Source organism: Poecile atricapillus, chromosome 2 (assembly GCF_030490865.1).
Source record: "Poecile atricapillus isolate bPoeAtr1 chromosome 2, bPoeAtr1.hap1, whole genome shotgun sequence".
Taxonomy (NCBI): Eukaryota; Metazoa; Chordata; class Aves; order Passeriformes; family Paridae; genus Poecile; species Poecile atricapillus.
The window spans coordinates 89,750,669-89,894,847 of record NC_081250.1 but is presented as its reverse complement, the minus strand read 5'-3'; the positions used below and the strand labels follow the sequence as shown (position 1 = coordinate 89,894,847).

The following is a 144,179-nucleotide window of genomic DNA, read 5'->3' as shown; positions in this document are numbered from 1 at the left end:
TGTCACAGTTCCCCACACATTTTCTAAGATTTGTAATATCCTTCTTTTTTTCTTTTTTTTTTAAAGTGTGAAGAGGGTCAGAACTGTACACACTGTCCCTGGGTACACCAGTGTTTCATATAATGACATGATAATGCTTTCTGTGTTGTTCTCTATTTCTGTCTCAACAGCTCCTACTGTTCTACTTGTCTCTTGATAACAGCTAAGTGCTGAGCGGGTGTTTCCAGAAATCTTACAAAGAATCCTTTTCTCACTAATACATATTCAAAATATAAGCAACAACCCCCTCCCCTCAAAAAGAACCTTCAGGCAAAACAGAGTTATTTGTCTAATTATAAAGGTGTAAATCTTGCCTTTTCCAAAGGATAAAAGAAAAGCCTTAACAGTACAGTCCTTACAATACAAACAGGTTAATATTTTTTCTGGCCATTCTAATTTTGAATGAATTCATTATCTCTATCTACTGACCTCTAAGTCTTAAGGATTCAAGATGTCATTCTGGATATTCCAAGTGCATTTTCCTCTGTGCACTTCCTGCTCACACTCTCAACTTACTGAAGTGAAACAGTCCAATTAAGCAAGAAAGACTCTTAGGTTCCCTGCACATTCATTATTAGGGATGTTTGTATTAACTCCATACTTATGACTTTCCATTAAAGAAATATTCAAAAACCTTTTCTGGAGAACTCCAACATTTCTGATTTTTGCAAAACACCTTCTTTGTAACTGCAAAATGACCAGTCACTGACTTTGAACAGATGGATAGTACCAACAAGGTAAATATAAATATATAAATATATATATGTGTATGTACGTATGTATGTATGTATGTATATACACTTATACATATATACATGTATAAAACTATCTCATTATATATGAGCATAACTGTGAGAACAGGAAACAGATTCATACTTGTGGCTCCAAGTGAATCCAGAGCATCCCCTGTACCTCCTCTGCATTTTGGTGATGTCATGGGAAGTGTATTGAAGTGCAGTCTTGAAACTCAATTGAAGACAATGGCTTTCATCAGCATTTTCAGACTCAGGTTGACTAAACACTGAACAATTATCCAGGGGAGCCAGGTAAGCAGAGGACAACCATGAAAAAAGCTGCATAAAGCAGATAAGATGTTACTCATATGTTTTTCAGATCTATGAGAATTAAGGGAGGGGTACAAGGTATCTTCATGAGTGGAAGTTCTACCTCCACTAGCTTAGACTTGAGAACACAGAGAAACTGCTGTGATTATGGTCATCTTCTCCATGCCAAAGAAACAGGCAGAGGACCAGCCTTTAAGATTGCAACACTCTGAAACTCTGTGGCAACCAGGAATGAGAAATCAATGAGCCTCTTTGCCTCCTGGGCTCAGCTTAGATTTGTCTGTCAACATGGACAGTTTAGATGAACTCTTGGCCAAAGATTTCCAGCACAATTCCTTGTCTACACCAGAAATTTATCCAGTGGGAGATTTATCCAGTACAAGCTTTTAAAGAGCTCGGCCAGAAGGGAGGATGACCATATGGTCTGTGGCTGTATGAGTCTGTGACTTATGTTCATTTTATGAGACCTTAAAACATGACTGTGACTCTTTCTGGAGAGAGGTCTCACACCTGCCTCCATCAACTCTTCATTCTTCTAAAATACTAACCACTCTTACTTGCTGTCTGTATGGTTTTTTATTTAAAAAAGTAAAATAAAATAAAAATATACTTATTCTACCTTCAGTCAAAAGCTGTTTATGTTTTGCTGCATAATTACATTTCTCTCTCCTCAAGGTCCTTATTTCTGCCTAGACAAATAAGACTGCTCTGAGCTAGAAATGCTTTACAAAACAGGTTAATTATCATGGAAATCATACCATCTACAGTATACAAAAGCAGTAGCAACTTCAGCAAAGCATTTATAAAGAAGAAGAAAAAACCCTTATTCTAGGCTTGGGCCAGAAGTTTGAAATGATGAATATCAAAATTCTGTAAGATTACTTGGGGGCCATAAAGAAATACTGAATCCCCCTGAGCATCAAGTAACTTCACAGAATTGTTGTCCCAATATTTACATAATGTCTGGGTCCAAATCAACATAATCAAGGGGTGTGTGTGTGTGTGTGCGTGTGTGTGTGTGTGTGTGTGTGTGTGTGTAATTAAGAGGGACTGGAATTTGCAAACTAACATTAACAAACTAACAGAACAGCAACTGCCAAAAGCCACAGAGAGCTGGACAACTGGACAAGCTGGACACTTCAGTGTTCTTTTATGACCTTCAGTTTAAATTTCTGTGTAACTCACTGTCATTATATCTACCCGGCTTGTAAAAGTATGAGCAGATACGAATTGAAGTTGACACAGGTGACCTGTTTTTCCTGAGACCTCAACCCAATGCAGAACCATCATTGTACAGGCTGGGACACTGTGAGCCTTAACTTTGAGCAAATACGTTTCTGTGCCTCATACTGTGGAGAATAAATTAAATCTGTCCTTGACTTACCCTAGAGTTTCAAAAACTGAAGTGTCAGTGAACTGATTTCTCTTTCATCCAACCCCTTACTTTTATAAGCCAAAGTCATTATTTCTGAGCAAACCAACTCATTATTTTGGACTTTTCTTGTTAATACCATGTCACAAAAGGGCTTGATAAGGAGACTTTAGGAGTTTAGTAGAAAACTTCCCCAAAACAACATCAGTAACATCAGGAGGAACCAAAACAGTTCCTCAAAAATTAGTGAGATAGTAGAGGACAAATACTGGGAATCACAGAAAGGAATCATAGAACATCCTTAATTGGAAGGGACCCACAAGGATCATCGAAGTCCAACTCCTGTCCCTGCACAGGACACCCCAAGAGTCACACCACATGCCTGATAGCAGTGTCCAAACACTTCTTGAACTTTATCTGGTTTGATGGTGTAACCACTCCCTGGGGGAGCCTGTTCCAGTGCCCAGCCAACCTCTGGGTGAAAACCCTTTTCCTACTATCCAACTTAAACCTCCCCCGACAAATTTTCAGGCCATTCCCTCAGGTCCTGTCACTGATCACCACAGTGAAGAGATCAGTGCCTGCCCCTCCTCTTCCCCTCACAAGGAAGTTGCAGGCTGTGATGAGGTCTCCTTTCAGTCTCCTCCAGGCTGAGCAGACCAAGTGACCTCAGCTGCTTCTCACTTGGTTTCCACTAAAGGCCCTTCATTTTTGTTGCTTGCCTTGGATGCTCCCTGACAGTTTAATGTCTTTTTAGATTGTGGTGCCCACTATATAATGGTTGAATTTTCCTGTTTTTCCTTCTGTACGAGACTATATTCCGAGAGGTGGGATCATGCAATACAATTTGACCCATGGAGACCAGGCCACCATCTCAGATATCCTGAATGGACTCTGGTACAGTATTTAGGGTGAAAATTCACAGTGTCACTGGTTAAAAATCCTGTTAGGGCTCTGAAATTTAAACAGCACACTAAAATGTCAATTAAATGTCTGCAACCCAACTTGAGATCAATAATTCTTTAATAAAAGCAAAGAACATAGGCTTCTACTCAACAAAATAAGAAGCTTTTTAAAAATTTCTAAATTTTGTTTGGTTTTTTGTTTGTTTTTTTTCTAGTATTTTTTTCCGTTGAATTGATGGACAAAATTTCCTTGTCAGAATACGGTTACTTTTGCCAAACTTTTCACTTTAAAAGCTTTTTTTTTACCAAAATCACATTAAAAGATTCCAGCCAGATGCAATAACTTGGGTTTGTCTGTGATAATGCTTATTGGCTCTAATTACAATGCTGTAAGCATTGTTCACACTCAGAAATAACAGTGCTTTCCCAAGTCTGCTCTCCAGCTCCCCCTTTGCTCACCTCCACTGATGACCATCCTGTGGAGACTACAGCAAAGCAACCTACCAAGACTATCTAGCACTGTCACACAGTGAGACTGGGCAATAAACTAATCAAAATGTGAGAGAAGCAAAATATCCAAGCTTCTCCGTATAATTTAGGTTCCAACAATCATGGAGAGTTCTTAGAAAGCTTAAAAAAAGGGATGATAAATACACCAAGGTAAAACCTGGTAGCAAGAATCTCTAGATTATTTCTTTTTCTGACATAATAAATGATTTCCTGAAACATAAAATGCATTAAGCCAGCTCAGCTCTTTGGAAAGAAGTATTCAAAACTCAATCAGGCTTGATGCAGACTAACAGAGAGAAAGAATTGTTAAGAGAACCACACCATGATAATCACAGTTATACTGAGGACTGGACCAAAAAGACATAAGAAATAAAGCTGAAGTTAAGGTTTCAAGATTCATCAATTAATTTGGAGGCCAGGTTCCAACCCATACTGCTTTTGGAAGATCCTCTGTTAAATTTATTGAGTTATGGCTATGTTTCATGACAATATTGGAATGATGCCTTCTGCTGAAGAGGCCGGCAAGACCCAGTCTGTCCTTTGTTGGTGACCTTCTCTGTCTTGATCTTCTCAAGTAAGAAGAGCACAAGACTTTATTGCATAAGCTGCTGGACAAGGAAACCAGAAGTATTTATTCGCAAAAAAGTGGTACCTCAAAGGAGAGAATAGCCCCTCTGCAACTTAAAAGAACTACATTTGGATAGTGAAAAAAACAGTCTGATAAAAATAGTAAGGAAAGGTTGGGTAAAAATTACTTATTCACAGTTTTATTACTATTCCTTAGATACTTACACTCAGAGACATTAGGCAAAACAGCCTGTTCTCACCTGCAGTATTCTGAATAAATTATTTCTGATGAAATAAGCAATCTCTTTATAAGGCAGGGAAGACTGGGAGAAAATTTTCCCAAATGGAGGAAATGGCAGAATTAGGGAAATTTGATGTCAAGCTTAGAAGTTTCTTGATTCCTGAGAGGCCATTGAGAGATTAAAGTGAATTACTTTGGCATAGAATATTCACTTCATTAAATTCAGATGACTGGAGAGAGAAAATCTGGGGTTTGAGACCTAAATTCACCCAAATACATGTTTTAAGAAAGGGACAGCAGCCAGATTTAAAGGAAACAAAGTAAAAACAGCCATCCTATACATGTAAAAATCTTTACGAGCCTGGCAAATAAAAAAACAAACAAACAAAAAAATCCAACACATTTTCCCGTGCATTTGTTTAGTTGGAAGCAAACTCCCTAAGCATAGCTTGAAAATGTGAAATGGTTAAGAACTCCATTATCATTCATGCTTCAGCAACTTCATTATGTACACAGGCCCAGTCTTTTACAGGCTAAAAGTGCAATCCCGATCCTTGCTGCATGCCATCTATAACGTAGCCCTGCTGAAATACCAATAACACTAACATCTGTCTTGTGCAATGTTAAAAGGGAAAAAAAAAAAGAGGGAAAGATTCCCATAGATAAAATGCACATGAGGATGACAAAAAAGGAATATATAGAAAGCTATGACAGACAAATTTTATTAATGGCTCGACCATATGCATCCGGGGCATAATTAACCATTCACAGGTGAAATTAGCAGATAGGAGTGTCTGTCGTGAGCAAATTGAATAGGCCCTGATTATATCAATAGTTTTCAACCAGTGTCCCCTGGTTATCAAACTATCAAATAAATTTGTCCACTCTCCCCTTCTCTGGGAGGAGGGGGTTAGAAGGAAGGGAGAACTTTAATTATCCGGCCACGGTATATGGCAGGTCATTAATAAAACCTAGTTATCTGGCTGCAGGTTTTATAGTTTTACTGTTATCTATCTTTTATCTAAATAAACATTTGGAAAATGTCCTTAAAATTACTGGAGATACTTTGCCACTTCTCCACCAGATATTTGAAAATGAAACTTTGCTGGATTTTACTATAGGATGTGTGGCGTCACCTCAAAGGCTCCCACATTCTTCCTCCTACCTCTATAATGGAATTATAGAGTTTGGCGGTACATACATTGATGGATCTAACCAACCTGCAAATGCAGATAAGGGTAAAATCACTTGATGGGTTAGTTCTCCTTAATGTATATTTACTCAGCCTTTATGTTATGTATGCATTTTTTACTTTCATACCACATATATCAATGACAAATGTAAGAATTGAAAAGCCAGTAATAACATAAAAGAACAGCATTTTTTTTGTCTGTGGTGCAATTGCCAGAGACGTTATCTCTGCATTTGAATAAGGAATAGTAGGAAATTAACATTTTTGGGGTCCTGGTCCTGATTCTGTTCAATGTACATCCAATTTCTAAACTCAAATGGACTTCTATGATATAATAGAGATTTCCAATAATAAAAGCCTCCCACTTCATTTACACTGTATTTTTCCACAAGTGGTATAGTGGTTTTCATAAAGGAATGTAGATGTTTATTTTATATGCATTTATACAAGATTGGTATTGAAATGGCTCATGTAAAAATGTTTCCTTTGAAGAAAACCAACTCACAGATATATTTTCCAATCTGACAATTTTCTGTATCTTCTATTCTGTCTACAGGATATATATTTTTTCCTTTTAAAATTACCTATTTTCTTTTCCTATTGACCTGCAGAAATGTGAAAATCATAGAGTTCTATTAATTAAGACATATTTTTGTTATCCTGTAACTTAAGAGTAGATATATATCCCAGTTTATTCCACTTTGGGTTGAAGGGTTTTTTTCGGTTGGGTCTTTCATTTATTTTTTTTTTTTTTCATATATGAGCTTCCATAGCTCTGGGAACATTTTTCTACGATTTAAGCTTTTAAGATTAAAAAAGACTTTTAAGCTTTTAAGTTAAAAAAAATATTTTAAATCAAATCAGAGGCTGGTGAAAGCAACTTAATTCCCATTTTCAAAAACTGTAAGCCTCAAGCACAGAATTAATTCTGATGAGTACTCTCCATGTGACCAGGAGCAAACTGACATAGGGCACACTGCTGGGATGGGAAATGAAAGGAAAGCTGTTGTACTGAAGTTCCTTTAGAAGTAAATTAGGGTTACAGAAAACCCCTATGTTAATGTTCCATTAGATAAAAGAGGAAAAAATATAGTGAGACCATTTTATGATTTACAATTACACCAGTGCAATTTCTTTCAATACAATAGAATTACTCCTGATTTAAAGAGTAAAAACATTTACAGAGGAGTGAAAATCTCTCTTCTTGATTAATCTTTGTAGTGGCAAAAGCCTGTGATCACAGCAAGTCCAAATGGCTTTGGCAGGAGCAGAAGAGAGGATCAACTTGAAGGGGTCAACCTCCTCTTTTGGAGTAGAACTTGGAAGAGGACTTATATCCCTTTTCCAGGTGACATTTAATGGTTGTATTTAACATCTAAACTACAGACACATAAAGGTTATAATTACATTGGAACTGATATTGTTTCATTGAAGTCAGAGAAATTATCAACTTACCCCTTTGGCAGTTTTTTTATCTACATAGTACAGAAATGCAGAAATTTGAAAAAGTACGTCAGTCACAAAAGAAATTGCAAAAAGCATCCACCACTAAACTAATAATGCATTATCTGCAATTTCTAAAAAGTAAGTTTCTAGTCAGATGTAATAATCTTTTAATTCTTTGTTGGTGGAGGTAAATTAATCCTATTCCTTTACTTTTTAAAAGATATTAACCCAAAACACATCTTTCAATAGTGATTGTATCTGGGAATTCACCTTTATATCAGTTTTTTAAATTATGTATTGTCACTGCTTCTATATTTCCTGTATTAACTGTATAAAAAGAGCAAAAATTCTCTTCTTTTGCAATTACAGTTGCTCCGTTTTCCTTACATTGAGCTTTGGTGGTGATATAATTAAAAAGTGGTGCTTTGCACAGGCAGTATTGCACGTGGTGAAAAATGGTAGCTATTTCCACACTTCACAGATCCAGCTGCTATGAGCATTAAAAATTACTTAAAACACAAATTTATCGCATCGTGATTACAATGGATTGTGTTGTTATATATTAATTGAATTGTAAATTGCTGTTTTAAATTAAAACACAGCTTATTAGGAATGGCAAGAGAATAATAAGAGATGAAGTAATGTTTCATGTAATTGCCAAAATAAAATAAAAAATCTGAAGAGAGAAAGGAAAAAGTATGTTCCAGACAACTACCTCTTGTGAAAAATTGCCCTGGAGCTATTGATGGACTGTGTATTTCAATGTCTTCAGTGAATAACAGCCTTTAATCTCAGAACTTAAGGAACTTTTCACAGCAAAATAATAATATTAGCAATAATAATAAACCTGGAGAGGAAGGTTTATCTACAGATAAAACACGATTTTTACAAACATGTTTTTTTCCCAGATAAGTTCCATCTCTATTAATAAATAACAAAACAGAATGACTGGATGGCAGATACAGCTATTGGGGAAAGTTAGGAAGATTATAGGAAAGTGGGCAGGAAATACCAGCAGAGGCAAAGAAAACACTTTTAGGATGACATATCCTCTGCACGTGAAGTCATCCAAGAAGAATGTTACAAAAAAGAGTGTTCAAAGAACAGCTAAGATGTGGAAAGGGCTGGAACAAACATCTTATGAGAAGTGGCTGAGGGAGTCAGGGTTGTTAAACCTAGAGAAAAGGAGACTCAGTGCCTTATCCCTCCCTACAACTACCAGAAATGTTGTAGCAAGGTGTGGGTCGGCTTCTTCCAAGTAACAAGTGATAGAACACAAGGAAATGGTCCCAAGTTATGCCAGGCAATGTTTAGATTGGACTAAAATTGGATTTTTTTTTTCAATGAAAGAATTACCAAGCACTGGAAAGGGCTGCCCAGGGAAGTGGCTGAGAGGTACCTCCCTGGAGGTATTGAAAAGAGACTCAGGTGTGGTGCTTAGGGACATGGTATTGGTGGACCAAGAAGTACTGGGCTTGCAGCTGTACACAGTGGGGGTCTTAAGGGTCTTTCCCAACATGAATGATTCTCTGATCCTAGATACATGCTGTGAACATGGAAAAAAGACAGACCCAAATCAGTAAAATTCAAAGATGGCATCAGTAAAGTACCTTTTTATTAGGAAACATAAAAACAGACAACTAGACTAAGCCCAAATATGACATATTGCTATACAAATCTAAGGCAAGTGAGGGAGATGAACCAGTACTGACAAACTTTAAGCAGCCTAGTAGAAGAAATGCCAGTAGGCTCTTGTAATTAGTTGGATATAGATCAACTTAGCTTGTAAGCAAGTGACATTCCAGGTTTAAAGTGTAGTTAATAAGGCAAAGTCATTAAATATATAATAAATTATCATACACCTAAGGAATTTCATTCTATCTCTTTTTAAAATCATATGGTATTGGGACCATATTACAAGTAACCTATCAACATGCTCATTAAAGTTGATGTGCTAAGGAAGGTTAGGAAAGTTTTAAAGAGAGAAAACCTAGAAATAAATGATGAGTTCACTTGCTCCCCTGTAAACTGGATGAATTGTGTAAGGAGCATGATGTCATCTGAATTTTGGACGCAAAGTGATGACTTGTTCTCAGTGCTTAGTCAAAGAATGGACAAGACAAAAACAAGCCACAGTGTAATGGTAAACATAATATATTCAAAGTCAAAATCCCATAGAGCAAACAAGCCTCAGAATTCCAGAAAATGAGAAGGCTTTTGAAAAGAAACTTAAAAAAGCTTCTAAGGAGAAAATTTGCAAGAGACAGGTATGCCCCATCTCTCAAAGTGCTCAAGGCCAAATTGGATGGGGGTCTAAGCAACCCCCAAGCGAAAGGTGTTCCTGGCCATGGCAAGGGGTTTGGAACTAGATGAACTTCAAGGTTGCTTTCACCCCAAGCCATTCTATAATTCTATGATTCTTTTTTTTTTTTTTTAAGACATCATATTAGAATTCTACTGTAAAAAGGAAAATATCAAACCACTTGAAAACCATTAACATTAAGTAGAAGCTTCCAACTTTTTCACCATGAGCAGGGACATCTTTTGCTAGACCAGGTTGCTCAAGGCCCCATCCAACCTGACCCTGAACACTTCCAGGGACATGACATCCACAACTCTGGGAACTTGTTCTAGTGCCTCAAGATGCACATTACAAAAACTTTCTTCCTTATGTCCAATCTAAATCTATCCTCTTTCAGATGAAAAACACTCCCCCTGTTTCTTTCTCTACAAGCAGTGTCTTGTGTCCAGCTGTCAGTGAGCAGAACATGGATACCCTTGATCTTGAAGATCCAATAATTCTGTGCGCCTGTGGCTGCATATAGACCCGGCCCTAATTTTTACAATTCATGTAGAAAATCCCCAGATAAATGCCTCTCCCTGAGCTACTTCTGCAGGAGGGCTGCAGTACAAAAGCATGTCCCAACAGCAAAAGCATGAGGAGTTTGGCTCTATGGGCATGATCAGAAGTCAGGCATGCCATGAGGTTTGCAGACATAGATCATAGAGCAACAGCATTTAGATGACTCTTTGTCTCCGTTGTGACTCAATTGGAAACAGGGCTGATGAAGACAAAGCCTGCTTGGAAGGCAGACACACATTGAAGGAACCTCCTCCAGACTGTCAGGACCCCGGTTAACCCCAGATTCAGACTGCAAAAGACTTCCCAGTGTTATACAGCTCATGTGCCCCTGCACAGCTCTGTTTCTCCTATTTCATCAAGTGTGAAAAAATAAGACACTAAAGTGAAGGTAAACTCTTATTGCCTCCTTGACAGTCTCTCTTCTCGGTGTTAGGAAGTTGAGTGTTGAAATATAACTGCAGGGACAAGGCAAAATGATATTGTGGCTTTGTAGGAGTAGATACTCCTAGTCCAGGTACTTGTGATTCAGTCTTTTTGAGACATTGATCAATACTAAGATTCCTGGGGTGGCAAATGCTCTTCTTCTATAGAGACACAGACCAGAGCACAACTTCAATAGTTGCAAGACTACTATAAGTGATACCTCTCAGTATGTCTGTGTTCACCACAGTACCTCACTTCTGTGATGATGAAGTGGGCTTGATTCTCACAGGTTCGAGGCTGCCATAGTGGCTGCTTATCTTGGCTTTGAGACAACTCAGTTGCCTTTTGGACAGGGTTCTAGGAAGATACACTCTGGTACAGAGAATACAGAGCAATGATATTCTCTGTCCAAGCCAAATAAACCAATCCTGGTTTTTTTATGAAGATCTGTGGTGATTGCTTGTCCATTTCAGCACAAAAATGTGGATCCAGATGTCTCTCAGCCACTGAATAGCACTACTTAACATCAGGGTGGGATACTCTTTTTTATTATTGAAGGAATTTCATGACACTCACTTAATGAGGTAGAACTGCTTTACAATGAGAACATTTTACCCTGGAGTCTTCTGTGTTTTGAAGGAGGTTATCTGACCATTCAATTTACTTTGCTGTAATCACAGCCAATGTCCTGCCAGTCATAAGCTTTAGGAAGACAGAATCAAAGTGAATCAGTGACAGACTTTGTCCTCCTATTTAAATATACTGCTCAGAATCTCTGAATACTTGGTTTCTGGGTTATCATTCCATGAAGTGGGCAGTATCTCAGGACAGCAGGAAAAATCCTTTATATTGAGTCTTCTCTCTGACTCCATACAAGAAGTTTTTCCCCCAGCTGCTGCTGGGGTTTCATTTGTGGCAGATGACCAGTGTCCTCATAATTTTCGTAGGTAAATCTAAGCTGTCACACACTGCACGTGGAAAAAATCTCTCCTTCCACTGATTCAGGGAAGACTCAGTTATATAACCTCCCATGTCTTATTCACCATTATCTAAAACCTCCTAGAGCCCCACATTCTCTGCGTGACAGAGTTTGGCAAGACAATCAGGTTAACCTATGCAAAGACCCCTGGCAGTGTGGGTTCCCTCTATCTGAACTCGGCCTTCCTTAGAGAAACCAAGAACAGCTCAACACCAGTAACGTTGGTACCAGGGAGTGCTTGCAAAACCAGTCATTCATACGTGTTCCAAGCATTAAACTTTCACAAGGATGTCTAGGTTTGATGCTGTATTCAATCAGCCAGGCTCCTGCTCACCTGCAGACTTTAAAATCCAATTACACCTAAAGGAGAGACTATTTTAATTCTCTTTAATGTGACTGTGCATCTGTTGAAAAAGAAACTTTAAGAAGTTTAAAATTTTAAAGAGATCAATAACATGTTGCCCTCTGCCCCTCAGAAAAAACTCCAAACCAATTCAAAATCCAGAAATAAAAGCTGGCTTAGAAAAGAAAGTGACACCTGAGATGTGGTTGTCTTTATGGATATTCGTCAGCTATCCTCTTTCCCTCCCCTTCAGAGTCCTTATATACTAATGGGAGGTGCATATTTTGCAGCTTATGAGTCGTCCTAAGCACAGGAAACATTAGAACCATCATCTCTTAGATTTTGTGCTATTTCTTCAATAAAAAAAGAGAGTGTTTTAGATTTTAAATACTTAATGGAATGGATTGTTTGTTTTACTGTCCCTCTTATTTGGCAATGTTCTAGCCTTTTTCCCCATTTTTTTTCCCCAAAAGCACTGCTTTTCTAAACCTATTTGGCCCAAGTGTCTTGTGTTACGCCATTTCACCCAAAAATCCTGAAAAAAAGAAAGACTTATTTGTTTACTGAAATAAAATAAGGTTTCGTGTAATACTAGCTATGTTTTTTACACTTTTTAGTATAGAGTAAATATTGAAGTTCTATTAAAGGGCGATAATATCAAAAAATTCTGATCAAGGGATAATTTTTAAAAGCGATTTTGTCCATAAAAATAATTTAGAAATTTAGTGGCATCAGTGCATTATGTGACATAGGAGGCATTTGTGTCCATGTTAATGGGATTTTGAAACATTTTTCTCCTAATTTTTTAAAAGTTAAGTCATCTGTGTTTAGTTCACCTTTCTCCAACTAGTAAGTATAAAGATCAAGCCAAATCACTTCTCTTCATTCTTTTAATTCTTCTTGTCTATTAATGTTTGGTTTTGCAACCCGAATCAAAGGATATACATTAAAGATACTCTATCAAAGACATTCCAAATAAATGAATACTTTAAGTTTCCATGTTTTTTCACCAGGGTATATATCTAGCTCTGTAACCACACAAGTGCACAAAGGGATGGTTCTATAGCAGATTTTTAGAAAAGAGCTACATCCAAGGATGGCACTATTATTGTCAGAATATGGCTTCATAATTTTAGGGGACTTAGACTTAGCTGTAGTATTCAAAACCAGGATTCACAGCACTATGAGATGAACAGGGAAAGAATGAAAAAAGGTAATTTGCTATGCCAAATATTTTTTAAATACAAATTTAAATATGAAGGTATTATGTAAGGCCATGGTGGGATCCTCCACAAATTATTATACACATTTCTGGCCACTCATTGGAGGGAAAAAAAAAAAAATGGAGGTAAGAAAAGGAATCACTTAAACACATAAAAGTGCAATAAAGGTCAAGAAGGATGGTAAAGTGGGCAAGCAGCCTAGAGTACAAAAGGAAATGTAAAAGAAGTTGTCTTGTTTAGCCTAGAAAAATGAAAGGCAAGAGGAGTTAAGACTGTACTGCATAAATTCAGCAGGTGGATATATGCCACAGAAGGAAATGAGCTATTTAAGAAAAAGATAATGTTAGCAAAGAACAAATTAGTATAAACCAGTCATGAATAAAATTAGACTGGAAATTAGAAAAAGATTTCTAAGTACCAGAGAAGCAAGGTTCTGGAACAGCCCTCTAATAGGAGTTGTGGAGGGCAAAACACCTATGTAATATTAAAAAAGAGTCTGAAACAAATGTTAATAGAGGCATCTTGTGTAGTTGTCTGCAGTGTGGAGGACTCTCTCAGTGACCTGTCAATTTTCTGCCAGCTTTATTCGATGTGGCTAAATTATTTGCTGTAAGGTCAGGAGGAAATCTGTGTCGATCTTGGTTCTCCTAGATCAAAGGCTAGCATTACCAACTTGTGATTTTCCTTTTTGTTCCATTACAGCTTTAGTTTTAAAGCTCCCCCTTACAGAGGCTGCAAAGACATATGGGATCTTCCTTTCTTTCCAGGAGAGAAGAAAAAGAGAATGGTTGTTTCTAGCCTTTCTGGATGCAGAAGAGAATTATAAACCTACATGTATTTTAAAAGCTTAATAAGGCATGGGGCTACAAAACACCTAATATTTTAGATAGCTAATCTTACAGTTTGGGGCTATAAACAATTTCTCATCTACATTCAAATCCAGCTGCCTTCCCTAAACTGTTGCTCTCTTCAAAAATTTATAGCATGCTATGAACTTATTTTTGCCCCAACACAGAAAACTCTCCATGCACCATCAAACTATGGCTCTGAGCAGGCCTTTCTCATTCCCTCCCACAGAAAGATCTGAGCCCTAAGATTTATTTTGCTGTTACATGTGTCACCAGTGTCACCATGTGCATCCTTTAAGATAGCTCACTGACAGTTTAAACCAAAGGAAAAGAGGCTTTTAGGGACAGTCTGTGAGGAAGTTTAGAATCATAGAATGGTTTGGGTCAGAAGGGACCTTAAGGATCATCTGGATCCAATCCCCTCACACTATGGGCAGGAACACTTTCCACTAGACCATCCATGCTGCACAAAATTGAATCATTCCTTCTTATTTCACCACTGGATAGGGAGGGAACTGACACCACTTCATCAGCAGCTCGCTGGTGCCACAGTCTCTTATCTGTGGGCACCACACTGCAAAGGGTCGAGTGTCACTGCAGGCCACTGGAAGCCTCGTGGCTGCACTGAACAAGCCTGTGATGTTCCTGATTGGGTTGCTGGGTCAGCCAGTTTTCAGTCACTCTCCTGAGCTCTGCCTGTTATTGAGGTCAAATCCAGTGGAGTCACAGGCACCTTACGTGGCTTCTTGATAATGCATCTGGCATTATGTGTTTTCCACAAAGTTCTCCAACAATATGGATCTTCTCAGGTTGTATTTTTTTCTTCTCAATAGTGAGGCAGAATTTGAGATAAGCCATGTTAATCAACTCCTTTTCTGCTTTTCTTCCTAGCATCCACTACACGTTCTCAGAAGGTTAGAGACACCGTGACTTGCTCTATATCAAATCTTCCATGGCTATGTGGTCTTGCTAATTTGAGAATTTAACCTTTAATTAAAGGTTGCCTATAAGTTTGGTGTAATGGTCAGTGCTGGGGTGTAATATCTAAGGTGCTGTCTACAGAGCAGAACTCCACCATGTCTCTTGCCTAGTTACTGCAATTGCTCTCAGCTATATTTTTCACTCAGTGTTTTCACAGCACAAATGGTGGAGCCTCCATTGTTCCAGCATCCCAGCCACTGATGGAGATGTGCTATGACTTTCAGTAAATGCAGGATGCCTTACAGTTCCATGGTAAATTCTTCAACAGATTCACTCTTGGCGTCCAGGAAGAAAACCCCCAATTTTCCATAAATAATGTTTCCAGAGATCAAGTATTTAGCAGATTTTAGCAATTCCATGCTACAGCTTTGCCTCTCTAGTCAACTGGTTTCAAGCACAATCTCATCCCTGAAAAACAGGGAAGTGCCACTGCATTCCTCTCCCAGTCAACTCAAGCAGGAAGGCTGGAAAAAAAAGAAACAGCTACCCTTTGAGCATTTTGAACTGCATACCTTTGCAGTTCAAAAGAGATTCTTTCCAGTTGTTTTCAAAGCTTTGTCATCTCTGTGATTCCCATGCCATGCTGTCAGCCTTTTAAAGACACTTACAGAAAACTTACCTGCACAGTTCTGTCTGTGAAAACAGCATTTATTCAGGGAGAAGATGGTGAAAAACTGACTTGCATGGAAAAAGAATAGGTAAAAATAGAAATAACAATGTTTTTAATATTATGTTATGAGAATAAACAATACAGTATTATCAAAGGCCACTATTATAAAATCAGGTCATGGTTATACCACTTATTAAGGAAATTCTTTCACTCCTAATTAGAATGGAAAAAGAGTACAGTAAGAGGACTGCTGGTACTAAACTGGAATCCTTCAAAAACTGGAACTGACATTCAAACAACCAAATGAAAATGGAACATCAACTCTGGTGACCAAACTAGTGAAGGACAAAATAGATTGAAATATAATATTAACAGAAACTAGATTTAATTAATAAAAAATTAATAGCACATATATAAAAAATTAAAATACTTCAAAACATTTTCAAATACCTACAACAGAAAGATTACGGGAGCATCACCTTTCAATAAAAACATTTAGAAAATGAGGTTGGAACAAGAAGAAAAAATATTCTTTGCTTCAGTGTACATTGCCAAAAAAAAAAAAAAGTGTGACAGTTTGACAATCCTTCTTTTCAGGAAACTTGTAAGAGAATACCCTTACTCTTAGAAAAGACTCTGGCAAATCAATAAAATGACTAGTAAAAGGTTGTCAGCAGTAGACAGTACTCACTGCAGAGGTCTAAGAAAATTTAAACATGAAATTGTCCTATCTGTGATGCAATAAACTGTGCTTATATTTTCCTCAGTAGCAGAGAAGTGAAAGCTGACAAACATGACATCAGGTTTTAGAAAGGATTCCAGGTTGATCCAAGAAACAAGAGCCTGACATTTGTACAAGGAAAATTGCAAGGTATTGTACAAAAGGCTAGAATTGGCAAATACATGGATAAAAGCAGTGCAAAGGCCCAGCCCTTGCAAAGACAAGCCATGGAATCTGCATTTGGTGGAGTTCTTTGAAGGACCAAAACTCCTGAGATTAGGGCTATCCCAAGGACACAGAGTTTGAGGCTTCCAAAATGTTGTTTCCAGCGTCCCACGTAAAAAGTTGTCAGAGAAACCAACTGGTCAGATTTAATGGACTGGGCCATTCTGAGAGGTGACTCAAAGTCCTCAGCAGCACAAAGAGCTTTGAATGTTGCAAGTTGACAGAGCTGTCTGGTCAGCTTTGGTTGACATTTTTCCCCAGGTACCAGGGGCCCCAGTTGTTCCTTGTAACTGAACCCAAACTCCTTGCCCTCCCTTCTCTAGCTCTTCCTCTTCCTCTGAAAGGTGGGCTCGACAGACCTTTGGAAAACAGAAGACATAGGTGTCGCAAAGATAAAAAAATTCTCTCTTTACTTCCTCCCATCTCTGGCACTGGCAGAAGAAACTTGCCAGTGTTCCTTCCTTGGGTGCCCCAGCTGTAGCACGTCTCTGCTGCTGGTGTGATGTTGGATTTGTTCCCAAATGGGCAGTGCACAGGAACAAGGTGCAGGAACTGGGATATTCACTGTCCTAGCAAGTCTTCTGGCAAGACACTACCACCTCTGTGAGGCTTAAAGCCAAAACCTAAACCAACCTGAGCAGTTGTGAGGATGACAAGTCATTGACAAGGCCAAACTGAGTTTTGGTAGTGTGCTGGTGCTTGCAGCTCTTGAATAATTGCAACATAAGTGCAATTTTGCAATGACAAAAGTACGCACTAAGTGATGAGGTAGTGAGCTGGTTTTTGCAAGGAGCTAGTGAAAATATTTAGAATTGTAAAGGGTTTGCTAAATTTTTTCTTCGAGAAACATTTATTGTGGCTGATTCTGCAAGGCAGATGAATCTTTCCTCTTATTGCCACATTTAAGCATACATTTTCAATAGTGGTGGAGGGGAATTTCAGAAGAAAACACAAAAAAATAAAGGCCTGCCACCATCCCAGGTTTGTTTCACCTCTAGAAGTAGTGGAGTTGCAGGGTTGAAAATGTACCAGTTGTGATGGGGAGGGAGTTAAGGGAGAGTGGTTTGCACCCCTCTGCTCAAAGCTGCTGGAACAAGGCTCCTTCTCCAGGGCTGTGAGGCCCTGATGAAGGATCTGCCCTTTCCAAGGAGGACTAGCCCCGATGACAAGTGCCTTACCAAAGTGTTAAGTGCTGTATACAAGGGCTGTAGGCAGGGAAGTCCTCCTTTCTGATCCCTTTTCTTTTTCTCCTCTCCATTTCGCATGTGAATTGCAGTATGCTGTGAGCAGAAGTTGCTTCATCTGACAAAGATCCACCTTCTGTATGTAGCTAAAGCTAAGGGGCCCAAAGGCCATTAACTTTGCTCTGCTGTTCACGTTTTTTCTATGTGTACTTTCTATTTGGTGAGGCAGTATCTGTTCCACTCTAGTTGGCTTTCCAATTTTTGCTTTCACTGCTGCTCTCTCATAGACAGTTCTCTGAACTGATGTGTACCTGAACAGATAAAATGATTAAATGAGATTAAATCATTTCAAGAGAAAGCATCCTCCCGATCTGCATGTGATATAAATCAGTCTTTCTACAGTTTAATGTGTTAGAATGATAATACTGCAAGATAAATCATCCATATATTATTAGGAGAGAGGTGAAGACCATCTAGTCTTTCTCTCCAGGATTAATGTTACTTATCAATGCATTCCCACCCTGGAATCTGCATTCCTTCCTTATCAGGTGTTCATACTTCTGCTGCAAATCAGCAGATGCCACATAAGGAAAAAAGCCCTGATGATTCAAAAAAAGAAAAGATGTCTTGTACAAAGTGTAATAGTAACCTAAACTTTTCTATGGTATCATTTGTACCTGAGCAGCCAAACCTCTGGTTAAAATATTCATATTCCCAAATCAGCTCACTGCTCTTTCTAGTGTGTTTCTGAATTTGAGTTTTATCTCCTACAATCCCATACAGCAATGCATTCTAAAATGTAATTATGTGTTATGAAAAAAACCTTTCATTTATTTAAATTCTTATTGATAACTTAGCTTGGTTGTCAATGGCCTACTTGAATGTGATAAACTGATAATTTTTCCCTGTTATTTTTTGTTATATCTTCTGTTGTCTAAGCCTAGGAAGTATAGTTTATTTTTGTCTCTTTTAACATGAAAGCTGTTCTAAACCACTGATTTGGTTGTTACATTTCTCTGGAGTGTTTCTGGGTCTCCTGGATCAGCTCCAGCATGCTTTTTGTTGCCACCTTCCTCTTCGTGGAAACCTATGCTCTTAAAAGCAAGAGGCAGATGATACAGTTATCCCATTATATGTAATGATGGTCAAAAATTGTATTCTCTATCCATAATCCCAAAGGATTCTAACAACAACTTTGAAAAATACCCACAGACTCAGCAAGTCTTGACCATGTCTCCCAAGTGTTGCTGAAGGCAAAACTAGGGAACCTCCTGGGTTATTCTCAGTAGTAGCTGAAAGGCAGCTTCCTTCCAGTCCTCCAGCATTTCTAATATTTTACTGCTGCTTAAAAATGGGAATCCAGATAGATCAGTTAACAGGTCTGTAAGTCTGACCTTATCCAAAGAAAAATAAAGGAGTGATTAACATGTTCCTTTGATAATGATTTTTTAAAAGTATGATGCTCTGAACAAATTTGCTCCAGCTCTCAGTGCCCTTCTTATATCCCCTTGTTAAAAATCATATCATTAATTTTTATGCTTTAGTTATTGCTAGGTGCCACCTTTGTGAGTTCTGTTTAGATCACCATAGGTGAATTGAAAGCATTGTTTAAAACTGATGGTTGATGATGCTGCACAATGTCCTGTTCCGGATATTTTTCCCTATTCAGATTTTGTCAGATTCAAGAACTAGGAGTCAGCTGTGAAATCTGAGCACAGACAAAAACATCTAACAGCACTTGGGACATGGCCTTGGTTTGGACTCCTACTCTTCCACATGAAAAACTCTCTGGGGAAAGATGGTCAACAGTAAACCAATTTGGGTGGGAGGATGGTGAGGAGCCTTCAACCACTAGAGTTCCTGGCAAGATATCTCTCAGCAGTTTGATTCCCAGAGAGGTGATAAGAGGTTCCCGAGCTCTGGGCTCTGCATGCACCAGGGATCTCTTGGCTACTGTGGCTTTAGCAGCTGCAGTTTTCATACAAGGTAACTCACCAACCAGTGGTTAAGCCCAGTGGCAGATACTAATAGCAGCAGCCTCTTTCCATTTCTCAAGTCCATTTTAAATTAATAAGAATGTTCCCCTTCTGTTTTTCATCCACAAAGAGACCCCCTTCGCATATTAATTTAATGTTAAATTGATGGATTAAATTATACCAAGCTCAAAATCAATTCTGCACATATTCATTAGAATGGACTAAATCCCTTAGTAAGGATAAAGCACAGAAAATGCATTTAGAGACACTGATAAGTCCAGGTCCATTATATGTCATTTTAAACAAAGAGCAAAAAAAAGCCCCTTTGGAGACGCTCTATCAGCTATTAAACAGAGACATTGCATGCACAGGGAGATTGATGATTAGCATTTCCATTCTCAGAACGGCTCTCCCTGGGCTGATGATAACAAGTAAATGCCTCTTCATGTCTTTGTCACAGTTCACAGAGAAGCAGATGCCTCGACTAAGCCTTTCTCCTTTGTCTTTCCTCTTGTGCAATCAGTTAACAAGTGCAAAAGCACAACAGTATCCACTGTTTGCTGGAATTCTTTGATCTCTGGTAGGATCAGGTGACAATTTTACATATTTTTCTTTTTCTTTCTCATACTGGCCACTGCTTTTGCAAAAGCCCCCCTGATTGTAAGCTCATTACATTACTCACTAGCATGGAAGGTTTCTCATTTGATAACATGGGACAGACCATCTTTCACATGGCTGCTGTCCAGGAGAACCCTTCTGGTCTACAATATCAAAGCTCAAGCCCTAGACTCTCTTTAGCTTTTGGCATTCCAACACTCAGCTTTGAACTTGAATCCAGATTTCATAGATGTCCTGTTTCTAAAAAGGAACAATCTAAATCCAAATTCTCTAAAATTGAGAATTTCAGGAACTTGTGCTCATCTACATCTGCAGCTAAGGTATGTTACCCACATCTTCTTTAAAAAGCTTGGGATTTTTCTTGAGACTTTGCTTCTTTCTGAAGTCAGCATCTACCATGGAAGAAATGCTGCTCTTTTAAGGAGTAGGAGGCTTGTTTGAGGAAAAAAACCTTCATTTTCCAGATGCCTGTTTTCCAGGTAGAGGCAACTATCCAGATTACTTAGAAAGCAGGCAGGGCAGTTCTGCCTATCTTCTGCTTGGCACCTGGAAGTGCTCTTACTCAATGAAAGGAAGGGGAGGAGCAGCACCCCAAGGTTCAATGGAGTCCTGAGCTGTGCATTTTCCAAATACAACCCCTATGGGCTACCCTGCCTTGGAATGGAGGGACAGGGAAAGAAGGTAAAGTAATACCAAGAAATTGCCTAAGATAATTATTTGGGTTTCTTTATGTCTTTCTGATTTGGAAACAATTATATTAATTTTTCACTCTTTTTTTTTTTTTTTTTTTTTAAATTTCAAGCTCAGATTTACAACATCTGATGTTATGAAACTGGCAAAACTTTAGCTTTAGTCCAGCTCATTATTCTAGTCCCTGCACCTTCTCCACAACAGAAGGCTGAGGATCATTACCAGAGGTGTAGTATTTTCTCTCTATACTATTTTTGAGTTTAGCCTGCAATGATTTCTAGTTCAAAAGCAAAGAGACTATGTACAAACAGAGAAGAATTATAATCAAAGTATGACAACATTTCTAAAATCCTGTATGTTTTCAGAATGTCTGTAAATTCAATGGATTTGATCCCATTCACAGATACTGAAGGTCATAGTGAACAGTCTTCCAGCCCATTCTGCATAAAAAGAGATTTGTTAGGAAGGAAAAAGACATAGAGTATTGTGTGCTTTATATCAAATAACAAAGTAGTTACAGATATCTTCTTTTTTTTTTATGCAGGATATTTTAAGTTTCTGTGAGAAAAGGCACAACTTTTTGACTACTGGTCCACTTTCTGGAAAACTGTGTGGTATGCCCAGAGTTGAACATTGCATGAGGTGAAATATCAAAATTGCTAACACAATTTTATGCCTAATCCCTGCTGTGGGAAGTGAAATTGTGACAGATGGTTGCTGTACTCATTACCCCTTTATTCAAAATGAGTAATGATTCACCATTAAATCCCACTAAAAAGAATGTATCTATTCATGTAACAAGGTTTATTCAGTGTAACCAAAGAATCTGGTCTTTATTTTGTCAAGAGCTTTACATTTCAAATCCATAAAGTTGAGTTAATAGTACTCATTTACCTTTGCACCCAAGGCTGGGGACAACTTGAATACAGAACATTTTTTTTCCTGTGGTAAACATAATTGCCTGTCTTTTGTATACTAAGTTTGGTGTTAGGCAGTGAGGATCTCTTTTCTAGGCCTGGGTCTACTGTTAATTTGTTATGAAATAAGATGGAAGTTTCTAAATGTGACATCAGTGAAAGAAAAAGGTGAATTTCTGTCTTATAGGTAAAAATGGCTACAAATTCAAATTCAAATTTTCATTCAAAAATGCTTTTTTCTGGCAAAGACAAGAAGAATAAACTTAATTCCATAAATAATCCAGTCAATCATAGTTTTTCATGGCATGTTTGGCCTTACTGAATTGAAGTGTTAATGAAGAAAAAAGCATTTTGTTTCTTTTTATATTGAGAAGAAACCATATTTTATAATATGTAAAGCACATTTGGAACTTTTCAATTTTTTATTTTGAGAATTGGCTAAAAACTAATCCACATATAATTCATACTGTGTTGCCATAATATTTCATACTTCTATTAATTATTTTTATCAATTGAAATATAGTGGGAAAGCAATTACTTTTGCTAGAGGGTTAAATTTTGATTTACAAGCAATAGCTACTTATGATTTTATGTCTTGACATAAATATTTCAGTGTTTATTCTCAGTGGGTAAATATATAATCTTTTTATAAACATACAGGCTTTGTTGCTACATTATAAGGGCTGTTAATCACTTGGAACTGGGCTTGGTTAAACAATTGCTGTTAAAAAAGTTTGATGTGAAAATTTTTTTTTTTCCAGAAACCAACCAGAAGCAGACACATCAAATCTTAAATGGGATGGGAGAGAGGTTCGGAGAGGAGAGGTTCGGAGAGGAGAGGTTCGGAGAGGAGAGGTTCGGAGAGGTTCGGAGAGGTTCGGAGAGGTTCGGAGAGGAGAGGAGAGGAGAGGAGAGGAGAGGAGAGGAGAGGAGAGGAGAGGAGAGGAGAGGAGAGGAGAGGAGAGGAGAGGAGAGGAGAGGAGAGGAGAGGAGAGGAGAGGAGAGGAGAGGAGAGGAGAGGAGAGGAGTTTTTAGGGTTAGGATTATTAGTAAGTACTTTGTTCTCCTTTTTTTGACTAGATATTTTCATTTGGAATTTAGTATCTACTTTGTAAACAAGTAGATCAATGAGACAGAAATTAAAAAGAACAATCCCCTTCCTCCCACAAACTTGGTGTGGAAGAGAAGGTTGTCAGTTCATTTATTCAGAAAAATTAGTGCTTCATGAGCAGATATTTCTTCGGAAAGGAACAGGTTGTGCATTTTCAATTTCAGAAATCAGATCAATATTCAATGTAATTTTCTATTTGAAAACAATACATTGTGGCTTGATCCACAAGGCCCTTGGATGCTGAGTGCTGCAGCATTTAGCTTCCAGGCAGTTTTGCCTAGTGAGCTCTCAGCTATCAACTAGGCAAATGCAGGTTCTTTGCAGAAAGCAGTCAAACTGAAGAGTCTGGGAATGGGATTTGCAGAAACCAGCATGCCACACAGGAAGCTGCTGAGCAAGGCAATTCTGGTAGGAAGGCTGTAGGTTAAGTCCTATTCCTCACGGGATTATTGATGTTTATCTCCAGTTGGTGTTCATAACCAAGGCCTTTCTCATGGAATTAGGCACTGAGGCTTTCTTTCAAGCACTGAGGATGGTGTAGTCCTTTCCCAACAAAGAGGTGGCAGAGCTAATAAAGCAGTATCTCCTTCTCTGCTCCATTTCCCCTCCCTCTCTCTGTCTATTCCAGTATACTTATGGTTAAATGATATTCCATGATCATTGTAAGCTAGGTTCAAGCCTCTCTTCACAGGGATACATCCAAATCCAGATTTCTCAGTTTATATGAGTCAGGCTAGCAGATGAAATAAGCAGAGAATGTCTCACTTATAAATCTTGGTGGTACCCTGAGCAACACCGAGCAACTTGGGAGTCCCACAGCACGGTTACTTGTGTATATCACTCACATTTCTGGTGACACAGAATCTGCTATTCAGCCCAAACAGGCAACAAGATTTAACCCCCTACCTGTTTTTCACTCTGAGCTGAGTCAATTCCAGTTTTCTTTCATCTACTTAAAGCTAAGTGCAGACATGAATATTTATGGATATGTTTATGGATATTTGGCTAATGTGGTAATTTGGTCATGCTTTAAAGCAGCAAGTCCCCAGTCACTTGTTAATGAAAACAGTGTTATTCTTGTCTTCATGTTGTGGATTAGAGGAGGGTGGTTGGATTGCCACACTCAGTGGTCAAACGCTGTATCAACAAAATCCCAACTCTTTGATAGATGATAGATAGATAGATAGATAGATAGATAGATAGATAGATAGATAGATAGATATACATCTTTTATAATACCAAATAATCATATATTTGAGAGGTTTTGGTAGAGAGTCCAACATTGTTAATTTTGAATGACTGAGACAACTGTATTTGCATTCTCTGTTGAGGTGGACAGTTCTAGTTCTTAATGTAAAAATAACACCTGAACCTTTCAATTACTTCTGAACAATTTAGCACTGAAAGAAATAAGCACTTCTCTTCTAAATTTTCTCCTTTTTAAGTTGTGTTTTCCCTTCAGGCTTCTCATGTTATGGCAGTTGTGTTGAATGATGATTTATTGATCAACACTTATGTCCAGCAACGCCTTGGGCACATGGTTACCTTGGAACATTGTTAGGAGTTCAACTGGAATCAGCAAGACTGCTTGCAGCCAGTAGAGGTCTTTGCAAAATTGGTGCCCTTGGCATGATTTGCAAATGTTTACCTTCTTTCTGCTTTGGTCCTAATTTTTTCTCCTATAACTTCAGAAATAATCTTCATGAGAAATTGGTCCCATTTCACCAGTTATATGTAAGCCAGGCATAGTACTGGAGAACTGAATAACTTAGCCCTACACATATTTTTTCATTAGAGTAGCAAGTGAGCTTCTAAAGAGTAAGTTTGAGTATCAAATTATTCAGCAAATCATCTAAATAGAGATTTGAGAACAAAATATTAAGATGCTGCTTTTGAAAAAACAATAGATTAGTCTAGCTCAGCTCATATAAACATTTTATACTATGAGTATACAGGAAAATGTGCAAGAAGGCCTTACACTGCTAATACAATTAAGACTAGGATCTATCTCCCGTGATGATCAGTGAATCCTATTGCAACATTCATTTTGTTATTTGAAATGTGTATTTACAGATGTTTCCCCCTACACAAACATCTCAGTCATGACTCAAATCTGGGAAACTTATTTCCACCAATATTTAAATTTTTGCATTGGAGTTTTCCATGTTTTATAAGCAACCTGATTCTATATGCAGTGGGAGAGGCAATACTCTTCAAGTACATTAGTCCTGAATCCCTTTCCTGACAGTTGTTATATTGGTCCCAATAGACAGTCTTGGAGATTCATGCATTAGTTTTGCTGATTTTTTATGATATTCTAAGGTCTGTGGGAGGTAAACTATGTAACACTTTTGGCTTAGCAGAGCCAAAAGTGGCAGATTCACTGAAAAGTTCAAATTAGCTGTTGAACACCTCCTACCTCTACTACTTTCGTCTTTCACTCACATATTTTCAGCAATGTCATGCTGCTTGGTGTAGAACTCTCTCTTCCAACACATTCTGAAATCATTTCTTTTTTATCCAACAGGTGTCCAACATAAAACACACACACTATCAAAGGAAAAGCTAACAAATTCCAGGACTTCCTGTTTCCAGCCGGGTGTCCTAACCGCAACGGCATGAGATTCCTTCCTCCATTCAGCTTTTACCTTCTGGGAGACAAAATGTCCCAGCGCCAATAGGAGTGGATGACTGTGCTCTACAGACATATGGTGATGAAGGTCTGGGCACACTGATGGCATACAGAGGAATTATAGTTAGACCTGGAGATAATTTCTGTCCTAGTCTGGTGCAAAAGTAGTGATTTTTTTTTCCCCCCTGGGACCATGCTTGCACTTTGGTGCTTTGATGAGTCACAAATCACTGTTTTTTGAAGGTATTCAGATCAACATAGGACTATTACCTCCAAATACCATCCAGGTGGTCAGTGACACAAGGCAGCTTCTATGTTTGCAGGACCACAGCACTCTCCATCATTCTCCTAGTCCCTGGAGCTGTCTCCTCACCAAGCTTGTGGCTGCACAGCAGATCTTGGATTGCCAAAAACGTTGCCTCTGCTGGGGCCACGTTCTGAGAACATGCCTTTCCTTCACCACGTGGCTTCCCTGCTTAAAACATTCAGCTGTCTCATCAAGCTTTTTGCTTGAAGCTCCCTTTCTTCTGGCTTTCTTTTGAACAACTTCCAGCAGCCAAGGTGAAGAAGCAACAACAGATTCTGCCAAGCCATGCAGTAGCAGCCTCTTTCTTACAGGACAGCTCAATGATTAGTGATGAAATAAGCTCTTTCTGCTCCCTAAAGGCTTTCAGCTCCACATCTCATGACTGAGACAAGCACCACACCCATAAGTCTCTGTGCTATGTGACAGGGGGAACACACCTGTGTGAGACGAAACAGAGAGAAGGACAGATGGAGTCAATGATGTAGCCCACTAGTTGTGGGGTCACATCTGGGTGAGAGGGGAGAGCTTCCATTCCTTGCTCTAGGGTTTATACATGCCATTTATGCAAGGTAGATGTAGATTAGACAGCTGATTCAGTTATTGTGGCACAAATTAGAAGCCAGTACTCACTTTTATACATGAATGCCATATCATTCCTTTTCAGAGTCATACCTCTCCTGGCTCAGTTAAGTCCTGAAAATGTCATAGAATTATGGAACAGCCCTAATTGGAGGGGACCTTCAAAGCTCATCTAGTCCAGCCTTTCAGAGGAAAGAGAGCATACAGGAGATTATCTAGCACTCTGACCAACTCCATCTTGAAAACCTTCAACCATGGGGACTCAACCAAATCCCTCTGCTGAAGACAAGTCACTTTAACAGGAACCAGTTAACAATACAGGGCTGATAGGATGAGTGGGAGAACTAAATTCATAGAAGAGGGAGAACAGCAAGTGAGGGCTCCCCTGAGCTCCTGAATGGAAGGGGATGCAGCAGTATGTCCCCCTACCAGTCATACTCCCAAAGAAAGGAGTTACCCAGCTTGACAGATAGTATCTGCTTTACTGTCTTGTTCTCCATTTTTAAATTTTGTTTATTTATAAGATCTGAGTCCCACTTGCTCTTGCACTGGAGCATTTTTCAAAGGGAGAGGCTGTCATGCAGTAGGATGTGGCAGAGAGAAGAAGGGTAGGACCGACACAGGAGCCAGCACGGCAGGGGCTGAGAGGCTGGTGAAGGAAGCAGGATGACAGCTAGGCATGTCCTAGAGGCAGCCCTTTCTAGGGTCTGGAAGGGCCTGCTTGAAATTTTTTGCACTTCAGAAAGCTACCACATCGACTGAAACAAAGACTGGAAGCAGAGAATGCTGCTGCAAGGACATGCTGGAAGTTCTTTCTCATCCTTGTATTTCTGTTCTGCTGCAACAAAGGAGTAGAGAGGAGGTCCCCCTACAGTTGGTGCTTAAATTTAATTTCCCTCTTTGTGTAAAAAGTCTATAATACCTTGAATCATTGAGGCTTTCTAGCATTTATTGGAAATATTCTAATTCTTATTAGAGTTAGAATTAGGCTATTACATAGACTTCTGGCAAGTACCTGAGTATTTAGATCTTAACAGGATTTGGGATAATTAGACCTTGCATTGGGAAGAAGCATGGAACCCATCTCCATTTGTGATGATTTGAGGAGCAAGATCTATTAATTTTATGGTGTTTCTTTTCCCATTTCTATGCTGGTGATTTACATGATGGATTTATTAATCTAAAAATGCATTTTAAAACAACTTATATTAAAGTAAATCATACAATATTTCTGAGATTGTGTTTTGTTTCAGATCTGTGATTTTTTTATCTTCTGAAGCTCATTCACATTAATTGGCCCAAACTTTCAAGTCCATTTCTGACTGATGCAACTACAAATTTCCAAAAGCAGGATAACCATCAATTGATTCTGACAGTTCATTTCCTGATTCAATCCTGACTGTAATCATACTGATTTGATGCATCACTTGTTGGCAGGAACATGATTCAGTATTCAATCATAAGGCAGTGTTTTGATGAGAAGTTCTCCACACATATATAAAATATAATTGTAGTACAATGTATTTAACTGCCCATTGCTGTTGCAAGCATATGTTGTCCTAGGATTTCTCCTAGGAACACTACCTGGGCATACTGAATGATAATAACTGCCACTAAATCAAGACAGCGTTAACATCACTGTCACTTAATGTGGATTAATTTAACTAGTGCTAATGCATGTAAAAATAATTAACCAGAAGTTCAATATGTATAAAACATACGTTTTTAGATCAGCTGAATAAAGATAAATTTTGTAAAGTTCACTCATTGTTCAATAGACCTTAGTGAAGAGTAAAGGATTTCTGAGGTTCACTTTACAAGGAGAGTCCATGAGCATCAGTCAAAAATTTTTTGTTCATCTTGGGAATGAAAACATTGATGAGGCTTCATTCTTTACTTGCATAGACAAATTCTTTGTCTTCTCACTATCTGTGAATATTTATTTGCAAGAGACCTTATGAGAAATGCATAAAAAGTAGTGCTCTGGGATGTTGTTTACAAAGATGCAGAGTAGCTGTGAATAAATGTGAAAATAGGAAATATTATTTACAGAGTTCTGTTTCTGAAAAGTGGTCTGTATAATAACAATATCTTCGGCAATGCAGTGTCAAAGTTTTTACAGCCCATGCTGAACATTTGGATATTCTATGGTTTTCAGGGTCTCAATTTACAGTAACTTTTTTTCCAGCCTAAAGAGCAAAGAGACTAGATATATGTAGGAAGCTAGCTTATGTCCCCTCAGTGTTGATATCACATGCAGAAATTTTTGCAATGTTGATATTGCATGTAGAAATCTTTGCCAACTAGTGTCTTCTTTGGCAGTGTATGGGGCTGCATTTTCAGCTGGAGCATGCTACCCACTTTGCTTCAGTGTAAGATCAAGCCCTACATATTTTATTCAGGGAAAAAATTATGAAGAGAATTATGTTAATAAATGTTGAAGAGACTAGAGAAAGATGTATCAGGGATTGAAAAAGCAGAGCTAATGAGGTTTGACAGGTTAACTTTCCTGGAATTTGCCTAGGGTATCCCCTCAAGAAGTAGATGATTTCAAAATCAACATCCTTGAATGAGCTTTTGCATAAGCTTTACCTTTCTTCTCCTAAGTGTTACAGGGGGAAAAAAGTTAAGTGTCTGTAAAAGCAAATAAAGAGAAATTTTAAGGGAAGATAAAGAGATCCAACAGCACGCTCCCAGAGGAAATGTGAAAGGAGAGCACAAATGAATCTTTCTGTAGGCAAATGGAAGAGAAATTTTGTCTGGTTTAACTAGCAGTGGGTATAGCTGGTACTTATAAGAGTAGCATGGTGCCAGCTTGTCTATAGTTATCAGTACATATATATTGCAGCCAGTATGAATGTGACAGCCAGGGAGTGCTCCGTGGTAGAAAGAAACCTAAGCCAGCTTCAAACTAGTTAGCTTAGTAACAGCAGGCACCCATTGTGGCAGAACAGAAATTGATGGAGTCTCCAAAATCAACATTGCAGGAAGGGAAAAATTACCCTGAAATCTAAAATAACCATAGAAATTGAAGCTTAATAGAAATTTAAATGGAAATAGCTGTTAAAGAGAACTGAACAATTCAAAGTAGCTGTTTGTCTCAAGCTTCTGTGGACCTTAATATCCTATAAATATTTTGGTGCTGGCCACCACCTATCAGCAGATGGATCTGGTTGAGAACTCCTACCTGAGGAATACATGAAGATATTTGAAGAGATACTGGGCTGGCAAAAGTTGAACAGTTTTCACATCTACTTGTTCTGCCTTGTAACACTGCAGTATCAGTTAACTTGCGGTAAGCAAGTTAACCAGCTGCGTCCCATCTCTCAATCATTTGCATCCATTGTAGGAAGAGAGTTAATATGCAGAATACTGTTAAAATAATTCATCAACCTGAAATCAAAAGCTCAGGCACAGCCTCAGAAATAATATGATATACTCCACTATAATATAAATTGTACTTAGCTGCATTGAGAACTTCATAATCACCTAATTTAAAGCCCAGCAACACTGGGGGAAAATCTTTCTGGACAGCTATTTAGACGGGTTTTCTCTGACATTAGCAGAGATGAAAACTGATGGAATGGATCTAAATGCCTCCTTCCAAGCCACTGACTCTAATGAACATCCCAAATCCACTTCCAACTAAGCACCTTCCAGTTATAATATTGAATTACATTTCAGTCATTTTTTTATAAAATATGAGAAATTTAATTGAGGCATTTTATCACTACAGTACAGTATCTTGTCAAAAGAAGTTATTAAAGCCATAGCGCAGGCTGCTCCAGTAGAAGATTTTGAAAAATTAGAAATTTTGGAGCATCTGAAATCTGGAGAGCCGTTGAGAGCGAGTCCTCCTCCAGAGCAGTGTCTGCTGCTCCTAAGACCAGCCCGCAGCTGCTACTTGGGAGTTCTGCTGTAGCATGAAGTTTGTAAATATGGGGGGGTTTAGCAAAAGGAAAGGCTAATTGCTTTCCAAGCTGCTTTTGTATATGAGATATTATTTAAAATCTTTGTCACAAGTGCAGTTTAATTGTGGCAGAATCATTCTGAATCTACAGGTTTTTCAGAAAGGATTCAGCAGTAATTTTCAAGTTCTACATTTGCCCACCCAGCTTGCTGGCAATGTCTGATCATTTTTTTAAAATCCCGTCACGCCACTTATGGAATGCTTTTTTCCCCCTTTGCTTCAGGAAACAGCTGCAAAAGTAACAATTAAAGCACATTGATTGATAAAAACTGTTTTGTGGCAAGTCAATTACAGGCCCAAACAAGTAAATCTATTCCAGTCAGCTTCAGAACAGCACCCAGGCTAAATCACCGAGGTAGTCACTTCCAGGGGTACACGCTGTGTGCAAACTGTTAATCTGACTGGTGAAGGCTGCAGTGCTGTGAACCCTGAAGCCCCTTTAAAAATGAGCCCTTAAAAAATCCCCACACCTGTGTTTATGGCCTGCAGTAAGACTAAAGCACAAATTAAATGCTCCTTCAAATATAATGGCTTTTCAGCAGGCTGTATTGGTAGATCCTTTAGGGTCTGAGAGGACACAATGCTAACACCCCTTCCATTGCTCTTGATGAGAAGTAATGGAGGAAGGCATTATTTGACAGCAAGCAGTCACTCTGTCCTCAAGAAAAACAGATTGTCAAAGGAAGAAATGGAGAGGGAAAGCTTTTCTGCCTGTCCAGCTTCCATATAGCTGCTCCAAACCTAATTGCTCTGAAATACTTTATATTTGGAGTTTTAGTACAAGTCATAAGGCTGGATTTGAGGGTGTGTGCAGTTTCTATTTTGTTTTGGCTTTCTGCTCTGCAGAAAAATTTGCAGGCAATTTATCAAGCACATTATGCAGCCCAAAGGCTGGGATATTCTAGTTAATCTGCCACATAATTAGTGTTTTACTAACTATTACAGGGTGGCTTTATATCCCAAGCATCATTTACAGTCACACAAAGGATATTTTGGCCCCAAATCTGTAAGACTGTCAGTAGCTGAGGTGGAACAAGACAGTACTTGGGCTGTGACACTGACAGTGGAACACTGGCTCGTGTTTTTACATATGTTTTGTAATGACAGGGAGAAAAGACTGATTTGGGATATTTTCCTGCACCAGGAAGATGCAACTGGATATATATGTAAAGCTGAGCACGCACATGTATTTCCCACAAATACATGTACTAACATATATATTAACATATATGTATAACTATTACACTTAAAGAAAAAAATGTATCTCTAGCAGTCACATAAATCTTTTTTGCCCATGTTCTGAAACACTGTCTGTGTGGGACAAATTATTTTTTAACTCTTTTAGTCCAGTGATTATGTGTCATTTGAAAAGAAAAAATACCCCAACATTATCTTTCTTAGGAACATACCTATGAAAAGTATCCAAATAAAGATTTTTACAAAAATAAATTCTAGGAAATCTAAAAAGTCTAGTTTGAATGATGGAAGATTCCTAGAAAAGTTATTATTTGTACAAATTTTTTTCTGACATAGTTTTGTAAAGTTCTAGAGAGGGATCTGAATTGTTGTGTTGAAAATATTACAAAAAAGTGCATTAGAAAATCTACAGTCTATTTTTTCTTTACCTTTTAGTATTTAGTACTAAAATATAAAATGGACGTTTTTGTCTTTAAAAAATTAAAACTTTAATTGTTACACATAAACAGAATTCTTAAATAAAAAACCAAATCAAATTAGCTACATTTAACTCTTAGTTTATGCCACTTTCAGAAAATGAAGATTGTTGAATCAGGAGCATCCTGCATCCACCATCACCGAGGTAGCTGCTATTAAAAAAGAAAAAAAAAAAAATAGTGTTTTTAGCTACAATGCATTTCTATTCTCCACTGGCATCCGTCTAACAGACAGAACTGGTCCTTCAGTAGTCCTGCAGTTTAACACAGATATGTGTCTTGCCAGCTCCTCCTCCTGCATCAGGCTGGGAGCAGTGAAATTATCATCTTCATTTCTCAAAGCAAGAGCTCCACCATTTGTTGGCCAGCAGCAGTGCATCCTTCCATATGCTTCCAAAGGAGAGACAGGGAAAGGAAGCCAAAGTCGGCCTAACAGGGTGACATTTCAGAGGCAATGCATATACTTTTTTACTAGGGTTGTCTTTGCAATAAACAGAGAGCTGTAGAATTTCTGCTCCCAAGATGCTCTCACTGCAGGACAGTCTCATTTTTCACGGTGCTGAGGAATGGGAGTAGAAAAGTCTGAAGAAGAGGAGAAGGGCACTGAGATTTGTGCATGGCTAAGCAGCACACGATTCAAGAAAGATTCAAGAGTGTCCTTGCCTGGCACCAAGTGACTGGAAGCATTTTGTCAGACAGGGAGAGGGCTGCGGGCACCACCCTGCCTGAGGTACCAGTACCATGGGACATACATATACCAGTGACCATGGGAATTTCTCCGTTTTATGGCATTTTGAAGTTTCCTGCTTTCAGCTGGGGTAGATTTAATTCCTTCTCAGTAGCTGTTACAATGCTGTTTTGGGGTTTGTAATGAGAATGGTCACACTGATGTTTTGGTTTTTTGCTAAGTCATGTTTGTCCTAAGCCAAGGACTTTTTTTTCCTTGACTGATGCCAGTGAGGTGGTACACAAAAAACAAACAAACAAAAAAACCCTTAACTGTGAGGGAACATAGCTGGGACAGATGACCTGAACTGACCCAATTTACTTTATTTTCAATTATTAAACTGCTCTTATCTCAACATACAAGTCTTACTTCAATTTTCCTCCCCATTCCAGAGGGGTAGGGGGCTGGGAAGAAAGGGTGGATTGAGCCAGGGGCTGCATGTAGTTTTGTCTCCAGTTGGGTTTACAACCATGACAGTTCTTTTTGGCATCTAATGCGAGGCCTGAAGGGTTGAGATAAGGACAGATCCAACGAGAGTGTGTTAAAAGAAAATTGTTATAAACATTCACTTTATTGGTTTGACAGCTGCTACTTACAACTTGGAGTTATTTGCTCTCATACTCGCAGCATGTATTATACTGCTTATACCTTATTTGCAGTAAGTGTTTTCTGTGGTGTATTTCACAGGATGGGCTTATGATATGACAGTGTCACTGTTTGGGACACCAGTCTGGGATATGCATTCAGTACTGCAGGCACCTTTGTGCTTTGGGAGTCATCTACTCAAATCAATTAATTATCACACCTTTGGGTTTTTCTCCTCAGAGGAGCAACCTATAGGGGAGACAACTTCCTATTTTTTTCTCTTCTCTTTTTTTACTTTCTTGTCCACCAGGCTGATTACTGTAGTCAAGAAGTTTAAAGATTTTGAACATCCTTTGACTACCCTTGAAACCAAACACATTGTCCTTGAAACCAGAACAAGTGTCTATATAGAACAAAAATTAAAGTGGATGTTTCTGGGTTTTTTTCTTTACAAGTCCATTCAGACTTTAATAAAATATCCAGATTGCAGAAACTGAAATCTATGAGGTTTTAAGCAGAAATTAGCTCAAATATGGTGTTGTACTCTTTCCAAGGAAGAGTGAGCTCAGGATAGGATCGTAGAATGGCTTGAGTTGGGAGGAACCTCAAAGATTATCCAGTTCCAACCCTCCCACCATGAGCTTGGACACCTTTCAGTTGACCAGTTTGCTCTAAGTCTCATGCATCCTGGCCTTGAATGCTCCCAGGGCTAGGGCATCCACAAATCCTCCGGACAACCTGTTCCTGTGGCTTATCACCCTCACAGTAAGCAGAGTCATATAATGTAAAATCCCTGGAGTAGTAAATGTGACTGAAAAATAACAGGCAAATGCCAGGGTAGGCTTTGAACAGTTTTCCAAAGTCCTGACAATAATTACCAAACTACAGATTTTGTAAATAAAATGGTTGGTTTTGAGACATAAGGAAAAATTTCATCCCAGAATAGAGGACCCAAAGTGCACTTTCTGCCTTTCCCCAATTTTTCTAAGCCATGTGCATCTGTATTTCAGGATGCTACTTTTATAACCTCGTATTTTCATCGAAGAACAGGAGTTGCTGCAGTGATCTCCTCAGACAGCTCCAGTGCCAGACAACATATCTGTCACTCAGAAACCCAAATGTTTGACCAACTAACAAAACCATGATGTTCACCAGGCCTGAGCCACACAACAGGAGTCACAGGTTTTCATTCCCTCAGTAGCTTTTCCGGTTGTACACAAAACATATTCCTATCCATCATATACACTGTGTGCCTGTGTAGATTGAACTTCCCATGTTGTGGCATGAACTTTGATGGGCTCTGGGGAGAGGGGGAAAGAGACACGGAGAGAGAGAGGGAGTATATCCCCACTCTGAACCATCCTGTCTGTTCCGGCTTTGCAGGAGTGACCCACACACCTTCCTGAAGTCTTCTGCTGTCCGCTGTCTCATTACTACCATGTATTTGTGTATTAATGTGTATGTGCTGATGTGTCTGTGTGCACAGACATGTACGTGTGCATAGAGTTCTGTGCACAATACTATGTAAGGGTGGATATCATAATCTACTTAGAGATCATGCCTTACCTCAGGTATTGCATATTATATGCAACACGGGATATTTTACGAGTCAGTCTTCAAATAAAGTTCACAAGCAACTTTAGCCATGTTTATTTGTAACCCTTTAGAGTTATTTACAAGGGCAAAGAGCTGTCTGAACCTGGCAGCACTGGTGGTTGCTGCCCTCAGGCTTCAGCTGCCTGTGGTGTGACTGAGATCATAATGCCAAAGGACTCCCCACTCTGGCCAGGACTGTGTCCTTTTCCAGGTGACAGTCTCCCTTGAGACTCGAATAAATATTTAATATATTCATTCTTCTTATGACATAATTGAAAGCACATCTGAATCCCCATGCATCAGATTCAAAAAGAGTATTTTCAAATTCAGAATAAAGCTCAAAAAATTGTGCTGCTTCTGGAAATCTGTTCCTCCTTCAGTGAGAAGCTGAAGAAACTCCAAAGAATTGCATATGCTTTTCAAGGAAAATTAATGAGGAAACTCCTACTGAACTATCTGCTCCATTATTTAAAAAATGAGAAATGCATTCTTTGGGTATTGAGTTATGAAACAAAATTAAAATATCCATAAAATCACAAACTACTGTAATACATTACTAATTCAGAAACTTTACTAATACTCTACAAAGGAGACAAGTGTGAATAGCTTAAGAGTGCTTACAGGATTCTAAGCATTTAAAATAATAGTAGTTCCTGTGATAAGTATGGAAAAAAGTCTTCATATTTCGAAGGGCATGCCAAGACTTCCTGGAATCCTGGAAAGGCTTCTAGATGCCAACAACTTTTCAATCTATGTGTGTCCACACCTAAATTGTTTTACCATTCTGGTGCAGGAAATACATAGCAATATCATTTTAGGCTTCTCATTTGGACCTTCAAGCATAGTGTACTGCTTTTTTTATACAAGGCGAGGATTCAGAATTGTTCTCACAAGACTGGCAGGTCACTTAAACTTGCATAACATAATATCAGAACAACGCATTTATTAGCATAACTTACTAATAAATAAATCAGAATATTTCTGTAGTCAAATTTTGTTACACTTTTTTTTCCTCTTGGGAGAAAGAGAAGGGTGGAATGTCACACTGTGTGACAAATGAAAATGACCTGAGCCCTTGTGCTTTTATGATCTGTCAATATCTTTCTGGTAATAAGATGCCCATAACTGAACACAGCATTGCAAGAGCATGTTTTGCATCCTAAAACCACATAAAGAAAGATTATTAACTCCCTTCTTCAATACAGGATGATAGGGTGCCTGGTGAATGCAACCCAAAACCACATTGACCTTTCTTTCTCAGGCACAACATATTGGAAGCTCATGTCTAATTTGTTGCTTAATATCCCTTGGGATTTTTAAAATTGACTGGAAAAGGTACAAGGAAAGCTGTGAGTCTCACTTCGGCAAATGGATGGTTTTCTTTTTTAAAATATAGTTTCCATTCTGATTTCTCTTATCTTTTGTTGTTGTTTCAAAGCAACAATTTTACAAGTATAAATCCACACTGAATAACTAATTATTCCATTTCCAGTGGATTATTTTATATGACCAAGATCCTGATTGCTTTGGTAATATGAGGCAAGCCTTAGAATCAAAGTTACAAGTCCAGTGCTATAAGTAACCAAGAGCTGTCTGAAGACTGGCAATAAATACAGAGGTAAGATACAAGCAGTGAGTAAATAATATTTCAATAATCACAATTTTTATTAAGTATGTAAGTGCTTTTTAAGCACAAATTAATTAAAGTGACAAGCAGGATAATTAAAGAGGCTGCTTTTTTTATAAATTTAGCCATCTAAAAGCCTTTTTTCAAATGAGTGTTCATCTCTCTTAACTCCTCTTGCTGAACCTGAGTGTCCAGGGACACGAGACGGTCCCCTCGCTTAATGTTAGGAGAGCCTGGTGCCCTAACTTTGTATCCCTAAAGGCAGTGTGTAATGCAGCTGGAATGCTAATGGGTGACATGTTGCAGGAAAAAGGAAGCAGGTTATCATATTTGGGACATTGACAACTCCAAGTGTTGGGTGATATTGAACAACAGTAGTCACTTGACTAACATGATAGCATTAGAAAAGCCAAGTCCTGACCTGTAATGAAGATATTGCATGCTCAGAAAGTGGATTAAGTTCAAAATTAAATGTCCTGAAAGCAAAAAGAAAACCTCCCAAACAACAAGATTCAGGGTAGGTATTATAAATATGTAATGATAAACCAATTTTATCTCTGCGATTAAAAACACAGCTCTGTAATGGTCAGGCCATCTTCTTTCGTACTGGTGTCATTGTCCATATGTTCCTCTCAGGAAAGAGAATATAAAAGACACAGTTCTGCAAAGTACATAAAACTGCAAGGTGTTGGTTTTTAGCATTTGTGTATAGAAAAAGTAGGAGAGCAGAAGCAGTTGTAATCCCCTGTGAGCAGTACCCAGCATGGCAGGAGCGCGCTGGGACTCAGGGCAGCGCAGAGCAGCTGGGAGATCTCAGTGCCCACGATCTCAGAGCTGCCACCTCCGCCTTCAATTCCTCACTGAAGGGACTAAAGAAAGCTTCCTGCCTGTTGGAAAAAAACAGCTGCAGTAACCAATCTGCACCTTGTTGTGCCTGGTGATTTAGAGCTCTACGACCACCTTCAGAAGATATCACAAACCTACAAGAGTCTCCTAAACACACCTTAGATTGCAACTGGCTTTTTACTGCTGATCATCCATAAAGAAACTGCACAAGCACTAGAACATAAAGGAATATTTGTTTTAACAGAAAAAATTCCAGTGTGGGGATTTTCTAGCATGATCTATTATTTTTTGTGAGAAAATTCATTGTCCCACAGAGTCAGACTGGTGTCACTCTGCATGTGTATGTGAGTGTTCCCTTTTTCTTGGTTTTATTTTACTCTTCTAACTACATAATTAATATAAGGAAAGGAGCAGGACAAGGATAATATGAGCAAAGCTCTATCAGGAACCTGTGATTTCAAGGTCTGTGCTAGTCTCATCTTGCCTTAAGCTTTCATGTTTGAAAAGCTAGGAACAAGAGTATTTGATCACACACTTCAGAAGAGCATTTTGAGGCTTAATCCATTGCATTGCCTAATATTTGGAGAAATCTAAAAATATACATACAGAAGTTATAATTGCTCTAGGCTAATGTAGTTTATATGTATAATATGGATACAATAGCTCCTTTTTCATGAGATAGTAGTCCAGATTTTTAGTTGTTCTACAACAAAAGGTTTTACTTCATCATGGAACTCCTTTTATGCTGCCTATGCTAGCATTGATCCAGACTTCAACCGCACTAGCACCTTCTTCAGATGTCTGTCTCACGGAGCTGAGATGCACAGCAACAATGACTGCTTTATACAATGACTAATTATCATTAGACCTCAGTAGTCATTAATGGGAAAATAATAAAACATATACTGTTTTCCCAGTAAAGTGAAAGAAGAATCATTGCTAAGTCGGATACTAACTAACATAGTCATATGCTTAAAAAAGAAAATCAACAATGACAAAACTGTGGTGACAGCTTGGCTGTGTGATAGGTGATACTGAGGACCAGCCAGTTGCACAGTAATCCAGATTGCTTGGCAAGTTCATAAAATTCAGCACTGGCAAGTTTTATAAATTGCTTTCTAGAATGTTCCCCACTCCCAAAACAAAATCAGGGATGCCTGTGTCACCCTAAGAGAGGCTTGTATAGTCTGAATTGAAATACCTCCCAAGAGGGCACACTGGGAGAAACTCTCCCACGGTTTTACCATCCCTAGAGCACAGAAGCTTCTTCTCAGCTGGGTCTACTGAAGGACAATTGGACTGCTGATTCTTCTGCAGTGCTCCATGCATCTGTTATCTTCCCTGTAGCCACTTTTATCTTATTTAATGGCTGCTGGCCAACTTTAATGCTGCATTTTTTACTTCAAGCTAACACTCTGTTCAAATTTCCTTCACTGAGGACTTTTTCCAGACCTATGATCATTTCCAGTTTCTTTCTTTAGTTTTTCATTGCCTTTATGATTTCAAACTGTGCCTGCCTTCACAGTCCTCTCCTCCTCATGCCTTCTTCCATGCCCGCAGTCATATACTTTATCCCATACTCTAGGTCGCTTGTAAAAACACTGAGCAGTTGCAGACTTAAAGTGGACCCTGACTGTTTTGACAGTGGTATCAGTTGTAAAAAATCTTTGAGCATACTTCCAAAGAATTTCCAAACTGCCGTTTGTCCAGAATGCACTTCCCTATCTCAGCTGTCAGTGTATGACATGAGGCAGCAACCAATGCCACCAACTGCTGCTCATCTGTGCAAGAGATTTGTCATCTTGCTGAAGAAATTTAACAAATTGCCACCATTTTTTTCTGACAAATCTGCGCTGTTTGTAACTCATCTTATTGCTTTAATAGGGGTGTTCACAGGTATCGGCACCAATGCGCTTTTTTTTCTGTAATTCATTGCCGCGGGCCAGGGCGAGTCTGTGGGGAGCTGGAGTCTGGCCTGAGCCCTGGGAGAGCTGCAGGAGGCTGGGCAGGGGCAGTCAGGGCTGGCTGTGCCCTCATGGCCCTGTCAGTTTCTTTACTTTGTTTGAGATCAGGGAAAATCTTAAAATTTAGCCACATCAGTCTCTTCTCCAAGGTAAGCAACAGGACAAGACAGAATGAACTCAGATTACATCAGGGGAGGTTTAGATTGCATATTAGGAAAATTTCTTCACCGAAAGACTTGTCAAGCACTGAAGCAGGCTGCCCAGGGAAGTGGTTAAGTCACCATGACTGGAAGTGCTCAAAAAACATTTGGATAAGGCAGATTTTAAGTGATTTCATAATGCAGCAAGTCACTCCAGAGCAGCTAAGTATGGTAGTGAATAATTGTTTCTTTGGTGACTGCAGTAGACAGCCTTACGCCTAATAAATCTAAGATAATCAGAAAAAGTCACAGTTACAGCAAGAGATTAGCCCTGCAATCCAGAGACACCACATTCTGCCCAGCCACCCAGATCCAGCCCTGATTCCCAGCTCAGTCATGCTGGGCTCTGTCATTTGGTCATGATTTATTTACCAAGAGTGTTAAGTTGTCCTGGCATTTCCACAAGAACTTGTAATGGATATGTAGCTGGCAGAGGGCATGTGTACACAGCACAGCACAGAGCATTGTCAGAGATACCCATCTGGCTGGGAGGGAGCCAGCACACCTACGTGGAACTGCAGAGCTCTCTGCAAAAATACAAACCTGAAATCCCCAGCCACATTCAAGCACAGAAGCAAATTAGCTCAGCTCAGCACTGCACATGCACAGCTTATATCTCCCAGCCAGGCAGGATGAGGACCAGCAAAGAGATCTGTGTGTTGATTTCTGCTGTGCAAGGCTGGCATTCCCCACAGAGGTGGTTGTGCTGCCTTCTCCTCCTGGTGGCAAAACCAGCTCTTCCCTCAGCCTCTTCCATACAGCAAATGCAGAAATACCAACTGCTCTTTCCTCCCCTTCTTCTTACTGAGCACTGGCTACAACCAAGATGACCTTTGTCAGAATATACTTATCATACTATTTATGTCTTGAAATGTTGACATACCTTGTCAAACAATGGATTTACGTCCTGCCTATTTGATGTATGAAGTCCAAACCTGATTTATAAGTCACGCCTCTTTGCTACTGCATTTATTTAAGGGTCACTGAGCTGATTTATGGCTTGAGATTTTGAATGATAAATCACAACTGCATTCTGCACTTCCTGTAACTTATTTGTAATCCAGCACATTTCACTTCCATTATAATCTTTGCCCTACTAACTTGCCTGTACAAATACCAAAAAGATGCCCTGTTTAACAAGGTAGAGCTCAGGAACCTTTAGCACCACCAGGCTCATCAGGCCAGGGAAAACTATTCTAGTCCCTGTATAATCACACCACACACAATCTCATGGACCATTCTGCAGCCTTGCAAAGGTCATTGCCTAACCCAAACTGACACCTCTGAGGCTGGTGTGGTCTGAACCCTGGTTTCCATAGGTCTCTGCTTGTGTCTGACAATTCAAACAGTCAGCATCCACTCACAAGGGCTCAATATATCTGCTCTCAGATTTGGGATTATGCAACAGGGCTGGGAAACCAGGAGAGTATGGGCTGGCAGGGAAGCTTGGGCTGAGTGCTGAGAGAGTGTCCAGCAGAGCAGGTCTCTCAGGAGAAGGCTACCAAGCCCAGCTGGTAGGGGAAAGAGTATTAACAGAATCCCAAGAAGATGGCAAGGTGCTAAGTGCAGGAGTTTTTCACAAGGAGGAGGTCAGACATAATACTGCCTATACAGCACACTTCAAAAGTTAAAAGTTTTTGCATATTTTGGCTGGTCCTTCTGTTTATGAGTATCCCATGCTCTTAACAGAGAGGTAGTAAAGTTAAAGAGAAAATAGAAAAAGGAGAAAAGGAGTGCTTACAGCCAACTCAGGTGCAGTTATCTTCCCTAAATTTTCTATTTAAAACAGATATGGACTTAATAACCTGTCTTCACTTTTGATAGTACAGTATCTCTTGGGAATTAGGATAGGAAACCCAGACATGAATATGATTATTTGTTTATTATTCCTATATATATTAACAGAAATTTCTTCTGCTGTTGTGCCATGAGTCTCTATACTGGTCAGGAATTTTCTTTCAGGAAAAATAATTTGTGTCATTATTTTGTGGCTTTGTCAACTATAATTCAGAAAAATATGGTAGATTTAACCTACAGATTACAAAAATTGGGTTCAACTACAATTCATGTTCATAGAAAAGGAAACCTCTCATGTTGGTTCCAGTAACAACTGGGTGTATTTTCATACAAAGCAACAAAAATGTAAATACAGATGAGAACTGCCAAAGTCCTAAGGGTAGGTGCCTACGCCCTGTTCCCTTTGCTCCCTCTGTACCTGGCACATCACATGGCCCTCAGCTATCCTCTTACAGCAGGTGCTGTGACCCAACCCTGGAGATTGACCCAGCACAGTAAGCCAAGTCACAAAAAAGTCTTTAAAGAAGAATATATATTCATCTCTTTATTTGGATCCTGTGACTAAACCATATGTAGAGGCATTGATCAAAAAATAAGAAGGGTCAAAGGCTTCTGTTCCAAAAAGCAAAACGATTGCTGAAAGAACATTATTGTCACCTCTTAATAACTGACATTTCCATTCCTGCTGATCATTTCTGTGAATGCTCAATTCATGTTTTGAGTATCACAAGTTCAGAAATAAGACAGGCCGCATGTGACACACTATAGCATTCTTATATGTCTCCGTGATGCATGTAAAAAAATAAGAAAGTTGTTTTCAGAGCACTGCAGGACCAAAGGAAAAGCTGCAGAAGTTACTCCAGGGCCATACTGAAGCTTTTCAGCAGAGACCAAGCAATGCATTTGAAGGTGGACAGAGGATGCAAGGGACGTCAATACACATAAAACCTGTGTGTATGGCATGTTTGCATGACGGAGTCCTCACTTAAAGCAAACATCTGCTTAACATCTTTATGGATTATTTGTACAGGGGAATTGAGTCGGTTCACAGATGAAGCAAAGTTGAGTGGGAGAGTTCCGCTTGAAGGCAGAAGGTCTCCGCAGACAGACCTCAACAAACTATGGATGGGCTGAGGAAAATGGCAGGAGATTCAATAAGGCAAAATGCCAGGTCATGCACTTTGGTCACAACAACCCCTTGCAGTGCTACAGGCTACAGCAAGAGTGGCTTGAGAACAGCCCAGCAGGAAGGGACTTGGGGGTGCTGGTTAACAGCCAGCGGGATTTCAGCCAGATGGGTGGCCAAGAAGGCCAATGGTGTCTTGGCCTGTATCAAGAATAGTGGGGCCAGCAGGACTAGAGGAGAGATTTTGTCCCTTTACTCAGCACTGATGAGGCCACACCTCGAGTACAGTGGCCAGTTTCAGCCCCTCACTTCAAAAGGGACCCTGAGGTGCTGAACTGTGTTCAGCGAAGGGCAATTGAGAGGGTGAAGAGTCTGGAAAACATGTCTTATGAACAAACTGAGCTGAGGGAACCAGGACTGTTTAGTCTGGAGAAAAGGAGGATTAGGAGAGACCTCATTGCCCTCAATAACTACCTAAAAGGAGGTTGTAGTGAGGTGGGGCCCAGGTTCTTCTTCCGTGTCTCAAGAGGAGGGATGAGAGAAAATGACTTTAAGTTGCAACAGGGAGAGGTTTAGATATTTTAAAAAAAAAAATAATGGACAGAGTGGTTAGGCACTGGAGTAGGTTGTCCAGGAAGGTGGTGGAATCACTGTCTTGGGAAGTATCAACAAGGCATCTGGATGTGGCATTTGGGGATATAATTTCTGGTGGTGCTGTGTTGGCAGCTGACCTAGATTATCTTGAAGATCTCTTCCAATCCTGATGATTCTGTAATTGCTGAGGAGGGGATTTCCAGACTAGAGGAAGAAGATATAAAGCAGAAGCAGCACAGACTTGGTCAATTCCCTCAATTGCAGCAAACGCAATATTTTATAGTTCTGTTTCTGCAACAGTGTTTGGGGATGGGTCTTGCTTTGGGGATTTTTCTGGTAGGTATTGACAAAATGCTGAATGTTTTGAATGAGAAAAGGATTGTAAAGAAATCTTCCTCTCATTCATTTTTCAGCTACCATTTTAGAAGTCTTTTATTTAGGTGCAGATGGCAGTACTTGTAGGTGAGGAATGATACATCATGTCCTGGGGTGACTTTATGATACTGGTATCCCCAATCATCTGGCTTATGTTATATATTAAGTTCTGCACCTTTAAGACTGACTCTGAGAGCAAGAGAGGGGGGTAGAAGAAGCCGCAGTTTGTGTTAAAGAAAATATAACTCCCACACATCTCGCTCCTGGACTGTGTTGTCTGCAGCACAGACAGACAGCGGGACAGAGCTTCTCCCTGGCTTTTAGTTAGTTTTAGCTAGCTGAGGCAGAAGAGTTCCCTGGACCTTTGTTTTTTCCCTTTTTTCTTGGATCTGTGCAAGCCTGCTCTGGACTGAACACCCAGCCAAACCCCGGGAGCTCACACCTGTGGCCCACCGGGGCCTGGGCCTCGGCACTTTCCAGCGCCGGAGGGACTGATAAGAACCTGAGCAAGCTGAGCTATACCACATGAAAAGGACTTTTCTTCCTAGACTTCCCATCCCATCAAACAGCGAGAGGTTTTATTATTATTTAATATTACTCAATTTCTGTTAAATAAACAGCTTTTTCCACTTCTCTCCAAAGAATTTTTTTCTTTCTTTTCCCGGACCAGAAAGTGAAGAGGGGCATTTCCCTGGGGAAATCCCCATTTGGAGTTTTCCTCCCTAATTTGCCCTAAACTAGGACACATCAGAATAAGGGTTGTGAGAGGCTTGTAACTTACTGAAGCAGATGTTCAAGGTCTTTAAAGAGTAGTTATTCTGTCAGAATAAATGTATTCTTTAATAATCACATTAATAAATGTTATTATCTACTCTCCATTTATACAAGCACTGTTATAGAAACCACAGTTCAAAAAGTTCCAACTAGAATTTACGGAGTTGTTGCTCCTTGGGATCCATATACTTGCATGGATCTAAGGTTTTTTTAAAGAAACCATTATCCAACATGCTCTTTAGTTACCAACAGTGCTGAGAAGGTGCTTGTGGTTGAATAAATCCAGCTGCAAACAGGTTGCAAAACAACCTTTTTCTTCTTTTGGCAGCAACCTGCAAGGAATTTTTTTGGTATCACCCTGACACAGAAAGAAAATAATTGCGTTTTTAGGTAATTTCCTCTGTCTCTAAAAATTAATCAGAGGAAAAGTAGGGAACATACGTTTAAAAAAAAAAAAAAAAAACATTAAATTGCAGCCATTAGTATTTTCAAAACCAATAATTTAAAATTACTCCTTGCATCCTTTCAGGGCTACTTGCAGCTGCTGTGACCTATAGGCAGAAAGTTAGCTCTTCTTTCAGATTTGTGCCAACCAGCAAAGGGAAAATGGATCATCTCTATGCTTTGACACAATTTTTTTCTGCTATATAGGCATGCCCCTAAAATAAAACTGCTCAAGATGTTCTGCTGGAGGTATTTAACTCTCAATATCCAGAGACAATGACTGCTTGCATTACTGAATGTCACTGCATGGAGTTTTAGGTGAGGGCCAGTAGAGCAGAGAAATGGACACACGCTCTGTAACACTCAGTTCATGTCCTTGGCAAACCAAGGTTAGTGTCCTTTTTTGGAGAAACTTCATCCTCTTGTGTGAATCCAGCAGGATGCAAACTGCTGGCAGTTATACTCACACCAGTCTCCAGGCTTGCTTTTGAGCTGGATTGCCTGCCAAAGCTGGAGCATCTCAGTTAGAATATTCTTCTTCACTGCAGGCTGACAAGATCACAGCAGCCCTTCCTGTCTTCCTGGCTGTAGTGTGAAGCAATAATTAAAGAAACTGAAGCACTAATATTTGCCATAGAAGTTGCATTATCAGCCACAATGACACTTCCTGAGAAGGCACCTGAACCTCTGAAAGTTAGAAAGCACCCTGCAGACAGCACTGCCAGTCTGTGACTTTCTATTTTCAAGATAAGAAATGGTCAAGTGTCACCCTAAAAAATCGGACCTTTTGATATTGTTTTCATAATTTCTAGCCACTTTGCCCTGAAAGTAACTATAAACATAGATGTTTATACATTCCACTAAAGATATGCCTTTTGATGGATATCTCTCATGGCTAATGTGGTTGGGAAGGTGGTAACCTGACTATCCAAATCCTAGTCTTTGTCAAAAATCTATAAATACTGAAAGGACAGAATAAACCTTCTTCTTCTTTCATCACACTTCTAGCTGTGTCTGTGTGAATAATTTCATGTCCAACAGAGACAGTCAAGCACTTAGATTTTCCTTTTTCCGTATGCAAATCCTTTTCTCTGCAGCTCCCAAACTGTTTCCATTCACCTCTCCTACCCAGATGGGCAGTGCTGCTTTGCAGTTTCATCTGGTACAGTCTGTGGTTGTTTGCCATGTTCAGTACTGATGGTGGGACTGAATCAACCAAAACCTTGAGGTGGAACCGCTCCACATAAATCTGAAGTGAGCAAACCAGAAAATACCATCTCCCTCCAGCTTTTAATGCAGGATTTATTAGAACTCAACATATTAGTGCAGAGTAACTTGTCAGTTAGAGAAATCTTATTAAGTGAATTATGTAAATTTACAAATATTTAAACAGGTCTCTTGTTCCCTGAAGCATTGTAGGGAAGATCCCTCTCTCCACCCTGCTTCCTGCCTCACCCTGCCCCTCTGTCCACCTGCTCTGACTCTCTGCCCTCGGGGCAGAAGCCATCTCCCCTCCCTGTTTAACAACTATGGGAAGCACAGGCTGCCCCTAACTGCCCCATACTGCAAGCTGCACAAGTCAAACAACAAATGCTCTGAGAAGCAATATGCTCCTCATCTCTCAGTGGTACCTTACTGTTAGCTGACATTTTTATAAATAACACCTTTCTTCTCTGGAATATAAATATTCTCAAGGCTGTATTCAAGGAAGACTGAAAGAAACATTTCCAACATTGAACCTCCTCCTCCAGAAGTCCTGAGAGTTCACTAGGGTTTTGCTTCAGCAAAATTAATCTGCCTCAGTGAAAGTCCAAGGTGCCAGCAGCAGGACAAGAAACTTCACTGGCAGACCTAGCCAGTGTGCACAGCCTGTGCCAAACTCCTGAAGAAGCACTTCTCCACGGGACTGCTCAGTGCCATACACATTTTTTTCCAATCAGATCAAAATGTTGTTTGGTTTTGCACCAAGCATAGCAATAGGATGCTTTTCTGACTTCTCAGTAGACCACAAAAGGATGTGTTCAGCACACTAAATTCTTTCATATATCATATGGCTTATCTGCAGGTATCTCCTGTTCACCTTCCAATTTCTTGCTTAGTACCAGACTTAGATAAGCCTTTCCACTCATCATTATTGATGTTAAAAGGTTAAGTCTTTAGCTCATATCAGCCTGCTGACTGCTTGCTATCTGACTTAACGTGGCCACTGACATGGGGGCTTTAAATCCACAATGTGTCTGCAGCCTGTAAACCAGTGGTTAAGCTGATGTATTGGTCTTCCAACAACCAAGAATTCACTGGGAGGAAATTCCACTGTTATTTAGTATGTGTGTATATCTGTAATGACAAGTTCTGCTTTAACAAGTAACAAATAATCCAACATTTTTCTAATGTACAAAGCAGAAGGGTTGTGACAGAGACTCTATATACCAAAGAATAAAGCAATAACAATGAGTCATCTCAGAGACAAATAAACCAGATTTGCTATATGTGAGCATGTGCAACTTCTCCTGAATGACTTCCATGTCATGTTCTGTACAGGTCACATGTGCAAGAGAGCTGAAAAGAAATCTAAACAGTAATTGTAATTGGGCAATTCCCAACTTGTGCACAGCAAGCCAGAACTATACTTCTAATAATTTTGGCATGTGAATTTATTGATTTACACTGACAACCTGCATTTCCCTGGGGAATGCAAGCTAGGAAAAATTCTTTTTGCACCACTTTATATCTCTGCCAAGTCTGAGTTCAATTTGGTAAGACAAAAAGAAAGCACCAAAGTTCAGCAGCAGCAGCGTAGAAGTTCTCGGCATGCATCTGTGCTCTGTCTGCGTGAGTTTGTGGTCTCACAACAGCATGAATTTAGGCAGTGCTTGGGCATTTTTTCTGTGTTGGGAGACTGAGTGAGTAGGTGTGTGTGTTTGTGTGGTAAACACCTGGCTGATCATCTAGGTCTGTCTGGGAAGGGAGGTACTTTCTATTAAGCTTTCTGATTAGCCAAAATATAGGGGATGATGTAGCTGTGTGGAAGTGTCCTTGCAATGATTCGGGGTTATCAGGGTGCAGGAAGCTACATCAAAGCCTTCTTCATTCCTGGGTGGGGATGAGTGGGGAAGAATTGGTCTTCTGTAAGAGTGAACAAAGTGCTGACAAAGAGGCATTGTCTCACTCCATGTTTGGCAGCAGATGGGTCTACATGGCTGGGTAGAGATGGGGGTGCTACCATTCTTGCACATGTGTTCTGCATGAGCCACCAAAGAACCAGTGCCCTGGAGCAAACCAAGTAGCAAAATGTTCCAGGATAAGGAGCACTTTTTTGCTTGGGGATCAACACACAGTTAGCAGGAATACAGCTTCACCAAGCTGTGGGTCAGGACCATGAAAAAATCTCTAATGAGTAAAACAAGTGACACAGGTAAAACCACCACAGCCTAGATGAAGAGATTTGATTCTGTCGCCCAGCCACAAGCTGCAGAACCTGTTTCATAAGAAAATATAAGACATCTCAGGCAGTAAGAATCTACCTGAAACACCTTGTTTTCTCTTTCATGGTATTAAGGATCAGGTGTATCTTTCAAATACAAGTCCTTTCTGGGGTGGGGAAGCATAGATTACAGATAACTCATGAACTGTTCTTTCCGGGTCTGGAAAAATAACCTTACCCAAGTAAAACAAGTCTAACAAGACAGAAAGTAAAGAAGGAGAGAGAAATGTAGCTTCAAAAAGTGGCGTATGTGGTTCTGTAAAAAAATGTGTGGATCTGAAGGGGTCTTAGAAAGGGACTCAAAAGAAATATCCTTTTCCTAGGAAAACACCATACAGAATTTATCTGAGAAAAGGATTTGTTTCTATTGTTGCACAGGATAATCATCTGTCTTTGTGTATTACTGTTAAGTAGGGGAGAATGAACTGGCAACTAATAATGTATTCAGTTTCTGAAACTTGACCAAGCAACAGAGTTAATCCCAAGTTAAAATTTAATAATAGCTTTTTTTCCCAAAAAAATCTGAAAAGAAGTGTTTGATCAGACTCTGAGTATATCTAAGAGTGTATTTTCAAACAATTGTTTGGAGGTCTGGGAAACTTGGTTGCCATGCTCTTAATGCAGAGAATATGGCAGATTCATAAGGAAACCCTGGAGCAAAACAGTTAATAATGTCGTGTAAACATTTTCCATACAGAGGTCACATATAACTGACACACAGCACTGCCGATTTGATAAAACACTTTTGTAGACTAAAACAACATAAGCCAGCCTGTCACTCATTTGAGCCTTAGCCTCAAGGCTTATTTAAGATATAGAAATGAAAACGAAGTGTGCTTTTCTGATACTCTCTCCTGTTTCTCTTCCACTAGTGCTGGAAGGACCAGTAGGAGTTCAGTACATGTTGGAGGAAATTGTGGTACCTATTGGTGAATGACACTGCTATTTGTACTCTATGCCCTACATGACCCAATCAATTCTTTGTTGCAATAAACACCACTGCCTGACTAAAAAAACCTAACCTCAGAAATACTGAACCCAAAATAAATGTCATTTGAACTAAATTGGCTTTGTTTGTTTGTTTGTTTGTTCATTAAAATTGTTCATAAGATTCCATTTCCTGAGGCAAACCAAGGGCAATAGAAGCAGAGACACTGCTAAACATAATCCTTGATGATTTTATATTAAAACATCAGTGCTTAGCTACACCCATACATCTTAATTGTGGTGCTCTACTCAAACATTCATATTAACAATTACGACCAGGAATTCATAAATATCAAACTTTACTAAAAAAGCCTACCTTCTATGTTTATCTTTATTGCATTACTACTTATACTTTATTGTATTGCTACTTATCAGGCACTGTACACCAGCTCACTATTTAGAAATCATGAGTTTGCACCTGAACTTAGAATTTTGATCGATTTGACAGCAGACTACTCCTGACTCCTCATGTCTCTTGTAAAAAAGACCCATTCCCTGAGGGAAATATTGTGCCATTGAAGTTAGCTATCTGAGTGAAGGGTCTCCTTGCTGTGACTGTTACAATCTGCTTCTCAGGATACTTCTTCTGATTCAACATTATGACAAATATAAGAATAAAATATTACTAAACTTGAACTGGCTGAGACTGAAACAAGAGCATTTTTCTTAGTTCTTGCTATTACAGGAATCTAAAAAGGTTAAGAACTCTCCCCTTGATATCATCTTGCAGACTATTTGTCTAACCTACATCAGTGAAGAAAGCCACAGAGATGGCTGACTGATTTCCGAGCAAAATAAACGTTTTGTCAACCTACCCCAGCTGTCTGAGGGACCACAAGCCCAAAAGACAATGTCAGGCTTCAGTTCTAGAAGGCTAAAAAAGTGCCAAAAACCTTCCCAGGAAGAAAAAAGCATATCATGAAAACTGTTAGAAGATCATAGCTGTAGCTGGATAGTGCACAGAAGCCATAATTCTGCAGTACTAATTCTGCAATAGAAGCAGTAATTCCCAAGCACACAAGAGGGATGCACAAGGGCTGTCTACACAAACACCACTAAGAAGGCAGCAATGCCTACAACAGAAAAACTCATATAAGGTTGCTGTAAGTTGAGTCAACTCCTTCTCCAGATGATCCCTCAGCAATATTTGTGTCAGTGGAGGAAATCCCATCATTGGACTGAAAGAAATGTGCTGAACATTTGACAATTAGTGAAAATATTAGATTACATTGATTCAGATAAAATAGTCTCTGCACAGAGAAGTTACATGCCATAAATGACATGCACAAAGATTTTGGTTTTTTGTTGAAAGCTTCTAGAGAAAGTGTCTTTGTATTCTGTGTCAGGAGACTGTTCATTCCAAATACAGTTTTTTATTATATGTTTCAATCTGTGTTAATTGCGTCATCATCTGTTGCATTATATCCTGAAGACTTTCATAATTTATTTAATGAAAATTAAGAGCAATGAGCAAGAGGGCTCCATTGTAGGGCTCAGTGGTTCTCAGAAAGAAATATCATTAAGAAGTCTTGAAAAATGAGAAAATTTATGCTAATGTGTTTTAGAAAAGAGCACATTTGTCAATGATGTCAGTTACTGAAAGACAAAGGTATTGTCTAGATACACAACTTTTCTGTATAGACATAATGTTTTATCTCAGCACAGACATTATATTGCTGTTATAGTCAAAGGATGTTAGAATGCACGATCTGAAATCATCATTCTTTATAGACCAACTCATATTTGAAAAAAAAGTTAGCTTTTTGGGCACAAAGGCTCTTGTGTACATAAAACCTTGTCTTTGTTGTCCATCACTTGATAATGATGAGGATATAGTCATTATGAAAAACACAATAATGCATTTTCTTCAACATTAGGCTTTTTGAAATCTGTGAGGAATCTCAGGCAAAAAGTAAAGGAGAAGGAGGCCTTTTTTTTGTCATCCTTATCACTGTTACCAACATTGTGATTGACTCCAGGTTGTCAGTTCATTTTGATCTTGGGGGTAAATCCAAGTGAGTGGCCTGAATCTACTTTGGAACAGGATTTGACATCATTGTGAAAATTTGTCTTGACAAGTGATTAGCCTTCACTTTGGCATGCATGCGGAAATCATATTGGTTTTATGCATAGAGCAGTGTGATTTTGAGTGGGGACTTTCTTACAAAAAGATAGAATCCCATGCTCACAAATTTTATATCTTGGTGACTCCCTCTAGGGTGAAAAAATCTGATTTCAGGGGTTGTTGGCTTTTTGTGACAAAAAGGACAGAGAAATTAGCCTTAGACTGACATTGCAACACATTACTTTTGTCCAGCTTCAATCTACATTGAATTTCATTATATTTTTATTAGTTCTAATGTTAAGTATAACTATAAAAATGAGCTTTGTCCCAGGAGATTTCTGTTTAGTAATGCACATAATTTTAAGGAAAAAATCACTAAAGAAATCATTATTCACATTAGACTGGTTGTAAAGTCATTAAATGATGGTTGTCCAAACATAGTTACTAATGAGGGTTCGTTGATAATAAGCGTTTTCCTAATAAACTCTCTCCGGGATCAGCTGTCACGATAATGTTCCTCAATACTCCCATGTCAGTTCTGAAGGAAAATACAGGCAGATTATGACTGGGCAGGGAGCTCAAAGATCAATCAGCAGTGAAAAGGAGCAGTCATTTATACTGTGGGGACCATTTGTGGGTCAGAGGGTGGGACAAGGAGAAAAGGGCTGTGTATAAACTATCAATGTGTTTTCCAGCTCTGGGTTCGTATGTGTCTTTCAGCAGTGATCACATGTGTGGCTGCTTGGACGTCTCCCAAGAAGAAGGCCAGGAGAGACTTCTTGGCTTCCTCCTTCATCAGTCACCATCATGGTCAGCCTGGAGGAACGGTGTAGGCAACAAGGGGAAGGGTGATAGCTTTGAGAGTGGCCCTGGGTATGCACTAAAAGGATGGACTGAAGGAAAAAAAGCTGCTGCTGAGGATGTGGAACACTGATGCCTTTTTTCTTCTTTATTATCACTCCCATCTCAACCTTAGGTCTAAAATTAGCAACTTTTCCTTGCTGGTGGACTCACATCTCAAAGGAGGGTGTATGAAGAGGACACAGGCTGTTTCAAAACCTCACAAGGGGAAGCAGAGCGGCAGGTGCTGATCTGTTCACTCTTGTGACCAGGGGCAGGACTCGAGGGAACAGTATGAAACAGAGTCAGGGGAGGTGTAGGCTGAATATCAGGAAAATGTCCTTTACTGAGCAGGTGTTTGGGCACTGGAACAGGCTCCCCAGGGAAGTGGTCACAGCACCAGGCTGACAGAGTTCAAGAAGTGTTTGGACACTGCTCTCGGGCACATGGTGTGACTCTTGGGGTGTCCTGTGCAGGGTTGAGTGTTGGACTCAATGATCCTGATGGGTCCCTTCCAACTCAGCATATTCTGTGATTTTAGTAAGATTTTAGGGCAGAGCTGTCAGTAATTAAATGATGCCAAAATAGCAACATTCAAGTGCACCTTGAAAGAATAATCATCTTGAAAGAACAATGAGCCTTTTAAATCCTTTTCTGGTAATATTATAACATATTGTGGGTATATCACAGTGATTTAAAACATCAGAAATACATGTAATTATACTACACGAAGTTAACATATTTCTAAAAGTTCTTTTAAAAAATGCAAACAAAACAAACAATCAAAACCAGAAACCCCACACAATAAAAAACAAAAATAAAAAACAAAACAAAATAAAAATCCCAAAATATTGGAATATTTTAAATAGAGGGTGTTTTGATGTAATTTTGTATGATGTTCTTGGAAAAAAATTGAAATTATTTTTACTCATGCAAATAATGAAATTCTACAATTGTTTTCCAGAAAAAGAAACCTGCAAACAACTAAAAGTTCAAAGTTAAAATAGACAATTAATATTTTAGGGCATCAATGAAAGTAGATACAGTATAATTTTTTGTTTGTTGTTGATAATCAGAAAATATCTCTACTTTGCACAAAATCATTTTCTATCAGGGAATGGGGCTCTGAGGAGCAATTGAAATCAAGTATACTTCACTAACAGCAACAAACAGCACCCAAGTTGTAGTAGCTGCTGCAGAGAAACAGGATTAAGCAACATGAAGGAACTCACTGCATTACTTCGAGAAAGATTCCACTTTATTTTAAGGAGGATGTAAATCTGCAATTACTTCTGTCACTTTTGTAAAGTCACTATGGCCACCAAAGGTCAACATCTTTTATCAGAATTCACATCTCATGTAAATTAACCACATGCTCGTTTTTCAGAATTACTAATATCAAAAAAAACCAGTACCTGACTGCATACAAGAAGGTTTCATGCATGTGACTGTTCCATGTATTGTTTTTCCCATGTACAAATTAAAGCTAAAATCTACAGAAAGGGGGTCTTTTGCAGTCACTTATTTACATTTGTTAATAAATGTCTCCTAATGCTAAAAAGCTATTTATTTCTGGGGAAACACAAGGTTGGACATCCAATGGAAATATGTTTGCTAACAGGCCACACAGAACAAGATAAACATTTAATTATGTAATTTTGAAACTCCAGGAGAATCAGCAAAGCTGTAATTTGTCACGTTATTCTGGTTTTGAATACTTCACACAAAACTGTCTGATTATGTAAATGCAAGCTGACTCTCATGTTAAAGGCATTTTTTCTTTTGAGCCAAAAAGGACAGATTTTCTCTCTAAGTATTGGAGGGTGGAAATTTTTCTGTGGAACCAATACTGCTTTAACAAAATCCACCCCTTTACAAAACAGTGCAGGAGACTCTACTGTGAACTAGTTGTGGGTTTTTGTCAAAAGACTAAAGTATTTCCATCTGCCTTTAGCCAGCGAGAAGTTATCCTAGGAATTATTTTATTGGAGACTGAATTGGAAATGATAGAACTGTTTGCTAAGGAACATATAACCTATAATTGATTTTACTCCCCTCGGTTTGAATAATACTTTCCTTTATCTAAAATGCATGAGTGCATTTACATCTGTGGCTCATTTTGGCACAAAACGACATTAAAGCTTCTCTCTGAAAATGAGCTGAAGTCTGTCCACATTGTTTACTGTCTTATCCTCCTTCTTCAAATATTAAATCAGTACCACAATCAATTTCAAACTATTAAGTTATAGACTTTAGTATTCTTGATGGATTGTTAGGTCATCCTGCTCAAAAGTGACACACAAAACCAAAAAAATAAATAGACATGATAAATAAATATGTCGTGATATATTTATGCAATTATGCTGGTGGGAGATGTGCTCAGTTATCGGTTTTCCACAGTCTTTTTCAAATTTGTAATCATGGCTGACAAATACAACTCATAGAAAACTCTAATGATGACTATAATCCAAGTTATATGTACTAGTTTCTGTAATTTTTTTTAGCATTTTGGAATAATTACTGATCAAACATGTTTTTGAAGTTTCAGATTCGGCACATGAAAGACCTGACTTTACAATAATGAGGAACAGCTTATTTTTAAAAAAATGAAATGTCCTAGTAACTGTGTGCAATCCCCTTTAGTTCCCGTCCTTATCCAAAAAAACAAGATGTATGAAGTTGATTTGTGGAGAGAAGAATGATGTTACTATGTCCTCTACTCCTTGCAGATTCTGTTTCTTGCATGCTGTATTCCTACATGCTGAAGATGATTTGGGCTACTCTAACAAAGAAATGAAGCATTAATACAAGTTAATAGAATGGGGGGGGGGGGGGGGGGAAGAAAAAAAACAAACCCACAAAAATAAACCCACCAAACCCCGAACACATGAGTTCAGTACTATGGTTCTCAATAAAACATTACATGTCTTGACTGAAGGGTCTTGCTCAGAGCTCTGACAGCTCAAACACTGTCACGTAGCAGTGGATCCAGTACAGCCACAAGATTCATCTGCAGCATTCATGGAAGCCCTGGACATTGCAGAAAAGGTGACTTGTTTGTGCTGCTGCTGACAAAGACCGGGGAGATCTGTTACCTGTGAGGAAGAGACCTCAAACTGAAGTGAGAGCAGAAAACATTTTATAAGGTATTCTTAAAATGGATAGTAAAGAATCACAAGGACCACACTTCCTTGCAAACAAAGAAACGTAGTGAAAGTATTGCACTGTCAGTTGTAGGGCATGTACAGATGCTGCAATGGTTCAAAAAATATTCATGAACTGCAAAAAATGCCTCTAAGAATTGAGAGAGAAAGACTTTAAGACCTCAATGACTTTAACATACCAAACAGAAGACTGAGAAGTGATTACACAGTATAAGCATCTCTATGAGGGAAAAATACTAATACAAGTATTAAAAAGTTTTTGAAACCAGCAGTGTAAAGTGCACCAACAACAAGGTTGAAAGCTAAATCTTGTCATCCCCATTATTAAACAGGCAGAATATTTTAAATGGGAGGGTAGTTTACCTCTGAAAAATGGTAATAGAGGAAGTAGCTGATTATCCATCTCTCATGGTCTTCAAGTTAACTATTCAAAGTAACTATATCTTGGGCTGCATCAAAATTAGCATGGCCAGCAGGTGAAGGGAGGTGATTTCCCCCACTATTCCACTGTTCTGGGATCCCACCTGAAGTACTAAGTCCAACTCTGGGGCCCTCAGCAGACCAAAGGCATGGACCTATTGGAGTGAGTCCAGAGGAGAGTCATGAAGACGACCAGAGGGCTGGAAAACCACTATTATGAAGTCAGGCTGAGAGAGTTGGGGCTATTCAGCCTGGAGAAGGGAAGGCTTTGGGGAGACTTTATAGGACCTTTCAGTACCTAAAGGTGGCCTGCAAGAAAGCTGGAGGCAGGGTTTTTACAAGGGCATAGAACAAGGTAGAACATGGTTCTAATAGAACAAGAAGGAGTGGCTTTTAACTGAAAAATTCTTCACTCTTCAAGCTGTGAGGCACTGGCACAGGTTGTCCAGAGAATCTGTGGATGTCCTATCCCTGGAAGTGTTCGGTGTCAGGCTGGATGGATCTTTGAGCAATCTGTTATTGTGGAAGGTGTCCCTGTCCATGGCAAGGAGGTTGGAACTGAATGACCTTTAAGGTCCCTTCTAATCCAAATCCTCTACAGCTCTATCCTGCACTGAGTCACAAAGGAAATACAGCTTTATCATGAGGTAATTATAAAGAAAATGTTAGCAGGTACAAAACAGGCTTCTTCTTGTAATATCACTCTTGGAAATGACCAGACTATTTCAGGCAAAAAAAAAACATGCACAAACACAGAATCAGCTTGAAGCAGGCTCCTTAAAAGGAAAGTTTTGCAAGGCTGTAGACAAATTAAATTAAGTCTTAATTATAAGTAGTAGTAAGACCTTATTCTTTTCAAACCACCTTTGGGTCTGCCTAGTCGTCTGTATGCAAGGTTAGACAAAAACAACCTTCCTATCTCAGTACTAAACAAAATTATTAACAGTATCTAATCATTGCTAAAGTGATTGCTTTCAAATATACACAGAATTAGTGTAGCTTCACAGCCATATTCACACATATTTGTAGTAGCCTTGATTAAAATTTAAAATAAAAAAAATTTAGATTGAAAAAAAAAAAATGTTGTTCTTCATGAGGACATTAACCTTTTAAAAATGCAACACAGCATTAAGAAAACTATCTGCTGTATTTCTTAGGCCATGCCAAAAGCAATGTGAAAGATTATGCAATTATAGAGATTGAGAAGGTAATTTAAATAGTAAAAATACACTTGGTTTAGAGAACTTGAAAGTTTTTGAAAACCTTTTTTTTTTAATTTTTTTCATTACTGTAGTATAGAGGTAAAGTGCATGGAAGCTTTTACCTATAACATACAGAAATAGTTCTTAACCATGTCGAACATACTCACATGCGGTTAGAAATGTGCACTCATACACATGGATAACATGCAAGTAAGACTTTGGCTTCATGTTTGCAAATTGCATTTTTCTTCCCTTCCCTCCCCTAAAATTCAACTGTTGTAATGAAAGCCTTATTAGATTTTCTACTTATTATTAACCTGGAGACCCTCCAGCCTCCTCCCTACTCTTTTTCTTATTCGTTTTTAAACTTCTGACCCGATGCAATCTGCCTGCAGGGGCAAATACAGTTATCTCCTTCTAAATTAAAATTGTAACTCATTTGGTACAGTTTACACAAGGCCTCAACTCTGACACATGCAATTACTATGAACATAGGAGGAACATGATTGCTGAGAGCCACCAGAAATAGAGTTTAATCAGAAAACATGGAGTTGTTCCAACAGATTTGTAATTTCACCACTTGCTATTCTTTTATGTTCCTGAGCGTTCAGATAATTAGATACACTATTTTTTTGCTTCCCAAGAGGCCAGTGAAAGCAAAATTCCTTCTTTTACATTAACAAGATGAAATTATAATACACAAAATCTATAACTTTTCTGTTGAAATGACAAATTCATACAACATTAATTTTAGTACTTACAAAATGTTACAAATAATTTGTTCTGTAGTATCAGTGTGTATCACAAAATGTAGACTTAGGTGAATTAATCACCCATTCAGATGGATTACCCAGTCTGTCAGCTTTTACTCACATAAGAACCCCTAGGTAGCTCCATTTGCCTATCTTAAAAGGCAGGGGTTTTTAAAAGTTCTTTAAAATATACAGTTCATATTTTGTGCCATTGTTAGGGAATGATCCTCTGGTGTAGTGGGTCAGACTGTAGACCTGTTAGAAAAAATGGAGATGTTAGGAAGCAGATTCATAGCTTCCCCAATCTCTGTGCCTTTAACTCCTCTCTGAAAAATGGATTTTTAATGTATTTGATCAAGTTTAGTGAAACACAGAGCTGAATCAACAGAGACATCACTCACTGTAATTAGAAAGGAAGATGAAGACTTCAACTATATATTGCCTTGCATGATGGCACCACAGTCTTTCAAGAATAGGGGTGTTCATGACTCAACTGCTTTTACAAGTAAAAACATCTGAACAGTAAATATAAATTAATAGACAAGTGCAACATTGCAGGGTTTTGCGGTCTTTTTACTGGGGTCTGAACGCATTCATCTTAATTATACTTTAATATCAAGTTCCCCAGGCTGATGGATGGGCCTCTGGGAGGACTGCAGGTCAAGTAGGGAGTAAGGTTACAGAAAAGGGCTACAAAAAATACTTTGGGTAAAGAAAATGCATGGCTGATTATGTGCTCTGTAGTACAAATGTGGTCCTGCAGCTCTGGCTGTTTTTTCAAGAGGCCACCTGCTTTGTATTTCTCCTTTTATGTTAGCCATTAATTTTGCTGCCACAGGCACAATTCATATTTACAAGGTTGGAGGCTCAGACAAAAGCAGCTGCTGTTTCAAATAGCACTACTCCATTCCCAAGACAGCCAACTCAGCTGCAACAACATCAATGACGTGGATACACCAAATTCACCAAAAGATAGACTTTCCCGTCCTTAACACACTGCATACATAACAGCAAAGCAAACGCTTAAGGCTGGAAGGAAACAAAATGCAGATAATGCAAGTTTATGGAAAGAAAGAGTCTGGAAGGGAAACAGATGCAAAACAAAAGTTTAAAAAAAAAAAATTAATAAAAAAGAAAAAAAAAAAAAAAGAAAGAAAGAAGATTATAAGATTATACAAATACTGGTGATGAGGTTTCCAGCTTGTCTCAAGCAAACTTCTTAGTCTAGAAGCTTTTCTTGGTTTGTGAAAACATAATTTATTTGATAGTAGCAGTTACACCATTTATAAAGAGATGGCAAAATAGAGAAATGTTGTATCATCCTGCTTGTTTAAGTGTGGGATGTCTGAGTCCACTGCAAAAGCAGATTTATTTTTCTTGGCCCCAGGAACATGCTCTGAGCCATTGGGACATGCTGCCTTTCTGCAGCCTGTGCATCCCCAGCCCTCTCCCCAGGACCCCACACTCCTCTGGCTCTGTGGTAAAAGGCAAAGCTCCTGCAGAGTTCTCTCAGGTCTTAAAGAGTTTGTGACCTGAGACACGGCACTGGGCAACCTGTGCTTTTTTGTTTAAAGCCCATTTGGTTTCATCTCAGCCCATTCTGAGAAAATCCAGCCCAGGGATCCCTGCAGCACACTTCCATAGCTGAAAATGAAAGTAATGCAACTCAAAGCATCCCAATACTTTCACAGGCACAGCTCTTGAATTGCATTGATGTTGATACAAAGAGGCAGGAGCCTGCAGCCAGGAGCAGGATCAGGGAAGGAGGAGAGAAAAGGACCACAGTAGCCCCGAGCAGTCTGCCATATGCTGCAGATAAGAAAACACCCCCTGAATCACCTGGAATTTAATCATGCCTTTGTGCACCGAGGAGAGTTAGAGCTTGGGAGCAGCTCTCCACTAACACATGGTGACAGCAAGGGCTCACAGTGAGTGGTTTTGCAATATCCTGAACAGAAAAGAGACTGATTGTTCCCTGTCCTGATCAGTACAGAAGCAAAAGCCATAAAATTCATTTAGTAGCAGCCACGCTCAAAACAGACAAAAGGAAGTGGCTCACCACAAGGCAGACAGAGAGAAACCTCTCATCTAAGAGGCTGCAGCTTCAAGAAGTGTGATGGACCTCAAACAGAATCTGCAGGAGCACTTAAAAAGTCCTAAGTGTTGCAAAAGGGACCACAGCAGATTCAAGAAACACCTGGGGAAGCTTGAAAGTTTAAACAGGAAGTATTTTATAGATTTATATTTTTTTATTGTTCCCAAGCCACAGGATTTTGGACACTGTTGGAGACAGGATAATGGATTAGTTAGCCCATGATCTGTACCAGTTCAGCTACTCCTCTGCTCTTAAGACTGATATGTCCAACCAGTTAGCAGCAGCTGGGAGATTTCCAGGGCTGCAGCTAAACTACTGAGTTTGAGAGCTACATCAGGTTTATTCTCCAAAAATATGCTTAATCCCATTTTTTTTTTTTTAACCTGGTCTCCATATTGTTTTGCAACAATATGTTTGTTCTGTTTAGAAACTGTGTATAGAGGCACTCCATCTTTGTTACTTTTAATAGGTCACTGGCACCTTCATTGAAAGTGCTCTACTCACCACTTTATGAGAAAACAGTAAAAAATTGGGGGATCTTTATCATATTCTTTTCCATACATTGATATAGCTCTTTTATAGCCTGGAGCAGTTCATCTACTTATTTATATTTTATCCCTCAGTGCAAAATTATTCTCATAAATGTTTGAAAGTACATACTTCAGGAGATAGCTTTGAGAGTTTAATGTCAAAATTTACTACAGATAAAGCATAGGAATTTAAAGGATAACTGTTTATTTCTATAGATAATTTCCAATTTCTGTTATGGTTTTCTGTTCTGCTGATTTTTCATGGAATGCAGACTCTACCCTTTTATCAGACTCTCCTGCACCCCTCTGTCATAGTTCAGATATTTACAGGCATATAAACTGACTCTAAGGGAACTGGTGAGGACACTGGGTACTGTAATATGAACATAAAAACACCAAATTCTAAGTATAGCAGTGAGGAATCCACAGCACTTAAAAATAAAGGATTGTCCAAAGTGATAACTATATTTTTATAATGGCCACAAAAATTGATAGTGACAGTGGCTCAACAGGAATGAGGATAGAATAGAAACACTTTCATAATTAATCTTATTTGTGATTTGGACTTAAATTTCTCTCCTGTATTTGTAGATAGGGACAAAACCAAGTGTATATACTTCTAGCATAAGGACGAAATCTGATGTCCTGGAAGAACAGGGTTATTTACTGGACCAGCACAGGTTTCCGCTAGATGGTGCTCCTAGACTTGGGAAAGCCATAAACAGATTAACCTGCTGCATTGCGAGGGGAGGAACAAGCTGTTTCATGAGCTGGTGAACCAACAGCCACGAAGTGGCATCTTATGGATCTCAATCCACATTCCTAGATCCCAAGGCTGCAGTAATTTTGCTCTTTCCTCACACCTGCTAAGTACTCACAAGCATATTTGCTGTTTCATTCTCGTGTTCCAGTCTTCAGCCACAAAATTTCACAAAGCCTGTTAAGATGCCTCTAAAACATTTCCTGCAAAGCAGGTTCATGCAGAAACCCCATCTCTCGGAAAGCTTCTTTAGGAAAAAATATCTATATGCATACATTATGCAAGTTCTCTATCTGATCATCTTCATTCTTACTGCTATTCTTTTTATCTCCTCCATTATTTCCATAAGAGTTACCATCTTCTTCATTTTTGATAGGTGAAAAAAGAAATAATATCCTAAATAATGCTCTTCACAGACATTCACTTTTTCTACTCCACTGGCAGATTTTGCAGTATGGATGCACATTACGCCTCCTCACCTACCAAGAGGCATTAATTCTTTTGACTTGGGTAACGCTTACTGATACCTTCTCCTGTACACACTTCCATCTGGTAGCAAAGCAGCTTTTTCATCAGCCTCCTTGGAAGAGCAACATATGTAGAAGGACGCTGAAATACTGGAGACATTTCAGAGATGCAGAAATTATCAAAGATAGGAAAAAGTATCTCCCAGTGAGAGATTCAAAAAGTTCAAATCTGTCCACTTAAAAGCGTTTAAGTACCATCACCCCCCAAGATAGGAAAATAAAGTTAAGAATTAGTACAGAACCAAAAATACAGACATAGTTCAGACTAAGATAGCACTGGTGTGCAGCAGATTTGGGTTCATATGCATTATAAGATGGAGGAAACTAAAACTGAGCAAACTATGAAGTCTTCCCAAAGAGACTTCTGGTTGTTGTTGTTGCAAGAGCTGCCTGTCTTTGGCCCAAAACAGCTTCCTCTGGTGGGTGGAACAGGCCAGCAGCTGGCAGCACCATCACAGTTTTTGTGTCAGAAGTGTACTGCCACAGTCCACTAAAGTGAGATTTCTCTTCAGGACGTAAGATTTTCCTGTGACATCTGGAAAATCACAATTTACAATTGCTGTCACTGGAACATTGCTGATAAACCAGTTGTTCTGACAATGGTCCACACTGCCATCATGAAGGAGCAGTCCTCAGTGCTGCAATGCATTTGGAAAGATTACGTAGTCATGTGGGCTGCTGGTGAGATACATCTATCCAGTAAACTGAGTTTCCTCATGAAAAGAATAAAGAGTTACAGAGATGTCTAGTTACAGTAAGACTGGTTTATCACTCTTAATAGAGAAAGACAGTTTGTTTTCCTCTCTAGGCTTCAAAACCCTTTAATAATTACTTTGTTAGAAGAGAGGAATGGCTGACCATAAGTGAAATCTCTACTGACAGGCAAATGAGAAATATGAGGCTGAGTCTGACAGATCCATTTAACCTATTCTGGATGAGCAAGACATAGAGAAGAAAGAGAGAGACAGAGCTGCTGGAAGTTTGAACTGCAGATGTCCCTTCTATGAAACTCTGTGACTGATGGGGGAAGCCCACTTTGACCTACCCTGTTAAAGCTACAGACTGCACACCTCTTCACCAGGTAATGACTCTTTAAAGGGAGTCATCATGGACACTGAGTGCTCAGAACCTTACCCAAAATAAAAACTGGTCCTCTCCCAGACTTATGGCTCTCACAACTCAGTGTTTCCTCCTTTGCCTGTCTTTTCCCATGCCCAGTGCTACCTTGCAGAGCACCCGGTAGAGCGAGCAGAAGTGATAGCAGTGATCAGAGTGTTCCTGTTGTCCTTTTCAGCATATGTCCTTCATAGAAATAGTTAGGCTGCATTCTCCTGTCCAATGGAACAGAAAAAGTATTGAAACCACTGTTACAATGGTGTATTTCTGGTTGCAGAGATGGCAATATAAAACCTTTCATTGTGGCAAACAGGGGTATCTTATGTTCACCTCATTGCAAAGGGGTTTTGAGACAACATTGGTCTCTATTCCAGAGCAGAAGTCCTTGGACTCATTCCATTACTTACAAAGCCATCCAGCTTTCTGATGAGGTTTCTTAACCTCTTCCACCAGACATACACTTGTTGGATTGATTCACTCTGGTTTGAAGATCCTGTGATGAAAATATGACGCAGGCCTACCATGCTTTCCTGAAGCTGAAAGTGCTCTCAAGCGTGAGGCAGCCTCCTCCCATGACCTGATGGTCAATGTAGATGGGTTTGCAGCCTCTTTGATGACTGCTGCCAGATAACTGGAACTGGCAGTTACTTGAAACCCATCAAAGGAGGACAGATATGCACTGTGCTACCCCTTCTGGACTCTGTTCCTTTCAGGAATTTCCACATGCAGATGCAGAATTCTGCTCCTCCATTCACTGCTACAGAATAATGCTGCCCCAACTTAAATGGTAATGGATGAAAAACAGTTTTGATTTAGTTATCAAAAGCTGCACACTCTGACTTAAAATTGAATGTGGCAAGATATAAAAACTGGCTAAAAAAATTTACCAATAAAATAAATGCCTACTGTACAATTTTTCAATGCATCTTTACTGCAAAATACACATTTGACTCTCTTTGGGTTCTTCACTGTGAGGAAAGAGCCTTAAGCAGCAGTCTTGAGTGAAGACATGCCAATCTAACAGCGGTTTGGGGTTCTTCTTGTGTTCACAGAACAACACAAGACATTGTGGGTTAATTTACCTGTATTTTTTGAAAGGAGATATGAAACTATAGCTTTTGTATGTGGTCTGTGGCAACAAATTACCTGCATGCAACCAGTTCCTATATGATAAATGATGTAAGACCAAATCTGAGAACTGAAAGTATGATGTGCATTCATCTGTGTGCATGAATACATATAAATTATTATAATTAATATTGTCATTATTATTATTATTATTATTGTTATTATTGTTGTTGTTGTTGTTGTTATTTAGTGGCATGGCTCAGTTTTGAGAAGCAGTATAAAAGATTCTCTTTATAATGTCAGACATCAGAAGGCAGTGAGGTAATTGTTCAAAAGAGACACAAGTAGGGACATAAACTTTTCTCAAGCTTTCTGAAAAATCAAAAAAAGTAGTTAAAAAGGAGGAAAAAAATTATTTACACTATAGCAGCAGTGTATCTGAAGAAAAAAATGTTTTCTGAGAAACCTTGTTTTAAGTCATTGCTATTCACAAACACTTCATGCAACAAGAACAGTCTCACCCATGCCTCAGATAGTGAATTTGAGAATTTTAGGGTAGATGAGCCTTGAAATATATTTCAGCTTGGTGACTTGTCACACTTTGCTTTTTGTCTCTGATGCTGACTGCAACCACTGCCCAAGTCCATGGCTGTGGGTAGATTTTCTGTGCAGTTCATTAGCTTAACTCACTAGTCAAAGAGGTAAAGTCCACCACTTCTGGAGTAGTGGCCATTCAAGCAGAACACCACATAACCTCCTAAACTGATCTCTATAACTTCTGCCCCCAAATCCCAGACAGTGACTTTTGCATGAATTTTTAATTCCATTAAGACTGAAAATATTTACTACAACAGCTAATGCGAGAATGTAAGCATCTGAAAAAAAACCTTTGAATATTTAATTACTTTTTCATTAGCCTTTTCTCAAATCTAATATTCTCCAAATTAATTTGAATCTGCATGCTTTTACCTTCACTTCCAGTCACTGGATCTTGTTATGATACTGCTTTCTGCAGGGTTAGAGTCATCTACCACTGGCAATCTCCTTAAGTGCCTGTAATTATGAATCTACATGATATATTAGACTCAAATTTTCTCACCAGATATTTTTTTCCAGACCACAGAATATTCTTTTGTTTTCTGTCTGAAACCTCACTTAAATACTAGTGTCATTTATGAGGCCATGATCCTCTGGTAACAATCTCACTCAAGCTGCAAAGGACTGTCCCATGCTCAATCCAAACAGGAGAGCCATGTTGATGCATGCTTGTGACTTGAGTTGGAGCCTAAATATTGCGTAGGGAGAACCAGCTGATTCTGGGCTGATGATCTCCTCGCCCTCTTAATAAATTCATCATCTCTGCATACTGTTTCCCTTCTCTCTGGCTCACTGTGATGTGAGCCAGAGAATTACAGCACGTCAAAGGATGTAGATAGGGGTTGCTCTGCTGAGGGGCTACAGCCACCACACGGGCAATGCAACTACCTCTGCCTCCTGGGGACAGCATGTGAGGAGGTCTGTATTGTTAGCAAGGCACAGGGGCAATAATCTTCCCTGCTGCCTTTGCAAATCCTCTGCTGGCTGACCTGTGATTACTGGTAATGCTGGGTGGAGTTGTGTGAAGTCACACAGAAGAGCTTAAAGCTTGTGTAAGACATTTTCTTTAACAGGGGCTGCTCTGTGGACCATTACTATGACTATTCTTCTCAGCCACTGAGTAGATTTTGTAAGATCTATCCATCCTTATCAAAGTTCTGGGAAAAGTATCTGATCCAGCCAGCAATGGCACACTATGAGTGTATCAAAAGTCACTAGCAGGGAGCTCCTGCAAACTGAAAACTAGATACTTGGTGCCATGTTCTTCCACTTTTCACAACAGACATAGAAAGAACAATTACCTTTTGTCAAAAGCCAATTGAAAGTGTTGAAATCTAACCTATACAAGATTAGTATAGAACAGGACTGTGCAATTTACAACTGAATCATTTCAAGTGACCATTACTACTTGACCCAGTTTAAAACTTTCACATCAAATGAATGCACCCCGTACAGAGAACCTTATTGTTTGTCATCATGGCCCCCTGCTGTAAAATATTTCTTTTGAAATATTACTAACACAAAATGTTCTATTCAGAGAATCATCTTTTTACTGGCAAGACGATCTTGAATTTAAGAAAAGCTGTAGAAAAGTTAAGTACCATCAGTCATATTAACTAACCACTATTCTCCAGCACTAAGAAATTGTTCATAGCATGAAGAACAGCTCAGTAATTCTGAGCTCATAGAAGAGCCTATCTAAATTTAACTGCTGTATCATGTTAATGAGAGATAAAATGCCCTGCATCCACAAACAGATGGTGCTAGCCCACATTAATAAACTCACTGGAGAACTTAATATGCTTAGATTTAGATAGGTTATTCCACTGGATGACATAGTCCGTGACGCATCCTGAAGCAATGTATCTGTATTTGGCAGTTCTTTATCATCTCACTTGGTTGTCCTGGCCACACCGTCTGCTGTCCCTGTGTCCTGTCCTGCCTCTCGGCTATCCTGACTTGCAGATATAAAGGTGCAGACCTTTGTGGTTCTGGTGGACGCCAAAAACACTCACTGTGGCAGAGCCCTATTTTGTATTTTCACAGAATCCCTGGATTTTACTGACCCCATGGAAGATCAGTATTTGGAGACCAGCTAGTATATTCCTGCTCCCCCCAGCAACATTAACACACTCCTTTCCCCAGCAGAGTGGGGGATGTATACAGGTATGAAAGATATGGATGCCTGTTTCTGCCTCATCCTGTTCAATCTGAGGGCTGCAGATGCCAGGGAGCTGGCAGGGGCAGGGGCATGAGCTGGGCATAAGGCTGCTGGCACCACTGTGACTCCCATATGGGCTTATTTTGGCTTCAGGCTGTGATTTTGCCTCCCTAAAATCCAAGGCAACAGATTGAATCTGGACATTTTTGCCCAGGGATGTTTTGGCAGCTCATCCTATTTGCACTTCCAAAAGCATAAAATGTTTGTATATTACGCTTTGCATATTTAGCCAGTGTTATTAGCTTATAGTAAATAAATATTTAAAACATATTAAGTATCATACTATTTCAGAAAAAATAAATTAAGAATTCATGTGATTGAAAAAGAGTGTTGAATGCAATTGGATCGTGGTATTCATTTCATGAATACTACTTCTGGTGATATCATTTATATGAATTTGATTCATCTTATCAGCAACCTCTATGACTATTTGTTATGTGAATTATGAATAAAGCTTCCTAAAATAAATCTTTGGATACCATTTTCCTCCTCTTCTGAATAATGTTAATGTAGCACTCCTTAAAGATTGCCTAATACAAAAACTCTGTAAATAAGTACAATAACTTAGAAATGAGAAATCATAGGAAGTGGGTGGAAGAGAACAAGAGCAAACTACAGTTCAAATGTGTTGGAATTCAAAAGGTATTTTCATAAGATATTGCAATATTTGCACAAAAACACAAGTGGAGTGTTCAGAAAGCTTTAGATGTTCTTATCTACTTTATATAATGTGATCTGGAAGACGGGAAGTATTTACTCAGTGTCCTAACTTGCAGAAATTACCACGACAGTCATGAAGCTTTAGCTGCAATATACCTGGGCATGGGATTTACATGGGGGCAGAGAAATAGTCCTTCTTTTGAGCATGAGTACATCTGTAGAATTTGGTGAGCACATATGCAAACCACCTGCAGTATGTACCTGAGAAAGCACAGATAAGAAGTCAAGGATTTCATTCTCTACCTTCCAAGATTATCTTATGTCAAGGCACACTGTCATTTCCTGACAGAACTAGAAACATAAAATGTTTTTAGCCAAGACATTCAGAAAGAGAAGAGGGAGAAGGTATATGAACATGAGAAAGAAATGAACACATATATAGAGGGCTACAATCACAGTAAAGCACTGAAAATATTTGTTACTTTATTTTGTACCTAATTCCCTTTATCTGTGCTCTGTTTTCAACTTTCACACCTTGTGTGTGTAGCTATTTACAAGGATATGGTTTTCCAAGTAGTAACTGAGAGAAGTTCAGTCTAGATCTAAACCATCCCTAAGAACCAAATATTTTTAGATGTCTCTGACATATTATCAGAACTAGTATGGACTCCTTTTTCTGTGTTTTAGTTTAAGAAAAATAAGAGAGAAATAAAATACATGGGACAGACTGGAATACTATTGATCAATTGATCAAGTATGAGGCAGATCTCAAATTGCACAACAATTTGTTCCACAGTCTTAAATCAGCCTTTGAATGAGGTGAGCAAGGCTCCTGCTGACCAAAATTTCATTTCCTTTATTGGGAAAGGATGAAATCAGCACACACTGCACCTTAAATTCACTCACTCTCATAGGGCTGGGTATTTCCAGTAGTGTGCAGGGGCAGGGTTTGTGCACCAAGTGTGGAGAGCTCAGCACCTGGCAGAGTCTGTGACACCTAAAACATCAGCCTGCTCCTGCCCCATTGCTGAGAGGCCATCATCAGGGGGGATCTAAAGAGTTTCTTTGTGATGCTGAAGCCAAGGCCATATGTGAACTATAATACTATGAATGCTGAGGTGAAAAATAGGTATTAAGAGAACAATTATTTCTTGAAAATTCTGAATTACGTTATGCTGCATTTCCTAATAATTTCAGAATGAGGAAGGTCTCTTTCTTTTTTTTAACTACCAAAGCAAGAAACTGCTCTTCTTCCCATAAACCTGCCACTAACTCCAGCCATTCCTTTCCTGATTCAAAAAAGTCAGATAGATTCTGTGTTTCTTCACAAATCAGAAGAAAAATGTTAGTGCATTTTCATTGCAAAAATTTGTACTACTTCTAGTAATTCAACATGAACTTTTATGCCTTTTCACTTCACAAAACACTATTTTTTTCAAATATTTAAAAAAAACTTTCCTATTTTAAACACAGAATAGATTTATGATGAAAGCCATAAGGAAAAAAACAAGAATGAGAAAGAAAACAACCCCTACAGAACATGTGAAATCAACTGTAGAAAAATTGTTTTAAGGGTAGAATGGTACCAGAATCATGCTTGAATAGGTATCAGCTGATTCTACCAAATGGCCATCAAGGTCAAGGACCGTCATAAAAATCAAAGCAAGGACTTTTCCTAGATAAGAATTTTTTTTATTATTATTTTGAAATAAAGTTCAGGGCTGCGGTCAATATATTTGCTTTTTATTTGATTTATTACACTTATTTGATTTATTTTTGAGAAAACCACTTCAGTTTAGCTGTTAAATACTGAATACTCCTTTTTGTACTTCAAGGCTCACAGAAGCAGATTTCATAATATTTGTATGCTTTTTATGCATGAGTCCTTTTATTTATACAGCTCCCTATAAATCATATAAATGAATGACAGAAAGGACCAATTAGAGCTTTTTCAGGGTAGAATGGCTCTTAGATGGTTGTGTAGTCTCGTTTTAATGGTTTCAGGTTCCACAGTTTCCCTGAGGAGATTATTTGAGAGCTTACTGTAATTTATTCTCATGATAGTCAGCTTCAACATTTCCTTTTCCAATTGAATCACAATACACTTACATCCAACATAATGTATCACACATTTTCTCCTCTTGTGACACAAGGTAGATTCCATAAATCCTGCGATAAATTCATCACCTCCCCTTATGTCCTTATAAGTCTATATTAGCTGAGTTATGTAGCACATGCCAGCTTTGGAAGCAACACCAGTTACGCCTCTTCAGTGATTTGCACAAAAAAGTAGCAATCAAACCCCAATACTACAGACATACTTTATACAAGCTCCAAATTAATTCACAAAAATAATCTATATTTTTTTTAATTATTCTATGGTTCTGTGTATTATAAGTATAAAATACTGCCCCTTTTTTATGCATGCTTGCAGAGCCTTAACCCAATTCTCCCAGGGTCATATAATACAATTCCAGGAGCCAGTTTTTTATCGCGTGTCTTTGGAAGGATCCAAATAAATTTTCCAGCTCACTACAAAGTAAGCAGTACTGTTGTGTGTAGCTGACTCTGGCCTGCCATGTAGACTGGTTCCTTCACCCTTCTCTTTATCATGTGCCAAACTGGTTTGCTGTCAGATTCCTAGCCTGCCTTTCCCATTCAAGTTCTGCCATGGGATCGCCTGTGTTCCAGGGCTCATGCTCAGCTCCTTCACTGCACAAATTTTATTACACAAGAAAAAGGGTTTACATTCATCTTTTATAATTTCAGATTAAAGGGACTACAGAGATAGGGAAACACATTCCTGCAAGTTTAAGACTGCTAGGTTGTACATTTTTTTAGTTTATCTGTCTTCAGTTATACTGATCACAGCAGAATTTTGAAAAAAACAAATGAGAACGAGAAACCAAGAAAGCACCCCTTAACATCCTACTAGTTCGTGTATGTACACACAGCCTCTAAAACAAGCTAGGAGATGTTTATCAAATTACAGTTCATGGAATACTATTCCTCCTGAACAAATGAGTTCTATAAAACTAGAAAGTCTCCAGGAAACTCTGTTAGGTGTTAATGCGCTAATTAGAAAAGGATTGACTAAACCCATGAAAGCAGTAATAAAAAGTTAGAATACTGCTCATTCACTCAGTAAACAAGTGCTCTAACAGCAAAGGTTTAAGAGCCAAAGGACCATGCAGGTGCCTTATACTTCAATAGGTTTTATAGCTGAGGAAGACACTACAAATACCAAAAGCTCTGGTGTGAATAAAAATAATAAATGATTTTTGGAAGCTGGCTTTAGAAAACAAATAAAACACAACCAGCAGAAATAAAGAAGCCTAATTACATCTCGCAGCTAAACCCATTCCAATACTCTCATTATAGCTTGTGTCCTACACCTACCAGGTGGGGAAGGAGGGCGTGCACTGGAGTGCTCTGACAGGCTGTGTGCTGGGTATCCAGTGGCCACCACCTCCTCTTTGCTGACATGCAGGACAGCTTTTACAGGCTGAAGAGCCTGGAAGGTCCCTGAGGGGAGCTGCAGTGAACTCCTCTCCCTGGCTACGTGGCATGTGGGCCCTCTTAGAGAGAGTCTCTCCTTCATTCTGCAAAAAAATCTGTCATTCATTACTGAAATCAGCCCCGTATGGGTGAACTAGCAACTGGCTTCAAGTCACTGGAGAGCGAAAAAAGGTGAGGGCAGCCAAATTGCTTGGAATGCAGCTAAAACACTTCCTAGAGTTTAAGATTAAAAGGGATCATTTGATCGCATACTCTGACCACAAGCCAGTAAGTCTTCCTACGAGTTCCAAACTGAACTAAGGAGCTTGTTTGTGATTAAAACCATTACATTTGCATTACATTATCTCAGCTCCTGACCACTAAGTCTTCTTTTATGTTATTTTCTACCATTTTAAAAAGCTTTAGCACAGCAAATCTTGCAGATCTTTTTGACAAATTGATACTGTCTTCAGAACATACCATTGTAAGAGACTTTCTCCAGTACTATAATGTTCTGGCACCACTATAATGTTTCCTGCACCACTTGGTTTTTAATGTCAAGAGCCACACACCTTGTTCTACTATCAGTTCCCATGAATGCACACTAATGCTGGTAGTACATCCAACAGTCAGACTGGACGCATTGCACCTTATCCATAACAGTTTGCTTGACAAGATTTTTAGACAACTTTTTCTAAGACATAAACTCTCATTCCAGAGGCATGGCTTGTATTCCTGGAAAATTTGACAGTAAATTTGGCAGCACACTTGGCTGTTTGAAAGTGTTAATTTTACTAAGCAGTCCAGATGACACTGCAGTTGCTCTCACAGTAGTTTACTAAGTTACTGTTTAGCACATCCATAGATTTTATTAACAGTGAGTTTATTTTGGATCTCCAGTAAAAATCTTGAAAATGTTGAGCCTGCAGAAACTTGCACACCCCAAAACCATGAAGACCAGCCTCTGAAAACTCTTCTGATCTTTCAGAACTAGTTCTCTATTTAACACATTGACCGTTCAACAGCATTAACCATTAGAACCACATATGGTATTAACCAAAGGACCCAGAGACCATTCTGCAGTTCTAAGACTGCTAGATTAAAAACAGAAGCCCTGATGTTCCTGCAATTACTTTTATCAATTTACCTGTGTAACTGAATAGGGCTATGAAAGTCAAGGTGATTGACATTAAGGATATCTTACCTATTTCTTTATCAAACCATTTTTGTATCTTATTCTACTGTTCTTCCTGTGGTTTATGTTAAAAAACAGTCAAGAGCAGTACGGGTCATCCAGCTTGGTCTTTTAAAAATGGACAGAACACGAATTATTTTCTTTACTTCATAATAAATTACTTTCCATTTAAAGATTTATTAAACCCCAAACTTAGCTACTTTCTCAGCTAACTCTGTCAAGATCCCACTGTGCAAATTAGCCAGACTTCATTAAAAACCGCCTAGGTTTGCTTGGAACACAGCTTTCCCCACGGACCTCACCAATTCCCACCACGTGATGCCAGCACAGCACCTGGCTTCTCCCAGGTACGGCGGCGATGCTCATCCAGCACCACCGACGTGCGCTCCACCACAGCTGCGGCACCTCAGACCCACCCGCAGCCCGGAGCGGCTCCCCTCGCCCCTCCTCGCGCCCCTTTTCCTCTAAATCCCCCTCCATTGCCGAACGCCCAGCGGGATCCCCGTTCGGGGGCTCGAGCGAGGTGCCAGCACCTGCGCGGCGGTGGCGGCAGGTCCCTGCGGCCACCCTCACCGCATCCCCCACTCCTCCCGCGGGGGATGCGGCGCCGGCGCGGCCCCCCGGGCGCGGGCGGGCGGTGCCCCTCACGCCGCCAGGCGGGGCCGCGCTCCCGGCATGCCCGAGGGGGACTGCTCCGAGGGTGGGTAGGTGGGAGGAGGGAAGTAGGGCGGGAGGGGTGCGCGCCCACCCAGCCGCCGCCGCTGCCGCTTCCCATTCCCAGGCGCTTCCCATTGCCAGCCGACGCGGAAACCGGCGCGCAGCAGAGCCGCTGTAGCCGGCGCGCAGGGCGCATGCGCGGGCGGGCGGCCGGGAGGGCGGGGGCCGGCGTTCAGCGGGGAGCGCTCTGCTGCCGCCCGCACTCGGCGCTCCCGCCCGGCACCGCCGCTACCCGGGACCGGCGGCCGCCGCCGCGCACAGCCCGCGCCCTCTCCCGCGCCGCGTCCGCCCGTCCTCCTGCCCCGCCATGAAGTTGAGCAGCCGCGGCCGGGGATGCTGCGCGGGCGGCAGCCGGGAGCGCGGGCCGCCGCCGCGGAGCCCCTTCGTGCACCAGCTGCGCTTCAGCCCCCTGGAGAAAGCCAAGGTAGGGGCGTGTGGCCGCCGGGCCGCCCTCCCTCGCCGCCGCCTCCTTCCGCGCGTCCCCCGCGGCTGCCGGGCCGCGACCTGCGGCGGGCGGGGGCTCCGCGCCGCCGGTGCTTTGTGAGCCGGCGGAGCCGGGCAGCGGTGCTGGGCGTGTGCGAGGCGGCGGCCGGGGGCGGCCGTGCCCCGGCCGGGCGGGGGGCTGGGGGCGGCCGTGATGCTCTAGTGCAGGGCGTGCGCCTCAACTTGTGCTCCGATGCCTTCTTCAAAGGAAAAAAAGCTGCTGGGTTTTTTTATTTGTCTGTTTGTTTGATTGTTTGTTTTGGGGTTTTTTACGGGTTTTGTTGGCGTTTTGAGGTTTGGGAGGGGTTTTTTCGTTTTTCTGGTTTTCGGGTTTTTTGGGGTTTTTTTGTGTTGTAGGTGGTTGTTTTTTTTTAATGGGGGACGGGGGAGCAGCCCTGCGGAGCCGTTCTTTTTCAGCGTTAAGGTAGGTATTAACCTGGGCCGAGACATCCCGGTGCAGCCGAAGTTTTGCCCCTGGGTAAATAGTCCCAGCGGCGTAATTTAGGTATTGTGCAGGTAGCGGTGAGACTACAGGAAGCGGTATTAAAATGCAAATTTGCTGTTGCGTGGCTTTTTATTTCATTGTTTAGTTTTAGGGGGATTTTTCCCCCCGCCGTGCCTCTGCCTCGCCTCCCATAGTGAACAGTAAGTGGCTGAGTATTCAGAGGGCATGGCCCTTGTCTTAGGCTTTCGGTAAGATCTGGGTCACTTGCTGGAGGAAGAAATACCGTCAGAGCCTCACCTAATGAAGGGCTGGCCATTTCTGCCACTTCCATCACTGTGCTTCAGCTTTATAAAGCTGTTGTTTTGGGAGCCTGACAGCTTTCAGTACCTGTTAACATTGGAAATTATGATTCATTAATATTGAACCTCTTGGGTCAGGGCACTTTAGATCCAGCTTTGATTTCCATTTGAGTGAAGTTTGTTGTTGCACTGCCCTGTTGCTGCCCAGATGCCTAACATAAGATATGTACAGCCTGACTTAAAAAACATAAGAATGTGCCTCATGTCGGGCAGCCCAGGAATTTAGAGTATACTCCAGTAGAAAAGGTTTTCACTTTCTATTAAGTTGCCCAGTATGTATTCAGTGGTTGCTCATAAATTGTTGCTTGAGCTGGAAAAGGGAGACAAGGTTTTTGTCATTTGCTTCATTTAGTTTATATCTAGAGTTTCCTCAATAAATTACACAGTTGTAAAGATTTCCTTTTCATGTACCATACCTTGTTCCTGAAGTCATAGTTAATATGCAATTAATGAAGTCTAAGTCTTCCAGGGAGCAGAGAGAAGCAAAGATAGCACATGTTCATGTGGACTAGGATTATCCCCAGTTATAGCAACTAATGTTTCTTTCTACTTGGTTATTTATAAGAGATTTTAAAAATACTGCTGGGAGAGGAGAACAAACTCTGTTTTACAGTTTTTGCAGTATTGAGTCTCATAGGAGCTGCTGATCTGATGTTAGTCCTGACAGACCTTGAGGTGCTTCGTCAGGGAAGCGACTGGTTGTGGAACACACCTGCTTTCTGTGTGGGCTGCCTTGTTCATAGGTGTGACATGTGAGCCTTGCCAATGGATTTCAAGGATTTTTCAGTGAAGATGAGGAGATGTGTTTAAACTGCTGTAGTTTGTCACAGCGCACAGGCCAAAGGAATAGCCTCCTCAGCAAAGAGTGTGTCTCGGACTTGCTTCTTGAGCAGTCTTTCACTGGTATACGGCAGCAGAGTTCTTTAACCCAGCCTCCCTTCAGTCTTACTGCTGCAATTTTATGGAGAAAAAAACCCATAAGCTGGCATACAGAACTGTGGTAGATTTTTGATTTGCCTTAGTCATGCTTTTCCAGCCTCTTTACCAATTAATAGTTGTGCTTGAGACAGAAGCTGTTAAAGCAGAGCTGTGGGACTGCTCCACTTGAGAAGAAAAGCTGCCCAGGTGAATCACCGAAGTGTGCATTCTCCTCTGTACAGCCTTGGAGGGCTCGGTGTGAACTGTTGCAGCTGAGCTCACTTCCTGTTCAGCTGTAGGCATGTATTGTGTCACAGGTTTTTCTGTCTGTCCTGTGAATCTAACGGGGGTTTCTGGGTTTGCACAGGCTGTCGAGGAAGGTTAGGAATGTAGGTACAAGAAGTAGGGAACCCATGGGACTGGGAGACAAAGACGCCTTTGTCCAATGGTCTGGTGTCTGTTGCTGATGGTCTGCCAGATAGCCTCATTATCTTCGCACTCTGCAAGAGGTTAGATTAGCTTTTTTGTTCATTAATGCAGCTCAAAAGTAGATGCTTTTTAGCATGTTCCAGCCTGAGATTGTGGGAGTGAAAGGAAGGTAGAAAGTGAGAGGGTAAAACAACCACAAGGAGAAAGAACAACAGTTAAAAGTAATCCTTTTGATTGTCAAGGAACTGTTCACATCATCTTTCATTGACTTTATAAAAACTGGGAGACTACAAGAGCATAAAAGCAGTAAGACTTTCAGAACTGTGTCTCATCAGTAGAAATTACGGCTCATGGCCTCTGATCTCTGATAGGGGTCATTCTTGAAACTATCTGTTTTATTTCACTACTATGATAAAAAGATACTTTCTGTGAGAAAGACAGACATGATTTTATTAACCATGGATTTTGTTCATACTAACATCTGCTGTCATGTAAGTCCAAGCTCTTGATTCTTGTTACCACTGCAGAACAGGCAGAAGCATTACTGGAGCTGTCACTAAGCATCTGTAGCTTTTTTTTGTAGCTTCAAAACATAATGCAATGCCATTTTCCTTTCTTCCAGTGTTTCTGGCCCTTTTATTTCACCAGTGCTGGTGTTCATTTGATGCTTGGTGAGCTGATTTGGCTCATTAAACCAGCATATCATTGAGGTTTTGTGTTCTGATTATTTCCTTTTGCTGGGATGGCTGTTTTTTCTCACTAATGAGCTATATTGGCTCATTGCTAGCTCACATAAGTGCTAGAGCTGACTCAAGGGGAGGATTGAGGAGAGAGTGAACAGGACCACTCTTTCACAGCAGTCATCTCTTAGATTGGCTTAGCTGCACAAAATTTCTCCTCCTGTCTTTATCTCCATGAATGTGTCTGTTGGGGACCTTGCAGAGTGGGAAAGTGGGTAGTGAGAGAATTGTTGAGGGATGGATTCCTAGCTCTTTTGCTGCCATCTTTGGTGAGTTGAGCTGTATTGATGATAATCATGAGGAAGTATAAGTGTGGAGTAGGATGTAATTTCTACCTGATATGTGTAAAAGAAAAATCAAAACCTCTAACATGTCAAATAGTATTTCCTTTCTCAGTACTGTGACTGCTGCTTTGTAACAAGTCAAGGAAATTTTGTTGGAAATAAACTGGTTTTAGTGATGTTTCTTATGGTATTGGTAAAGTTGCATTTTTTCAGCTTCCCTGTGCATGAGAGCCACGATAGTGGTTTTCAATATAGGAAACAGACCTAGAGAAGTGAAAACAAGGGTACTCTGTCATTCTCGTGCTTAGATGCGTAGGACCAGATGTTTTGGAGAACTTGAAACCTGAGTTCATATTTTATACCTTCATTGCGAGATCTTGCTTAAATCTGAGTGCAGTCTCTCTAAACAAGGAGAACATATGATGCCTATTTTGTTTAAGTGACTTGCCTTATATCATATTTAAGTCCTTCTGATGGAAGAATGGAGATCAGTTTCCTAGGGCAGCCTTCTATTACAAGCTGTCCATAGGTCTTTCACAGTATACACTGCAGCTTCTGAAAAACTAAATTGGGTGCTGTAGACTGGCAAATGTTAAACCAGCTGTCATCAACCCCCTCTTGAGATTTCTTTGGTCACGACCTGAACCCCTCAAAGTACAGCTCTGGGTGGACCTTTAGGGGGTTTTAAATGTATCTCAAAACATAGGTGTTTACATATTACTTGTTGCCAAACAGAATTTGTAATTTTAATGGAAGACATGTCTCTATGAACATCCCAAATATGTAGGACTGATCACCAAAATAGCGTCCACATTAGGTCAGAGCCAGAGTGCATTATGGTCTCTGACAGTGGATCTTCTCATTTTTTTCTGTCTGACACTGTTGCTGTACATAGGTTTTACAGGATAGAAGCTTTCTTACCTGGGAAGATGTCTGAACATAGATATAGACTGAACTAATTTTCAAATGTTAGCACCTTTCTTGATTCCTAATCTTCTTCTGGAGGTAGATATACTTTTCTCTCCTGTCAAATTTTTTGTGTGAGGAGGTACTGAACTACTGCCTGCTAAAAAGAAGCTGGTGTCACAGCCAGACCTGGTACATTTGGTGCATTTGCTTCTTGCTGGCCATTACCATCCTCGCTGTCTCTGGAAGACCAAGAAGCCTTTTCTGCACATTTATGTCATCTTTTATGGCACTATGGATGCAACTTCTGCTTTCTTTCTGTGATGTGGCACTAAAATGATCTTTGGTACAAAGGATTGGTACCGACAGTCAACGGATGGAATACCTCACTACCAGTCACCTGCCATTCAGCTTTGCCCTAGAGTAGAAGACTTGGAGGAGAGGGAGGGAGGAGATGTGAAACCCAGAGGTCCGTGTCCTCACCTGCATTTTGTTTCACTTATTTCTTATAAGAAATATTATATTCTTGGCTGGTCCTCCTCATTTTACAAACTTAGAAGGAGGCTGCTCTCATCTCCAGAATGCTCCTCTGTTTGCTGCCAGATTTGATGGTCTTGTCTGTGGATGCAGAGTTGTGTGAGTTGGTGTAACTGTGATGCTCGTCTGACCATTGTAGTGTGTGAAGTTCTACTGGTTCATCTGGGAAACTAGCCTATCTAAAAAAAAAAAAAGTATTCCTTTTTCTGTCAGCTCTGCAAACTAAAGCAGAGTCTCTGTAGGGACTGGAATCCTGTTCTGGAGAGTGAGCTTGTGGTTGATATGAGATGATGGTGCCAGTCTGAACCATCACTGTAAAATCCAACTGCAGTGGGCTGGTATCTTGGGCTTTTCTCCTGCTGTGTGTTCCCCACACCTACCCTAGATTTACAGATTGTGCATCTACAGAGTGAGTTGGTTGTTGAGCTGTTTTGGGAAGTGAGAGGAAGTGGAAAGTGAGCTGCATGATGACTAGAACTGCATCAGGGAAGAGAAGAATATGAATAAATCTTTCCACAGCAGCCTGGAGATGCATCAGATTAAGCACAACATGAGACAGCACCTTATGCCTCGTTATTCATCCTTGCCCAGCTATTGTGATAGTGAAAAGTGTGCGCTTTTTTTAACCTAATCTGGCATATCTGGAATTGAATCGTATTCTGCTGTTTCTACCATTAGATATTATTAAGTTAAGAAATGGTATCAGTTTCTAGGAATCACTGACCTTTTCAGTTTGAAATTGTGTTGGAATAATGCTTTCTTTATTATTTTTATTTTGCAGATTGCCTTCATGACCTTGACTCTGTTTCCTATCCGACTCTTTTTTGCTGCTTTTATGATGTTGCTGGCCTGGCCTTTTGCTTTCATTGCTTCAATGGGATCTGATGAGCAAGAGCTTGAAAAGCCCCTCTCCTGGTGGCGAAAGTGAGTCACTGATGTGATGAAATACTAAGAGAATCATGTAGTTCAGCGGTTTGAAATAGAGGAGATGGGAAACACCTTTTACCTGTCTCAGAGATCCACTTTTCTCTTCAAAAGAAAAATATAAAAGTTATTTAACACTTTCCTCAGGTGGAAAACTAGAAATGCCTCAACTCTTTGATTTGCCAGGTGATCTGAGAATTGCACTGGTAATCTCTGTTTTCTTATCTTTGTTGAGGATGTAGTGTGAAGCTTTGTTGTGGCATCTTCAATTGCATTTATTCCTGTAATGTCAACTTCTGGTTATGAAGGTTGACTCTATGGAATGTGCCCAGATTTCATTTTCTAAATTGTTGTTTTAAATTGCTTCACCCCATTGTCTTCTACCCCGTGATGAACTTACAAAACTTACACTGATTCTCTGAAGGCTTGCCCCATACTTCTGTGCTTGCTAAAAGTCTGTGGTTGCTTTGATATTGCAATGCTAATTAAGGTAGAATGTAAGACAGTGTCCTCCCATCCATGAAAACTGCTATTTGAGGAGCAGGAGAGGAGGGGTGTATCACCTCTTCTATAGACAACTTTAAAATTAGGAGCTGGCACTAGCATGAAGGAAGCTGATTGTGTTTTGCATTACAGGAGGGAAAGAGATTGAGAACCACAGAGGCATGTCACTTTATATTTCTTTTGGAGCGCTATCAGTGTAATAACTAATGGAATAATCATCTGCCTTCAGTCTTGCATATAGTTATTTTAAATCATTTTAGATTTTCCCTTACCCATTTAATCCAATTTTCAGTGTTACCCTGCTCTCCAGCCTCCAGTCCTTGTAAATGTTACAATTTGTCCTGTTTGATTTTTGTACTCTGTTCAAAGTTTCTCTTTTCATGACTGTCAGTTTAAAAAGACAGACAAAAAAAACTCCACAAAAAAACCCAAAATCTTCCCTAGTCCACAAAAAAAAAAAAAAAAAAAAATCCACAAGAAACAAAAATCCAAATCACTTTAGGAGAAGATGGGGAAAGGGAAAAAAGTAAAATATTTCCAGAGTTCTTATATGTATTCTGTAGGCCTTCCTGTAGCTGAGAATCTGTGTCCTATATTTGTCCCCTGTTTTGTTTGGGTAAACTTGAAACCAAGAATCAGGGCAAGTGTATTCTGCAATATCCTAACAGCGTATTTCAAGACTCAATTTATTAGACGTTTCTAGGTGTTACTAGAAAACCTTAATAGACATTGTGTAAAACAAACTGAACAGCTGTAATATGTTTATTATTACATAATGTTTTGTTTATACAAAATATTGTGTAATATTACAAAGTATCTGTTTATTATTACATTATAAAAGTAATGATGATGTAAATGTCAATCTTGGAGACTAGAATGAATTAGTGTTCAGGTGTAAAATGAAGTTGAACAGCATCTTACCTTGAAAGTGGTTTTAAATCAGCTGAGAAAGAGAAGAACAAAGTGTGTGCAGTGTTCCAGCTCTGTTTTAAGTATCATATCCTATCTGAACTTTTGTCATGTATGTAATTTTTCATCTCATTATTTTAAGATGCTCCTGTGGCAACATAACTGTTTTCCCAACTCTTTACAGGATAGTGGCTATCTTGCTGAAAGCAATAATGAGAATGATGTGGCTTGCTGGTGGATTCCACTGGATAAATATAAAAGGCAGACGGGCATTGCCAGCAGAAGCAGCAATATTAACGGTGGCTCCACATTCTTCCTACTTTGATGCCATTCCAGTAACTATGACCTTCGCCTCCATTGTGATGAAAGCAGAAAGCAAAGATATTCCTGTTTGGGGAAGTAAGTTGGTAGATACTTAATTTTTCAAGAGCAATTTAAAAAGATTGCCTAGGAAGTTCACTGGGTGTGTATGAGAAGGACTGAAACAGAAAGGAAATTTTGCTGTAATATATGGTGAGAATTTATTTGTTTTTTTTTTTACTGGTCTACTCTGAACGTCAATAGAGCAAATTGGGGCAGGAGTGGGAGGGGAATGTTCTTTTTACACTTTCACCAAAGCTGAATCCCTGTATGAAGTCAAAGCAATACTACAGAACTCACTGTTTAATTTGCAGTGAACTTCTGACATTTGAAGACCTGCCAGATGGAAAAGCAAATTAGGATGGGGCTGTGGAAGCAAAGACTGATGCTAGGGAGAAAGTTTACTAAGACTTGGTGCGAGTTGGGGTGCCCTCCCAGAGGTGTGTTTTAGGAATGTGGTCTGCTCTGAATGCTACCCTGCCTTGAGGGAGTGCTGCTAATCCTTCATGCATCAATAAGTTTGTTTCAGGCGGAGTGTGAGAGATGAGCACAAGAGCAGATTGTCATGCACTTGGGTTTAGTTGTCGTTCTAATTGGGAACGGCAGGAAGAACGACACGGACTCTCAAAGGAGTCAGAACAGGAGAGAATCTCTAGTTTATTGCTACAGCCATGTTATATAGACTAGTTCGTAGAAAGTACAGAAAGGAAACTCTTATTGGTTAGTAAAGTACTACATTACCATCATTGGTCAGTGGGGTTCACCACCCCCCTGACCCTCTCCTGCAAGGAAAACACGGGAACAGACAAATAGCACCTGCAGGCTGTTTTCTGTCTTTGAGGATTGTTTGGAATCCTCCCATGAATTTCCCAGGCTAGCTTCTCAGGCAGGGCTGGCAGGCCATGGGGCCTGCAGCTTGCTCCAAAGCTAGCCTCCATATTTAGTTATGAGAAAAGCAGATGCCTGAGTCAGTAGTGCTTGAATACTATCTTTGGAATTATTCATGTAAGTTCTCACAAATCTTTGAGAGACACCTGTGATTTTTGGTGCAGCTATGACAGGCAAAAAAATTGTGTAAGCTTTAGGCTTGCAGACTTCTAACCAAAGTCTGTGTGGAAGCATTTTGGAGGAACCCCCTATTTTGTGTCTAATGCCCAGCAAAGTTCAAAGAATATCCCTGTGTATCATTGTAGAGTTTTATGGGTAGTATAAAAGTGACAGAAGATTTTACTTTGGCCATGAGTAGGACTCTTAAATTTAAAAGTCTAAACAAAAGCTTTGAGTTCCTTTGCAACTAAGTGGAATCAGGCTGTTGGTGCTGACATCCTTCTAAAATTTAATTAGACAGTGTGTTTTTAAGGTCACATTCAAAACCAGAAGTTGAGACATGGCTGCAAAGGGTGAGTGGTCAGATTTGGAAGTCACTTAAGGAATCTTGTCATATAAGAGTCTGCCTGTATGAGGTAAAATCCAGGCCAGATCGGTAGTTGTATCTTAATTTTGTTGAATATCTTACTAACAGAATTTAGAAATTTGTGGCAGTGAAAAATCTATGTAAAAATTAATAGATACTTTGAACAAAAAGGATGCAGGCAGGCATGTGTTTTTGAAAACAAGTTGTATGCAAACAAGCATAGTGTGAAAACAAAAAGAAATTGAACTCCCTTGTTCAGTACTGAAAGAAGATACTGTTGTGAGACAGCATGTTGGCAGTCCTGTACAGCATAGGTGTATCCAGGCCAGCTTGGGCCTTATGAGCAGTGCAGACATAGAAGCAGGGGCTGATTTATCTTTTTTCTCAAGTGACTCAGTTGACTGTTTAATAATTGCTGGCTCCGCAAAATAAAAGTAGTCTGTGTGGAGCTCCCTTTGACTTGGAAGTGGTCTGTCTGGAGAACCCAATTTAAATGAGGTAACTCCAGTCCATGTTGTGCTACTGCAGTGGGATGAAATGGCAGAATGGCATTTGACAATGGCTAAGTATCCCACGTGGTATTCAGTGGGAACCAGAACAATCCGTAGGGATATTGCGATTGTAGTTCCCCTGAATGTAATACAAATAATGTCTATTAAGTAGATTGAACTATTTTCTAAATATCTAATTTAATTTTGAGGTGACTTTTACAGGATTCCATTGGAAGTCTAGACTTCCTACAATACATTTTAAAAATTATTCACTTGATTTACTCATATGTGAGTAAAACCAGTTACAGAAGAAGAGAACATGTAGTGATTTGTTGGAATACTACTGGAATGTACAGTGCAGTCAAATAAATGAGTGCTTTGTCTTGTATAGCTGCATTTGCTTTATGCTGTGCAGCCACAAAAGTTATGTAGTCACTTGTGAAGGGTTCACAAAAATGCCACAGAAGTGAGGCATACCAAAGGTTGTAACTGGGAATGAGAGTTCAAAAACTGTTTTTGTTTTTAGGGGTGGACAGTTATATGAGCAACATTAATTAAAGGGGTCTGTCTTATTTAAATAAGTGGACCTTAACAGAGAGGTAGTAATCACTGTATTGATTAGTTTGGCTTAAAAATAAATGAGAACTTTCCAGTAAAACTGATTTATTTATCTCTTTTACTGCTTTGAGAGATGGTTTCTGTGAAGCAGTAGTGCTGACTATCCTCTCTTTTGATCTAGTATTTCAGTCCCAATGTTATTTCCACCTCTCTACATGCACACACAAAAAAATACATTTCGTGTCATCGGACCACTGATACTTCTCTAGTGCTTATATGATAATGTGCTCATGTTTTTATCGGATTGCCTGGTGAATCATCAACACTCTAGACATTCATCCAGAATTTCTCCCAGAGAAGTCATAATTGTGTATGTGTTCTTCAGTTTTGTAAGTCTTGCAAGCTTGGTATACCATCTTCTATAAGGTTTTGGAGCCAGTCACTGATAATCCTAACCTTGTTATCTATTGAGTCTTGTTAATGTTTATTCTGAATCTTCTGGGAAGCATTGAATAAAGTACATTCATTTAACTATCTGAGCAGACTTAAACATGTAAAAAATGAAGGGACAGAGGAAACTTAAAGATAATTTCCAAGGATGAGGACTCTGGGTGAAGAGTACATCCTCATCCAGTGTATTCAAGTATGATATAAATTAATTGGCTTTTTGATGTAATGACAGTGTGTTTATTGAGACATGGTACATTGTATACCAGAGGGATCAGGTGCTTTAGCAGGCACAAAATAATCTGATTGCTAAATGGTTACTAAGATTGGTTCTGCAAGTATTTTAATAGGTTTCTGGAACAGCTGCCTGTATTATTGTACCCTTAGTTTGCCAATCATGGAATATTAAGTTTCTGATCCTCTTGAAAGTCCAGATGATTAAAAGCCTGTTCTTTATGGGATTGGAAGTACATCACTACAGTGTTTGTGTATGAGGGTTTTATTGCTTTCTGACTTGAAGGAAGCTCTCCTGGTTTGCAAAGTCCAATTTCAGAACAGACTTAATGTCTTGTGACTCTTATAGATATCCTCATCCTTTTTAGGAAAACAAGATTTAAAAATGCTCTTTGGTTCTGGGAGAAGAGTTATGAACTCTTCAGTCAATGGTCAGTTGTGAAGAAAATTATCCATTTGGCATGCACACACAAGGTTAACGAACTCTAGGGAGGAACTGCTTAGCCAAATATAAATGATATTTCAATCATTAAAAAAAAACCCCAGTATCTGGAAAGCAGAGAATGCCAAACAGATGGAATATGTCATGATACTGAAGGAAGATGTAAGTTTCTACACGGTAACTTTCCAGGGTTTTGGTAGATTGCAGATGTGAACTTTGCTGGACTACTTAAGTCTTACAGTGGGAAAATGACATGTAGGAGTCTGTTATGCCTTACATGGTCTGAAGAAGTCAGATCAATTTGTCAGTACAGATCCTTAAACTTTGCTGTTCTGTCTACTGAATCTCACTTCAAGTCAGGACAAGGTTTGTGCATAATTTCTGGATAGTTACACTTCACTGTCTTACTTTTGGCTGTTGAAGCACCCTGGGTAAAAGTAGTTTTTCACTGCTGAAATGGTTGGTCCTGCTGCAGAAATGCTTCACTGAGAAGGAAAAGGCATTATCAGTAAATATTAGTTGATGGGGACTTTAGACTGCTTTTATCAATGAACATTTTCAGTGGTCTGAACTTCTAGAAACTAAATACAAGTGAAAAGTTAATTTGAACCTTAGGCAACTTCCAACATCTCCAGCACCACGCCCTGAATAGGAGACGGAGTTGCTACCTGTGTGCAGGATGGTATGTCACCTTAAGTTTATAAAGGGAAAGGAGGTAATTTGTGTTTGGCAGAACGCAGCAGGCCTACAGAGAAAGGGAGAATCACACAGTCCTATAAAAGTATCGATTCTGTTGTAGGTGGTTTTTCCACGTCTAGTAAACTCATGAAATTGGTTCAAGCTCATTTTTTGAAAGTGCATTATAGGCCTTTCTCAGGCATCATGACTAAAAGATGAGAATAAGTAATTCAGGGGAAAGTATTTATGCTTGGGTAGCTGGGTATATTTTCATCTCGAAGTTTAAAAGGTGCCAAATTACCCACCAGCTCTGTTGTGCAACCTAATCCTTTAGTCCTGCATCGCAAATGCCCCTCCCAACCTTTCCAAAGCACACAAAGAAAAGATTTGTGGTAGACCTCTAGTTCTTCTCTGAGAATCTCACATTTAAACACTTCTGAGATTCACTAAAGCAGTCCTTAAACTCCTTATGGAAAAACCTGTTCTAAGGTGAAGTCATTATGGATTTCTTCTCTTTTGTACACTGTAAATCAGGGGCTTAAACACTGAGGTCACCAGGATGAATGCCAACATCCTATGCTATGTTGGCATTGTAGCCTGTCTTCAGTACACACTTGAGCTCCCCATTTCTGAGGAGCATCTTGAAGTTGTTGTCAAACTTCCCTATTTCATCTTCTCCTGTAAAACCCTGTTTCAAAAGCCAATTATTCCTTTAGACTGTGGGCACCCAGATGGTCCAGCAAGATTTCAGTCTCATAGAAGCTCTCTCAGAGAGACTTAAAATGCTTGCATTGTCACCTGTGTATTATAGGTATGTGTTTATCATATGGCTTGGAGTCCTGGAAAATTCTGTAAAAATTCAAGCTGGAATGCTTGAACCACCATCACTAGTTAATATCATTTATTGAAGCTACAAACTGCAGTATATAGGAAACCTTCAAACCAACGCTGCTGCCTGCCTTAAATACTTTTTTAGATTGGCAGCAGAAAGCTAAAACATTAAACCATGTCCTCATACATACAGGTATTGCAGGTGTGAGAGCAAACCGTGATCTCTGAGATAAAAAAGTCTTTGTCCCTTAAGAAATCCTTAAAGGAAATAGATCACAATTTGAAAGACCAACCCAAATACCACAGGATTTACTTCTGTTAAAGCTAGAGAGGACACTGATTATTTACTTCCCACTACTGACCTTTCCTTGTCCTATAGGCTGCATTGTTTCCTGCCTTTTTGGAAGCAGGAAAGAAAACTTTCCAATTAATACTGCCTCTATCCCATGAATACTTGGCATGCCTTCAGTCAGGTGGTCCATCTGCTAAGCATTTAGTCAAACTTGGAGCTGTTCTTGACATACGTTTATCTTCAGTGGTTGATTCAGACTTTAGTCAAGTAAGTAGATATATTATATGTAAGTATATATAATAAGATACTACCACCAGCTTTACAAATATCTTAGAGTATCGTGACTATAACACTACTTCTGTAAGGACAATGTAATGCCAAGTCCAAAAGATCCTAATTTTGGTTAAATGGAGTTTTGTGCATTGATAGAATTTTGTTTATTTGTGTGTGTGTTCTTGAGTTTTTCCACTTTTAAGGTCTCTGTATCCATATACACAGGAAGTAATTGTAATCTAGAACCATAATGGGTTTTTTTCCTCCTCTAACTATTAGAAGACTTTTGAGCCTCTTGCAGATTTCTGTACAGAAAAGAGAGCAGTTTTCATATTAGATTTTACTTCATTAGGTAAGTTATGAGTTCAGAACCTTGTGAGCATGTACATTTGAGTAAGGCAACTCTTGAAAACAAAGCCCAAGATAGCGCTTTTCAACTGTAGTCCTTCATGGGTTTTGTACCCCTAAATAGGGAACACATAACATGTCAACTGCAATTAGAAAAATAATTGTATTTTTTCCATACTAGAAAAAAGGCTGTGAAGTAGATACTGTAAATGGATATCCCACTGCAGGCTGCTTGTACAGCTTACCTCCATGTTAAAGGCAAGCAGAGCCAGTTGTGGCGCCTCTGTAGGATTCCCTTAGAGTGTCAGGCTAATTGTAGTGATGGGGTTTTCTGTTGTTCGGGAGAGAGGCCAAGTGAAAGCCTCAACTTCAGCATTCTCTACTTTTGCAGCTGTCACTTTGTTTGTTGCTGATTCTACTGTGGTGAAAATGTAACTGCCCACTCAAAAATGTGTGTATGGATACATTTTAGAAGAATTGTATGTAATGCCACCTTGCTGTTCCATAGCTTGTTGTGTTCTCTGGTGCCTTGCAGAACCAGTGGTGATGTTGCCAGTATAAATGGTTTGCTACAATACTTTCTGCTGTTGTGTTACACAGCGCTTTGTGTCTTGAATTGAAACAAGGTTTCCTCACACATACTTGCCTGCGCAGACAGAGGGGAAATATTTTTTTTCCTGCTGTTGTCCTGAGAAGTTTAAAGGCACCAACTGTATGTGTTCAGCTTATCAGGAAACAAATGGGTTTTGGTTATGCATTGAGCTGGTGCTGAAGTTGATTGCATGGGAGTTACAATTATGAAATCGTTGGAGCTGCTGCCCTGCTATTAATTAAAGCAATACTACGTTTTTGCAGGCTTTCATTTGGTTAGAGTATCTGGGGCATTCTGGCTGCCCTGAGAGGCAGAGGTTTTAATGATTTACTGGCAGCACTATTTAAGTTGCAGGTACCTGCCTAAGAAAGTAGAATACAGCATGTCAACTGTCCTCAGGACTCCTTGTATGATCTGAAATTGGGAATTAAAGTGACTAGATGAAATAGGACTGACACTGCTAGGGAAAAAGCCGAAATAATGACACTCACAAGATCAATTTTGTGAATTGATGGATTGTCTGTCATTGCTCGCTAGATTTGATAATTCAAGGGTGGTTTTAATAGAATGAGAGGATCTGGGCAAGCACATTTTTCAGAATCTCTGAACACTTGAGCTGTGGTCTTAACTACCTGGTTACAGCCAGTCTTGGACAGTTAAATTGCTGAGCAGAGAAGGATATGATGTTCTGTTTATTGAACATGTTGTAGAGTTCTACTTGTTTCCTTTAGTTGCTGAGTATGCCAGCTGTCTGGAGCATTTGATGCATTCACTTCTGGCCTGACTTTGCCCTAGTCCTGCCTAGTTCCTTGCATCACACACTACCTTAAGTATTGTCTTCCTGTGTTTCAACTTGACTTCTGACCACAGTCTCAGGCTGTGTATTTGGTATGTTTCTCAGCTTCTCTTTGCGGACCTTTGGCCCTGCTCTTGACTTCCTTGCACAGATTGACTTGGTACAGCCTTTGAATTTTCAGATTTGTGTGTTTACTGAACATGAAAATATGTGATGAGAGTAAAGGTCTGTGTAGCCTTGTGCTCTGTTTTCAGAAGTGGTTAAGAAAGGACTACTGAGTTAGCCTTCTCTTGGTGTGTATTTTCAGCTTTTTACTGATGACTGAGAGTTTCAGGTTCACTTAAATTGTTGGACTTAACCACTAAGGGCCTGGTAGCTGGTGTCTCACAGGATCTTCAGTTGCTGTTTAATATTAAAACAAGAATTCTGCCAGCTTTTTAGTCCAATGTCTAAGGAAGTAAGGCTTAATATAACCACCCTAATAGGCTAATTCAACAGGACAATTCAGCAGGACAAGTCTATAGGAAGCTAAAATTCCAGTTGCCTCTGTCTTTCAGCATATCATAGTAATTTTTCCTTGCAAGGGGGTTTGTTGCTGCTTGTCGTGCCATTGTTATTTGTAGGATAACTCACCTTGTGTTCTTCTGGAGCTTGGTAACATTACAGTAGCTTGCTTTAGGAAGGGCTGTAACAGTAAAGTTCCCAGTTTTGCACTACTTGCCTGTACAGTTTTCAAATACAGATGACATCAGCGTAGTCCGATGTTTTCTATCACGCTGCCTGAAGAAAAATCTGTCTGCTTTGTCTGCTTGCTTAATTTCATGTGTTATAAATAAGACCCTGCTTGCAGCACGTCCTCAGAAAAGAGCCTGGGAGTTCTGGAATTATCTTATTCATTCCTTGGCCTGAAGTAACCTTAATTCCGTCATTTGGGCCTAATGTAAAAGAAACTTCCAAGTGAAGGCTAGGGATGTTGGATTTTTTTCTCTCCTTTATAATGTTTTTCTATGGAATAGTATTTGCAGCAGTGGAGCAAACTCAGGAGTAGGATCACGAAGAAGAAAACAAGTATGATACCAAGTATGGTTTCCTTTGTTATTTTTATTGCTTGTTCTGGTGGTTTTTTCCCTATTCTTTGAATGTTAGTCTATTTGTGGTTTGTTTTGGGACTTTTTTGTGTGTCTTTACCTTGCTTTGGCAGTAACCCAAGCTGGCCCAGGATGATCTTTGCTCCCCTGACAAGCATTATTCTATAGATATTGTCTAAGAGCGGGCATGTAGGAAAAGTACAAGAGTAAGGTAACTTTTCTGATACGCTGTCTCCTGAGCTGTGACAACTTGCTGGATAATATTTCAGAGGGTGGCTGAATGTTTGGGAACTCGCTGTAAGGTTTGACAGATTAGTTTCTCAGAACGTTCAGAAATGAAGGATTTTGGTGAGTTGGTGGCTAAACTTCCAGTAGGATAATGCCATAACCAGCAGGTTTTGCTGAGTACAGGGCTGTAATTTCTTACACTGTTTTTGATTCATACTTTAAGCACTGACTGATCCGTTAATGTGGCAAGTCTGTCCTTGACAAAAGCAGATTATACGGTGTCAGTGAACTCCCTTCACAGTGGCTGGAAAAATGAAAACTGTATTTGGAGCAAGTAGAATAGGTAATGTTTTAGTGACTCTTGAACCTTCAAGTAAGATTACGTGATAGAAAAAATATTAAAAGGTTTTCAAAGACAACCTGCTTAAATAAAGGCATGAAACACTATATTTGAAGGTGCTTCTCTTGTAGTGCTTTCAGACACTTGCAAAAGGTCTGTATGGGCTTACTATTTTGAAAATTGTCTTTGCTGTCCTTGTGACAGACATACATGGAGAGTATCTTGTGGATTGATTTCTGATTTTTGTTCATGTTCATTTTGTGTCTGGTGATGTACAAGAGGTTTCTCACTGAGCCAGGAAAAGGATGTCTGAGATCTCATTCATCTGGTATGAGGAACAGGCAAACAAGTGACAACTGAGAAAAGGAGCATGCCTTTTCTGCTGACACTGATTCTTCACAAAAAACAACAGCAGTGTATAAAATATCTTTGGTGGTGTAATGTTAGTGGAGCTGAGATGTCATAGAAGACAAAAGCTCTAAAGACAGAGGCAGTTTGACTTACAGGATGTCTTTTGCAAGCAGTTATGTAGCAGGGAGATTCCTGCTGCTTTGCTGGGCTGGGAGTTGTGATAGATTTTGTGATTTTTGTGGAAGGAGGAAATGGCCTGTATATAGCCACAGTTGCATGGTTGCAGAAAACTGCATAATATGTACCATCATGTTTTACATTATCTGTGTTGTATGTATTGATCTATTAAAAATTGAAAAAGTGCAAAATGCCAAAACTGTGAAAACTGTTTTCCTCACAGAAACTTAGGAAAATATTTTGGTAAAGCTGCAATAATTCAGATGAGTATTTGATTTTACAGTGTAATATAGTAAAGTAGTTACATGCTTCTAACAAAAATTTTTGTCCAGAGGAGTAATTGTGGGGGGAGGAGGAATCTTTTTCAAACAAAAGGAAAATAAAGGCTGGTCCTTGATTTTGTTTTCCCTCCTCTTCAGCTCTGATCAAATATATCCGACCAGTATTTGTATCTCGGGCAGACCAGGATTCTCGCAGGAAAACTGTTGAAGAGATAAAGAGGCGTGCCCAGTCTGGTGGTAAATGGCCACAGGTACTGTATTCTGCTGCTCTGTAAGAGATGGTATTTGGCATTTCCAGGCTTTAGATATGCAGTTTACTTTCTTTCATTGTGGGTGGCTTTAGATGGTGTGGGGTGGTGTGTGGGTTTCCCCCACTCCCTCTTTCTAGGAGATAAAATGTAGGATTCTCATCTGTCTCTCATTGGATTGTGTTTCAAGGGAAACTGGGTAAGTACATTACAGCTCTTAAGTGGTGCTAAATGGACAGACCACAGCAGGTGAGGAAGTTCTCTAAGAAGAAAAAAAATTAAGTGCTCATCAGAATACCTGGGGAAGCACTGTGTGTTCTCACTCTTCACAGGATTTTGGCACTGCCATTGTTGATGTGATGCTGGGCAAGGCAGCCCAAAATTCGGATGTTCCAATACCACTTCTATTAAAATATGTGATGAAGACATGGATAAAATAAGTGGCTCAGGGTTTTTTTTCTGCACCTAAAATGTGGCTGCTTATAATGTGCTTGAATCAGAGTAATGGGAAGGAATGGATGACTATTTAAGATCTCACATTCCTAGAAGCATGTGATTATTTTGCAAATTTGAAGCATTCCTATGATTTTTTTTGAGATTAGGGTACTGTATGTTTGTTATGGGATTATTGCTGCTAATAGTGGGTATGCCTCTGTACACTGGACTGCAATAATGTTATAAACTGCTATAAACAATGTGTCAGGTGATATGTAGCTTTTGCATCATGACTTTCATCATTAGATTTCAAAGCAAGCTAGGACAGAATGGGCAATAAAATTAGTAAGGTGGTTAATTTTAGTCCATTGCTTTGTTCCCTTATGATATGGATTTGGGGTGGGAGTTGTTTGTGTTTGTACTGTCTACCCTCTTCTGCTGAATTGGTTCAACTTAAGCATGTTTTTGCTTTTTTTTCTAGAATTCTGTTCAGGTATTTTCAGTCCCTGTCATTTGGGCATAGCAAAGAGAAAATAACTGTCTTTTCTTAGCCTGTAAGCAGGTAGCCTGGGAGCAGGAATTTTTTTCTGGTACAAAACAAACTGATACTTTTGCCAGCACCAATATCGTCAGTGAAAATACTCATACTTAACAAGTGTTTCTGGCCACTGTCAGTGTTCCAATAAATATAATTATTATTGGAAAGCAAGAAAGAGGCAAAATTACAGATAAAGAAAAATAATTTTCCTAGTAAGGTAGAACTTTACTTGACATCTTTAGCACCTTTTCTTTTTTACTCTAACTGAACTGTTTTTCCCTGAGAACATTTTTGCTGTAATCAATTAATAACAGCTTTGAAAAGATGTGTTTATAAATAAGTTCACATTGAAATAGTTCTTAAAAGTCAACTTTTTTTTTACTTCAAGATAATGATATTCCCAGAGGGCACTTGCACAAACCGATCCTGTCTAATTACATTCAAACCTGGTAGGTATTATGCTCATTTCTCTGTTCTCTACAGAATGTCCTTGTATCTTCATTTTCTGAAATACCACTTGCATTTTAATTTGCTTGCTGTTGCAGAAATTGAGTTAAAAACCTCGCAGTAAGGTGAAATTGGAATATAAATTTTCTGATGCTACAGGAAGATTGTAATTCCACCACTGAACAAAATGGTTTTGATAATTCAGGTTTTTTCTTGACTTCTGAGATGCATATGAGCTGGAAGAGTAATGTTTCTTCCTGGGTTTTTGTTTGTGGTTGTGTCTTTTTGCTTTTTTTTTTTTTTCTTTCTTGCCCCCTCCATATCCTATTTTGGGTCTGTCATGCAGCATTTAGATACTTGCTGCTGCCTTAAGCTTCATAGTGTATTTTTTATGTAACATCCATGTTCTAAGCTCTTTTCAGTGGTATCACCCTTTTTAGTTTATCAGATTAGTAGAGGGTGTAACACTGAACATTGCTGCAGCTGTAAACTGCATTTCCAGTAGGAATAAATGCCAGTACTGCAGTAAACCACTAACCTTTAATGTAAACTTGTCTTTATCGTGTAGGTAGGAAGATGGTCAGTGAAGAAGCTTCAGTGAGCAAGGCAGTTGTGAATGTGTTTTTTTGACTTCTTAGGTTTTTGCCTAGTTTCTGGTCTTACTGTGTCTTGTATTTTGTTTGGCTTGAAATTTAAATAGCACTCTTAGAATATCATGCAGTGAGTCAGCATTGTGGTTCTTTGCACTAATTCATTTGGCTGAAGGAATCTCAGACTTTTCTCTCAGCGCTCACCTATTTAGATGAATAAATGGTGATTAGGGAAACATCCACTTCTGTAGCTCTTTGCTCTCCTCTCTCCACTTGAATCCTGACCATGCTTTGAAAGCTAGCCTGAATCCTTCATGTGAAGCCCTGATTTCTTGCCCTCCCTCTGTGCCATAGACATTCCAGGCACCATGTATTTCATCCTTACATTCTCACTCTATCTTCCTCTGCCCTGGTCTAGTACATGCTGCTGTCTGCCTCTTGGCTGTCTCACTTTTCCTACCGAAACCTGCTTCTGTATCCATCCAGCCTTCCAGAAATCCTTTGCCTCAGAGCTCCTCTCTTATATCACATTACTTTAGGTCTCTGTTCAAGTTAACTCTATCAGTATGCCTTTCTCCATTCTACTAACATGGCCTACGCTCCTTGCTCTTACTACACATTTTCTTGGTTTTGTGTTTAAATGGTAGTGTTGTCATCTACCACTCAGCTTTTGTCAGCTTTGGATTATTTCAAAAGTTGCTTAGACTGTTCTTTGAGACTGATCAGAAGGTACCACTGGCCTCCAAATCTCTTAAGGATTCCACACAGCCCACTTCATTCAAAGGTGTTTATACTCTGTAAACAATTATTCCTTTTATGTCTTGACAGTTATTTTGTAACACAAATTTTATGCTAGGAATACAGTGTATTTCAATTATTTAGTTCTTAATTTTAATTGGAATATTAAGGAGACGTTAATAAATTGTCATGAATAACATACTTTGAGTGAAAGTCTTAATTTCTTCATGAGAGAAAGATATGTTAAGAGAAGTCTTGAACAAGATAGTTATCATGCTTACCCAATCTTTGTATTAGAAACCAAGAAAATGCTTAGAAAATGACATGGAACTTGTGCTCCTTACTTATAAGAACTTTAGTTTTCCCATGAAGTGAAGCAATGCTTCTGAATAATAGCTCTAGTTCAATATAGCTCTAGTTAAATATATAACTATTAGTTTTTCCATAGCTACAGAATAGAAGTGGCATTAATTCTGTTATTTCAGAAATGATAAATTGCTTATAAATTTTTGTTGTTCAGATAAAAGTAGAAAGCTTATTTTACATAAGAGCCTAAGGTCAAATATTGTTGACCACAGGGAATAAATTAACTTAACCATCTTGTGCATGCTCATTTTTTTATTCATTTATTGAGCTGAATTCTTAGCTTTGACTTGTGTAAATGTGTATTTTGACTTGTGTAAATGACAATATATATAAGTGCTAGAGGATAATTTAGATTATGGAAGCAAACATTTTTAATTGCCTGTGTGCTGTAAAGGTGGATATACAGTGTCATACTTGCTTTTTAGTTACTTTTGAGGCTACTTTCTGATCTTGTTTTTTTCACCATCAGCTACTTCTTATGAGTCCATTAGCTGTATAACTTTTTCTTGCTGCAGTAAATTTGTTCTTTACCAAAATGCACTATAAGTTAATTATGTATCATATGTGCCTTCTAGGAGCGTTTATTCCTGGGGTTCCTGTGCAGCCAGTTGTTTTACGTTATCCAAACAAACTGGTAAGTTCAGCTTGCAGTGTCATTGGAAATTCAGGGCATTTTCCTTTAAGTGCATTTGCCCTTGTGTAACCTTTTAGGTTTAAAAATTCAAAAGTCATTACTAAATTATTGTTGGTGAAGTATTTATTTCTTAAGTTTCATGCAATATAGGGAGTCTTAACTGCGACAGTTTAAATGTTTCTGCTCTGAAAGTTGTTCAGGTTGTTACAAGAAGCACTCTGCAAAGTATGAGACAAATGGCAATTTCTGTCCTGGACCTGTGTTCCAAAGTGCCACCTGTTCCTCCAGTGTGTGTTGGAGAGTTGTTTTAATGTCATTTATTGCTGGAAGATGTTTCTGCATCTCCTGCCTTTGGGGGTGTTAGTCATGAGTTCCTGTGACTGGCTGAATGGTATAGGATAATGTGTTGAAGATCTCTGCACCTTTATGAAGTGTCATCTCTATTTTACATTCACCATGCCTTTGGTAAGGAATTAGCTAATTTGGAGCAGTCCTCCAATGTAAATTACATTCAGATAAAATGCAGGTTATAGTGCTTATTTACACAATATCTGAAGTTTCTTTTCGAGCCCGCTGGGGCTATTTTCATGTCCAGTCTGTCCCCTTCTGAAGTAAAAGTTACTTAGGGAGGGTGTCAAGTGTGTCAGAAGTAAAATAAGGACCACCTGGTCTCTTTTACTTATGCATGTCACATCAGAAGATCTCTGACTAGACCATTAACAACCCCTTGTTCTAAGAAAGAATTTTGTTTCTTCTTGGTAGCTGAGTAGCTTACAGATATTTCCATCCATTGTTCTTTCTGTCAATTACAGGTTGATATTAAACAAGTGCTTGATTAAAAAAGAAAAGGATCCAAGCAAAGTTAATTTACATAGACCACCGTTTGCTCTTGGCTGAGACAAGGTGTAATGGCAGTCAAATAGTTTGCAGTAAAAAACCTAAAAACTGTCTTTGCAGATGCTGTGACAAAAATAGCAGCCTGATATGCTTGCATAGTATCAAGTGCATTGTAGCAGGCTGCCTGGGACTTTTCATTACATAATTGTTATATTTTCAGGAAGAAAGATTCTTTTCTAAAAATAGTTTGAAGTTTTGATGGCACTGCCATTTAAAATGGCAAATATGCTCATGGCGTATGTCATCCTTAATATGCCTTGTAACTTTTTGTTACTGTTAAGCTCATAGCAATATAAAGCTATCAAATGTTATTTTGTAAATATCTTCAAAATCAGGTGCATAATGAAATGTCATTATTGCCTGTAGTACTTAATATGCAATGTTTTTAAACCAATAGTAAATGTTCCTAACACTTTATTAACAGAAATTTGTGAGCTTTTAACGTTGAAGTAAAACAATATAAACATAAATGAAAATTTTCATAATTTTTGTTACTGCAAAAATGTCATAAAAAATTGTAACTAGTTATATAGATATCCACTATGAGCTGGCATGAGTTTGTGTATGGGACTTTACTTTTTCCTACTACTTTTAATTGCTGTGAAACACTTCGTTTTCAGTGCCTTACTGAGTCATTTAACCTTCTATGATCTAATTCCTAGAGACCTTCCAAAGGCCTAAGCATTAATGGCAGAGGTGATAATTTATATTAATGCTTTATTTTTACGTTAGCTTAGGGGTTGTAGAAGATTTGCGTCAGAGTTAGAAGGAGGAGAGGCAGAAGGAATATGATGTAGTACACAAAGAGGAGGTTTATTTTGGTTATGGATTTATGGTTATGATATGGAGTTAGATGATTTTGTTTCAATGATTGAGCTATTCTTATCTCAACCTACAAGGCAAGGCTTACCTTTCCTTCTCAATTCTCTTGCCCACCCCAGTGGAGGAGTGAGCAAGCAAGCAGCTGCACAGTGCATAGTTGCCAGCTGGGATTAAACCACAACATATGTAAGAGCAGAGTAGGGAATGAATATTGGTGTTCATACACTAACATAGCGTTTTTAGCTTTTAACTTTAAATATCCCTGGCTTTCTACTTACTGGCTTGTTTGACTGATGCATAGTATAATTTTAGTTTAGAAAGGAACTTTTTAAGATGTTTGCTTAGCCGGTGAACTCCAGATATACATTGTGTGCAGTCACCCCACTGTTTTGTTTGGATTGCCTGATCTATGTTCAGAGCTTTGAGTTCCACAGCATAGATGAGGACAGTCTTAGATTTGAGTGCACCTGACTGTTTTAAGAGGCTTTTTGAGATCAGAGCCTATGGAGAATGTAGCAGGTGTCTGCACTCTGGCATGTTTATTTCATTGTAGTCTATTGAAGAGCTAGGGAAAGCACTACTGTTCTGCAGTGTGCTGAAACATGGCAAAAGTGAAGAAGTAAATTCAGTTTTTTTTCTAGAAAATAAATCTAGTTCTGGTTGCTGTGAAGAACTCTGTTTTATATTTTTTATAGTTGAGTTGCTCCCTGAATAACAATCATCTTGGGGCTTTTGACTGTTTGTATTAGATGGTACCACTGGTCCTCTATCAGGGCTTTTTGGTAATAATATTTTAGCATGTTGCTCTTCTTGATACATGAGCAGAAATAAATTTTAAGGCTATAAATGTTGTTTAGACCTGAAAGTCAGTATTTGCTACTGGTTGCCTAGATTGGTAATGTTTCAGGTATTGGATGCCTGAGAGCTATTACCTGTATTCTAGTTACAATAAATACTCTAATGTCTTCGCCCATAGGTTCTATACTGCAATCCTTTTTATAGTTTTTTACTTATTCTCTTTGTTTCTTCATTTGAATTTTCTGTCAGAGTGTTGTTACTTAAGAAATTACGAAAATATATAAACTATATACCTGTTTAAATATCACAGAGCCATTTAAAATGTATTTTATGTCCAAATGTCTTCCACAAGTAACTGTGCTATTTGATAAGAGGTTTGGCAGCAGCTCTTACACAGTTTTGGTATATCAGGGTTAACTGAACCTGTAAAAACACAGCCAATCTCCTGTTTGAAGGCTGGCATTCGATTCTCGGTATCTTCTTGTGTCAAATACACTCTGTGGAAGATGGCTCTTCTCCCTGTTTGCTCCCATGCTGAGGGGAAATAACAGAGGGGATAACACTCAAGGTCAGGTTAGATGGAGCTCTGGCCAGCAGGATGTAGTTGAAGACATCTCCGCTCATTGCAGGGGAGTTGGAATAGATGGCCTTAAAAGGTCCCTTCCAGCCAAGCTATTGTATCATTTTATGTACTTCCACACAATTTATAGTATTCATTACTTAGATACAATAGTTTGAAAGTGTACTCAGAATGCTGTCAAAGAGAATGTTGTCCAGTAGCATTGGTAGCTGTGATTAAACATAAAACTTAGTTACGTAGGGAAAAATCCTACTTCCCTTTGTCTGCTTGTTGTTTTTATCATAAAGATATTGGTTATGCTGGTAGGAGTCTCCTATAACATGCATCTGCCTCTTGCAGATCAGAATCCTGTTTTCCCCTAGATGGCATTTCTGGCCATTATCCCTGATGCACCCTGAAGTTCTTGCAAGAAAAAGCATGCCTCTCCACTATGACATTCACATTGGGAATTTCTTGCAGGATTGCTGATAGATATGTGACTTACTTGAGTTTGACTTGCCAGCTAGCCAGCATGAGGCTGGATTCTGAAAATACCTATGCACTGTTCAATGATCCAGACACTTTTGTGGAGATCACATTTTTCTTTATTTCCCTCTGCACTGTTGCAATTTAGAGAGCTGAGCTGGAGATGTATAGTGCTTGGTGTTCTGTAAGGCAGATCAAGTCTCTAGATAAGTTATCAGCTATCTACATTGGTTTCTCATGGTTTATAATGAAAGTTCCTCGGGGGAAGAAGGCAAACTCCATAATGTATTTGCTTGCAGTGTTATCAGAGACATCAAAATAGCCAGAAGTAGTGTAACAGTAAAACTATGCACATTATAGTTCTAAAAGATCACTACATGGAGATGGGGTTTTTTAATGCAGATAAATTGATTGCTGCAGATGGACTCGTCCTTTATTATATTTTGTTTGATTGAAAATAATAGTTAACTGTCAAGTTTTAAATTTTTAGTGGGTCTGTATGACATATTGACCTTACTCTCCAAGCTATTGTTCTATCATTAACCATGTTTTTCTCTTTTTATGGGTGGGTTTGCTTTCTTTTATTTTTAATTTTGGTAGCATTTTGCTCTAAATGGTAATTCAAACATGAGTTTAACTTGATTTTTCATGGTCAATGACACATGTGATCACCTGAAATCTCTAGAATGGATTTGGGTTGTAGCATTGAACTGAACTAGAACATGTTCAGTAGGTTGAAAAAATAGCTTTCTGATCAGGTCTTTCAGAAACCTGAATTTAATGAGTCCTCTTGTCTTTGCACTAATGACTTGAACTCTTTTTCCCAGTTAGAACAGAACTAATTTCCAGGTTTTTAGATTCTTTCTTGTACACTTAAATCACATCTCCAAGTAGTGCAGTTTTTTTCCTGTGCTATTTCTTAGTATTACTTAAAAATGGGATGACTTTTATTGTCATATTACTACCTGTTATATGTTCCTTTACAGGTCTCTGTTCCATTTTTTGCTATTTGCATCTTGTTTGCTTCTTTTACTGTTATTTGTCCTCTCAGTGTTTCACACAGTGTTCATTTTGGCCATATAGCTGTATAGAAGATGGGCTGATTCCTCACAGGGTTAAGAACTTCTGCAAAGGAAGCACAGAATTTCCATGAAAACTTCTCAGTCATATATTGTTAGTTATGCTGTGTGCAATGTAAAAAGTTGAAAGCACAATAATTAATTGCAAATGTCACACTTCTTTTCTTAGGACACAATCACATGGACATGGCAAGGGCCAGGAGCGTAAGTGGTTAATGTTTTATTGCTTTTATCATTGCTTTCCTCAATTAGTTTTTATTTATATGACTTATATACATATGTAGTCAACCAATTGCTGGTTATTTGATTATTCTTTGGGATTAATTTATCTTTTATCTGTTATTCTGTAATTATTCTAATAGTCATTAAGAGGAATCCAGGTGGAAACAATGTACTTCTGCTGTTATGATTCTGTCGGTTTGCTGAATGAATTTTAGGTTTTTATTTCAATTTTTTTTTTTTTTTTAGCCAAGTGCCTGAAGTAAAACAACTTGCTTCTGCTCTACATAGTCTATTGGCTGCAAGTTGATTTGGTATCTTACCGTATAAAATCTAGGGCTATTGTTTGAAATTGGTCTACTCTCCCAAAAACAGTTGATCCACTCAAAGAATTTGGACATACTGTTTCCATTATCTTGCCTGAATATAATTTAAACCTTTTTTTTAAATAAAATGTTATTCTAGAGGTTCTTTGGCAAATTCATGTAATATAAAATATTAAGCGAAGCAGTTCTTGCTTGTTTAAAACAAAATTTTAAGCTTTATTTTCTCATTGGGATTTGAGTAGAAATTCCAAAATGTTTAGATGAAGATGAAAACCACAAATTTTGAACCCTAAACAAAGGGGAGTTGGCTTCTGTGGTTAAGGCTTTGTATTATTTTGAATGTCCTGTGTGAGATCCTATGCTTTAGTAGTAATGAGGAAACTATGGGGATTAGCCAAGATTCAAGTAATTTAGAATTTTGTCAATTAAGTTTTGCACTTAGGAACCAGGTCTAATTAAGGACATGATTTGGAGACTTGAGGAAATCATTGATCACTTCCAAAGGTTCAGCTTACAATTAATTTGTCACATTGGACGTAGATGAGTCCATGGTTGTATATAAGGCATATAGACACTGCAGCATTTGCTGCATAAAGGACTTTCTGTTCTCGTGAGCTCCTACCTATTCCCTTGCATTTGCACTGCAATTCTGTAAAAAGGTAACTCAGCCATAGAGGAGGCAGGTGAATAGCTTACTTGCACCTTAGTATCCCAACTAAGGACTCAGGAGCACAGAGGAAGAGGGAAGAAGCTTGTGTGTTGCCTCAAATCACTATCATGACTACAAAACCCTTATTCTGAAGTGCTGACCTCTGCTAATAAAATTAAATTAAATTAAAGCTGAATCAGAATCTGCAGCAGCATGTGATGTTATACAAATCGACTGGGTCAGTTTAAATTACAGTTTGGCTTAATTAGGATTCATTCTCCTGGGTGACCTAAAATGTATTTGTGATGTCATAGCAGAAAATACTAGTAAGACTGATAACAGGCTTCATTTTCTCAGCAAACATATCTTTTCTGTTTTAGTGCTAGCCAAAGCATAATCTAGAAATGTTTCTGTATGTAGGAATATTCTGTTTGTTTAAAGGTGCTGTAGCTTGTCAGATGGATTGAAAACTTGTCACATGCAAACTTGAACACTCTTACACTCATTGAAAGTAACGCTTTTACTACTTTGACAGTATTCAGTGCAGATCAACTGAGTCCACCTTGAAAACAAAGAATGACTGTAGTTGAGTTAGATACAGGTTCTATCAGTTTTAAATTTTTATTTAAATTCAGGGTTTAGTCTTTGAGGATTACAGAGATGACAGAGAGAAAAGTTTACTTGTAACTTATTGAGGATTTTTAATGCGCTTGAGCAAGGATCTAGAAACCAGTGTTTTGTGTTTCTTTTGGGAACATAAACTTCAAATCCCAGACTTCATTGTTCCTGATTATTTTCTTTGCTTTAATGTGTTGGAAGCTCAATAAGAAGGAAGATGGGGAAATATTTTGCAACCCTATATGGGTGTATAACAAAATGAGTAGGGTTTTGCTTATAGGAGCTGTGCTTTATCTTTATAAGAGGATTTTGACCAGTGGTCCTCTCACAATGATTGACTGCTGTAACTACATAGATACTGGATGAAAATGTGGCTACTTGACACTGCTCCTTAATTTAGGTTTACTAAATCCTTGCCTGGATTTGAATCTTAATGCTTTCTAAGGTCAAGTTGATTCCAGTTATCTTGTATCTTAGGCTATTAAAACACACGTACTGCTTTTCATTAACTGACTTTGGAAGTATAATGAACTTTGATTCCAAACTGAGGTAGTGATAAAATCTGTGGTTACATAATTAATCTTGCCAATTCTGTGCTGAATGAAGCTTTTTTCTGAGACAGTTATTCTTCCTTTAACACATACTGCATATATTACTTTTCACTGTTTGTCTTTCTGGTTTTGACTATTTTTTAAGATGCCGATTCAGCGTAAACTACTTTTGTTCCACATTACAGAATGTAATATGTAGAAGTACTTTCAAAGGCTTCTTCTTTTAATTTTTATCTGAATATGATCATACCTACAAGTAGGATGCTACATAAAGACTTTGGACCACAATGTATTACAGTTTCACTACATATAATTTTTTTTCTCCATCCTTCCCTATCTTCCCCTTTTAGGTTTGAAATTCTGTGGCTTACTTTATGTCAATTTCACAATTCTGTGGAAATCGAGGTCAGTAAAAAAAACTCCAGTGTATTCTGAGCAGTTGCAGAATGCATAATATTGTACTTAATTCTGCAGTAAAAGTTTGCATTCAAATCTTGTATGTATGTCTGTAAAAACAAGTTAAGATACCACTTATATTTTAGACAAATGGCTTCTGCATCTGAAAATATAGTCTAAAAATGGAATAGCAAAATACAGTTTTCCAGTTGGCATAAGACTTTCTTTTTTTACTGATTTGAATTGAGTAGATAAAATTCTGGCTCAGTTTAATGAGTCCTTAGTGAACAAATTTCTTGTCTTCTAATGGCCTGATGGCTGTTTTAAGTAGTATACCAACTTTGTATGTTAGACATTCAAGTGTGTGAATGCTCTTGTACAAACCAAGGACTGTCTTGTAGAGAAAAATTATAGGTGGTTTCTTATAGGCCACATAAGTTATTTAATGTCTGGCTAATTTTTTTATTAAGCTGTAGTGTTCAGAATGTTAAATTGGAAAATACAAAGAAAATCTATCTATATTCCTAACTTTGTGTGGAGAAAAATACTGTAATTTTAAGGCTGAAGACTATTGTAGTAAAAATGTGGAAACAATTACAGCCTGTCCTTTCAACTTTTTGTCCTTATGCATTTTACACAGAGTAATTACATTTTTGTGGACAATTGCATATTTCAAAAGTGTCATATAGGATATTTGACAGATGTTCTGCAATTCTTTTGCTTTTTGAATAATGAAGCAGCTCTTTAGCTCTGACAGATGGAACTGATGGCAGGGTAAAACAGTAGGAAGAACTATTGCATGTTTACATACACTGTGTTACAATAGTAACATAGATTGCATGCTAATCACTGTACTTGTCATTGCTCTGTATTTGCTTATTTTTGCAATCAGTTATTCTCAAAATTGATGAATTTGCAAAATGCCAGCCACTCAATAGTTGTATATGTTGTAGAAATTTGTGGTTTGTGTTATCAATTTAGTTGGATAAAAAACAAATGCGATTTCCAGAATAGTGGCCTGTGTTGTGCAGAAGGGCCAGGGAGTGACTGCTCACACAGGGCTAAGACAAACCAGCTGGTTGGCAGGATTTTTACCCTTTCTCAAGAACATGGTTTTCTGCCCTAGGGAAGTAAAATGGGTTCTTTCACACAGGAGTGAACACTGCTGAGCTTTCTTGACTTTTGAGGCAGCAGCTGCTAGCAGATGTTGAGTTTCTGTAGCTCTTACAGATCTTGCATAACAAGCTGTGATCTTTGGTAGCTCTTGGGGGAAGAGAGCAAACTAACTAGTGGCCTTCTGAAATACTCCATACTAAAGCTGGAGTTGGCAGATGATAGAGGAGCAGACCTGTTTATAAGGTTGCTCTCAAGTATGAGGCAGAATACTTGAGAGCTACTTATTCAATCTGTTTTTGTAAGGAAGTGCAGTGAGGACTGGTAACATATAGGAAGAATTAGTTGTTTTGTGTTCAAAGTCATATTTTTCCCCTGGTCTCTGAAGCTTGTTGGTTGATATTCCTGCTCTGTTCCATCAACACAGAGATACTGGCAAATCCCTGGCAGCCTGGATACCACAGTTAGTGCTGATGATCCAATAACTCAGGGAGGCATACTACAAAACAACACAACTTCAGTGTTTTTTTGATTAAATGATAGCTGTTAAGGTTTAACAGCCAGCAATCAGGATCCCAAGTTAGCTAGTCTGAGCTTCTTTGCATGTAATACATGTTCTGGCATATTGTGTGTGTCATTCAGTTTGTGTATGGAGAAGCGAGCATCGATGTAGGTTTTATAATAAATTTCTGTAAATGTTGGTCCATCCAACCATCCTGTACTTAGAACTGGCATGCTGGCAATGTTAGGAAGAAGAAAGGATATATGATTATCTGCACATGTAGTTTGTTTTGGCTCATGTCTGTTTGTTTTACTGACCTGTCAACTTCAGTGTTCATGCATCCATGACAGTCTGCAGCAGCTGAGAATTCTTCTCTTAGTTTTGTTAGTGATGTTGAAATGATTATGCTATTTATGTTAAGTTAGGCACAGACACATAGAACACCTCTGAAATCACCTCATATTCAAACTTCTCCTGTGTTCAGACAAGGACTTGATAGCCATTTGCAACTCAAATAACTGGAATGAGGTTTGGAAGTTGAAGGAACAGTCTTTCCACGTCTGTTAACTTCACAGTCTTTGTGGTTTTGTATTACATGAGGCTGCTGTACCTGCTTGTAATGTAAACCTAGAAGACAAGAGTATATGTTTTCATCTGCAGTGGGGCATATAGGGAAAACTTCAGCAAAACACAAAATAAATTCAATACTTGTCCATTACAGGAAACAGATGAATATCCAATGGCAGTGTTTGGGTAGCGTTAATCGTACTGTTATGTAATTTTAAAAACACAGCTAGCTTCATGGTTATTGAGAAGTATTTGCTGAAATTATAAACTTTAAAATAGAGACTAACAACTTTACCCAGTTGTTAGTTTCTATTTTAAAGACCAGTGTGAAATTTCTGGGTCGTAATTCCCATTTTCACTACCCCTAGGTAATTACAAATGCTACAACTAAGCTTCTTGCAGCTTTGTTTGGCAATTCAGAGGCTTTACACGAGACTGTGATCATTTTGCTCACTTAGTGCATAAATTATCTCATTGTTCTGTGCTAGTAAGAGAGCTGTCTGTCTGGTACTGAGTAGGAGTGGTCATCAGAGCAACGCCCTCTTGTTCCTTCCATCTGAGAAGTTAGTTACTTGGCAGAACTAAATGTTTTGAAGGTTCTTGTTGGTGAGATTGGCCATGATCTTGGGGTTTATGTGATTTTTCAATGGACACTTAAAAACAGCTTAATGCACTGGAAGATATTTTAATGTAGGCCATGCTGTTGTGAAAGCTGCCCTTTCTGTTGTGGGTCTCCAGCAGCTCTGTTTTAATTTTCCACTTTCCAACATCAACTGTTTTGTGGCTCTCTGGTCATCTGCATTCATTTAGATTTTTTTCTTTCAATGCAGTGTTAATGGCTGATGTCCATTTTAAGGGAAAAAAATTCCAAAGCATCCAACAGCAGAAAATGAAAACACTTGTCATGTGTACATTAGGCAGTCATACATGATTTCAAAATGTGCAGGGGGAACAATAAATACCTGATGTCCTTAAAATTTGGATTCTTAATATAGAGCAATATTCCTTTATTGTGTGCTCTTTTTTTGGTTATCTAGAAAGTGCTGAACAATTCTGGATGTAAGTGAGGTTTATGCAAGAAAATGGTATTCTAAATTATTTTAAAATTCTGAGTTCCTTTTAGGAAATGAAAATAAAACTCTGCTTAGGTTCCATGTGGTAAGAAATGAGCAGTTAACGTTAAATGAATTTCTAGAAGTATGACATATACTTTAGCATTTAAAAGTTTAATTATTAATGTTTTCTGTAGTCTTAATGTAACTTTGTGAATAGCAACAAACTGTATACAATTTTCACCGCAGTGCTGTAAGAGATTGTTTAAAATGTTAAATATTTTTGGTATAATTCAGTTCTCTGTATGCAGTTTCTACCCGTGTATATTCCTTCAGAAGAAGAAAGAAAAAATCCAGTGTTGTACGCCAATAACGTCAGACGTGTAATGGCAGAGTAAGTATGTTATAATTCTGCATAAAATAGATGTGTGGTTTTAAGTTTAGATTGAAGAAAATATTACGAAATCCAGTCAGCGTGGTTGTCTGCCTACAAAGAACCTTGTAGTCTGCAGGAGTGTCTACAAGACCTCTTTCACAGCGGTTACTTTCCCTTCTGAGGAGGCCAGGGAGCCACAAATACAGCAAGAACTGTAGGAGTTGATGGGTTTGGAATTTTTTTTTTCTGGTTGGTTGTTTTGTTGTTTTTTTTTTTAACATGCCTCCATATAATAAGCCAGTTCTGCTTGCTCTAGTGAGTGTTTAGTCTTTTGGGGGAAGGGTATTGTTGAATTTTAGGAAATTTAATGTGCCTGAATTTTGTGCTATTGGGGTGTCATTTTAAGCTGTGACTGTTTTAACAAGGTTAAGAATAGTTTCATGTATCCATTGTTACCCTGTGGCTATTTCAAACAGTGAAATAAGCACATTAAGTGGCTTTACTTCCATTGGAAACAGGACTGATACAATGCAAATTAATTGAATTTAATGTGTTGACAGTTAAAACACTAGTCTATAGGGTATAATAAAGGCAACATTTAATACATTCACTCTTTTGTTGCATTTTTATTAATGTCTTTTACATTTCTTTTTAGTTCTTTCAGTAAACCTTCCATTAGTCAGTACATAACTCTTTTCCATATTTACAGTGAACCCTCAGGCCTGTGATCACTAATAACTCTTGATAGGTTTATGTATCTTCCTAATTCCAATTTTGAAAGAATTTGTGAAATCATAATTTCTTTTTTCTAACTTCTCTTCCGTTTCTAAGTTTCTGATTTAAGCCAAAGGCCATTTTTTAGGTAATGAGAATTCTTGTCTGTTTGAACCTGGGTCTGTGAGTTTCCTTAAGGATGTTGGGAGGATAATATAACAATAGATCCATTGTACAAAAGGACATTTCTCACAAGAGAGAAGAACAAAAGGACCTGTTTGAAACATCCTGTCTTGGAGTCAAAAAATCTTTGAGGCACTGGCCTCAAAGACTTTTGTTGTTAATTAAAGACCATCAAGCAAGTGTTGTCCCCACACTTTGTGTAGAAGGCCACGTTACTGAATCTTCATTCTGAACTCTGCTCCAATTAGATAACAGGGATTGTGTGCTGTAAGGAAAAATTTTGAAAGCCTACAAAAGTTGACAACAACTGGCATGTCACAAGCTTTCCCTTCTAAGTGTGCTTAGGAGGAAAGACATGATTATGTTTCTCTCTCCCAGTCCTGAAGAATTAAGCATTTGTGGTCACAGAAGCGGAATGCAGATCTAACAGGGAGACTGTCAGAATGAGAGATGTCAAAAAATACTTGCTTTGGGATGAGGCAGGGGCTGTAGATGCTGTGTTGACGTGAATGGGAAAACAAATGTGTTTGGATATCAAAGTTTTGAAGTTAAAATGCAGATGGGAATGAAACAGAATGTTGATGCCTGGATACCATGGATAACTGTAGACCAGTTAACATCAACATAGTTAAAAATTATTTACTTCTGACCACTTCCAGGTTATTTCTTCTTGTGTCAGTTCACCAGACTTTACTAGTTTATTCATGCAGCTTTTGGTACAGTAGATTCCAGCTCAAATGCTGTCAAGGGTGTTCTTCTAGAACTGTAGCAGTGGCAACTCAAGTACCTCAGGTGCTGTTGGGTGCTAGCATTGCACTCTGCATTGCTGGATAAAGGACAATATTACTGCTTCATCTAGTTTTGTCTTGCTTTTCTTGAGGATTGAGTCAGTAGTGATATAGCATCTTGTAGTCAAGAGGTCCTTTTGGGATCTATTTAGATGTCTGCTTACCCCTCCTCCCCATCATTTGTCTGGCAGAAGAGTCTAATTCTACTGGATAGCTTACAGCATCAAAGGTGGCACTCCCAGGTAATAATGTGAGTCTAGAGCCAGTGTTGTGGAAACCTGTGTCCCGCTCTTGATTTCAGAGGGAGTTGATAAAATTCCTGAGTGCAGCAATAGATACAGTTTTTGCTCTTGAAATTGTTTGCCTTCACAATAATCTTGATTTGTAAACAGCTTATATTTAGCGTTGAACAAAGCATTTGACAAGACTATCTTATGCTGCTTCTGCTTGTTGACTCTCTGAAGAATTTTTGGTTTACCTATATTTGACTAGCTTTTCTGTAGCTGGACACAGATGTGAGTGATGGTGGTCTCTAGATACTCAATTTATAGATATAAGTGAACACAAACTATGTTGTTAAGGAGATGCTGTCATTCACAGAGGTTTGCTTCTTTAGGACATTAGTTTCTTGCACGTTGGATAAGTGTATTTGCCCAAAAAGTGAAATGCAAAGTGTGCCTGTGTTATCAGAACTGGAACTACTCATATAGGATAGCCACAGCTGCTGAACATGCTTGCCATCCTTTGGGTCATTTTCCTAATATGCACAAAGGGTATGTGCAGAATAGATTAATCTGCTGCTTAAAATATGGTCCCTACTTACACCTTAACGATATGCTTCACATTTAATTTTCTCATACAACCTATTTTTTGAGTGAGTCTGTCTTGCTTGGTCTTTCTGGCCTTATTCTGACTCCTACTCAGTTTAGTCAATGTCCATGTCACCCACAGCATGCTATCAGGAGCTGTGTTTACAGTCACTTTCAAATCACTGAAAATGTTGAGTGCTTTTAAATATGGCAACAGTCTCAGCCAGTTCTCTTTAAAATTAATAAAGTGGGGTGCTGTTCTGAGCTTTAGTTCACTTCATGTGTTCTTTATTGCTCTGACAAAATTCTGAAACCACCCTCCTAAGCAATGTCATGTTGATAAATAATATGTTGCCTTACTTTTGTATTACTTAAGCAAAATCATCATTTTGATCTTCATGTGCATAAGCTATTATCATCTTATGTTGATGGTAGTCAACATGGGTCATTTTGATAATTTATTGAGTTCCACAGTTTCCTCTATATATTTTCTTCTTGAGTGTCAAACTTTTTGTCCCATGTTGTTTCTTGGTGTTTTTATTTTAATCTTCAAATTAATAAGTAATAATTTATTGGGACTATGTTAGTGTTGTAAACTTGTCAACCACTTGAGACTTCAATTCCAGCTTTTCCAGAATTATTAGGAACAAATCAGTTGACCTCGCCATCACAAGTATTTATTTCTAAAAATTTCTCAGTGGTAGAGGAAATATCTCTTAGAACATTGGGAAATACTATTATTCATAGGATTTGTCATCTTGTTTCCCAATGTAAAGTATTACACATGACAGAGGGTTTTTTTGTCTGATGACAATTTTTCTATCCTTAGTAGTTATGTTATTTTTTTGTATTTTTTATTATGCTTTAAAAACTTATGCTTCTTAGCTGCATCAGTTGCAACTTTTTATCCATTTTTACCTTTCTGTGCTGTTTTGCTACATCATAGTTCCTAATTTACTGATAGCTATTTAAAGAATTATGTTTTCTGTGATATTTTTGTTTGGAGTATTTTGCCCTAAAGAAATAAATTAGTTGCCTCTTTTCATTGTGGGGTTGTACCCATTTGTTACTGTTCTTAAATGCCTAATTTCCATTAGCAACTGCATTCTGAAAGACATCTTAGTTGTAATCAAAGTGCTGTTTAGGGTGTAGAAATTCTGTATGAAGGAAAAAGTAAATAACTTTTACTCCCACTTTGAGGGGAATAAAAAGTTTTGTTAGCCTGCTGTTCTTTAGGATTCAGATAAGTTTGAAAGAGGTATGTCAGTAGCTTAGCTTCTAGTTAGTTGCAAAAATTCATTTCGTACAAAGATAAACCAGTGGTAATCCGGGCATCTGATCGTGAAAATCTACACTGTAGGTTCTTTGTGCAAGTCTAAAGTAACCTCGTAATCTGTAATTACAGATATAAGCTGACTAAATGATGATACACAGACCCACAGGTCACTTATTAACATGCAAATAAAATTCTTCAGTTTTAGTTTCTCTTAAAGACTATCTTCAAAATAGGGAAGAATATGGTGGTACAATTTGGGGAAAAATGGAAGACAAAATATTGCAAATATGTTGATTTTTTTTTTTGCACGTGGCAGATATTGAGACTGAAACTTGATGGAAACCAGACACCTTTACCTCTTTGTTTTTCAAAACTGTAAGCACCTCAGAACCAAAGTTCTTTCAGTACTCCTGATTTGAGCATTTTGTTTTCCTAGATCTTTTGACTGTTAAACTCAGCATTGTAATAACATGTGACACAGAGGTTCTGAGTTTTGGTGAGCCCAGAAAGGCAGCCTTCCTGTAGAAATAGTAAAATGTCATATACAGTTTGAATTTTCCCATTTTGTTTTTCTTCCTCACTTACATAAACGTTTAAAGACGTGTTTTTATATTTGCAGTAGATGCTGAAATTGATTAAAGTTAAGCGTGTTAGACATGAAACTTGAAACATCTGTCTTCCTGATGTTTTCTGTCAAGTACTTGCCAGGATCACTTTCCCTGTGTTGGAGCATGTCATACAGTTGTCATACACTGACTTACCAGCTTGACATATGAGCATTACATTTTGCTTTTGAGAAATGAGTACTTTTAATCCAGCATGCTGATGAAGGCAAAAAAAATATTGCAGGTAGTCTTCTGTGTCCATCTTCCCTTTTGTCATCTTCTAGTCAAAATCAGGGGCTTTTTTTCTTTCTTGCAGGCTCTGACATCAGAATGTGATCTTTGCCAGTATATGTGATGGAGTAATGCTAGTTGCTAAAGAGTAGCCTTGAGGTTGTGAGTTTACAGTCGCTTACTGGTCTGACTCATGGCTATATGTTGTATTCAGTGGCCTGTTGAATCTAACTTTGGATAAACTGCTATGCTCTGTGCCTCTGCTGTCTGAAGTTCCATGTGTGATTCTGCACAGGTACTGTTTGGATGTTCAGCATTCAACTTTGAAATCCAAACTGGTTTTTTGGCATTTTTATACCATCAAAGGCATAAGCATCAATATAAGTGGAATTAATGTAGTGCTGGAGTTAACAAGCATCCATTTGAAGCATCAATGGTGAAGGGTCTAGAGAATAAATCATGTGAGAAGTGGCTGAGGGAGCTGTTTAGCTTGGAGAAAAGGAGTCTCAGGGGACCTTATTGCTCTCTGCAATTGCCTGAAAGGAGGTTGTTCCAAGCTGTGGGTTGACCTCTTGTCTGACACAGCCAGTGATAGGATGAGAGGAAATGGCCTCAGGCTGCTCCTGGGGAGGTTCAGGTTGAACATCAGGAAGAATTTCTTAATGCAAAGTGTTGTTAAATATCTGAATGGGCTGCCCAGGGAGATGTTCAGGAAACAATTGGACATGGCACCATGGTCTAGTTGGTCTAGTTGAAAAGACAGTGATCAGTCAAAGGTTGGTCTTGATGACCTCATAGGTCTTTTCCCACTTAAAAGATTCTGTGCATTGTTTGGATTTCAGGCCATATACAAAAATTGAGATGAGAAACATATTGTGCACTCTGTTCATTTCTGTGAATACTGTGAGTGTGGCAGTTGGAGAACCTAGTCACAGAACAAGGCTAACTGTGCGGCTTCTTGCTACATTTATTTTCTCAAGGAAGAAATAAATATTTTAAAGTTAAACAATACTTTGCAACAGTCTGGTTTGAACTGGTTTTTGAATGCTGACAACGCAAGGAGAGCCTCCTTTGTTTTTTACCCCTTGAAGATTTGTGATGTGCAAGTCTACAAGACCAACAATTACAGGACCCATTTTCAAACAACACCAGGCAGAAATACAGCTGTTGGCAGCTTCTTTTTTGTCTAAAAATTAAACCATTAAGAGATAATAGATTCCTTATGTGAACTTCAGACTCATGACTGGACCTCCTTTTGCTTGGAGAATGTCACAAAGTAGTAATCTGAGGATAAAAAAGGGACAATCTACTCTGGTCTTCCAAAACTAAATAGTTGGCAGCTCTTCAGCTTGGGAAAGGATGGGGGAAAAAAAGAGTGGAGGGTTGTTTTGGAGGTCAGGAAAATCATCAGTTCTGAAAAAGCATGCTAAAAAAAGTCTTACTTTTCATAGCAGGAGAGATGGAAAGCACTCAACAGCAGATCAGCTGAAAGTAAATGGAATAAGTCTTTAAAATGTGGAAAATTCATTACCAGATAAAATTACTTAATCAGGGCTGAGATATATTGTAAAAAACATGTGGTTAATTAGTGATTCCGAAACAGTGGTACAAAAGGTCTCTGGTTCAGGAAGTTTGTGTACAGATGGCTACTAATAATTGGAGTTATTTGTCCACTGTCTTTTGAATGTCTTTTTGCTGAACATCCCATAATGAAGAAAAATACCTATTTAGATACAATCCTAATGATTTCATCACCCGATAAAGATTATAGTTGATTTAAAGGGGTTTTGAGCAGCCTTTGAAACATTCTCTTGATTAGTTCACCGTTCTGCTTATGCACAATGTAAAACATTTTGAGAATGTTTTTGTTGAAATGTAGATTCCAAATGTCACAATATAACCTGTACTGTTTTCTCTCACTTTACATAATATTCCAGCAGTCACATTCTGTTTCATGTTTGGCATTTTGCATGCATAGTGGATTGGTATGCAGAAAATAAGGAAGTTAATAATTCATCTTATGTTCTGACTGCACAAATATTATACATAGGGAGCTGTTTGGTGTCAGAAAGCAGGATATAACAAGTACAGCTGTTGTGTTTAACAGATTGGGTTTGCAGGAAAGCTTTTGGGGTTTCATTTCATTTGAGTTTATTATTTGCAAGCGACTTGCTGACTTTGAAACTTCATGTAGTGTGATATCGTGATGGGTAAATAGCCAGCATCTTGGGGAGGGCAGGAAAGGAGAAAAGTCTCAAGTTGTGTCAAGCCAGACATTCGTGTCAGATATAAATCTGCTGGACTTTTAAAAAGGCCAGGCTCACATTAACTGAGTGTGAAAGCAGAAGTAATGTGAAGAAAAGGGTGCAGGGAAATGCTTTCAAATGAAGATATGGGAAAAGTTGTTTTATTTTTAATTTGTTAAAAATATGGGATTGTACTTGTGATTTGCATCTCGACTTGAATTTTTTTCCCCAATTGAAGTAGAAAAAGATTGCCCTGGAGGATAAGTTAGAATAGTTTGATAACTTGTTCTGTAGAAAAATCCTCTGAGTTGCAGTTGTACTGAGGCCTTGCAGTGAACTCTAATATGCCAGACTTTTTTCTAAGAAATTAAAAAATTGACAAGTCTTAGGATATATAATGAACTTTATATGTTCCCTCAGCTGCAGTTTCTTAACATTCTGAGCTGACATCAAGGTGCTTTAAGCTGCTAGCCCTGTACAGGTTGTGATTTTATTTCTGAACTCAAGAGCCCCTTGAACTCTGTCTGGCCTTGGCTGATTCTATGATTGAACTTTGCTTTGAGCAAAAGTGTTTCTTTCCTTCCTCACTTAATCTTTGTTATTACGAAAGTGGATGTATATGTACCCTCTTTAAGTTGTTTTGTTTTTTTAAGAAAATTGCAGCAGGTGAACAAGAGAAGCTGCTTTTGTCTTTCTGAATCCCATTTTGTGTATGTGTTGACATTGAACATACATGTCGGTATTAATTGTAGTGGGGATTTTCCTTTATTGATAGCAATATAAGTCTGGTCCAACTACCACCTCTTCTATAAGGGGTGCACAAAGCTATAAAAAGATGCAGGTTGTGCTTCCCCTCGTGGTTCAGCTGAACCTGCAATGACCCCAACTTTTGTTTGGAATTTGTGTCTTAAGTTTGGTTATGATTTTTTTGTTGGCTGTTTGTTTTGGAGATTTTTTTAATTCCTCTTCAGCTAGGCTCCTTCAATGTATTTGGGGACCATTATTTAGCAGTTATTTAAATCTGGCATTGGTGCTGGGCTGGCAGCCAGTCAAGCTTCAACCCTCCCCGCAGGCTGAGTGCCCTGATCTTTCTTAGTCATCTTTCTTTTGATGTGTTGGGAAAGCATCTTGCTTTTGGTTTTAACAAGCTATTGTTTCTTGCTTTGGCTTGCCACCTTATGGTTATGTTTTAACTTGTCCATCTTCCCAGTTTCCCTCGAGAGAACACTTGAGTTTCTTTTGTTTCTTAAAAGTCTCTTTATTTTAATTGCCACCTTTAATCAATTTCAATGATTTTTTTTTTTTTTGTCCTTTCAGAATTTAGGTGTCTTATCATTTCTCCTGATTCCCTAATATGTCCAATAGAGGAACACTTTACTCTTTCAGTTTCCTAACTTATTTTTAACAAGCTTCCCCTTTTGCATGTAGTTCTCATGTGCTTCAGCTGATCGCCTGTAAGTTCCTGTATTTCTGTTGCATGCTATACCTAGTGTGGCCTGGAGAGCTGATGAATTTTGGAGTAATGTGCTTGGCTGGGCTAGATCTTTTTTTATTGCCCCATTCTTTTATGGAACTGCACTGGGTAGTACTGCCTGTAGCATGTCCTTGCTGGAGACAGCTGACATGGATGTCTGTAGGGATGATCAAGTGCACAGACAATAAAAAAGAGGGGAATAGGAAGTAATCTCAACTGGCTGGATGGACTCTGTTTCTTTCATCCACTCCTTTTTCTTCTTTTGAGGAAAATTGATTTTGTATTGTAAAATACCAGTGATTTCATCTTGTATAATACAACACTATATTGAATACTATAAGACAGTATATATAATACTATAATACCTATCTCTTAGGTTGAACTCGGAAAAGGATTTAAATCCCCACAGCATGGGGGAATTCTTAATCTGTTTTACACATTTGTTGCTATGTTAACCCCCATCTGTGGGGTGAGGTAGGGTATCACAAGAATTTTGTCCATTCCATTAAGGTGGTTTACTGCTTTAAAAATACTGCTGTAATACTTCATAGGAGGAGTGGATTGATGAAATAAGAACAGATCAAGCGGAGAAAATTTTGGAGGAGCTGGATTTAATTGCTTAGATCACCAGTATGAGGCGATCTAACTTTCAACACTGCTTTTAAGATGACTTTTCTATGTACCTAAATCATTTGGTTTAGTTGGCTTTATCCTTTTGTTCCTTTCTCTTTGTTGTTTCTTCTTAGGAAGGGGGAGTCTATTCAGCAAAAATCACTACAGTAGCTTACAAATACTATCTATTTTTTTGCCATATTTGGTACTTTTGAACTTGAATATTTATTAGTGAGGTGTTCTTCCTGAATGTTTGACTTTCTCAGCCGTAAAGAGGAGAGAAACCCTGATTGGTACTTTTAAAGTTTAGTGCATGTCCTATATATCAGAATTCCTGAAGTTTGATAATTGGTGGACAGAAGAGAACTGTCTTATGTTAGTTATTTACTTTGGTAGTCAAAAGCCTTAGAATGAGATTCTGAGGAAGAGACTGTTTGACAGAAATTATTTGCATAACAGCTAACTGCCATTACAGGTCAAACTATTTATAATAGAGCACAGAATTGAACACAGAGTTTTCAAAGCAAAAATTAGTGTGGTGGGCCTCAGGGTTTTGCATCAATCTTGCCATTAGTGTATATTAACTTCCCATATGAAAAAGGTGGTTAGCAGTAAGGTAGACAAACTGTAGAGGGAAAGAATGAAGGTAAGTAAATAAAAAAAAATTTTGCAAAGATTTCATCAAGCTAAAAAAGACTGCATAAAGGAGATAATTCTCCTTACTACAATAAGTAAAATAAAGTATAATAAGAAATGTGGCAGATTTATATAGAGCTGTGTTGGCTTTCTAAATTGTATCTTATGTTTGTACACTGAATTCTTAAAGGCCTCTTTCACACCACACTGTCTTTCTCTCAACTTTGCCACAGCAAATGCAGGGCAGCTATAATATCACGATTTCCATCAATTATCTTATGGCACTACAATTACTACAGAGCATCAAGTTAGAAGTGGAGCAAAAACCAATACTGAATAGTTTGTTGAATAAAGGCTTGGGTGTATTTTGCTACCTTTCTTATGTCATACATTTAAAAATAACTTGCTTGCTTAGAGGTCAACTCTACTTGTTTTTATATGTTGTGTTCTAGCTGTTATTTATAAAGAAATGTTGCCTTTTGTATAATAAGATTGGTTGAAGGTAATAGCTGGTCTGCTCAGGTGATTGCGCTAACACATCAATAAATTAATATTAATAAAAATATTGGACACAGTTGTTAATAAATATATATTTGTGTTCTAGATTAAAAATCTTGAAACCCTAGTTATTTACTTATATGAAATACATCTATGAAAGTCTTTACACTGCCTAATTTTTGCCTTGTGTTCTTGCATATTTTGACTCAGTCAAAACAGATGCCTTGCAATGGATCGTGTACCATATTTCATTCTCTCTGTGTCAACTTACTTTTATGGGCTCGTCCTTATATTTTTTTTCAGAATGGAGAGCATAGTTGTTGTAGGATTTTTTGCTGTGAAAAAAGTGATTATTCTGGTCAGTTTTCTTGGAGTGTCTTGTTTACAGTGTTTCTTTGGTTTATTTGAGGGCGTTGGGAGTTTCAGTGACAGACTACACATTTGAAGACTGTCAGCTGGCTTTGGCTGAAGGACAGCTTCGTCTACCTTCAGATACGTGTCTTTTAGAATTTGCAAAGCTTGTGAGGAGCCTTGGGTGAGCATATACAATATTTATATGTAAGGTGCATATTTATTGTATATCTATGTTTATATAGTTTTTCTATCATGTAACAATATTGCATTTATAAATATATATGGAATGTTGTCATCACACAATCAGGGAAACACCAGTATAAAACTGAAACAATAACGTACTTAACTTTCAAGCAGCACCCCTGAATCCCAATGACTGGAGGAGGTTGTAAAGTTCTTATTTTCCATCTGACAAGAGAGTAGAGTGAGTCTGAAGCATTCATTCCTGAGCTAGAAGACACTTTCTGAAGAGGATCAGGAGTACTGTGGGATTCCCAATATTTGATTCAGTTAAAGAGTCAGTTGCTGTTTCCTGTGGAGACATCTGTGGAGGGAAAACAAGGGCTGACAATAGCAATCTTGTGACTGGATTAACCTTGTAATAGTGAGGACAGAGGGGTCACCCTTCGCTGAGAACATGGTGGTTGATCATTTGAGCAGGTCACTGCCAGATGGACTTTCTAATGCTGCTGTAGGTCAGTGCATGCAGCATGGGTCCTCTCTTCTTTCTTCCCATAATGCCATTTCCTGCTGGCTTTACCTTTCAAAAAAACCTCAGCAAACCTGAAAATTTTACATAAACCGACTAGTAGACTGTGCTGCTGTTTTCAAATGTTTCTCCTGCTTCTTCAGTGATCATATTGAGCAACCATGAATTAAATGTACAACCTCATCCTATTAACTCTCAATATGCAAACACCCTTTTTCATTTTCTTGTCTCATCGCCTGAAAGTACAGAGTGTAGTTTAATGTTTCCATTGTGTATTTCATTTCCTTTCGCTAATTTTTCCTTCAGCTTCTGTACATAAATGAAAATAAAGAAGAAAAAGCTCTCTTGGAGAATAAAGAATGTAGAACAGCACACATCATGAATTCAGATGACATATATTAATCTAATGTCAGGACTTCCATCTGAAAAACTTCCATTAGGATTGGAGAGACTTCTAAGGGAAAAGAGTCTTATTTTGTTTAAAAGGCTCTGAATTTACACTACTAGGGAAGAAAAACAAGCAAAACAAAACAAACCAACCACCCACGTCTCTTATTATGCAGTTGATAATCCCGGGATTCAGTTTAATCCTCTTGTTAAGTTGTCTGGCTTCTGTCTGCTCAATTTAAAGCTGTTCTTTCAAATTATGCTTTTCTAGGGTTTTGTTTTGGCCTCTGAAACAGTTACATGCATTTGTGAGTGAGGTTCACTGCAGCGCAGAAGTTCTTTCTCTGGTATGAGCAATTAATCACTGGTGAAATGTAATCCTCTCTGAATCTGGGCATGTGCCAATAAGAAGGATATTATGATGGTATTTTTCTGGCACAATTGGATGAAGACTGTAATATGACTTCATCTCTAATGCATATTTGATAATAATGTAGTCATTTTGCTGTTTATTCAAAGGTTTTGAGGCCAGGGAGGCATTAAGATCATCCACTAGCGTCCCTAAGTAACTAGAACAGTAAATTTTATCCAATGGATTTTTCATTCAGTTTTAATACTTGTTTTTGAGCAATGACGTACTTTCGAGGTAATGCCCAGGTTTAAGATTCTTATAGTAAGGTAAATTCAGAATTCTTTTTGGTTTAGATTTTTTGAAATCAACTTTACACCTCAGTTTGCTGTACTGAAGAGTTACTTCTGCGCACATTGTGTCTACAGGATTCATTATCATTGTCTGTAAAATTCGGTTAGCCTGTGCTCAGCTGGAAGGGATCCAGTCCAGAATCCATGCAGGCGCAGCACTGAGTTCTCATGCTTCATCTAAGGAAGTGCTTGGGCTCTGTTAACAGAGCTGTACAGCTGGCTTGTACCAAACTCTGTGATAAAATGACTGCTTTATCAATGAGATCAACTGATCATAGACTTATCTTCTCAAATTGTGCCTTCATTACTCCTCAAGGAGTCATGTTTCTCTTCAGTCTGATAATTTATGTCTGACCAATGAGCTAATTGTTAAACTATGTGCAGTCTATGTTATAGCTTTCATATCTTTTTTCATACATTGTAAATCCTCTGCTTAATTTAATTAATCTGTAATTAATTACCCCACTGTTTAAAGTGAATCTCTAGTTTTACTTGAACTGGATCTATTGCCATGTTCTGGCCATTGAATTTTGTTTGGATTATTTGCCTTACTAAAGACCTCTTTGGATATCTTCTTCAGGAAGTGTTAATACAGTTAACTAAGTCTAGCCTCTGTCTTTTTTATGAGATACTTCTTATGAGCTGCTTTAGGGTAGTTGCCTGCAAGGAGATCCTTGAGTTCTGATTTGAATTGATTTGCTCCTATTGTTTCAAGCTTCTGTTAGTTCTAATTCCCAATATTACATCATCAAGTTGACCATGAGGATCCTTTTAGTCAAATCAGCTGTAGGCTACCAAGGTCTGCAAGGACCTCAGGCCTGTTGCCCGTCTATTCTTGCTCAACAGCCTCTGCCATCCAGACTACAATGCAGACTTCTGCTTTCCATGTGTGCCTGAAATGGTGGTCCAGACTGTAGGTAGAACTTTGTGTCCCCAGAGTAATAACCCTCACAGCTCACAGTCACCTGTGCTGTGACTTCAGAGTGGTCAGAGGTCATCTACAACAAGGGGAAAAGCTCTGGAGGATGTTTACCATCTGAATTTGTGATAAAAGCAATGCTCTCTGCTACAGGAGGTGATCATGGATCAGGCATGACAGCAAATACCAACCATGGTAGCCCCTGCTTTTGTGGATCAAGGCAGGGTATGCCAAGAGTATTCAAGAAGGTCTGTTTTGCCGTTTTTTTGCAGTATACTTGCTCTATGATGGCAAGAAGTTGCACAGAAGTATGTCAGCAGACATAAAAGTGAATGTATTGTGCTTTTCTGGCTTAGGGCATATTTCTCTGTGCTTGCAGTTTACAGTAGCTAGCTACAAGATCCAGCTGTTCTTCCAGCTCTCTGAGACACTAGAAGGTTATTGGCAGATTCCCAGCATGCTAGAAATGAGCTTGTTTTCAAATAGTCAAATACAGCTAAAACTAGCTTACTTGCTAAAAATAGTGATAATTATGCTGTAAAATATTCTACCTTCAGGGATCTGGTTTTCCTTGTGAAGTCTACTGTGAAGAATTTAATGTCCAGAGCTGTTAATCTTGAAAAATGTCCTTTCCATCTTCATGGATTCAGGAATACTTCTTGTTCTCTTTAGTGTGCACTGACCTAAAAAATGAAACAAAACACCACAACAGAAAATAATTTTATATATCATGAAGCCTAGATCTTCCGTGGAAACTATTAAGCCAACAAGCATGGTTTCATGAGAGAAGACATTTGCTGTTGGCTTTCTATAATTTCTGGCCTCCATTGGGATAAAAGTAACTATTGTAAAGGAATTAGGACATTCAAACCTTTTCATATTGGTTCAGAACCCATTATGAGACTTGCACGTGGCTTCTGAAGACTTCGGTTTAGCAGCTTATGGTCATCAACATATTAATTACTTTCTGGTTTTGAAGGGCTAGAGGGAAGTGAGCCCACCTTGGATTACCAGAAGTACAATGCAGTCATACTGAAGTTGAAACAGTTTGCCTCGCTGATCCACATACTGCTTTTGAGATTGCCTCACATCTCTTTCTGTATTTACAAAACATAAACCACAAGATGCCTGTAAGATTTGTGGTGAGCTGTGTTACTTCCCGTACAAGATTTTGCCTTCAAGCTTCTATAGCTTTTCAGGCTTATTTACTGTTGAAGCAGAGATCTTGCAAGTCTTGAGTGCTACTTGCCAAATGAGTGCTCCCTCAGTTCTAGAAGACAATTAATTGCAAAAAAAATCTCTCCGATTTAGAGACAAATGTCACACTACATATTCTGCGTCAGTGGGGGCTTATCTCAAGGGATGATTTAGATGCCAGCTGTCCTTGTGCTACAGTTAAAATCCATTTCAGCCTCTAGTCTGGGATGTATTATCAGTGGACACTTCTTGCATGTAATCCTGCATGTGAGAAGATGAGTTCTGTGTACATCTCAAATCCTCTATGGATTTTTTTGTTATTGTTCCTTCTACTTTTCTACTTGATCAAGAAAAATGAATATTTGCAGTAGGCTGTCTCACTCTTACACTAAGACTAGCTCTTTAGATGCTTTAATGCTAGGATGAAGAACTTGTGAATGTTCTATAGGAGCCATGGGTTTCTGGAAGAATTCTTGCATGTTCAGGTCTTCCAGAAACACAGGTTGTGGCATGTTTTAGTTAGTACATATCGGTAAGCCAGTATAGGTCACAACAGACAACATGGGAGTTGTATTTTTACTTAAAAGTTGTGATGTTTAGGAAGGGTCACTACAGCAAGCAATCAAGTTCTGGAGCTGATGTATCAGATCATCTTCCTATTAGAAATGCTCTTATCTTTTTTCAGAAGCTACTCAGAATGCTGTTATTAAGCATTTTATTCATTTTTGTTACTGAGAGGAAGCTGCTGAGGAGTCCCAGCTGCAGTCCGAGAACAGTTCTGGTGTTAGCTTTTGAGTTGTGTGAATTACTACTCTACATTGCCTGCAGCAGCAAGCAGCAAAACAGGCAACTGCAGGAGGACATTGTAGGAGACTTTACTGGTATCTTTTGTCTTCCGAGTGGAAAGATGCCCAAGTTACCCCAAATCAGTTCAGAGGAGATGTGATCCAGATCTGCTTGATGTTGTATTAGGAGGGAAAGCTGCTTGCCTTTGCATCATACCTCCAGTACCCTTTATTTTATCCATAGTAAGATTATTTGATAAGGCTTTGTTTGGTTTTAATGGGTTGTTGGGGTTTTTTGGTTTTTTGAAGTTTTTTTTGTTTGGTTTGGGTTTTTGTTGTTTTGGGGGTTTTTTTTAGCAAAGGCAAAACAGGAAGCTTGACTTAGGCAAACAACTAACCAACAACCATGCAGTAGATATCTACCTAAGTATAAAGCTGTTCATTCATCAGTCAAAGTCTGGTTTTGCAATGGGGAAGGACTGAGGAAATTCTGTCACTGTAGGAACTGCAAGAATTTTGTTTAGGTTACCTCATAATGGTGTCCAACTCAAGACTGAATGTGAAAAATGAGGACTGATAAACAGGATTAACAGTATAATCACTCTTACGTAATCCCTGAATTTTTTTTTAGGTAAGATGCATCATGTCCTTCCTGTTCAGTGACATTAGTAAATTTGGAAACATAATTGGTTTATGTTACTGTTCCACAATACAGCCATATTCAGGTGACCTAACTTCCACCTAGTTCTTCATGCTTGGAATTTATTAGCTAGTTCTAGACTGTGTTTCTTCCTGTTGAACTACTTACACATACAGCTTGTAATCAAGGTAGACTAAAGGACATGAGGTTGTCCATGTTTCTTAAGCCCTTGTAGTAATTCCTAATACAAATTGAGAACTAGTGGGAGACTTAAAATTACAGAAATACATTCTTTTATAATAAAATTGTGTAATAATTCTTAATCCAGACTTTGTAATGTTTTACACTGTTATCCATTTTTTCATTTGATATTTTGAAATATGTATTGTTAAAACTGGGTTGATTTTTAAAATGTGCAAAAATAATACACTTTATAGGCTGAAGCCAGAAACACTTGAAGATGATCTCAATAAATATGCTGCAAGTGCCATGAAAATGAAGAAAGTAAAGGTTGATCTCAAAGAATTTTCAGCCTACTTGGAATTTCCAGTTTCTCAGACATTAGAAAGTATGTTTTCACTTTTTGATGAGGTAAGAAACAACATTAAGTTTAAAAATTCTACTACCTTTGGTAGTAAACTTCACTTTAACCTACTTCTGTTTAAATTGAATTCACTGAGGTTTGATTTCTGAGTACTTCACCATAAAATTTCTTACTGCACTTCCCTTTCAGTGACGTAAGGGCACCTATCACCAGCTAAATAAAGCATTCCTTCAGGTAGAACTTAAAAGGTATATCAGCTGGACAAAAACTGTATTTTTTCTAGATGTAAAAAAGAGGAGGAAGGGCAGGGTCAGGCTAGACCTCTGCTGCTGCTCATTGGAGCTGAATGCAGTGTCTGTTAGCTGATATTTCATTTACTTTGTAAATAAATGATCTGTTCTTCTATGGGCCTGAAACCTGAAGGATCTTGGTGAATGAGCCAGTTTTTCATTCCTCTGGCAATCAGTCAGAATGGGGAAATGACGATTATCTTTGTCTGGATGAGGTGCTGTCTGGACCAGGAGGTGGATATGTCCACAGTGTTCTCTCTTGGAGCAGATGTCGTGTATTCAGGGCTTAAATTAGGGTGCGTTGTCCTCTGATTCTCTGGTTTTAATTTCAGCCCAGTGATTCAGATGGTTCAATGGAAAAATCTTAAATATGCAAGTGAAAGGTGACAGTAGCAGCACTGTCTTCCAAGAATATTTAAACTGTGACTTTTGACTGAGACTGTGAAAAGAATCTGCAGAGCTTTCACCCAGGTTCTTGTCCTTGTGTGATTTCATTTCAGTGAGACTGGTTTTTTGTCACGGCACATGTAACAATCTTTCTGAGTATTCTGCATTTTTAGCAACTGTTAGTTATTTATGAAAATTCTCAGACACTGCACTATTTTGAGGGGAGGTTTTCCTTCACAGAATGAAGATGGTGTAATTGACATTCGGGAATTTGTCATTGCTCTGTCAGTTGTCTGTAAGCCATCCAAAACGTTGGAAACAATTCAGTTGGCATTTCAGGTAAGCTGTATTTTCTTGTTCTTTATAGTTTACTTATTTTTAGAAACTATTAATACTGGCATTAGACTCAATAGAAGTTTCCACATTTCCTTTTAATACTTAATTGCATTTTAAAATAATATTAATGGAAAATTAGATTAAGAGTTTGTGTTAATAGGGAATACATTGCAAGTGTAAGTTGTGTAAAATTATGAAAGCTTGCTGCTTGAAGTTCTTTGTAGAACTCTGGTAGAATCCTTTTTAGCAAATTAAGTCTGAAAGCTCAAGTCCTTTGTATTGATTCCTCTAAACAGTCTTCTGAATTGTAGTTGCTGCTCTTAGAATGTTTCAACAAATCTAATTTTTCAAGCTGTTAAAGTATTTTTTAAAAAATTCCTACATATTAATAGAGATTATTTTTATCTCCTTTTTTCTTGTTAAAATTTTCTTCCCTTAGTCCTACCATGTATGTGTGGTGGTCCTGCAGTCTTTGCCCAGACTTGATGGTTCCCAGAAGTGCTCCTGATCTTGCTCTAGCCTCAGTGGTTTGTTGTAGCATCACCGTAGATTGTTAATGCAAGCTTTTTGGGAAAGTGACAGCAGCAATGCTTAACCTATGGGTTTCTGATTTATTACTTTTAAATTAATTTCTTTAATTTTACTGTTTCAACATACGAACTCTGCTTCATCCTGCATCATCTTTTCCCTTTGCCCAGAATTCACATAGTCTTCAGTGTTACTAAAACTGAGAAGTGCTAAGTCTTGATGCTGTCTTCTCTAGTAAATGCATTGTGCTCAGAGCATTCAATTGCATGGTGCTACACTGCAGCCTTACTTTCTATGTAGTTGTATTCAGGTTCTTCAGCATGACGACTTTAGATACGTTTTGCTGAAGAAATGAGACTCCTGTGAATGCTTAGTGTTCACATATATCATTCTTACCTTTTGGCCAGAATCCAATAAATTTGGCAAACATGGAAGGAGCAAAAATATTTGGTTCCTACAAATATTGTGGGAAATTTGCCATTAGTAGATGCATTTATTGCTGCTTCTGAGGGAAAAGAAGAAAGTAAGTCTCTGTCCTAACTCAGTCCATTTCAGCATAAAATGGCATAGAAAAATAGTCAGGTACTGTTTGGTCAGTTCTGTGTCTTCGTTCTAAAATGAAAAAATTTGAAGTAAATGTAAAGGGGGTTTGGGAAGATATTTTTTGTTTAAATTTAACTGTCATGTTTCATAATGTGCAATATAAGTATATAATTTAAGAGAAAGAAAAGCTCAGATTAGATGGTTATTTTCTTTCTGGAAGCACTTGAAGTTAATTAAACTGTTTCTTAGAAAAACTGCTGTTCTTCATTATCTGCTTCACTCTCTAACTCATAGTACGTAATTTGGAGTCACTTTGTTAACTACACAGTACAAAGTTAGATGTAAAACTACAAAGAAGCTTTATGTATTTATTAAGAAGGGGAAGTACTCAGCAAGGGGAAGCAGGTATGGCTTATTTTATCCTGCTGGTGATGGTGAAAGGGTTAAGAGAAGTCTCAAGCTGAGGACATTTTGCTTATTCTAGGATTAAAAAAAAAAGCAAAGAGAACCTTTTTTAATCCTTTTTTACCTCCTGTCCTGACTTCACATACAATGAGATATTCACACAGCTTACCTGGAGCCATTGAAGGACCTAGCTAGTTCGTGAGTGTGTGACTTTGAACAAGTGCTGTCCTCTGCCATGTGCTAGGTCTTTCAGTAAAAGTGCAACATTTAATATAGCTACAAGTTTTCAAAGTTAAAGTGTATAGTACATGAATGAAGAACTTGAAAAATAGTATCATTATATGGAGTTGATACAAAACTAGGAGGAATGGGAAATACATGTGAAGGTAGGAGGAATGGGAAATACATGTGAAGGTTGTGCTGTCATTCGGTGGGACCTCTATAGGCTGTGGAGAGTTGGGCAGAGAAAACCTCGATGAGGGCCAGTGCAGGGCCCTGCACTTGGGGAGGAAAAGCCCCAATCCCAGCACAGGCTGGGCTGTGACCTACTGGAGAGCAGCTCTGCAGAACAGGACCTGGGAGTCTTGCTGCATGGCAAGCTGACAATGAGCCAGCAGTGCCCTGGTGGCCAGGAGGGCCAGTGGGATCCTGGGGTGCATTGGGAAGAGTGTGGCCAGCAGGTCAAGGGGGGTGATCCTGCTCCTCTGCTCGGCCCTGGTGAGGCCACATCTGGAGTGCTGTGTCCAGTTCTGGGCTCCTCAGCACAAGACAAGGAGGGAATAGAGAGGGTCCAGTGAAGGCCACCGAAGATGATGAGAGGTCTGGAGCATCTCTCTAAAGAGGTGAGACTGAGAGAGCTGGGGATGTTTAGTCTGCACAAAAGAAGACTGATAGGGGATCTCATTCATGCATGTATGTACTTCAAAGGTGGGTGTCAGGACAATGGTGCCAGACTCTTTTCAGTGGTGCCCAATGACAGAATGAGGAGCAATGGCCATAAACTAAATTACAAGATGTTCCAACTCAAGATGAAGAAGAACTTTTTTATGTTGAGGGTGCCAGAAAAGGCTTCCAAGGGAGGTTGTGGAGTTTCTCTTTCTGGACACATTCCAAACACACCTATCCTGCCTCTGGATACCAGGGTATCTAGGTGACCCTGCCTTGCCAGGGCATTTGGACTAAGAGCAGCACTCTAAGTACTACACCTTCCCTTCCAAGCTGCTAAAGAAACTAAAGGCTGTTATAAATCTTGTCAATATGGTGTTTATACTGACCACCCAATATTATCTACTTGTTTTGTGAAAATGTAGCAGGTTATATTAAAGAAATGTCTTGTTCTTTTCCCTGTTCCTGTGAAAGAGTGGGCAGGTTAGGTGCCAGGGTGCAAAAGGTGAGATTCCTGGTTTGAGCATATGTTTTCTTCCATGGAACTTCAATATTATTCCACTAAGGTGTGCTGTCTTGTGGCAACAGCTTTTGTGTGAAAAATACATACTTATGCCTGTTTTGTTCAATCTCATCAGTTCCCACCTTCTCAATGATGTAGAGAAATTAAAAAGAAATTTCCAAAACAGCACTTTTTACATGGTTTGGTATTTTCAATGCTATCATGCTTGAAAAGGAGACATAAATGTTTCAAAAACTCTTTTCTCTCATTTTACATTGTACAGGCAAAATGAGTTATTTTAAGAAAGCTTAATGAAGAAAAAATTAATTTGGTGCAGATGATTTGAAGTATTCAGGTTCATTTCTCAGGCTAAAGCACCGTACATATGCAAAGATGGAATGAGACTGTGAGCAATTATTCTTAGTTATCAGTCTGTCAATAGTAAAGCTAACTCTGTGAGGCAACTCTTTAGGATGTAAGATTATGCAAATTATTGTTTTCTAGAATAAATACTTGTAGAAAATGATATGCCCATCACTGGTGTATGAAGTAGGATTCTCCTGATTAATACCATTTAGATACAGACATATTTTGCAAGCTGGCTTTTGGATTTTGGTCAAAGGAATCTTCAGGTTTACACCTGACCAATTGGAAATGGTATCTGATTTAGGCTAACCTAAACATATCTCCCGATATTACAGATTGTCTTGGAGTTCAGACATGTAGCTTAATGGACTGAATATTATTCCCAGTTATGTTTGCAAAACATGTTACTGTTTGACAGGCTTGTCGCTGAACATCATGGTAATTCCAGTGATCAGGCATGTAAATGTAGGACTTTCTTCTGATTGTAGCAAGCTTTCCTTTCTAAGCATACACAGGTGAACTGATGATGATATTTTTTACCCAGACTAGTCTGAAATCCTTAATATATCTCATCAGTCTGAGAGTGACTAGAATTTCTAACACCAAATTTTTATTTTGCTTTACTTCAATGTAGTGCTGTTCATAGGAGTTGACATTCAGCTTTGCAATGATTTATCTTCCTGTCTTGATTCATAGCTGTACCAGTCAGGAGGCGGAACTGTAACAGAAGAGGATTTAGCTTGTATTCTCAAGACTGCCATGGGTGTGTCACAAATTGATGTTACACATCTTTTTAGAGCTGTAGATGAAGAAGAAAAAGGAAAGATTACATATGGTAAGTATTCTAACACATCTGAACTGTCACAAAATGTCAAAATTGCCTGCACTCATGTTGACAAAGCAGTTACATTTTTATTAAACTCTACCTTTTTTAGTTGGTTTGGTGACTTCAATACTGATAACAGCACTGCAAACAAAGTCAATTTTCATTTAGAAAAACAAGTTTCACCTCTGGTATCAAATGCCACGTTTGCATGTTTTCAGTTTTCCCTTCCACATCAACTCATATAATACGAGAATTAGCTCCTTCAACATATTCTGTTCTGTGACTTCCATGTGTGCAAATGTGTATTTTTAAAGAAAACTGCCTTAGCTCTGTCTTGTTTTGTCTCTTGTGTCTGAGAGCAGGAAATGAGGGGGTTAACCAGGCTTCCTATTCTATAGTCTGTAATGTAGGTGGAATGGAGGCGAGAAAGTTGCATTTGAAAAATTGAGACCTGGGTGAATAGATTGTGCTGGGAGTCAGAGTACTTACATGTTACTTCAGATTTTTTATGCTTTATGCAGTAAGAGTCTAAATTTAATTGTATCATTTGAGTATGAACTGAGTTGTTAATAGCCAATATATTAAGTATCTCCAGTAGAGGTGCTTATGATATACCCTGTTCTAATTGTTTTCCCTCAGGATAATCAGCGTGTATTTAATTTGTAAAAATTTTACAAAATAATACATCAGTGATAGTAAATCATAGTTTCTACACTAGTATTTCCTCTGTTCAGTAATTCCTCAATCATGCAATATGTATGTAAAGCTTCAAATACATTAATATTTTAGAGTTACTGAAATCAGTTATCATTGTCACTGTCCTTTCCTTTTTTCCTGACTACTGTCTTGTCTCCTTGTTTCATTCCTGCTGTATTACCCCTTTCCTTTCTGTGCCTCTTATCTGTCACATCCCCAGCATTTCCACATCCATCCTGCCCATTGCCTTTTTCCTACTTATCACTGTTATGTTGCTCCTCATTTTCTAACTCATAATGTGCAGTGACTCAGCTCTTTTCCCCACCTCCCAATCACCAGCTTCAAAAATACCAGCACAAATCTTAAACTGGTGTAAGCGTAGCAGAATTTTAATTTTGGCACATTTCATTGTTTGAGAATAGCTAAATTTGTAGTCATGTGCAGGTGAACTCAGACCAGGTCATGTGAGTTACCAAAGAATTCATCTTTTAATATTCATCTTTAATAGTTGTGTTTAATCTGCACTTTTCCCCTAAGCGGTCATTGTATGTTCCCATCACAAGAAAATCTGGACCACCAAACCACAGCAATGGCTGCTGGAGTGCTTGGCTCTCATTTGCACTATTTTATATCCTGTAGCCAAGAATAGTCTTTTGTGATGCAACACAAAGTAGCTAGTAGGGGATGGTGTTTACATAATTTCTTTGAAACTTTCCTTAGTGCTTTTTCTGAGAGAAGTGCTCATTTTATAGTAGAAACATGTCCGTTTAACGTATCTGAAAGTTTAATAGTGGGAGTAAATGTCCAAGTTATTAGATTAGGGAATTAAAGTTGCTAATAAACTTTTGGTATTGCATTCCTGTCGTGAAAGTTGCTGCCATCAATATTCAACCTCTTGCCTTTCCTGAGAATATGTGGAACTTCATACATGTTCATTTTGTTGTACTTACTTACTAGAAAGGAGAGGTGAATAAACTTGCAGACCACATGATTCTGAAGATACTGTCCAGACAAGTTCTGAGAAATCAAAACATTGTATCTGGTGGAAATAACATTATTTTGGATACACACAGCTGAGGTCTACTGACAATCTCCTTTCTAGGGTGTTGGAATTTAAAGCAGGAATATTGAGTCTCATTTATAAGAACAGAAGATAAAATACCTAAAGTATCAACCTAATTGAAGCCACAGATCTCATCCCAAAGGAAAAGCTCAGGTTGCAGGTAAACAGAATAGCCAAGAGCAAAATCAAGATTGTGTAACTAGATTGGTAATTGTGAATCTGAATAGCTGGAAATCTGGATTTTTGTTGCATGGTTGAAAGCACACTGGAGATCTTATATATCAGTTCTCATAAGCAGTGTGCAGTTGATTTAATTGTTCAGATGCGCTTTGATTGCAAAGCTTATCCTTTCAGTCTAATAAAGACAGAGGCAAAATCTATTAGACTTAAAATGTGATTCTGGAGGGTTTGGTTAGGTTCTCTAATCTCTAGAAGGGCATGTCAAATTCTAGGAAAATCTCCACCAGCTCTTGATAGACAATTCAGATTGTGAAAGTCTTCTGAAGACTAGTTTCTGGCTTGCTGTAGCCAGGAAAAAAAGGGGGAATGGGCCATATTTGGACTATCTGTATAGATGAAGAATCAGGGAAGGAAGAATTATTTTTTTAAAATAATTATATATTAACCACAGGATTATCCTATTATTTAGCTTAGTGGAAACAAAAGCTAAAGAAGATTAATGAACATAGAGCTTCCAGGAGGAGCATCATGTAGTAGGAGGGTGTTTCAAGGGTAGGAGAAAAAGTTCTTGAAGTTCTTGTAGTACATATGCATACTTAATGCAAAGATATAGACATGAGTCTTAACTCTACTTTGAGTTCTTTCTTCCTTTATGTCTCTTTGTTTTTAGTAGAGGTGGGAAGCAAAATCACCTTTTTCCCCAAGTTAATGACTGAGGTGATCTTTTCCTTCAGTCTAATGCTTAACAGTTGCTTTCAGTTTGAGCTCCAAGGTGAGACCTGTAATTAGAGGTAATGCTGGAATAGTTGGTTCTTTCTACATCACCTTTTTTCACGTTTCTGATGTATAAGGCAAATGGGATTCCAAGCACTTTTCATTGCACTCTGCTGAGTACAACTTCAATAAATATTCCTTAATACTTTCAGGACTTATTTCAGCAGGACCCAAAATGTCAGCTTACTGAGATCTATCCAAAATGTTACTCTGTTGAGTTTAGATTCCCCTTTCCTCCTGAAAACTTGATCATTTATATGATCCATCAGCCTGTGGTACAGTTTTTCAACATAGATGGTAATGTTGGTTTTCATGACCTAAGCTTCATCAACTTTTGTTGAAGTTACAGGTGCAGAATGCTCTAGATCCATATAAACTGTGGATAAAGGATACCCACTTCTTTGCGAGTGGAAGGATAAAGTGACGTTTGTTGCCTTCTCCTTGCCTATCCCTTTGCAATAGTTCAGAGGCAGGGTTGCCCTACAATTTCAGTACTCCTGTGAGCCATATGGCATCCCCTTTCTTTCTTGCCCTTTGCAGTACTGAAAAATCATGTCACCTCAGAGTGGCAGAGGGGGAAAGCTGCAGTGTTTCCCTTCTTCCATACCAGCCTAGTTGTAGGAGGAACTGGGCTTCACTCCTTTGAAAGGCTTCTTCAGGTGTCATCTGCTCTGCACTTCAGGGAATTCACATCATCATCTGATCATGAGTTCTGGGATAGCACAGTGAATTTGAGTGGGAGGTGTGTGATACACTGTAGGTGACTGAATCAGTGAAAACATTCACACACAGATTTTTCTAGTGTCAGTTTACATTATAAGAATAGTTTCTTGTTGCTTGGATCCTGTACAGTATCTTGTGTTCAAATCCTGTCTGAAAAAAGTCATAAGGACAAATTCAGACAAAGTTTCAGTGTCTGATTTTCAACACAAAATGTTACTTCTTGATGCTAAGGATTCCCTGCTCCCTCAAGAACTAATCTGTTTTTTCTTACTATCGTATTATAATCAGGATTTTTTTCCTGAGTTATAAATTATTTCCTCAATATTATTCTCTAAAATATTGGGACTTCTAAAATACTGAAATCTTGAAAGCGGAAGGCAACAATGACGGTCACTGTTAGGTTGAAGCAAACTATGAATGCAAAGCATTAAAGGGCATGTTTGCCAGAGTTTTAAGAATTTAAGAAATGACTATGCTTGATGTTCAGTGATCTTCAGCTGGAGGGCTTCTGTACTTCCCCAGTGAATAGTGAAATGCTATGTCAGGGCATGTGGTGCTCATCATGCATTTTAATGCAAATCTGAGCCTGTTTACCCTTCATACAGCTAATCTCTGGCCTGAAGTGTTTTCAGAGGGCTTAGATAACTCTTTGCAGCCTTTCAGCTCTGCAAATATGGTAAACTTATGCTGAAAAGCTAAAACAAGCACTGGGTATTATGTTAACTGCTGCTATTTTTCTCCAAAGAAATCATGTGATTATATATGTGTAAGTATTCAAATTTAGCACCGTTCTGTTTCAAAGAGCTGATTCTGTGCAACAACAATTTTTTTTTTAGATGACTTCTACACATTTGCTGTGTTGCACCCACACTTTGCAGAAGACTATCTCTATGCTGATCATATGGGAGCTGAGAGTGGCTTGGAGACTTCATCTCTTTCTGCTCCTAATGGTATCTGTACTGACTTCAGCCCTGACAACAGTGGAGATCGAAAGAAGCCCTTGCAGAAGAAACTAAATTAACACTACAACTGTTACCTTCCTCTCCTGGTGAGAGGGTTGTATTTTCTTGGGATTTTCATAAGTCACTCCAATTATACAACAAATATCAGTTTTGTGTGTGAAAGTTCTACCTGAATACCATCCTTTGAATCATATGTGCTATATTTAACAACATGTTCCAGGTTACTTTGGGAAGGGTGTTTTTATTTTTTTTGAAAAGGTCTTTGAAAGGCAAAAATGTGAATGTGCTTCATTATTAATGTTCATATTTAAAAGGAAGCGGCACAACTTATTTATATTCCATTGGCTAGTTCCATGTACAAAGTGTCGCACAAACTGTGCATGTATAAAGAAACTGTAGCTACTATGGTGTAAAGTGCACTTTGGTGATTAGTGTTTTCCCTAGTTATGGGGATGTTTATCTGGGGCCAAACTGTGCTGTCCATATCTGAATAGTCAGTCTTGCTGATTTCAGTGAGATTATTCTCTTGAGCAAGGCAAGCATACTTTGGCCCTTTGTTTTGGTTTCAGTGAACAGTTTGGAAACAGTCATACAAAAACTTGCTAAGGATTACTTTTTGTTTTTATTGCTGAATGATGAAATCGTTTCTCTTTCCATGGTAGAATGAAAAGGAAACGCTCCTTATCCCTCACCCCCCAACACTTTTCTACTGTAATCTTCCGGATGCAATTAAACATGAATTCTTTCCAAACTGACATGCCACATACTGCTTGAAAATACATAACTGAACTATTTGTGCTTTTCTCTTATAACCCGCTCAGATCATGTCCACACAACATTTTATGGGAGATGTTTACAGAGCTACACGTGATTTAGATTTATCAGGAATCACAGGTTTCTTCTGTAGCGAGCCTGTACAGATAACATAGCATGGAATACATCATGAAAACCTTGGTGTATCAGCACAAGTTGGAAAAGGTTGCAGTCACTTCAAAGGCCATGCCAGCAACAAGTTGCAGACCATCCTGAAGAAGCACTAGTTAAATCTCTATAGCAACATTACATATACTTCATAGAACATATATGAAGCTTAGAATAGTTTAGAAGTGTTTAAAAAAACACCAAACTTGTATTAGTAATACTAATGTTTCCTTTTGTAAAGCCAGATGCCTTAACTGCTACTGGAGGTCTCAGAGAAAAATCTAGATTATTATTAAGCCAGAGAGCTTCATTGATTGGAAAATGTGACAAAAGCCTCAAGGAGTAGGAAGGAGGACTCCATCACAAAATAACTGTGATGGCATCTCTGCTTCCAGACAAAAAATTTTTCAAGTAATTTCTGACTAGTTTTGTAGGGTTTTGTGCATGGAAAACTATTGAGATTTGAGTCTTCCACAAAGGAATTTAAAGCTAGATTTGAAAGGAAACAATTTTAGCTAAGGACATCTGTTTGTACCACGTGCTTTTATAACTATTTCTTAAATAGCAGGAGGTGTTTTAAAGCTCATTAGGGTATTGGAATGTGTCCTTAGAAATCCCGAACTGTATGTGGCAGGTCTCCAAACTGGAACTGGCTTTAATAAAGAGGGTAGGAGGAAAAAATATAAGAAAATATGCTTCATGGGGGTATGTGGAGGTAATAATTAAATATTTGATTTATCTAGGTAACAAAAGCCAAGCTCACAGGGTAGCAGCAGACTGTCTGGGAAGATTTGAATTAAAACTGATCATGGAAAATAGGAGAAATTGATTGAAAAATAAGGCAGATGAGGAACTACACTTAACTCAGAATAGTCAGCTGCACAGAAGAGGGAGTATTAGTGTGCTATATCTTGAGGCAGGGATGGCACAGAATATGTCAAACTGAGCATTGTTAACTCGTTGCTGCAGAAAAGATGTTTGTGATAGAGATGCATCAGCATGTGACCTGTGAGAAGCAGGGTGGTATTTCTACATTACCAAGATGTGATAAGGTCTTACCTGAGGTATCTGTTCATATTGGGGCACCTGAGAGAGATGGGTGTAACTGAATAAAGTGTGGAAGGCAGAAAGCACTCAAAAAGTGATCAAAAGTATGCTTTAATCCAAAGAAGAGGAGACTAAAGGGAGATGTGAACAGTCTTTAAATATGGAAAAAGTTGCTATAGAGAAAATAGGAACACTACCACAAGAATGGTAGATGCTGGTTATTAATTGAAAAGGCAAGTTAAGCATTAGGAAAAGTCTCTTACAATACACCTTATTAAGCTATGGAGAAGGGTTATTTCAGGTGTGGTGAAAAGCCTGCCTTCCTTCACTGGAGTTTTTGAAAACAGAAGACAGACAGCTACAGTAGAGACACTTGATTTTGTTGATCACACCCCAGGGTTACAGGGAGATGTCCCTGAGGTCTGTTCTCTGTAGTTATTACAGTATGTGAGGGAAGGCAGGCGTAGTCTGGGCATACTGTACCCCTACAGGAATATGGCACGTGGCTCCAGCTGGCTGTGTAAGATACTTCTGCTTTGTACATGAGCTTCGGAGTTTGAGAATGCTGGGAAGGAGAAACTTCCCCAATACGTATCTGAAAAGAAGAAAGAGGTGAGCTTAGAAATCCATGGACAACTCTGAAGTGAGAGAAGCTCCTAAGGAAGAGATACATTGACCACATCTGTGAAAGACCAAAGAAAGCTAATTGAAGTTGGCTGAATAGGAGTGTGTCTAATTTTCATGTATGGCATGAGTAACTTGGGGGTCTGTTTTATGAAAGCCCATCAGTTCATTGACTTCTTTTTTTTTATTTGAGGTGTTTTGTTTTTGTGGTGAGTGTAATAGCTGTACTTGTGTGCACCTAAGCTGTACAGAGTACACTGAAAGGCACTGCAGCCTGTAGTAGATGGGCCCTTAAACAGGTGCCACGTTGTGTGGTGAAGAGGCACTGAAAGTCCAGTGTACCACTGAGCTCAGTCCAGAGCTGCTGCTGGGGAAGGCTGGTGATCAACACAAGTCACAAGCAAGTACTCTTGGTGGATTAAAACTCATATACAAATTGGTGGATTAAATAATTTTTTTAAAAAAGGCATAAGACAAAACAGATTCTGGAAGGAAATGTGATTCTCCCTCTTTTGAGAAACTACTGAATGAGATAGATATAATAGGAGGAATGATAGGATTAAGGATCAGCCTGCATGGAAACACTGTTAGATCACATACCCTGTCACGAAAGTTGAGATTAATTTATACAACTCCATTAATTTTAGCATTTGTAGTGTATAATATTAGACTGCCTTGTAGTGAGAGAGAAGCCACATTACCACAGGGTGGTGAACTCGGGCCCTTGAGGGCCGAGGCCCATAACATATCACATGACTGCAGCAATACTTGTTACAACTCATCTGCCAAACCCCAACTGCTGAAGTGTTTCAGTAGTTCCTGATGAGAAGCCTTTTTAGAGGCATCTGAATGTGCACCAGCTGGGTTGTGACAGTCAAGTTTCTGTGACTTGATGTAAAGTCAGAGTAGAAGTGAGAACTTCCTTTCCCCTTCACCAAACATTGATGCTTTCCATTAAAATAGTGATTTTATAGGCAGATTGTTATATTTAAACAGATAGTTTAAACACCCTCTAAATTTACAAGGAGACATATGCCGAAATTACTTTTGTTCTTTGCAACTGTTTAACTTAAATGATCCTTACACAAAAATGCCAGGGGTGTGAGGCATTTGACATTTCTGATGATCGTTTTTGTACTCTTATGTAACACTGTCATCTCTTGCCAGTAGAGTTCTTGCATCACCCAGAATGAATTTTTACATATTGAGTGAGATACTGAGCCAAGGCTGGTTATCTCTTCTCACATGCTTGAACAAATATTTAAAGTAACCCAGAAAACTACAAAATCAAAAATATTTGAAGTTTTGGGGGGTTGGTTTGGTTTTTTTGTTGTTTCATTTATATTTTTTCAAACATAACAAAACCCCACTAAGACCAAACAAATGCTTAGTAGGTGCAAAGCATGTTTAAACCACTGTCTCTAGCAAAGTATGGCACGTGTTATTACAGATTTTTTGGGGAGTCTGTTGCTGTAGCAGATAAATTTTAAATGCTTCATAGGAAATGCATAAGCTGCCTGCAGAAACTAGACTGTACACTTAGTTTTATATTAATTAATTGCACTATATGTTTTGATGCATTTATTGTAGCTAGCATGATCTAGGTATGATAAATAGCAACCAGACCTGTGTATTTACTAATCCCATTTTCAAGGAATAAATCCTTAGGTCACAGGGGTTGAAAAGGACATGTGTGCAGTAGGGAAGTGATGCAACCTCTTTAGTGACACAGTTGCCAGAAGTAAGTAGTTAAGTGTCACACAGAGCTCTTTATTAATATCTTCATGCAAGCTGAATACCTCTGTTAGCTAATTTAGGCCTAGGGGTGGTTGGAGTATTTTTGTGTTCTTAAAATGCAGTAAATGTTTTCATGGAAAAGTCGTTGTTGCAATTCAATATCTCATGAATTTTTAAAGCAGGTGTGGCTTTATTTATTTATGAGTTCCCTGATTAGTTCATCTTTGGTATTGCCTTTAAATTGTTTTTCCTACTTTTATATTATCGTGTGGTAATTATTGCTTTTTAATTAACTGTTTTAGTCACCTGCTCTCTGCTCCTTCAAAATAACATTCAAAAATAGCATTCTCATTAAAGGACAAATTAAAAAAAAAACAAACAAACCTGCCCTGATTTGAAAAAATACTACTTGCAGAATTGTAGTTGCATGTGCTGTGGATCCTGTGATCTCAGGAAAAAAAAATCTGTAAGCACAGCTTTGTGTATGTTACAGGACTAAACTAGGCTGGAGGAAAAACAAAATTCTGATTAAAAGCTCTAACCAACTAAGTTCAATTTTTCTTTAGATCTGAGTGTGGGTCGTAACATTTTCTGAAATGTTGAATTTGACTTAATGTGAAGTCTCTGGTTTTTTTCTCTAGCAGAGCTTTCATGAGTGCTCTAGAAAAAGGAAATGATAAATACACGGGTCCAGTGTTCTACATTAGTAGAATTCAAATTTGAGTCCTAAAACCATATTGAGGCACAGAACTTCCCTGTGAGCCAGGCACTTCAAATAGTTTGCTAATTTTTAGGTACCTGAACTTCAGCTGATTAGGAAAACTTAAATTAACAAATTATCCTGAATAGATCATCACACACACAAAAAAAAAAAAAAAAAAAAAAGAGAGAATACAAAATAGGAAGAAAGAGCTAGTTACTAATTAATTAAATTATTAATTGATCAGTCCAGCAAAACTGCAAGATCTATTTCACATATGAGCAGGAAGGCTGACATGCTCATTCAGATAAATTTTGCTATCCTGACTAGGTAGTATTTAAGCCAGGCAGTCTTTACTCAGAGAGTGATTTCTTGAAGGTACTGCAGCAACTTGAAGGTACCGCAACATCCCAGTAATGTCTTGGTCACTGGCAGTGTAGACAGTGAGATTTCATCTTCTCACCCTGCCTTTTTTCTTTGAATTATGGAGAAAAGTATTCAAACCATGATAGGAACCCTGTAAGATCTTACAGGTAAAAACCCTCCAGCACCACCTCAGAGGCACAAAGGTGATCATTTTGTGGAATAGTTATGGTGGGGAACTGGGTATACAATGCTAGTCACCAACATCTTGTGGTCAAACCATGTATAAATGGCAATACAGAGGTAAAACTACCGAGAGAACTCAGCAGCAAACAGGATATCCTTTAAATGTGTTTGAACCTGAGTCTGTGAGTATTTCCTGCATCTCATAGTGCTCAAGTCAAGAGAGTTTCTTTCTCTAGGAAGCATTTCAGATTTCTTTCAAGATAATAATTACTTTGACTTCTTCAAGTGGAAGAGTGGTTTGTTTTGTAGCAAGCAGCTTCTTTTTCCCCGGATGGTGTGGTGTGCTTTATCATGTGTAATGTGATTAAACTGAAGTGGGTGATACCAAGAGAGCAGAGGATATAAGAGGCTTATAAAATAGAGGGTTTATGTTTCTGTGAGATATGCTGAGACATTTCTGCACAGTAGTTAACACTGCCTAGATTATCTTGCAAGTTCATTATACAAAATCATTTTACTAGTTGGTGATTTTACTAGTGTGATGGTAGTGGCTGTTTATTCCACTTTCCTTAGCAGGATGGCAGAGCAGAGTACTCCTGTGCAGGCCAGCCTTGGGGTATAGATGTATTTGCAGTTTTCAAATGATCGGTCTCTGGGAATAGGAACAGTAGAATCACCTTAACACTGATTGCACCTCAGTAAGTTATTCCTGTTAGGCAACTTAGCTCTTTGGGGTATTTTCTTATTAACACAATTATCATGCTTTATTCTGAGCTAAGTTGCACAGAGCCATATGAACATCAGAGCTTACGTGAGATAGCTTGGGCATCTCAAAAAAGGTGCTGTATGATAATCTGTTGATAGAGTGTTACATTTCAATTTTTTCACTTTGACCAAAAATGTTAGAAGCAAGAGAAAAAAGTCATCACTTCTGTAATACTCTATACTGTCAATGGGGTGTTATTTAAGAGTGCCAGTTCTGAGCCAAAGTCAGGCGAAGAAAAATCAGGCTGGACTTCTGATCCCAAACCAGCAAGTAGAAAATCCCATGTGTGCCCAGCATGGTAGCAAAGCTTTCACTCTGCAGCTGGCCTTTTCCCACAGTAAAGAAGGCTCTTTTCTGCCTCTTGGGCTGCTGAATTCAGTTTTCTGTATCCCTCGTTCTTGCTTGTGCTGACTGTTCTTTGTAGGTTTGTTGCAGCCAGAGGGAGACCCTGCTGCCTCTTAAGCTGAAGTGACATTCATGGACTTTTCTCCCTGAGCCAGGAGCAGCAGGTGAATATTCAAGTCCTCTTCTGGTAATGTTACCCAAAACTAAAAGGCCATGTACTATTTTAGCTCGTGCCTGCCATCAGGTACAGAACTGCTTTTTCTTTTCATACGCTTCAACTATTGCAGGTGTGTCGAGGTGACAGGAGGTCTGAAAGAGCTTATGAGATTCTCCTTGTTCCTGTGAGTAAGAAGAAATTAAATTTAGAAGTATTAGAAGTTTACAATGAAACTTGGATTGACTCCTGACTCGCTATATATATATATATCTATATATCTATCTCACTTTCAGTGTGAGCCTGTTCCCTTCCATGTTCCAAATGCAGGATCTATAAATGTAATTGAAAACAAAGTCTCCTCATGGATACTGAAGAAGCTGACACTCAGACACTTTTCATACTACCATGGTACTGGAAATTAAATTCATCTGACAATAGGTAGTTTCTAAGTCTATGAATGTATATGGGGAAAACCCAAATACATGTCTTTTATTCACTATCCAGCATGAAGACAGTTTTGTATTTTCAATGCTAAAGAAATAAACTTTGAAAGATCTTTTATGGCCTAAGTATATATTTTTTGTCCTATGTTTCCTTTTATAATGAACTTCAAGCAAAATATTTCTTATATTTCAAAAACAACATTTAGGTTAGCCAGTGCTGTATTTTCCAGACAACAAAAGCAGTTTTAAAGTAAACATCTAAAAATGAAATTGTATTTTTAAATATGTGAATTAGAATTCCTTTAAGTTAAACATGTCTCCTTAGCAACTGTATATACTTAGACAAAAAGCAAACCCATTGCAGCTGCTTGTCTCTATAGTTGTTTGTGTTTGGTGATTTGTTTATATTGCTTTTTCAGATTGCTCTAAGGGTATTAAGAGTCCATGTAAATCAGCAATGTTAGAAATAGGAGTCAGAAGTGAATTTCTTTAGAAGTGGTAGAATTTGTTTCCTGGAAGAGGACCAAGAGTAAGCATCAGCTAACCTTGTATTATGTACTATGCTACTTAAATGTTGCAGCATTGTGCTGAAAGTATTTGACATCCATTCAATGGGACCACTTTCTAAACTTTTTTATAATTCCCAGCGTCTCTCCAGGTGTGTGAGACATTTCTAATTTGATCACAGGTACTAGTTCATATTTTTTTGGAAAAGTAAAATTGAGTAATCAACAAGCTGAGAAATAACTCAGAAAAAAAATAATTTTGATCTCTGTTGTTAAACTTGCATTGAGGATATCATTTTTATATTTTGGGGGAAAAAAAGATTGCTATGTTTTTGAGCACTCTTGAAACTTGAAATGCAAAACTGAAAAAGTTAACACTGAAATGATCACATTTTGGAATTTTTTTGTACTACTACTGAATCCAAGTTAGGCACTGCCATGAAAAGGATGCTTTTGCTGGAAACCTGTTTTGACAGAGCAGGAAGCTGCTTTGTAGGAACTCACTTGTGAGGTTTCACATGGTTGTTCCATCAGTGGTACAACTTCTGTTGCTGGCTTCAAGGCTGCTCAAACAGACCTGGTGTGTTTAAATAAAAAGGTTTTTACTGTAAGAGCCCTTGGATGTGCAGTGTAAACCTGTAACAATATATAGTGCTACTGGATAATAATGATCTAAATGCATATTTTTTGCTGTAAATTTCCCTCATGTGGCTCCAATGATATGTGTACATAGACTATTACCTTTGCACTGAACTGACTATACTTCATAAAAAGAAGAGCAAAAGCAAGTATTGTACTAAAGATGACCATACCTTGTGGCTCCAATTGTGGAAATACTTTTGCAGAACAAAAGGTGTAGCTTCAGTGTTATAAATTTGATTTTTATATTTTTTATTAACATGCATGGAAGACTAAGGATAATATTTTTTAAAAATGAACTTGGTTTTTGTACATTTTTTCAATGTTTAAAACGATATGATTTAACATTACCTCTGAATGCCAGTGATCAGTAAATTTTTAAAGGAAATACCTCAATTCGAGCATTCTTCTCTTGTTACTTGTCTGATAGGTTAAAATGGACTATAGGGTGTGATGAAGTGAGCATATGATGTAGGTGCTTAAACTGCTATAGAAGGTGTACGATGATTTACGGAATGGGACCTAAATGATACACTACAAGTGTTGAGTGCAGTTACCCAGTCATGGTTCATTCTGCCCAACTGGACATTGTCCTCATGAATGGCTTGTAAATTAAATTTTCAGCTTGAAGCCAAATTAAAAAATGAAACAAAAAAACTTGGTTTCCTCTGGATTTTTCTTTCCAGGTTTTTTTTTTTTTTTTTTTTTTTTTAACAACAGGGTTTACAAAAAGGGAAAGGATACAAACCATAATTGTGAGTAAGATTGAGTCCATGTATGTTTAGGCATGCTTTGTTGATGTGTGTTCTCTGTGTCGGTGTGTATAGGAAAAGAGTGTTTATCTGACTGGGAGGATGGAATAACAGGGGTTTAAAGGGGGAGGAAGGGGTAAAAATAGAAAGAGAAAAAACAATATCCCTCTGTGACAGCAATATTGTCTCCAGTTCTATTTTGTGTGCTTAAAGAAGAACAAAGATCAAAATATATTCAGAAAAGGTGCTTCAGAATTCCGGGAGAAGAAGCCTGTCTAAATTAGACTGAATTAGCTCTGGCTGCATTTTTTTTTTTTTTATCCAGGAAACAGACAAGAAATTCCAGACATACATACCTGAAAAATTGGTAATGGAGGGTGGAAAAAAGGCATCCTCTGAGGTCCAGTGAGTGTAAGCTGAACCGTTAATATGAACAGTATCAAGAATAAAAGTGAAACACTGGGAAGCTCACCAGAGAAATGACAGACATTCAGCATGATGTGAGGATTTCAGGGGAAGACTTGTTAGTGTTTTACTTGTTATTCTTTAATTTCCAGTGATGGAATTGTTGTGGTTTACCTCAGTGGACAGCTAAGTAACGTGCATCCACTTGCTCACTCTCCCCCCACCCCTGGTGGGATGAGGAGAACTGGGGGGAAAAAAGGAAAAAAACCTGGGGATTGAGATAAGACCAGTTTAATAGTTGAAATAAGATAAAATAATAATGAAAAAGGTGACAATAGAGACAGGAATAAAACTCGAGAGAAATAAATTATATACAACATAATGACTTATCACCCCCTGACCAATGTCCAGCCCCTCACTGAGCAGTGATCAGCCCCTTCCAGCAACTCCCTCCAGTTTATATACTGGGCATGACCTTCTGTGGTAAAAAATACCCCATTGGACAGTTCTGGTCAGCTGCCCTGGACATGCTCCCTTCCAACTTATTGTGCACCTCCTCATTGGCAGAGCATGCAATTCATCCCACAAATGGGTTTGCCTTTGCCTGAGGCAGGAGTAACCTGGCATATTTTTTACATGCATTACAGGAACTTCATTACCTTCCACGTGAAAGTACATCAGAGTTTTGATTGGGTAGGATCAGCCAAATTGGCAGATCTCCAGCATGAGTCCATCCCATGGGCAACAATCCTCCCAAAACTGCTGCAGCACAGGTCACTCTTCTGCAGGGTGCAGTCAGTCCTTCTAGGACAGACTGTTCCAGCATGGGCTCCTCTCTCCATGGGCCTCCCCTGGAGTCACAGCTTCTCTCAGGCATCCATCTGCTCTGGTGTCAGATTTCTCCACAGGCTGCAGGTGGATATCTGCATCCCTGTGGATCTGCATGGGCTGCAGAGGCACAGCTGGCTCACCATGGGCTGCACCATGGGCTGCAGAGGAATCTCAGCTCTGGTACCTGGAGCACCTCCTCCCCTTCCTTCTCCACTGACCTTGGTGTCTGCATAGTTTTTCCTCTCACATGTTCTCACCTCTCTTTTCTCTGGCTCCAATTACAACTGCCCAAAAACTCTTTTTTGTTGTTGTTGTTTTTCCTAAATATGTTATCACAGAAGCATTACCATTTCTAATTGGCCCTGCCTTGACCAGCAGCACACTCAGCTTTGGGACTACCAGGGATTGTCTCTACTGGACATGGAGGAAGCTTCTGGCAGCTTCTCACAGAAGCCACCCCTGCAGCCCCACTCCTGCTACGAAAACTTGGCCATGCAAATCCAATACACCTCTACACCCTGCCACTTAGGAAGTATCCAGTCCCAGGGCAGGTCTGTGGGTAGGATTTTTAAATAGCTGTTTGACCTTACACCATTCCTGGAACACATGCAGGACATATAGCAATAGTTTTCAGAAGGTGTCTCCTCCATGGATTGATTCTACAAGGAGAAAAGGTGAAAGGCATAATTAGTAATAGTTTTTCACAGATGGCTCCCAAAGTCCAGAGCTGACAGCGGTGCCGAGTACAAACACCAGGTTAGTTCCACAGCCATTATATTATTCCATTATATCCTAAGCCAGGGTTGCAAAGTACAAAATTATAACCTCGTCTCTGTCCCCATGGGTGATAAACAGCACAAGAGGGAACACATACTGCAAGTGAGGTAACACATAATGCAACTTTAAGAAAAAGCACACCAACTTTGAGAGCAAATAAGTCAACATTATGACCAGCAACTATGAAACTAATATAATGAATACTTGTATTTGTTCTAATGCCTTCTAGTCAGATTTGTCATTATTGCTGGGCCCCATATCAGATGCCAAAAAGAAGTGCTGTAGATTAACCCTAGCCAGTAAAGTTAAGTTTTTTATTATTATTATTATTATTATTATTATTATTATTATTATTATTATTATTGTTATTATTATTATTATTATTAAGAAAACTGATACAAGAAAAAGAGAGAGGGGAATAAAACCCAAGAAACACAACTCATGCACAATACAGTTGCTCACCACATGCTGACTGATGCCAGACCTTGTTCCTGAGCAGTGATCAGCCCCTCCCAGTAACCCCCCAGTTTATATATGGGACATGATATTCTGTGGTATGGAATATCCCTGTGGACATTTTGAGTCAGCTGTCCCACCTATGCTACCTCCCAGCACCTCCTCACTGGCAGGCCACGGAATGCTGAAGTCCTTGATTTGGGGTAAGCACTGCTAAGCAACAACCAAACCATCAGTGTGCTACCATTATTCTGATGCTAAACCCAAAACACAGCTCTATACCCGCTACTAGGAAGAAAATTATCTCTATCCCAGATGAAACCAGGACAGGCCTGAATGCCCTTCACCTACCCAAGTGTCTGTTTTCTCTCCTCAGTGTTGCAAGGAAACTCCTGGATGTGCCACTTCACTGAGCTGCTGGGGCAGTTAGCTGTAACTCGTGCTTGTGCCTCTTCTGCCCCTGGGCACCTTCTGCCCAAGCTCCTCAGCTGAGGAGTACTTACTTGAGGTAAGTACTCACATCATCACTTTCTTCTGCTTGACCCACACACAGGCAGACATGCAAGGACCACAAGAATCACTCTTTTTTTCAGTCCAAGCACAGGGCTGGGAAGAGCCTTCCCAGCTCCCTTGAAGGAAAATATTTGGTAGCTCAGGCCTGTGAGAGCAGAGTGTGACTGACAGCCTGGCAGTCATGCTGCCCGGGGGCTGCTTCCTCAGCTCATGAATGGGCACCAGACACTCCCCTTCTGGTTCTGCCCATCCTTCATTGTTTGTTCATGTTCACAGAATCACAGAATATGCTGAGTCAGAAGGCACCCACAAGGATTATAGAGTCTAACTCCTGGCCCTGTGCAGGACATCCCCAAGAATCACACCATGTGCCTGACAGCACTGTCCAAACACTACTTGGAAACCTGTAACCACTCCCCTAGGAAGCTGACTGCAGTGCCCAGCCACCCTCTGGGCAAAGAACCTTCTTCTAATACCAAACCTAAATCTCCTCTGACACAACTTCGGGCCACTCCCTTGTATTTTTTCACCGGTCACCACAGAGTGATGCCTGTCCCTCCTCTTCTCCTCATGAGAAAGTTATACACTGAGATTCCTCAGTCTCCTCCAGGTTAAACAGACTAAGTGACCTCAGCTGCTCCTCACTTGGCTTCCTCTCAAAGCCCTTCTCTATCTTCATTGCCCTCCTTTGGACCCTTTCTAACAGTTCTGTCTTATATTATGGTGCCCAAAACTGAACACAGAACTCAAGGTGAGACCACACCAGTGTAGAGTACAGCAGGAATGGTTTGTGTTGGAAAGACCTTAAA

General features: G+C 38.8%; 1 protein-coding gene across 1 annotated transcript; it reads left to right on the top strand.

Annotated features, from left to right (window-relative positions):
* The first annotated feature begins 72,881 nt into the window (after window positions 1-72,881).
* LPCAT1 (lysophosphatidylcholine acyltransferase 1) lies at window positions 72,882-138,607 on the top strand. Its single transcript, XM_058832869.1, has 14 exons — window positions 72,882-73,186; window positions 78,645-78,787; window positions 80,385-80,599; window positions 90,560-90,672; window positions 92,031-92,091; window positions 94,359-94,417; window positions 99,228-99,262; window positions 101,772-101,826; window positions 105,363-105,445; window positions 115,909-116,034; window positions 121,630-121,783; window positions 122,654-122,752; window positions 126,675-126,813; window positions 131,077-138,607. Exons 1-14 carry the CDS (start codon window positions 73,070-73,072, stop codon window positions 131,259-131,261), a joined length of 1,584 nt encoding a protein of 527 aa, XP_058688852.1. The 5' UTR covers window positions 72,882-73,069; the 3' UTR covers window positions 131,262-138,607.
* The last annotated feature ends 5,572 nt before the right edge of the window (window positions 138,608-144,179 follow it).

Bases quoted from the DNA above. Each gene is read 5' to 3' on its own strand.
- LPCAT1 (XM_058832869.1), top strand. From the start codon at position 73,070: ATGAAGTTGAGCAGCCGCGGCCGGGGATGCTGCGCGGGCGGCAGCCGG. The intron at 101,827-105,362 runs GTCAGTAAAAAA...CTCTGTATGCAG, and splicing joins ACAATTCTGTGGAAATCGAG to TTTCTACCCGTGTATATTCC. The intron at 126,814-131,076 runs GTAAGTATTCTA...TTTTTTTTTTAG, and splicing joins AAAAGGAAAGATTACATATG to ATGACTTCTACACATTTGCT.